This window comes from Solea solea, chromosome 14 (assembly GCF_958295425.1).
Source record: "Solea solea chromosome 14, fSolSol10.1, whole genome shotgun sequence".
Taxonomy (NCBI): Eukaryota; Metazoa; Chordata; class Actinopteri; order Pleuronectiformes; family Soleidae; genus Solea; species Solea solea.
The window spans coordinates 1447378-1591556 of NC_081147.1; the positions used below are offsets into that span (position 1 = coordinate 1447378).

At 39.7% G+C, this 144179-nt stretch overlaps 4 protein-coding genes and 1 non-coding gene across 6 annotated transcripts; 4 read left to right on the forward strand and 1 right to left on the reverse strand.

Annotated features, from left to right (window-relative positions):
• The first annotated feature begins 9615 nt into the window (after positions 1-9615).
• On the forward strand, positions 9616-35158 carry shtn3 (shootin 3). Its single transcript, XM_058650202.1, has 18 exons — positions 9616-9741; positions 9866-9904; positions 17207-17267; positions 22093-22187; positions 22546-22723; positions 22881-22978; positions 23314-23395; positions 23938-24032; positions 24519-24665; positions 24762-24915; positions 25949-26123; positions 26645-26715; positions 26959-27062; positions 27349-27363; positions 28655-28735; positions 28827-28965; positions 30264-30579; positions 32141-35158. The coding sequence occupies exons 1-18, from the start codon at positions 9619-9621 to the stop codon at positions 32265-32267; spliced, it is 2100 nt and encodes a 699-aa protein (XP_058506185.1). The 5' UTR covers positions 9616-9618; the 3' UTR covers positions 32268-35158.
• trnae-uuc (transfer RNA glutamic acid (anticodon UUC)) lies at positions 11993-12064 on the forward strand. The gene has a single exon. It is a non-coding gene; the product is annotated as a tRNA-Glu (tRNA).
• Positions 35159-36236: 1078 nt separating the features above from the next.
• thoc3 (THO complex 3) lies at positions 36237-41220 on the forward strand. The gene is made up of 6 exons (XM_058650046.1): positions 36237-36439; positions 37404-37560; positions 38791-38995; positions 39921-40082; positions 40283-40383; positions 40894-41220. The coding sequence occupies exons 1-6, from the start codon at positions 36260-36262 to the stop codon at positions 41055-41057; spliced, it is 969 nt and encodes a 322-aa protein (XP_058506029.1). The 5' UTR covers positions 36237-36259; the 3' UTR covers positions 41058-41220.
• Positions 41221-46139: 4919 nt separating this feature from the next.
• Positions 46140-72367, forward strand: LOC131472712 (complexin-2). 2 transcript variants are annotated; one of them, XM_058650128.1, is made up of 4 exons: positions 46140-46301; positions 61489-61667; positions 71912-72087; positions 72163-72367. In XM_058650128.1, the coding sequence occupies exons 2-4, from the start codon at positions 61637-61639 to the stop codon at positions 72355-72357; spliced, it is 402 nt and encodes a 133-aa protein (XP_058506111.1). In that variant the 5' UTR covers positions 46140-46301; positions 61489-61636; the 3' UTR covers positions 72358-72367. The 2 variants fall into 2 exon arrangements, with proteins under 2 accessions (XP_058506111.1, XP_058506112.1); XM_058650129.1 differs by having other exon boundaries at positions 61492-61667.
• Positions 72368-82863: 10496 nt separating this feature from the next.
• slc25a48 (solute carrier family 25 member 48) lies at positions 82864-102354 on the reverse strand. Its single transcript, XM_058650538.1, has 7 exons — positions 102094-102354; positions 101094-101137; positions 100068-100139; positions 99385-99637; positions 97421-97708; positions 87187-87320; positions 82864-85265 (listed from the first exon to the last, which is right to left on the reverse strand). The coding sequence occupies exons 1-7, from the start codon at positions 102122-102124 to the stop codon at positions 85161-85163; spliced, it is 927 nt and encodes a 308-aa protein (XP_058506521.1). The 5' UTR covers positions 102125-102354; the 3' UTR covers positions 82864-85160.
• Positions 102355-144179: the final 41825 nt, after the last annotated feature.

Here is a 144179-nt window from a genome sequence, read left to right on the forward strand (position 1 = left end):
ATGTATACCTTATTATATTTGTTTTAGCTTGTTAGTGGTGAAGCTTAAAGTCAGCTGTGATATATTATGAAGACAAAATTAGATTTTTTTCTTCTTTAAATTAGATTACTTTTCTTTTTAGGCGAATACTTTTTTAACAGAAACAAGGCTTATTTTTACTTGCTTGAAAATCTATTTTTTGCAGTGATAAGTTAACTGAATCAGTTTCAGAAGAGGGAATTTGCTCATGAGTTTAGCAAAGAATTCTTTAAATTAGTGAATTGTAAACGTACAACCACATTTAGAGTTTACAAAATTTAAGAAAGTTGTGCTTTAGGAAAAGAAAATCATGTAATATGGCCATTTTTTAACTTTTTACCGTTTTCTTGATTAAACTGACTTTAAAAATGCTGTGCCTGCAAATTTTCTGGTGTAAAACTTAACTTTACAAGATTATTTTGCTTTAAAGACAAACAAAAAAAGAACAAATTTCCAGAAATTAGGCTTATTTTAATTCTTGAAAACCATTTTTTTGCAGTGTACGCTTTGGGGTTAGTGTCAGGTCGTCATCTGTGCGACAGTTTTCATCGCTGTCATTTTTTTTTTTGCTCAAAAATACAGAGAGAAGATGATTGAATTAGAATTAAGATGCCTCTGTTTTCGTTTTTCTGTGCTCAGTCTGTCTGTGCTCCGTCTGCAGCTGTAAAAAAGTTCTCAAAAGTGATCCTTGAAGATTCAGCCAACTATGACATGAACGAACCAACGCTTCAGACTTCACAGGCCTGACCTTAATGTGATAGAAGCCACATTCCAGCTTTTACCCTCAAATATAATTATTATGAAGCGCTGCAGTGGTTCACAGAGGGCGGGAACTCACTCGTGTTCATACTCATGTATCCACAGCTAAAGTTCATTAGGTTAAAAAACATCTGTGTTTAAATGAGATTAAATCCCGTTAAATTTAACGTCATGAACTTTCCCTTTGGATCACAAATGTATGTTTATGTCTAACTTACCGTCATATTTTCATATTTACTCATATATTTTAACTATACTGTTGTTGTGCTGGATGTTCACTGACAGTTGTATGGTGTAAAAATATTTGCAGATAAAAGTATTTTTAGTAGAAAATGCAATTTTGAAAGTGTGTAATTAAAGTGAAATTATAAATATTCTTAAGTTGAACATGTGTTTATAATAAGAATTGGTTTGCAGACTTGTTGTTCTACATAATTTAACTAATTTAACTTAATTTGTGGGAGAAAAAATTCAACATTTCACTCACTTACACATGAGGACGCATAAGATAAAAATATTGAGAAGAAAATATATACCATATTTTTATATTTGACTTTTTTTTACATGATTTTGTTTAACATTTTAAATATACATATATGTGTATATTTATAAAACTATTTAAAAAATGACTAAAATATAAAACATTGCATGTAGAAAGTTACTCAAAATAATAAGTCAAACAATATTTTAATTGACTAGAGTCTAATAAATATTATATATTAATATATTATATATTAATATATAATATTAATAAATTCATATTTAGCAGAGTTTTAAGAAATACAAAGGTATAACAGTACAGTAAAATGAATAAAAACAAGTAAATAATGCATAAAACCATTACATACAGACAGGTTTGAAACAGATGGATGGATTAAAAAAATCAAAGTATCTGTCCGTGATAAAAATAATGAATAAATTAATAAATAATACTTTAAAATGAAAACAGTTATGGCGATCACAGAAATCCATTAATTAAAAAGGATGAATAAAATTAATGTAGAAAAACATGTTTTAATGAAGATAATAAAACAAAATGAAAGGAAATACCACGTCTATAATAAAATACTGAGGAGTGAAACAGGCTAGAATATAAATAAATGGACAAATAAGGACATGAGTGTAAAGGCAGGTGTTAAAGTCAAAGCTGAGTTCTGCCCTCAGGTCTGTAGTCGAGCTGCTCTGGACTCACAAAGGGAGGCCTCGCTGTGGTTTTAGGAGTCATTAGAAGACCATTACCACAAAACCTGAGGGTTAAAAGGTGAGAAACTGGAAAATAACAAGAATCTGAGCTTTAAAAAACCAAATATTATTTTTTTAAAAACCAATTTTGAGGCACACAGGAAGAGAAGTGACCGATTATACAGTTTTTGTTTCCCTGTATAATCCGTTTTGAGTCTTTGTTTATGAACCTGCAGATGTTAAAAATTAAATCTCACAGATCCACCGACACAAGATAAATATTTTCCCGGCGTGCACGGAGCTTATTTTTCATCCAGTTCCCTAAAATATCCTGCAGGCTGAGAGAGAATCAGACTGAGGAAGGTTCAAGAGTATCACTTTCCTCTGTGGGAGGACGAGGGGGACGAGGGGGAGGGGACAAAGTCACCTGCCAATGAAAGAAGTCCTTTGACATGGATGGATGAGTGGGGAGGACACAGAGAGGAGTCGGGAAACTGTACTGTACAAATAAGAGAGGAAATTCAGGATTCACAGGGAAAACTTTTAGCAAAGGTGGAAAAAATAAGTCATGGAGAATCAGAAGTGAGGGGAATCCTTTTTCAGGACGCAGCAGATGTCATATATACACATGATTTTATAGAAATGTATAACTGAGTATCATCTTTATAATGATTTATATTTACATATTAGGTTTTTTTATTCTGTTTCTGAGTGGAAGCATTTATAATGGGCCTAGCATAAAGCCCTGTGGAACTCCACTTACTGTCTGTCTTTTGCTTGACAGACTTCAAACTTGGCCTGACCTAAAATTACTTTGTCAGTTGACAGTCCCTAACTGGGTCTGGTGTCCCTGCTCTGTCTCACTCACTACAAATGGACGTAGGGTTTCAGAAATTGACACAAAATTAATTATTATTTACAACATTGCTTGAGATTTTTTTTATTTGGAAACCTGGAGTATTTATATACGAGTATTTAGACAGTATACTGTTATCAGAAGCAGAAAAAAAAATGTTTGAATGACCTTTGACATGTGACTAAAACCTGCTGGAGCTGGAGTTCATCCAGAGAGAGCAGAGGGTCAGCCAATCAGATTAGATTATCACCAAAACAAACACCATCAGCCTGGTACTCAGTGTGTGTGCTAAAGCTCTTTCCCCCTCACACACACAGACACACACAGGTGGTCAATTAACTAGAAACAGACCCGTGTGTATGTGTGTGTGTGTGTGTGTGTGTGTGTGGTCACTGGAATCCTTTGAACATGAACTCCTTCATTAAGTGCCTGAGGTAAAATAAAAAATAAAACAACAAATGAACGGAAAAAATCTGCAACAACAGCTGCAAGAGTTCCTGAAAAACCCGATAAAGTGTCTCAACCGTGACATTGCAGTAAACGGACCTGATTCTGACCCTGAAACCAGGTCTTAATCCTTAAAAAAAAACTCTTTAAAGACAAAAATGTCCTCACAAAGATAGGGTTTGAACCAAAATATGTCCTCACACACACACAGAAATGTGGTGATCAGATGTGCAGATGTTGAAAATCGGCCTCCACATTAAAGTTACCAGATGTGTGAGTGTGTGCGTTCTTGTATGTGTGTCCTTGTGAGGACCACAACTGCACGTATGCCATAAGAGGTCCAGACATTTTGTCTGGTCCTCGCAACTTTTAAGGGCTTTTGGGTGGTTAAGACCTGGTTTTAAGATTTAAGGTAAGGGGCTAAGGGAATGCTGCATGAGAATGTGTGTGTGCTTGTTTACACAGTCTCATTAAGGGGACGTGTCTTCCGAATGGGGACAAAGATTGAGTAATGTAGGTTATTGCATTTTAAGATGAAGACATGTTGCCTGGTTAGGTTAAGGTTAAAGTTAAGGTTAAGGGTAGTCTCCAGGAAATGAATGTAAGTTAATAATAATGTCCTCTTAAGTCATGGAAACCGGACAGTGTGTCATTGTGCTCATTTCATGACTTTTCTCACAAACACAACAAAATTAATTATAAACTGGAAAATTTTATAATTTAAAAGTTTGTAAACAGTGAAAAACATTGTTATTTGAGTATAAATAACAATGACTCTCTTACTCAGCTTTTCCATCTTATAATGAGATGGATTATTACGGATGTCTTATTTGTGTTCAAATGTTATATCACTTGTGTGTGTGTGTTGTGATAGTGTGTGACCCCCATTAGCAGCCTTTTGTTTGGCCTGAAGGTTAAAAGGAGCTAAAAAAGACTCTGTGTGTGTGTGTGTGTGTGTTAAAAGCAGGATGTTGCTGATCTCCTGACCCCCATGTTGCCAGATAAGAATCAGAGTGGACGAAGACAAACAATATAGTAAGAGGATACACTGTCTGTGTGAGTGTGTTCTTGTATTTGTCACCTCTCTAGGACCTTTTTTTCTGTCATAAACGCTGAACTTGTCAGGACCAGTGGAGACCAGAACCTGGTCCTAATGAGGCAGAACCTCATCGCAGAGTTTAGGGTTTATGGTTAAAGTTAAGGATACGACTTTGTTAAGGACTACAGTCCCCAAAATGTGGTTGTTTGCTGACCTAAAGTTCATTAACAGGGAATGTTTAATCAAAATAAATTAGATGGACTTTTCAGGCTGTAAACTTACTCTCCCACACCAAAGACGACTGATTTTCTCTATGGACATTAGTGTGGGAGAGTTTACGGTTTATAAACTTCAGTTTCATGAGTCTGTATTGCAGGTACAGCGTGTATAATTTAGCAAGCAGTTATTGTTGAATATGGGTTTGCGTCAAAACTCAAAAACATGTTAAGTTTGTCCATTGTGAGCCACTGTAAAAACATGGTGGGTCCAAATGGCTGCCTCCATGGAGCTAACCCTGCTCCTGATATGAAAATAAAAGGTAATTTTGAGGAAATGAAGAAGAATTGATTTGTGATTTAAATTTCTGCAAAAAGAAGAATCAAGATGCTTAAATCGGTTTATCCTGGTGTCCGCACTGGCGGCCATGTTGTCTCTGAGGCCTTGTCTGTCTGTGTCCTTCTCTTCTCTTCTCTTCTCTTCTCTTCAGGACATCCTGTCGTCGGCCTCCATCATCAGACCATTTCCTGTGGCCGGAAAGTTGCTCCCAGATGAGGCAGAGACGAGGTGAGGAGGGGGAGGAAGGTCTGCAGAAATGTTTAAGGAAAGGAGAGAAAGAAAGGTGGAGGAGGTGATGATGAGGGGAGGGAGGAGGAGGGAGGAGCAGCAGCGAGGTCAGAGGTCGACGTGTAAACAAACAAATCAGCGGCTCGGTCAAACAATGGAGGAGGTGAACGAGTTCAGCAGAGCCGCGTCATCACCTGTTGTCACAGGGTTTTGTTTTAATCTTCATGGGTGAAAAAAAAATTCATGGGTTTTTCGATTCAGCCCAACCTTAAATGTGAACGGAACGTTCTATTTATAGTTAAAATGGTAGCATCTAGACAAGGGACAGGAAGTGGCATCACAGCGCAGACAGGAAAAGGCTGGACATGTAAGTTTGGGTCCTGGTATACCCACCTTTGACCTCACAATATTAGGTCACACATTTTTACCCTTGCCTTTGATGTTGTGATGATGTCACTACGAAGATACAATCCCCAACCTATTTAACAGTAACACAAAGCCAACAACAACACACAAACAGCATCGTGAACATGCTTTACTTTGCTGTGCTTATCGGCATCGCAGTCACGCCAACCATCAGGAGATTAGTTGAGCTTTTGTTCCCTCCTCGAGACACCGATAGATTAGATGTGGAAAACAGCGTTGAGGCCAGTTCAGACACTAGTTCCAGACAGGAAGAGGAAATCACATGGACCACTGCAGAGTCCTCACTGAGGGTCAGCGATGTGTTTAACACTCGCGAACCAGACGCCTACTTTGATGCATCTATGGAAGAGGCTCCCTCACAGCCGCTGTTGTCCAAACTCTACAGTGTTTTGGGTCTCAGCATCAATACAGGACAAGAAGACGCCCATGTTCCTGCAGCTGCGGTCAATCCTCCTGAACCAGAAGCAGCCTGTTGTTCTGGAGCTGTTGGAAATGGTTCCTCACAGTCATTGTTGTCAAATCTTTACACTGTGTTGGGCTTCAGCAATGATGCAGCATCAGAGGACACCCATGTTCCTGCAGCTGCAGTCAATCTTCCTGAACCAGAAGAAGCCTGTGATCCTGGAGCTGTGGAAGATGTTTCTTCACGGTCACTCTTGTCAAATCTTTACTCTACACTGGGCTTCAGTGACAATGCAGCTGCGGACAATGCTCCTGAACCAGAAGAAGCTTGGATTGTTGCATCAGGCAACAACACTCCCGAACCAGAAGAAGCGAGGGCTTCTGCAACTGTAGAAGATGTTCCCTCACAGTCACTGTTGTCGAATCTTTACAATGTGCTGAGTTTCAGAGATGATGCAGCTCTGGAAGATCATGATGTTCCTGCAGGTATGGACAAGGCTCCTGAATCAAAAGAACCCTGTGACGCTGAAGCTGTGGAGGATGTAGCGCCTCAGCCACTGCTGTCAACACTTTACAATGTACTGGGTTTGAGTGACAATGAAGTACAAGAAGAAGCCCATGGTCCTGCAGACATGGACAACACTTGTGAACCAGCAGAGGCCTGTGTTCCTTCAGGTGAGGACAATGTCTGTGATCCTGGAGCTGAGGACGATGGTCCCTCACAGCCACTGATGTCATCACTTTTCAATGCACTGGGTTTTAGTGACAATGAAGTGCAAGAAGACAGCAAAGTTCCTGCAGCTGTGGACAACGATCCTGAACCAGAGGAGTCCTGTGTGGATTCAGCTGATGGAGATGTTTCGTCACAGCTGCTGTTGACAAGTCTTTACGGTGCTTTGGGCTTTAGTGACAGTGCATATGTAGAAGACCCCCATGATCCTTCAGCTCAGGACAATGATCCTGAACCAGAAGAAGCCAGTGAAAGTGTGGACAACACTGCTGAACTCCAAGAAGCAGCTGAGGAAGATGTTCCCTCACAGCCACTGTTGACAACATTTTATGGTGCATTGAGTTTTGGTGAGAACGTTGCACCAGAGGAGAATGATCCTGAACCAGAAGAAACCCATGTTCCTGCAGTTGTTGACAACACCCTGGAACCAGAAGGTGTATGTGTTCCTGAAGCTGTGGAAGATGTTCCCTCACAATCACTGTGGTCAAAATTTTACAGTGTATTGGGTGTCAGTGACAATACAGAAGATGCCAATGATACTTCTGAAGAAGAAGAAGAAGAAGAAGATGCTTGGTTTGATGCTCTCGAAATGGAAGACGTTCCTGCACGTGAGGATGTTTTCTCACAATCACTCTGGTCAAAACTCTACAATCATTGGGGTTTCCGATACAATGAAGGAATAGAGGACACCCTTGACTCTCCTGAACTAGAAGAAATCTGGTTTGATGCATGTATGGGTACTCTCGAAGAAGAGGAATCACATTTGGATGCCCCACAGCCACTGGGGTTAAATATTTACAGTTCGTTGTATAACATATGGCAAGGTGGCAGCGATGATGCAGCACCGGAAGACACCCATGTTTAAGTGCCTTCATCTGTGGAACGAGAGTCTAATGAGGTAAAAGTTTGAAATGCAAAATAACTGGTGCCAACTGCAGTAAATCACCAAAGAAATATTTGCCCAAAGTACAGGAAGTATTTTTGGGCACATGCCTAAGGTTTTTGCTTGATTGATTGTTATTTTGTGTTATTGTGTCATGCATAGGGAATATTGTAGCCTGGCTAACGCCATACTGCGTCTCAATCTTGTTTGAGATTGAGACGCAGTCTGGAAAGGGAGACCAACAAACCGATCAGACCAATGAATGACGTGTGCAGTGTCACCAAACGTGCCTGTTGTAGTTTTCTGGGAGCGATGGCTATCTCTACTCATGACATCCAAAGACCTTTGCCTGGGGGAGCTCTGTGGAGAAAGTTCCTTAAAATGAAAGTAACAGCCGGATCCTTGTTGGATCTATACAAAGCTGCTCGACGTTGTCATCGTGTTAAGCCCACCTGCAGCACGCCAGGGGTTTGTGATTGGTTCCCTTTTTTAGGAGATCCTGAAGTACTCGCCAGACGTGTCGGCAAAACTAAATCAAATCGCTGGCAAACTCGTCTGAGTTCACCCAGGCTAGGAATATCCCTGGCCCCAATGGTCTTACAAGACATGTATACACCCAGACCAGTAAACCAGATTACAAATGCGATTAAACAAATCTCCCTGATGTTTTTTTCCAGGCCGTTCTGTCATCATCAGTGCACCAGAACATTGACTGGATTGGGAAAGACTTTAAATTCAGAAAGGTGCTCTGAATTCATCAAAGTTTGCAAGGAAAAATTAGTTCTGGCAACAAAAAAGCAGGAGAACCTCCAGAGATCCACAGATCCTGGACGATGATGTGTTTCGATGACTCGGTTCCCAACAAGGAAATGTATTTTACCTGCACTTTGAAGTTTTATTTACCTCCAGCCTTCAGAAGCCCTGGACCTCGTGTGATACACTACGGAGGTTTGTTCTAGAGACTTGACGTCGCCATCAAAACTAATGCTGATAAAGTATCAAATATTATACTTTTATACTCCCTTTGTGGACAAATTTGAGTACGTCCACATTTTGCCCAACACTTTCCAGTCCAGTTGGTGGCACACTCTTGTTTTGTTGAAGAGACAACTAGAAGATTACCATATTTGCTTGAGGTCACGTTTGTTAGAAACGAGGGACCAAAGTCCAACTATTGCAGTACCTGCTCGTGAGCAACTACCAGCTAGCTTCTAAGCTACTAGACACTAGCTCTTGAGTGAGACTTCAGTGTTTAATGTTTATCGTTTACTGCACATTCCCAAGTCCAAACGATTTCAGCAATTAAGACATTAGAGAATAAGACAATTGATGTCTCACAAAATGCTGTTTTACTTACTTTCATTGGCTCTAATTTGTGCCATCAGTGAAACTGGGATAATCATTTTTTTTATCTCACTCTTAACGGGGGTTTGCAAAGTTAATAAACTGCAATGTTGGGCTAAAAGCAGCTAAAGTGTCTTTTTAAAAAAATCATATATCCCCCAGGAACATTAATTCAAATATAAAGATTAACTAAAAACAAAAACAGCCTACCTAAAAACACCATGACTATTGACTATTAAGTGATTTATTTCAAAGAACTCCACAAAAACCCTAAATATACTTATTAAATATACTTTCTAAGATAGATTTGACAGAAAATTTGAAGATTCCGTTTATTATATTCATTTTTCTTTGTACTATGATTGCTCTGTCATTGTACAGTAAATCCAGTCCCTGTAATTGCACAGTGTGGCCTCTAGATGTCAGTGCAGGACCGTTATTTCACACCACGTGGCTCTAGATCAGCCTCACAATACAGAACATCAAAAAAGAACCTTTGTAGAAACGTTGAAAACGTGATTTGGGTTTTAATCCGTGCTGTAATTTTATTCAGGATTTACCTATAAAAGTAACCCTTATATAATCTGTATGATAATAATCTGCGTGTGATGTGATGAGGAAGATTTGGGGGTGAAGATTTCCTGTGTTTTTGTGGGGTGAGAGAAGTGAAGACTTTAAATTCTTCAGACTATAACTGGAAGGTGTCTGCAGCACACAGGAGGAGGAGGAGCAGGAGGAGGAGGAGTCAGATGATGCTGTCAGTGAAAGGAAGAGGAGGAGGAGGCTCATGTTCGCCGGCTGCAGCATCAGCACCAGGAGCATCGTCATCATCATCTCTTTCTCCATGTGCTCGGAAAACAACAAAAAAAGGAGTAAATAATGTTCTCTGATTGAAACATGTGCTGCTAAACAAAGAGCGTTTGTTTTTATTTCATTTTTAATCACGTTTTTGTGGAAATGCTTCCCTGTTCTTCATCATCATCTTCATCCGCGCAGATGGAGGACAGTGAGGAGGACACACACATGCACACAGAGGTGAGACACACACACAAATATCATCATAATAAGAATAATATAATAATAAGTGCGTTAACAACGCGCGTGTGGTGCGTTCACGTGCACGTTTGTCCCACGGTCCACGGTGTGTCTCTCCGGCCGGCTTCATTGTAGACCTGCTGATGAAAGACTCACGGACCCCTCCCTAAAAAAACGGTCTCCTCTCGCCATTGAAGCGGAGCAGAGAATTCACCCTCTCATTTAAGCATGAACACAACGTTTTCTGCTCATTTTATGACCGAGTTTCAGCCTCGAAATGTTTATTTTATACATTTTATTTGAGGAGAAATGACGCGAGAGTGAAGAAGGTGACGTGGAAATGTCAAATAATGGAAGTTATTAGCATACATTTACATTTAAGGATAATTTGCTATGAAGAAAATCATCAATATTTTACTCGTGTCCATAAATTAAGAACTTTAATGACCTCTTCTGTTATAAACGGGTGTTTTAAATGAGTTTCACCAAAGAGGGCGCTACAGTCCAGAGTCCAGCTATGTAGCTAATGTAGCAATGTGTGGTTATTAAAGCTACACATTGTGATGTTTCTGTGTTTGATATTAGCAGCTACTGTAGCCAGATGCTATACTGTCAGTGTTTGATATTAGCAGCTACTGTGGCCAGATGCTATAGCGTCAGAGTTTGATATAAGCAGCTACTGTAGCCAGATGCTATACTGTCAGTGTTTGATATTAGCAGCTACTGTAGCCAGATGCTATACTGTCAGTGTTTGATATTAGCAGCTACTGTAGCCAGATGCTATAGCGTCAGAGTTTGATATTAGCAGCTACTGTAGCCAGATGCTATAGCGTCAGAGTTTGATATTAGCATCTACTGTAGCCAGATGCTGTGGCATCAGTGTTGTGTTTGATTTTAGCTCGTGCTTTAGTCAAATATAGTATATAGCTGTATGATGTTAGCAGCTAGATGCTGTAGCATCAGTGTTTGCCATTAGCAGCTATTTTAATTAAATTGCTGCGATACTGGTGTTTAACGTTAGCAGCTTATGTAGCATCTGTCACTGCTACAGTTACCTGTGAGCTAAATTCACTGATTTTCTCGATGGACTTTGGTGCAGGAGAGTGAGTATAAATGATATATATATATATATATATATATATATATATATATATATATATATAAATTACTATTGTGTTTTAAGTTTGATTAACATTTAAGCAACAATCCACTTCCTTAGCTTCATCTTTACTTCACTGACTTCAGTCTGTAAATGAATTGACCTGGTGCAGGTGTGTGACGTCATGTGACTCCTGACACAGTCACATGATTGAAAGTCATAATTAATTAACACCTGAGTGAGCTCCAGTAAAGAAAGGAAGATCATGAACTGCAGGTGAGAGCATGAGCGTCTTACATCTGCTGCAGGTCTGTAAGTAAATGTAAATATTTATTTAGAATGTGGGAATTGAACGGCGTCGCTGCCTTCGCTGTGCGTCGCTGAATCCGCCGTCGTCACTGTGAGCCTGTGGAGAATTGAGAGCAGACAGTTTCTAAGACCGCAGGTGGAGACGAGGAGAAAGTGGGACACATTCCTCCTGCTGATGGAGGACAGATAAAACTGGATTCTTTTTTTTATCGGCTGCAGTTACGTCTCCACCTGAGGTACATGGATGAAAATATATGGAAAATATACAACGACCGTTTCTTTATATCCGTACATGGTCTAACTCCTAAATCCATGTCGGGCTATCGCTGAAATACCGCGGTACGAACTGGACTTGCAGAAAAAGACCCGATACAGCACAGCTAGGGTTGCAAAACGTGAATAAAGTGGAGATTTATTCAAATGTTAAGGTTGTGAACTTAGATATAGTTGATAAATAACATAATGTATCATAATATTTGGCTAAAACAATGAGATTTGATGCAAATACAGTTGAATATCAACATTATTCCTGTACTCATGGGCACACATAGCACATGACTTACTGCAGGGCCATTGAGGCCACGCCCCCTACATCACATGACATCACAGGTGATTTCGAGAAACCTGAACTGTTGAAGCTAACAGTTGTTAAACTGTTCACTAACTAGTTTGTAACTTAATCCCATATGGTCTAGCGGTTAGGATTCCTGGTTTTCACCCAGGTGGCCCGGGTTCGACTCCCGGTATGGGAACTGAGGTTGGGGTGCCCCATGGCCAGGTGGAATCTGGAAGATTGCTGGTTTGAGTTCTAAGCCTAAGTCAAGATGGCGGCGCGCACTGGTGCTGCGGCTTTTAGCTCTCCGACTTGGTGCGCCCTTTTATTACTTTCCTTATGTTTATGTTTTGAATTATGTTGGGCTAAAGTTACATTTAGTCGCCAGGAACTTATCGACCTCGGCCTGAGGTACAACTTGGCTGTTACCGACGAATATCGGCAGACATACAACATCCCGGAGGATATAGTGAGATCGCCGGGATCCCCGTGGATGGTCAGCCCGCCTAGCAAGCGGAGGAGGCGGCGGAGAGAGAGGAAACAGAAGCGGGGATGCCGGTCGGGCTCGGATGCTAAGCTACGTAAACAACCATACAGGCCAGCATTACCGAGCCTTTTCCTCTCAAACGCCAGATCCATAACCCACAAAATGGACGAGTTGGAACTACAGACAGCCACGACGAGCTTTGTACGGAACTGCAGTGTTATTTTCATCACGGAGACGTGGCTTCACCCGCTGATCCCCGACGCTGCAGTCCAGCTAGCGGACCGCACGCTACATCGGCAGGACAGGAACAAAGACTCGGGTAAGAGCAGAGGAGGGGGGCTGTGTGTTTATGTGCATAACGAGTGGTGTGGCAGCAGCAGGATCATTGACACACACTGTTCTCCTGATATAGAGGTTCTGGCAGTCTCGTGCAGACCTTTTTATCTCCCGAGGGAGTTCACTGTGGTCATTGTGGTAGCTGTTTACATCCCACCAGATGCTAACGTTAGCACAGCCCTCAGCTTTCTGCTTGCCATCATCAACAAACAGCAGCTTGCACACCCTGATGGAGTCCTCGTTGTTGCCGGTGATTTCAACAAAGCATCTTTAAAGACTGTGTTACCCAAATTCGTTCAGTTTGTGAAGTTTGCCACCAGAGGGGATAGTAAGTTGGACCATGTTTACTCCAACATAAAACATGCATACAAAGCTACTCCCCTCCCCCACCTGGCTGGATCTGACCACCTCTGCATGTCCCTCACCCCCACTTACACCCCCCTGCTGAGGAAGACAAAGCCTCAAACAAAGACAATAAAAACTTGGCCAGAGGGAGCCCTCTCTCAACTACAGGACTGCTTCTCCACCACTCTATGGGATTTATTCTCAAGCCACAACCTCCAGGAGTACACAGACACTGTACTCTGCTACATAAAAAACTGTATTGACACTGTCACCGTCAACAAAAGGGTCAGGGTTTTTCCAAATCAAAAACCCTGGATGAACAGCAAAGTGCAGTCCCTCTTAAAAAGCCGAAACGCCGCCTTCAAGTCAGGGGACAGGGCCCTGTACAGCGTTGCCAGGTCAGACCTGAAGAGAGGAATCAGGGAAGCTAAGGCGGCATATAAGAGGAAAATTGAGGACCATTTTGCTGTGAAGGATCCCAGAAGAATGTGGCAGGGAATAAATCACATTACAAACTATAGAAGCAGTAACCAGGCGACTGCTAGGACTGATGCCTCGCTGGCAGAGGAACTAAACAGCTTCTTTGCCCGCTTTGAGACAGACAGGCCCTCAGCAGCCTCAGCAGCCACAGCACCCCCACCCCTCCCCAGCACTGGCATGATGACACTTCAGGAGCATGAAGTGAGACATGTGCTGAGGACTGTGAACCCCAGGAAGGCGGCTGGCCCCGATGGAATACCCGGCAAGGTACTCAAAGCTTGTGCCGACCAACTGACTGGAGTCTTCACAAACATATTCAACCTGTCCCTGGCGCAGGCCATCATCCCACCCTGCCTCAAAACTTCCACATTAATTCCCGTTCCCAAGAAGACAGCAGTGCACAGCCTCAACGACTACAGACCTGTTGCACTTACGCCTGTAGTCATGAAGTGCTTTGAGAGGCTGGTCTCCCAGCACATCAGGGCCTGTCTGTCTCCCACATTAGACCCACACCAGTTTGCCTACAGGGCAAACCGATCCACGGAGGACGCTATCACTATAGCGCTCCACGCCGCGCTGAGTCACCTGGAGCACCGGGGGAGCTATGTCAGAATGCTCTTCCTGGACTTCAGCTCAGCCTTCAACCACATCCTACCGGAGATCCTGGTGCAGAAGCTCTCACACCTGGGTCTCTCCAACCAAACCTGCCTTTGGATTAAGGACTTCCTGTCAGATCGTCCTCAGTCAGTCAGACTTGGTCCACACCTCTCCAGCACCATCACACTCAGCACCGGCTCCCCACAAGGATGTGTATTGAGCCCCCTCCTCTTTACTCTCTACACACACGACTGCTCCCCGACCCATCTCTCTAACAGCATCATAAAGTTTGCGGATGATACCACCGTAGTCGGGCTCATTTCAGATGGTGACGAGTCTGACTACAGAGATGAGGTCAACAGACTAACAGCGTGGTGTTCAGTTAATAACCTCAAACTGAACACCACAAAAACAAAAGAAATAATACTGGACTTCAGAAAGGGCAGAGCAGCCCCGACCCCACTGCACATAAATGGGGACTTAGTGGAAAGAGTCCACTCCATCAGGTTTCTGGGCGTGCAGATATCTGACAACCTCTCCTGGACTGTCAACACCACGGCGGTGGTAAAGAAGGCCCAGCAGCGTCTCCACTTCCTGAGAGTGCTCAGGAGAAACAACCTGGAGGAGAGGCTGCTTGTAACCTTCTACAACGCCACCATTGAGAGCATCCTGACGTACTGTATTACAGCGTGGTTCGCAGGGTGCTCTGCAGCAGACAGGAGAGCGCTACAGAGGATCATAAACACAGCCCAGAGGATCACGGGGTGCTCTCTGCCTAACCTGGAGACTATTGCCAGCTCTCGCTACCGAAGCAGAGCTGGAAACATCATCAAGGACTCCTTCCACCCAGCTAACTACCTGTTCCACCTGTTACCCTCGGGCAGGCGGTACAGATCCCACAGAACCAGGACAAACAGGCTCAGGGATAGCTTCTTTCCCAGAGCCATCACAGAACTGAATAAATAAACAAAAGCAATTTTTTTTATAGTGCAATAATCTGATGCTAGTGCAATAATCTGATGCTCAGTCACTTTGTTTACACAAAAACAGGACAATCACTTCTCTCTGCTGCTATATTTGTTATCTTGCTGCTATATTTTGTTATCTGCTGCTATATTTTGTTATCTCACGTTAATGTATACATAGTCATAGTTTCTGGAAAAATGCAAATAACATTTCTTATTCTTATTTTATTGTTAATATTTTTATTTCTCTTTTAAAATTGTTATTTATATATTTGTATTTTGCACCAAGGGAGTGGCACCCAAATTTCGTTGTCCACAAAATAACGACAATAAAGGCTATTCTTCTTCTTCTTCTTCTTCTAAGTGAGCTTCATTTAAGAGGCTAACATACTTAATATGATGCTGTGTCTTCTGCCCCCTGCTGGACACTTTTCTGTGACCACACAAGATTTATACAGCTGTAAAATAGAGTTAATGTTCATATTAACAGGGACAATGTCTTTAAATTGTTGAAAATGTACAGTTAATGCTCATAAATTCCCATGATTCCTATGGATTTCCTAAGTTTTATATAGATTTATAATCTATTTATAGATTATTGGTAATTGACCAGGAATTTTCCGCCACTTTACGATGCTAGACTGGTTCTGGCATAAACAATGCCGTGTTATTGCTGTTGTCTATGTTTGGCGTTAGCAGCTACCATAGCCAGATGCTGTAGCATCGGTGTTGGACTTTAGCAGCGAATTTAGTCAAATGCTGTGGTATGACTGTTGTTTGTTTGACGTTAGCAGCTACTGTAGCCAAATGCTATAGCGTCAGTGTTTGATATTAGCAGCGGCTTTATTCAAATGCTGTGATATCTGTGTTTGATGTTAGCATCTATTGTAGCCAGATGCTGTGGCATCAATGTTGGGGCATTAGCGGCTACTTTAGCCATAGGCGTCATGTGAGCTACTTTTCTGTGACATTAGCAGCTACTAGAATTTCCCAAGTTTCTGAATATATCCAAACTAATGGTTCCCATGGAAGATTTCTGGTAAATACTGGGAATTTTCTGCCTCTTTGCAACCCTAGACTGGTTCTGGCATAAACAATGACCACTATTTTGCTTTTAACTACTGTGACGATTCATCTGCTGGAAATAAAATCATTAAATTCATCACAGTCCTCACTCTTTCGATGTGTGTCCTGGCCAAGACAGAACTTGTCAACCCCAGAGACGTTTACATCTGCTGCTGCTGTCGAGCAAGTTTCTCCTTAGACATCCAAACGAGGCGTCTCCGCAGAAGCTCGTCCTAAATATAGCACAACGGGGACACGTCCATCAGAAGGGCAGCAGCAGGCGTCCTACATAATGTGAAAAAAAGAAAGAGTCCTTCCATTATCGGAAGTGATGGGCTGTCGGGCAACATTTTGAGAGGAGCAGTTAGAGGGGAGGAATAACAGGAAGAAACTTCAGATTAGCTTTCAGAAATCTCCATTTATCTAAACCTGATGCTGCTGGATTATTTTCATGGGAGATGAAACAAAGGCTTCCTGTTGAAGTGATGCATTCACTGCCAGTATCTGGACACAGATTATGAGGATTATCTCAGTGTCAGACAGATTTTTCCAACAGAAAACTGAAGTTCGTAGACCGTAAACTCTCCCGCACCAAACCCCTTAGAGAAAACCAGGGATTTTAACGTCACAGCACACAGGAGTTGTTGATCCACTGCTGCCTCCATCAGTAAATTCAAATGTCTTATTTTTGTGACTTCGGCATTAAAAGTCCTTCATTCAGATTAACCTCAGTGACACAAAGTGACCACACAAGGCAGCAGTAGACCAGCAGCTCCTGTGTCCCTGTGAGTTAAAAATGCAACTTTTTTCTATGGAGTTTGGTTCAGCAGAGTGAGTGGTTGTGACTCAGACACTGGACTTACAGGGTAACTCAGGATGTGATTTATGACACTGATAATATTGTTTTTAAGAGTATTGTTAAGAATATTGAAAATATCCAATGTTTGAAGAGCATTTTTGTTAGAATTCCCATCCTTCGTCCGCACAATACCACAAGGTTACGAATTTTCCTTACAAATGTAAAATATGATCTGATGAGTTGACCCTGATGTCTCTGTTCTCACAGTGTAACAGACTGACGGAGGAGCGAGATGAAGCCGAGCGACAACTCAAACACATCAAGAGAGGTGAGTCCTGCTCCCTTCCTTCCTTCCTTCCTCCCCTCCTAACTCCTTCATGAACAGAAGTATGAATTTAACCCAAAATTAACAACTAAAAATATGTATATCTATAGAGAGTTAATTTCAGTTTTCTGCAGAACACAGGGTCCAAATGAATAAAAAACATTCAGAAAGACAAGAAAAGAGAGAAAACGAGTATAAAGACAATCATACTCAAAAACCTAACTTTAAAACGCTATACCTGGTGTTTGACGTCAACAAAGCAGTAATTTACAGTGACCTACTCAGTTAAATGAAGGATGTTTCCATCAGGTTTCGCAGTCAAGCTTTAAAAGTGCTGACTCACAGAGCCACACAGCCCAGATATGGACAACAATTTGACTTTAACCCAAAATTAAGAACTAAACATACAGATTTCTTTCCCTTTTTAAGTCAGTTTATCTCAGTTTTCTGCAAAACACAAGGTCCAAATGAATAAAAAACATGCAGAAATACAAGAAAAGAGACAGATATGCACAAATATTCATTAAAGATAATCACTAATGGTTCCTCATGTGTATATATATATATATATATATATATATATATATATATATATATATATATATATATATATCTGTACAATGAAAAGCACTAAACCAGGCGTCTGACATCAGCAAAACAGCAACATTCAGTGAATTCCTCAGTTAAATGGTGGATGAAAGCTTTAAAAGTGCTGACTCATGCTCCACAGAATCACTTGACCTGCTGCGTCGAGGTCTCTGGAGCATTGACAAAAACATTTATTCCTTAAAAGGTTAAAGGTCTGCGAGGTTAAATGACATGAACGCGGTTTCAAATATCAGCCACAGACAGCTGACACCCTCCTCACCCTCACCCCTTCACACCTTTCCCTCCTCACCTGTGTCGTCGTCGCCATCACCGACACCTCGTCCTCTGCGTGGGGTTCGTTCGTTTAAGAGTTTCCATGACGACTGCCTGAGGTTATTTAACCGATGGTAGCAGATACAGACGTGTAATTGTGAGTTCACTGGCGCTGACAACCGTCATGACCGTTCTCAGAGGTAAGAGCTTCATCATGAAATATTCAGGTTTTAAAGAAGCAGCTTTATTTAAAGTGTAGTTAATCATGTAGATTTGGAAAGATAAGTATGGCGTATGTCTGTTGGTGTTACTAAATCAGTTATCACTGAATTATGAAGATGTTAGTGATGTTCATGACATGTTTATTTAAATATTCAATTCAAAATCACTAAAATAGGAAGTTTTTTTTAGGTCCATTTTATTAGGTGTCCTCCAGGACACAAATGTGGCAACAAGTCAGTGAATTTACAAAAGTCTAATAGATGTTATTGTTTTTGTGGAATTGGACAGATAGGCACTCAAATTTAAGTGCTGGAAGTCAAAATAGTAAAATGAAGATGTACCGGTCCATTTAAAGCACTGGTTCAGGTCAGAGTTCACCAAAAAAAGCATGAAACGAGTGCAAATTCCTCAAGAAAAGTCCAGTTTCTACTGATTCAATGACTTTTTAGGTTCATTTATGACGAAAATACCCAAATGAAAGTGCTTGTACTCTAAATAGTAAGATGAAAAAGTGCAGGTAACGCGTACATCCTTCCACTAGAGCATTGTTTTCATACAGTATGTATATTTCCATTGTATCTCATGTGATAATCCTCCATTTTGTATTGAATTTACAACACAGTACAAATCGTAAAATTTAAAATAAAATTGCAGTAAATGTCATAAAGATCACCACCGAGAAGAAAGATGTGAGATAATTAAACGACGACGACTGTGGTTTAAAGCTAAAGACAAAAAAAAGAGCCTGTGTCAGCGAAACTGACAGAATCCTGTGAGTCAGCAGAAACTGCGATGCTTTCCACAGTCACTGTGTCACTGACGTCTTTATTCATTCACTCATTTATTTATTCACTGTGTCTCCCCTGAGAGAACAGCAGCCGCTCTCGTCATGTTAGTCCTGTTAATTATTTAAACGTCCTGCTGTGAATTATTCAGCAGCAGAAAATGGGGGAAGGACGTGTGTGTGCGTGTGAGTGTTAATGTAAAGCCTGTTTATCTGCGACTTTATATCCCATTCCTCCTTATTCTTATTCGAAATTTGGGCACAACTTTATCAAGGTTTACCATGGTTTCTTGAAATCCTTGAAAGTTTGTGAATTTTATAAAGCATTTGCGAGGCCCTTGAAAGATTTTGAATATAGACATGGCCCCCCCCCCGAGTCCATCAGGGTTTCCACAGGTCCTTGAAAATTGTTGAAAATTCTCAATGCCCTTGAAAGTTGAAAATTGCCTTAAATAGACATCATGGGTCATTGAAAGTGCTTGAATTTTGTGCAAGAAAGAAGTCATAAGTTGATATTTAGGTAAATGTCTCCCGCCACCAATGTGCCCTTTATTGTTTCCATGGGTCCTTGAAAGTTTGTGAATTTGACCAAAACAATTCAAGGTCCTTTTGTTCAAGTTTTTGAACATTGTTCATGGGTCATTGAAGGTGTTTGGATTTTGTGCAAAAAAGAACTTGATATTTAGGTAAATGTCTCTCGCCACCAATGTGCCCTTCAGTGAAAAGCATGGGTCCTTGAAAGTTGACAGTGAATATTGACAAAAAAACTTAAAGCCCCTGAATGTTTTTGAAAATCACACTAAATGGGGTCATTGAAAAGTGCTTGAATTCTGTGCAAGAAAGAAGTTCTTATTTCTTATATAAGTCTCCCACCACAGATCCTTGAAATCCTTGAAAGTTTGTGAATTTGACAAAGAAAAAAATCAAAAGTTTCTGAAAATTTCCCTAAATAGACATGGGTCATTGAAAGTGCCTGAATTCAAGTGCAATATCCCAAGGACGCCATCATGGACAAAGACAAGCTCTTACAAGTTGTCCTCCCATCTTAAGCAGCTGTGTCACCACATTCTGTCCTTGAATTTGAGGGATTTCCTCCTGGAAAGTGCTTGAATTTGATGTCCACTAAGGTGTGGGAACCCTGTTTATTGTATACGCCCGACTATTGTTACCGCATATTTATATGTTAATCACCAAGAGCGATCAGGAACAGAGTACCCACTCTCATTTCTGACCCTCAGAGATGAAGATGAACTGTGGTGCAGCCGAGCGGAGAACAATCCACCACGGCGTGTGGGTTGAAGCGGTGGATAGAGCGACTGAACATGGAGAGAGAGAGAGAATCACATCACTGAAGCTCATTCAGAAGCATAAAACATGGATGCAGGGATTAAAAATAGACCCAGAAGCTCTTTCTCCTGTCATCCTCTCCTTTCTCACAAGAGCTTCAGAGAAGTCAGTGAACATTATCTGGACTCTCAAAGTTCTCTGTTCTCCAAGGTCTGATGGAGATCATAAAAACCAGGCTAATGTTAGTATTTGATTTAAAGAGGTTGTTGCTCAAATTTCCAGTCTCAGAAGCATGTTGCTCTTTTAATCCCAGATTAATCCCAGATGACATAGGGGAAAAGGTGGGGTTCACCCTGGACGGAGAACAGGTAATTCTTTCTTGGTAGCACAATAGGGAAGTCCCTCTCACACGAGATTGTCCCGTTTTATACGCAGTTGACAAAAGACTCTCGTCTTGATCAGCTGTGTGGAGCAGAGACAGAGAACGGATGATAAACACCCAGGCTGTTGTTGAGTCACGGCCTCAGCAGCGGTTGAGGGCAGGAAGAACATTAAATCCTGGCCCTCAGTTGTGAAAGTGAAGAGCAGATAATCACATTTCAGAGGGCTTGTGCATCGATTCAGGAAGGGACCCTATTAATGGATGAGGCATGTGTTAGCAGGAGCTTCCTGCTGACTGCAGCCACAGGAAGGAGTCCAGAACATGACAGTGTCACCTTGGCAACATGAGGAACAATCAATGAAGACAGAGCGGGGAAGGCAGTGAGGGAAACACTGGGTAAGGCCTGGTCATGGCCGAGTTGAATGGAATTGGGCTTGTAACTGGAGAATTGCCGGTGACTACCCGTCAGGACAGGGACTGGGGAATCCCCGAACAAGTTACCCAATCCCCATTGTGCCCCATTGATTGGGTTAATTGGACCCATGGCAGGGGGGGAGGGGCACATCCAGTGCACTCCAGGGCTTAAAAATCTCTGCCAAATCAAACATACGGATCGTCCTGTTGTGACCCCTAGAGAGGCTAAAAGAGAACCTAACATTTCATTCCAGTAGGAGATGTCTCACTAAGAGTTCACCCACTTGTTTTGTTTGAGCGTTATACATCCATCCGTCCATTTTCTATGGCTTTCTCCTCCAAATGAGAGGTTGGAGCAGATACCAGCTGATGTAGGGTGAAAGACAGGGTCACCAGTACATCGCAGGGCCACCATACAGAGACAAACAATCATTCACACCTATGGTCACGCTAGAATCTAGCGTGCAATTGCCCTCTGCATGTTTTTGGACTGTAGGATGACCCACACACGGGAAGAACATGCAAACTTCACATGGAAAGACCCTCGGTCAAACTAGGGTCCAAGGTCTTGCTGTTAGCCAACAAAGTGTGTGTCTGATTCTTAATCACATAAGTGTCCAACAGTTGGGTTGACTGCCTTCAAACTTGGCAGGTGACTTACTAAGGACACCAGTGTGTGAGGTGTCAACATTGGTGGCGTTTGGACAAGAACTGCAAGAGATGTCGGTAGAAATGTGACGCTTCTGCGTCCACAAACTATACACAAAATAACAAACAATACACAAAAAGGGGCACATTTTAAACGGGCTCTGCACTGGTCACAGACAAAGAAGCCTAATCTCTCTCTCTCTCTCTCTCTCTCTCTCTGTGTCTCTCAGTGTCTCAGATGGTGATTGAGGAGGTGAGCGTTCTGCAGACTCAGCTGGAGATCGAGAAGTCGTGCAGGGAAAATGCAGAGGCCGTGGCCACAAAGGTCTCTCACACACACACACACACACAATCAATAATCAATGCTATAGCATTAGCATTATCAGGGTGCAGCTGGCATTAGCAGGGGAATGGAGCAGAGCTCTAAAATTTGATGACATTGTCTGTTTTTGCCTCCACAGCAGAAACTGTGCGCTTAAGTAACATTTAGAGGCTCATAAAAGACATACATATTTGATATGAATGTCAGTAAGGGATTAAAACAATAATTTACCCCAATACATTAGTCAAATACACTGTCAGTGCCAGGGGAAATTAAAATGAGGTGTAATTTAAGGAAAAATTGTGAATATCTTCATTAAACATGACGTTAAAAATCCTTGTAACCTTTGGCCTCTATGTAGCTCAACTGTGAGAACAGGAAGCTGAAGTACCTGAGCCTGTCGTCCCGACCGTGTCTGGACGAGTTGCTCCCCAGCATCTCCGACTGCATCGCCCTGGAGACGGACGGCGACACGGAGACTGCGGAATGTGTCGACAGCAGCCCTGACACCTTCATACGGTATCAGCAGCAGGTTAAAGGTACGGCGCACAATGGTGGGAGTGCAAAGTCTCGACTGGGGCTAATGCTAGAGCTAACAACTGTGCATTCATAGTATAAACAAACAAAATCCTATTGGGGGGTATGTAGATTAGACTTTTCCATATGAAAATTAACTCCCTCTGTTTTAATCATCAGAGCTGACTGAGACGGTGAACAGCCTGTTGGAGGAGAAGAAGAATTTTGTTTGTCAGATTCATGACCAGCAGAGACGGATAGAGGAGCTGAGCGTCCAGGTGAGGAGAACCTCCACATATGATTGTGGCGTATGTCGACAGCCATTAAGAACATTATATTTAATATACAACCTCATTTGTTTACAGTGGGGTTCAGCAATAATATCAGCCCTGCACTGAACAGAATATTCTTCTTGTTATTATCTCAATCACGATCTTTAGGACTAACTGCTAACTAGCTTTGAAAGCTGTGTTTGGACAAATTACAATGATCAGACTTGTTTACAAGTGAGAAAATTAAATTAAATTTACAAACATAGCAGCCGGCAGCTCATGAGGCACAGCAGGATAAATAATAATAATAATGATGATAATTTTTGTTTGACTGTGTGCAGTCAAAGAAAGACCAAGCAGCGATGAAGGAGCTTCGTGAAACTGTCGAGCAGCAAACCAAAACCATCAAGAGATTTAACAGAGGTGAGTCACGTGGAAAAGTACTGCAGCCCCAGCCACCAGGGGGCAGTACAAATGTTTAGGCTTCCCTTTTTGTGTGCTAACGTTTCTCTTTACTGTCCTTATTACATATCGCAGCTCTCTTCCACATAGCAAAGCTTTAATGTGTGCAAAATAAATGTAAATAATTTAAATGTAAAAATTAAACATAAATAAATGTTCTTTTGAAATGTTAAATTTTGAAAGTGAAACGTGTTAATGTTGGCCTGAAACAACGTAGCTGTACCGTTCACGAGGCAGCTCATTAACATACATGCTAATGCTAGCCTGAAACTGTTTTGGATAGCACACTCAGCAAGCTAAAAACATTGGTTGGTGTTGTTTTACTTGCTAACCTACATTTTTAACATGGTAATATTAGCAAGAAACAACAAATTTTGCTAGCACGCATGCTAACTTGGTTGTTAGTGTTTCAGACGTTGTAAATTTAGCTAGAAATGTGTTAAATAAACAAGCAAGTGTTGTCTTCTAAGCTGTTAACTGTTGTCTTTGTGTGTCCGGTGAAGTCTCGACGATGGCAGCTCAAGAGTACGACGGGATGAAGGACCAGCTGGACCTGGAGCAGAACCTCAGAGTCAAAGCTGAGACGTTTGCACATGAGGTACCGATAAACACCTGCCGTTAGAGTAAAATATATACACTGTACTGTGACATAACGTGAAAGAAAGGGGACTAATGTTCTCATGTTAGCTTAAAGCTAACACAAAGCTATGTTGGCAGCATTTAAATGATAAACAACGAAAGCTTCTAAATATGTTAGTTAACTTGTTAGAACGAGCGTAGCGTCTCACAAAGAATGATTCATATTCTGTAAGAAATGTAAGTTAGTTGATAGTAGCAGCATCAGAAACACAGAAGTAATGTTCTTATGTTAGCATAAAGCTAACGTAAGAAGTTCTCCATCTTTCTGTTCCACGTGTTAGAACACAATTAGGGAAAAGAGCGTTCAGCTTTGCTGCTCCTTTATCTGTTGTTTACTGTCCTGGACAGTGAAGCCTGCAGGAATTAAACAAACTGTGCGTGATGGACAAAGTCAAAACCTTTCACCCTCCTCCTCCTCCTCCTCTTCCTTCTGGATCTGCTGCAGATGCTGGTGAAGCAGAAGGAGGCCAACAGGCAGAGCATGCTGCTGCTGCAGAACGCTGAGCCCAGCGTTCAACTGCTGAAGGCTCTGGAGGACGTCGCCGCCGTCACCAAAACCCTGGAGGAGGAGCGTCTGCAGCATCAGCAGAAGGTTGAACCATTTCTTTGAGAGATGGTCACCACGCGGTTTAACAGATTAACAGTTTTAGGTCTACAACACCATGTATGTGTGTGTGTGTGTGTGTAGGTGCAGAGTCTGGAGGCCCAGCTGCAGCAGAGCAGCGTGAAGGAGCAGCTGGAGGCTCTGCAGAGGCAGCTGGAGCTGCTGGAGGTGGAGAAGAAGGAGGCGGAGGGACGACTGGAGCAGGCGGAGAGGAAGAACGAGGAGCTGGGGAGCCGAGGTGGGCAGAGGAGGATTTAAAAAGCAGGACACAGCTGGCATGGCAACAGAAAATACTCATTTCTGATTGGTTAGCAGGTGTTCCCTTAAAATGTGAACAAAGCCTCTGCTTTTTTTCTGTCTTTCTATATTCTCTCATTTAAATAGAAGATACAGCCTGCAATGATAATGGATTCATCTGTTTCATATTTTCTTGAGCAATTGAGTACTTGTTTAATCCGAAATATGTAAAAAAAAACAATGTTCTTAAACGTCTGATTTTGTGGACATTATTCCAGACCCACATCTTCATCTCTCTCTTAAAACTTCACTTGTTTTACTCCAAAGAACGCTTACCAGGGTTCCCATGGGTCCTTGTAAATCAAGGACCTTTTAAAAGGTTGAAAGGTAAAAGGTAGACATGAGTCATTGAAAGTGCTTGAATTTTGTGCAGGAAAGAAGTTAAGTTGATATTTAGGTAAATATCTCATGCCGCCAAACTGCCCTTCAGGCTTCCCATAGGTCCTTGAAATCCTTGAAATCCTTGAAAGTTTGTGAATGTCATTAAAAAAACAAGGCCCTTGAAAGTTTTTTAGAATTGCTCTAAATAGTCATGGGTCATTGAAAGTGCTTGAATTTTCAAATCAATCAAAGTAGACGCCATCAGGGACAAAGAAAGGCTCTTACAAGTTGCCCTCCCGTCTTAAGCTGTGTCAGCACATTCTGGTCCTTGAATTTAAGGGAATTGCTCCCGGAAAGTCCTTGAATTTGATGTCAACCAAAGTGTGGGAACACCGGCTCACACCTCGCAAGAAAAACACGGATATTTAGTTAATTAGAGCGCCAGAGTCTGTTAACGACACTCAAGTTAGCATCCAGGTTCACAGCTACCCGATAGGGAAACTTGTTTCCTTAACTTTGTCAAAAAAAAGAAGAAATGTTTTATAAATGTCATAGTGTGTCTCAAAATACAGTTTGACTTTACACACAAGTAACATTCATGTTGTTGTCGTTTCACACTGTATTTATAAGGTTTATTTACTTCCTCCCCACAGTCCTCGAGCTCCAGGAGACGCAGCAGAAGGTCGCCACGACAACCAGCATAGAACCCCCACCCCCTGAACCGGGGGTGGCGCCTCCCCCTGCTCCTCCCCCGCAGCCGCCCCCGCCACCGCCTCCTCCCCCTCCACCGCCTCCCCCACCTCCCCCATCGAGATGCAACCCCCTCAGGTGAGGAGGTTCATAACAACATCGTTGTTTGTTTGTGTTGACGTTACGTAATACGGATGTAAGAAATTGGTCCAGAGAGCCAACGGATTATCGCATACTCACGAAACTTGACACACTCGTTGGTAATAACGAAATTTTTTCTGAGGTGGGTCGTGGGAACGTGTGTGGCGAAATGGCTCCACAGCGCCCCCTACAAAATGTAAAATAAACAGCCCCTGCAAATGGTTTCACGTGGGCACATGAAATTTGGTATACATGTCTGTCAGGATAAGATCTACAAAAAAGTCTCTTGGGCCCATCACCTAAACCCAACAGGAGGGTGGCCATTTTGGATCAAACAGCCATTTTGCTGTTTTGGCTATTAAAAGGTTCACTTAATGTCACATGGTGTGGGCGCTAGGGGGCGGCAAATTCTGATGCCTCATCAAAAAACACAAAATTGCTTAGAACTCCATGATATAAGGTCCAATCTTATTCAAACTACATTTCTCAGTCGTCGCTTGTCTCCGTCTTTCCTGTAGCTCGCTGATCGCCATCATGAGGAAAACTTCCAAAGGCTCCAAAGTTTCTGTGAAGGCGGAGCAACCTCCAGGTGAGTGACACTCAGGTGACAGCCTCAGGTCGTTATACTGTACTGACAGTGTACTGTGTGTCACCATGACATGGTACAAATATACTTAAAAAAAACCCTGAACCATCACTTTAAAGTCTTTTTATTTATACTGTTTACATCATTGAGTACGTGCAGTAATAAATAGTAAATGCACTATTAGTTATGTATTTATATACAGGTAATATATACTGATACACTGACTGTCGCTGTCTCTCTGTCCAGAGTCTGAGGGCGTGAACGACGTGAAGGTGAAGGCGGTGAACGAGATGATGGAGAGGATCAAACATGGAGTCGTCCTGCGGCCTGTGAAGAGCCAGGAAACCAAGGTGACGATTATTCTTTTGTTTATTAACCTTTCAGGGACAAACCTCTGTTCTTTTACCTTTGACCTACATTTGTTTTCACCTCTACGTCCATTAAGAATGAGAGGTCAAAGGTCAAGGCAAACAGAGGATTTGACTTTATATTTCTTCAATTTAAAGCACACTGTCACTGTGATTCTCCTTTTCCTGGAAATGAGGCTGTTGTCATGGAGTCTGATGTCACTCAGGCTGATTACTCTCTTTTCTCTCCTCCTCCTCCTCCTCCTCCTCCTCCCTCCTGCTGCCACAGAGAACAGCAGTGAAAGTGAGTATATTGATGTTTGCATCAATCTTGTGATCTGATGCCACAGTCGCTCCCCGGGGAAGAGACACGCCCCTCCCCCCGACTCCAACACACACACACACACACACACACACACACACACACACACACACAGAGCTCAGGTTTAATTAGCTTAACACACGTCGTTTTAATGTCCTCTCTGGTCCATAAACTGTGTCTGTTGTGTTATTGTTCTCCGTCTCTTTCGGGAAGAACCATTACTCTAATATGTGACGTCCTCGCAGCAGCAGCAGTTTTTAAAGAGATTTCATTTCATTCACGGAGCAAAAGAGAAAATGAGGCCACACCCACATGTCTTCATTTTTATTTAGAAATGCATAAATTAGGCTTCATGGAGAAAACCCGCTGTTCTATGTAATCTTAGACATTTTCAAACCCAGAAAACTGATACATAAGAGACAGATAAATAACTTTATTAATCCCCAGTGGGAGAAAGCAGTGATGTACACAACAATGACTGTAGGCCACATAATAGTGTATAAGCACACCTAAAATGGCCCTTAAATCACGAACAAGCTGATGCTAAAAGTACACTAAAACAATGCTTAAATACAACTAAGACCACAGCTAAAAACAAAGCTCAAATGACTGTAAAACACCAATAAAGTGATTCCGCAATAACAGCTAAAATGACATTAAAACAAAGCTAAATGACAGTAAATACAGCTGGTAGCTCAGTTCTTTATTTGAGAACTCTGGGAGCAGTGTTTTATTGTGAAAGGGCAAAAACTGAGTACTTTGAAAATGGTGACACAGTTTCCTGTGTTCACTTCCTGATTGGTTCTTTTCACACTCAAATGACTCAGTTGTACTGTAGTTTTGCCATGTGTTTTATTATCATAATAGTGATTTTTTTTTAAACTGGTGTTTTTGCATCATTTTAGTGTTGCAATCAGCACAAATTCTCAAATTTCTTGTCATGTTTTCAGTAAAATTGTAGCTTTTTTAACAAAATGTATATGAATATAATACAACACCATTTTCCTGCCAAAATGCCGTCGTATTAGTTCTGAGTGTTGCATGCTGGGATTGTGTGACGTCAGCCACCAGATCTCTATTATCGCTGTTCAAAAATGAGTCATACTTTCTGAAACTACACAAACAACAACCGCAAAATCAGGCACTAGCCAGGCAGATTGTTGTCATAAAACATTTTCAAATGGAAACATAGAAGTATCGATGTAAAGTGACTTTTCCTGGAGAAAATAAACAAAAAATAATAATTAGAAATATCTATATTTTATCTTTCCAGCCGCCGCCGCCGCCACCACCACCACCATCTTGTGAGGTGAAACCACACGAGAGCGCCATGGAGGAACTGAAAGGCATTCTGGTAAAAATGAGCTTCTTAGTGTACAGCATTAAAGTTTTAATCTGTGGTATTGAGCATGATATATAATAAAACATATATATGTGTATTAAAGTGTGTGCAGGAGTCGGTGAAGAGGAGCCCGAGCCGCGGCTCTCAGGAGTCGGGGCCGACGCCGCCGGGGAAGAAGGACACTGAGCTGGAGGTGATTCTGAGACGCAGGCGCAACAAAGCAGGAGAAGCTGGATCTGGAGGTAAACTCACCTGAGGAGGAGACAATAAAATGGTAGAAAATGTACATGAAGACACCTGAAATGACACCAAAACGAAGCTAAAAGAATACTATGAAGACATAATGGCAAAAGTGGTACTAAAAGTGAAGCTAAAATTACCTCTCTTTTTTTTCAAAACAAAGCTGAAATAGAACTTAAACCACAAGCAAAACTGAAATAACTCTTAAAAATATGTAAAAATGTATCTATATATGGTGTTAAAAACACAACTGAAATGACACTAAAACAGAGCTAACAATAAAGCTTAAATAACTGCCCCAAAAGTCTAAAACTTAAAACACCGTAAAAAATTGTGCTCAAGCAAAGCTACAATGATGCTAAATCACAGCTAAAATAAGACTAAAGACATGGAGGTGCTAAAAGCAAAGCTAAAATGACATTTTAAAACTAAAATTATGCTCAAACATATCTTAGTTAACATGAAAATAAAGCCATAATGATACTTCTAAACACAGCAGAAATGGTGCTATCTGAAAACAGCTCAAATGAAGCTGAAACTTAACCAAAATTACACTTGAAACCAAGATAAAATGCTAACAACAAAGCTTAAATAACCAAAAAAGCTGAAATACTACTCACACTACACTAAAGCACAACTAAAATAATGCTAGAAACACAGCTAAGATGATGCTAGGTGAGCTCTCTATTTTGTTCAGAAAAATCCCGTGTCCATGGTTCAAAACATTTACAGGAGAATAAATTTCAAACTGAAATAACAATAGAAAAGAGAGAAGAACCGGTCAAAGGAGATCAGAAGTCGTGGTTTTGAAAAACTGAGTCTCTTCTGTATCTGAGGTTTAAGTCAGGTCGTGTCGTTGATCATTGTGTCGATCAATTTTCCCAACATGTGATTTTAACTGAGGTCAGAAGTTTCGACTCCTGTTGAGACTGTAAATACAGACGAGGACAAACACAAACATGACGATGACGATGACGATGGATTTTATCTGCTTTTCCACGATCGATCGACCTCGTGTGTCAGAATTAAACACAGCTGCTCGATTCAATCTCACACAACTTTAAAAAGGTTAAAGAAGAAGATTAAACAGTCTGAGGTGGAAAAAATGATGTAACTAAATGATGTAAAAAAAAAAAAGGCTTCAAAAGTCAAAATGTTTCAGACAAAATTAGAAATAACATGTTTTTAGATATGAGAAGTCCAAATTGATGAAATAAACAATAAAAATATATTTATTACTCAAATATCTGGTTATTAATCGAGTAAGTATATTTAAAATCATCTATTTCCGTCTCCTCAGACGAGGGCCAGCTGAGCCACGTCTCCTCCTCCGACAGCCTGAACGGCCAACGCACCAGCAGCGACTCGGGCAAAGAACCCGAGGCTCCGGCGGGTCCGGCGTCACTGAGCGTCCCCTGTGACCCCGCGGGGCCCAGGTTCAGTCCGGAGAGACGGGGTTCCGGGCCGGGACCCGTCGTGGCGAGGAGGAGGAGGAAGAGCTCAGACACCGGCAGGGAAACCAAGTCGGGCTCGTGGCAGGAGAGACGATCCTGCAGCTCGCTGTCTGAGAGAGAAACTGCTGAGTCACCGCTCAGCAACGGCTGCGTCATCAACAGGTGAAAAAAAATACACAACCTCAAACAGTGACTGTGTGAATTATTTTGTTATTAAGTTTGTTGAAATTTAAACAAATCAGCAGAAAACAGCAATAAAAATATGATTTATTCTTAAAATAATATACGTTTTAAGTATATTATGCTAACAATATAAACCATTGTATACTTTAAGGCAATACTATATTTATATGAAAAAACACCATACGTATATTGTACTGTATGAATATATGTATATTATGTACTGTAAAAATAATATACTTATTTCAATATCAGCATAGTGTTATACGAGATATGTGTATATTCTTTTAACAATAATATAATATATGTATATAAATATTTAGTATTAGTATAGTAAAGTATACAATTTATACTTTTTTTCAATATAGGTTTAATGTTAGAACAACATACTTCGTATATTGTAATATACATAATTTTTTATATATATGTATTGTAAAAACAATATATGTATATTGCACTGTATAATATACGTATATTATATATTGTAAAAACAATATACTTAAAACAATATAATGATCAGGTAAAAACAGTTTATTGTTATAAGTATATCGTTTTCACAATATATAGTATACATACTGTATATAGACAATATACGTGTAGTGTTTTTGGGTATAATGTTTTCAAGTGATACGTATATTGTTTTAACAATAAACCCATATTGTAAATACAATATATAAAAATAGTACTGTATGTGTGTATATATGTATGTATATATATATATACATATATGTGTACATATGTGTATATATGTGTATATATGTATATATATATGTGTGTGTATATATATATGTATATTTTTACATATATGTTCGAAAACTGATACCGATATCAATTTTTATATATATATATATATGTAATTTACGTTTTCCTTACGCCCAACTGCAGAGGACATTTAGACATTTTGGGACTGTCCATACGAGTCTCGGTGAATCCAATTTTTTGTATTGTATCACGGTATTGAGAAAATATCATTGTGTGTATGTGCTATGTTTTTGCTGATCATGTGGTAAAATGAAGTCTTGTATGGCCAAAACTTTACCACACTGTCAAAAAACACCAAGCTCTTTAAACTTTGACTACTACTAGTGGTTGGTGGCCCTCTGCTGGCCGCCTAGAGTAAAAACATGCATATGTTTTTTGTTTTTTTTGCATTGAAACACAAACAAATTCAATTGAATTTTATTTGTATAGTGCCGAATGTCAACATAATATCTCAACATCATGGAGAGCAGAAAAACCCAACAGTTCAGTGGAGAGAAAAAACTCTCTGACGGAACCAGACTCAAAGATGTGCAGCATCTGCCAAGACAGGTTGTGGTGAAAGGAAAAATGGGAGACAGAGAAAAGAGACCAGGAGCAGATATACAACAATTGTATCAAGTTCTAGGTTTAGCCAGGACTGTTCTGAGTCAGTGATGACATGTTTATAGAACTATGATGTCATTTATACAAACACAAACAAACGTGGCAGCCAATATTATTGAAGCAGATTCTATTTTATTAACTTACTGATTGATTAAAATATGCTTTTTCCTCCAAACAGCGTCGTGGAAGTCGATAAAAAGGTGACAGAGAAGAACGTCCAGGCAAACGGAGTCGACCACAGCGAACGCGGTGAGGACACACACGCCGCTGCCCCGCTGAACGGCGGCGCCGACGCCGAGTGCTGACATGGAAACGGACGATCACAAGTTTTTTATTTCAAGTTTCTTTTCACGTGTTTCCTGGCATTTTTCCCTCTCCACATTCAGCACGTTTGATAAAGTTGATTTGAAGAGTGAGTTTAGATGAAAGCGTGTTTGGCGTGAACGGCACCCTCACATGAGCAGCCATCGCAGAATCTTCTTTTGTTCAACTTTTGTATCGTTTCTGGCTTTTTAGCTACAAAGCAGGAGCTAAAAAAACGCTATTTTTAAAAATACATTTTCGCAACTCCACCTCTCGCTTAATTTCCAACAGATGTTTGGACAAAATTTGTGCGGGGACCCAAAATAAACCTCCCGTGACCCAGACTTTGGGAATCACTGCTTTAACACAAGTGTAAAACAACTATATATATATATGTATATACAGTATATGCCTTGATTCTGAATAGAACCACAGACATCATCATGTGACCGGAACACCTGCGTACGGAGAGCTTTTTATGCAAACTCCTTGCTCCGCCTCCTCATCCCGATGTTCACCACACCGCCGATAAGTTTTTGTGAAAATACAAAACAAACAGACAAGCACGCGTCTGCGTTTTTCTACGCTACTCTCAGAATATTTAAAAAAATGGAGAATCAAGACGGTTCAGCTACGATTTTTATACTCGCGTAACTTTAGTCTAGGAAACAACGCCACCAGGTGTTTACATTCATCCGCTTCTTATAGTCCCACTACATTAATTAGTGGATGGAAAATCTAACAAAAAAAACGTCTCAGGATCCACAAGACAAAAAAAATATGATCCAACCTTCACAACTTCAGGGGCCGAGATGAGAAGATGACGTGAAATAAGTCTGAACATCTTTGGAGGAATCAGGAGCTTGTGGTCTTCTTCTACCTCTCCACAAACACCTGCCTCCACACGGACACTTCCTGTAAGTCCAAGATGTCTTCCACCATCGTCCTTCACGGAATCAGTCATCTGTTTCTGTCTCTGCTCTGAAGTCTGGATTATTCTCCTGGAATTGACTGCCAAAAAAGTCAGTGAAAGTTACCCTGCACTTCTCCAGATCCACCTCCCTGGTCACATTTCTGGATATTTCTGGACTTCTTCAGATCCACCTCCCTGGTCACATTTCTAGATGTTTTGGTCTTCTCCAGATCCACCTCTCTCCCTGGTCACATTTCTGGATGTTCTGGACTTCTTCAGATCCACCTCCCTGGTCACATTTCTGGATGTTCTGGACTTCTCCAGATCCACCTCCCTCCTTGGTCACATTTCTGGATGTTCTGGACTTCTCCAGATCCACCGCCCTGGTCACATTTCTGGATGTTCTGGACTTTCGCCTGTCATATGTGAACAGGAAACTGTTTTCCAACTGGAATTCTGGAGTTTTTGTCAGAAAAGTAGCTTTAGTTCACACAAATTACTGATTTTTTAGATTTGAGATTTAAATGAACATAAATAAACACCTGGTTTGACACGTAGAGAAACCACTAATAAATACATTTGTGTGAAACTGCTTTTAGTTTTGGCATAGTGTGGACGTCTGGTCCACTCAGTTGGGAATGCTGAGTCGGCACATTTATTTTTTCTTCATTATTCTTGGTATTTCAGAACATTGTGAGGTCTTCAACTACTTTGTCCATCAGCTAATCTGGTATCAAAACAACTTTTTCCCGTTTTTTTTTTTTACATATACAGTATATTTCACTTTTTATGCAATTTTCTTCCCATTTTAATGAATGGAGAGGGACGCCACCCTCATCTGCCAATGACGACATCACCAACTGTTTTGATAATCAATTTATTATTATTGAAGTAGTTTATCTTGATTGTTCAGCTTCTTAAATGTGACTATTATTGTTTCTTTGCTCCATTTAACAGAGAAATCATTAAAACTGATTGAGAACGTCATCATTTCCAGAGTTCGGGAAACACTGATCAACATTTTTGGACATTTTATGGCCTAAACAACTCATCGATAACTGGCGAAAATAATCAACAGATCATTTTCAACCTTATACTCAACATTCCCAACTGTATTTTCTGTTGTTAATGCACACTTACTTTGATGTTGCCCCTCAAACTTCCTTGAAACGCCTCTGGCTGGTTAACACACTCGCCGTCACGTTCATTCACGCTTTTTCACGACTTTTCTTTTGTAGCTTCTGCTCTGTATAAATGCTTTCCTGACACGTTTTTGAAGAGTGTGCAAACACAGTTACACATTTGTACGACAACGCTTTCACACACACACACTGGGCGAGATTTATATTATAACCACAAAATCACACAAACTAATAAGTGCATTCTGTTGTGTCCTCGTGTGTGTGTATCATTGCTGCATTCCATTTACATCGGAACTTGGGGTTCCACTGAAAACCACAATCGCTATAGCAATACCAGTCGTTGACGACGCTCTACATTTTTTTCGTACGAAAACAGCGTAGAAACATGAAGAATCAAACATTACTATGCGTACGACTGATTTACCGTGAAACAGATACGATAAAAGTGCGATTAACCGTAAAAGTAGCAGTGGTTTGGTGAGGTAGCGTCAGAAATTCCGAGTTCCGACTTCAAACGGAACGCAGCAGTTCCTCTAATGCAAACCTAACGTAAGGACCTGATGCTAGCGCTGCACGTGAACTCGACTCATCAGAGCCATTAAAGCTGCCACAGGCCTGAAGACGACGCTTATATATCCAAGATTCGCACAGTCTGCTCTCAGCCCGCAGCGTTGGGATTTTTTGCGTTCTCGCGTTGAACCTCGAGTTTGATATTGTGTGTGTGTGTGTGTTCGGGATATAAATGAAGTGTTAAGGGTTTGTTTGTTTTTTTTAAATAAAAACATGGGTTTTTGATTTTAGCGTCACTTGAAATAAATTGCAATTCAAATGAAAACAAGCGTTGTTTGTTTATTTTGTTCATTTAGTTCCTCAAACAAAGCAAATATGTATTAAAAAATTCCTTAAAACATGAATGAAAAGAATCAGAAAGAGGTAAGTATATTGTTCTAACAACAAAAAACATGGGTATTCATAAAAAACCCTATATAAACATTGGTTTATACAATATGAACTATATATATATATATATATATATATATGTATTGTATTGTAACTAATGTAGATATAAACATAAAACCAATATACCCAAGGTTTAGTAAATGTCAGTATATTCTCTACACATGCAGAATAACCTGCATTGTGTTATTTTTGCCACTTGGTGGCAGCAAAAGCAAAAGCTAGTTCACAGACTGCAAATGTTTGTTGTTTAGTAATGGGTGGATTTACCATACAGTTGTCTTTAAATAAAAAAAGGATATTATGGATGTGGTAGAACAAATTATGTAAAGTTGCAGTACTTAAAATTAGATAAGCAGCTACTGCTGTTTGACATTAGTGATCAAAATATTGTTTTAAACAACTTTAAATACAAATATTGTGATGTAATTTTAGTAAAAATGTTATGTCTTCTTGTAAAATGATCTAGTTATTAAAATAGGTTTGCTAATTAGTTTGAGACAATGACTACTGTCAACTTTGTTTGGTTTTTCACTGCATTTTTTAAATGTTCTTGCCATAGTTGGGTCACAAAGCTTAAGTAAACAAGCGGAAACTCTAAGTTTTAGGAGACTAATTCTGTAAAAAAAACAAACAATATTCATTATAGGCCAAAAAGTGAGAGTAATGTAAAACAGCAGTTTTAATGATTTAAGAGACATTTAACATTTGAGTAAAGCTGCATAATTTGAACATCATTGGTTGAATTCACATGTTTCGTGTAAGTAATAAACAAAGAAATTAAGTATGAAACAGACGTACAGTAACACATATATGATAAGAATTGTCAAAGTATGATTTTATCACAATAAAACGGGCTTAAAAACAAACCAGATTTAAATGTCATGCTGTTCATACCCCGAAGCACACGACGGCGCTGTCTCGTGACGCCGCTGCTTTGTTTTTGTCAACCGCCGCCCAGAGAGTGACGTACTGTTTCAAGATGGCGTCGCAGTACTACCAGGAGATGCAGGAGAGTTTCAAAAACAACAGCAAAAGTCGCGAATTCCCCGCTCATTCCGCGAAAGTCCACTCGGTGGCGTGGAGCTGCGACGGCCGGAGACTCGCGTCTGGATCTTTCGACAAAACCGCGAGTGTCTTCATCCTGGAAAAAGACCGACTGGTGAGTCCCGAATACAACGCGTGCTAGCGTTAGCCTCTGTACGGCTAATCGATGAATGAATGGATGTGTGCGGGGTTCTGATATTTACCGTTGGTTAAAGAACTTAAAACAACATAAAATAGTGTTATTGTAGTTAATATTTGATCACAGCCGTGTGGCTAACCTTTACTGTGTCACTATACAATCATCGGCTAATTTATACACGCCAGTTACAGACACGTCTCGGTCACAGACATGGTTTTGTTAATAACTTGTGACCAAATCCCATTGAGAAAAGTCTACATTTTTGACGTTAAATGTAGTATTCATTGTTATAGTGTTCTTGTCATCGCAGGCACACACATTTTCTATTACAGTATGATTAAAGTGAAACATTAGATTCGGTGTTTAGCATGAATGTAATATTAAGTAGATTTATTAAGAAAAACAAATATCAGTCAGTTAAAAAAAAAGTAGTTTTTTGTTTTGTTTTATAATTGAATATTTTTTATATTTTGTACAATACAACATTTGACACAGTATTTCATAAACAACCTTTTAGGTAGTCAGATATGGAAATTCTACAAACATTAAAAGAAAGACAGAAAATACATATGTACAGGAAATAGGAGGGACATATTAGGGCTGCAGTGTTTTAGGTTTATCAATGATCACTCAATTACCAAACCAATTTGTGGGCAAAATAAAACATATAGATGGGTTTTCGGTTTCGACATTCAGGAAACATTAAACAACATTTTCAATGATTCTTCTGATATTTTAGAAACTCTAGCACATGAGCGCTAATGGAAGTAAACCAGGGTTCACAGGGTGTTGAGCACCTGCACCGGACTGTGGTCTTCCTCCTGAGATTGTCCAGACAAAGAGTGGATTCTCACTTTAGTTTTCTCACCCACGTCAAACTCTGCAGAAAGCCCACACAAAAATCTTGTTGAGTTCACGCTTCTGAAAATCTTGTCCCCAGGTGAAGGAAAACAACTACAGAGGTCACGGCGACAGCGTGGATCAGCTGTGCTGGCACCCGACCAACCCGGACCTGTTCGTCACAGCCTCGGGAGACAAGACCATCCGCATATGGGACGTCCGCACGACCAAATGCATGGCCACGGTCAATACGAAAGGTGAGGCCCACTCAGGAGTTTTGAGTTAGCCGTTTTCTGATGTTTCATTTTCATAAATCTACCAAATAAAAAAAGGGAAATTGGAAAGTGAAACAGTCGGGCGTCAGAAGTTGTGGTTGCAAACGTTCATCCAGAAGGTGGACAGCAGGCGCTTGATACTAGTTTTCACAGTAACGCGCTCTGAATTACGCCTCCGATGACTGACACAAGGTGACGAGACACTCTGCCTCTTCCCTGCTGCTCGTTTCCTGCCGTCTCTGTGAAAGAAAAAGGACAAGTAAACTCATTGGAATTCTAAAAAAAACAAACTGTAAATCATTTGTTTTTCGTGACTTTTGATGCTACAGGAGTCAAATCTTTAGCGGTGTCCTGATCTGAAAAAGTATGTACGATTCGTGCTGGTATCGGATCGATATCAGTATCGGCCAATACTCAAGGCTGCAATATCGTTATAACGTTATAGGGACATCCCTACAAATCTTTTGAATTTCATCCTGGTTATTGGTGTTAAACAATATTAAACACAGGGAGGAAAAGAAGTGTCATTAAAATGTAATCTAACATGGATTCTTCAGGTTTTTTGATGTGTGGTTGGACTTCCCTGAGAGTCACGCTTATTCCTACTAACATAAAACACGATAGAAAAACATTTTAGACACTAAACATAAGGCTTGCATTAAAAAACTCTGTCTAAAATAGCTCAAGAAGCATCTGTTTGCCTCTTTATCTTGTCATCATATGTGTTTTTACAGTTTTATAAACCTCTCACTCTCCCACACCAAACCCCATAGAGAAAACCGGTGATTTAAGCTCACGGGGACACAGGAGCTGCTGGTCTACTGCTGCCTCGTGTGGCCACTTTGTGTCACCGAGGTCAATCCAAACGACGGATTTTGAACACAGAAGTGACAAAATGAGACATTTGAATTCTACTGATGGAGGCAGCAGTGGATCAACAGCTTCTTTGTGCTGTGACGTTAAATCGATGATTTTCTCTATGGGGTTTGGTGCAGGTGACGCAGATTTCAGTTTCCAGTTGGGAAAAGGCAACCAATTTGTAAACTTGTGCTTTTATTCAATTATTTCATCCGTTCTTTCAATATTCAGACTTGTTTTGTTTAACCAGCTGCTCGTGTCGCAAAATAAATTCATTAATCAACGTTTCTACCCCTTTCTCGCACCTGCGTTTAAGAAAGTTGGATGTTTAAACGCTGTTATTAACTCTTTCAGGAGAAAACATCAACATCTGCTGGAGCCCCGACGGCCAGACGATCGCCGTGGGCAACAAGGACGACGTGGTGACCTTCATCGACGCCAAGACCCACCGCTCCAGGGCCGAGGAGCAGTTCAAGTTCGAGGTGAACGAGATCTCGTGGAGCAACGACAACGACATGTTCTTCCTCACCAACGGAAACGGGTGCATCAACATTCTGAGGTGAGTGGAGTGAGCGGCACAGACGTGAGCGGCGAGGACGGTGGGATGTGCAGCGTTTCCATATTCATGAGGAGATATTTGTCTCAGTCGATCTGATGAGGGGGAGATGTTAGGAAAATTAACATCAAGGGTGACGGAGAAAGAAAAAGACACAGAGAAGCAGTTTTCTGTTCCACTGCGGTCGTAAGTCTGCAACTATTGAGTATTTTCATGATTAATCGAGTACTTGTCAGAAAGTGTTGATCGGTGTTTGTCAAACCTGCAAATAATAAAATGATTAGTTTGAATGATTTCTTTGTTTTATGGAGCAAAGAAACGAAGAAAATATTCACATTTAAGAAGCTGAAACGATCAGAAATCTTGTTTTAATCATAAAAAAAAAAGCTTCAAACTGATGAATCTATTTGCAGTGATGCTCAGCTGTACGTGTTATGTTATGGTAATTTTTCTTCACCTACCATTTCCAGGTGTGACGAACACCGATCAATATTTTTTAAGGTTCTCTGATGTTTTATGGACCAAACGATTAATCGATTATGAAAATAATCGTTAGTTGCAGCTCGAATCAAGAGCACTTGGGCAGATTAACAACTGTAGAGATGATTTAGTTTCTTCTTTGGTGAAATTAAAATCCTGTTTTTCATACTCATGTCGCAGCAGATGTAGATATTGTGCAAAATAAAGAAAGCAAAGAGGTTTTAGTCAAATCAGTGGAATCTTGGTGTGTTTGCTGATATTTAATCGTACATTTTAAAGACAATATTGTTGGATATCGACATTGTGCTGATAACATTGTGCATCCCTGAAAGAAACACAAATGATGAGGTCTTATACATGCGAGCTTGTGTGAAGTGTGACGTGGCTCTCTGGTGTTAAATCATGTTTTTTTATTGTTAAAATAATCTGTTTCGTTTTACGTTCACAGTTATCCTGAGCTGAAGCCGATCCAGTCCATCAACGCTCACCCGTCAAACTGCATCTGCATCAAGTTCGACCCCACGGGCAAATACTTTGCCACAGGAAGTGCCGACGCTCTGGTCAGCCTGTGGGACGTGGACGAGCTGGTGTGTGTGCGCTGCTTCTCCAGGTCAGTGTGTGTGTTTAGACGTGCATTAAAACTTACTTTTAAAACTATTTTCCAGTTTTTCCATGAAAATCCATGATAATAACGTTTAAAATCAGTCAAAATTGGATCATTATTGTGATTTAAATGAAAGGATTCACTCAGTTACCCAAGAAAAGGTGCTTTAATTATGTGTCTTGATGAATGTGTGTGTGTTGTTGCAGGTTAGATTGGCCCGTCAGGACTCTGAGCTTCAGCCATGACGGTAAGATGTTGGCCTCGGCCTCCGAGGATCACTTCATCGACATCGCAGAGGTGGAAACAGGTCAGTGCAGCGCCACCACGGGGTTGGCTCCCGCTATGACACCATGACAAGAGAGTGTGTGTTTGGGTAGAATATCATAAGGACGTGTTTAAACGTCTTTATCTCCACGTTAGATTGACTTTTCTAATTGGAAACTGAAGTTTGTCAAGCGCACACCCTCCCACACCGAACCCCATAGAGAAAATCAGTAATTTTAACATCACAGCACACAGAAGCTGTTGATCCACTGCTGCCTCCATCACTAAGTCCAAATGCGTTATTTTGTCACTTCGGCTTTTGAAATCCTTTGTTCAGATTGACCTCAGTGACACAAAGTGACCACACGAGGCAGCAGTAGACCAGCAGCTCCTGTGTCCCGTGAGCTAAAATCACTGATTTTCTCTATAGGGTTTGGTGTGGGAGAGCTTGATGTCACTTCTGGTGCTTAAAACCACAAATATGTATCTGATTGTGGGTCAAAACTTAAAATAGTGTAATATGTGAGACCGTACTGACGTGTGATGTCTGTAGGAGAGAAGCTGTGGGAGGTCCAGTGCGACTCGCCCACCTTCACCGTCGCCTGGCACCCGAAGCGGCCGCTGCTCGCCTACGCCTGCGACGACAAAGACGGGAAGTACGACAACAACCGCGAGGCGGGAACCGTCAAACTGTTCGGCCTCCCCAACGACTCGTGAGACGCCCGCAGAGACGTCCTCGCTCTCTTTGTCCCGGTAAAACTCACAAGCTGCAGTTTCACTCACACGTGAAAGCAAACTCCCTGTTCCGTAATGTGTATATATATGTTTTTGTAAAATAAGCACCAGTTTTTTTTTTATATTAAAATCTGTCTCTTTGTAATTTTTGTGTCTGGAGACATTTCTTTTATTATTTTTTTTAACTTTAAATGCCCTAAAAAATTAATTTGAATTAAGAAACAGACGACAAGTCTTAAACTGTCCTTAGTTTAGTGATTTTTGTTATTATTTCAGTTTTTTTGGCGTCTCCAAATATATAAACAATGTTTTTCAGCCATTTACTAAAGATTTATTTAATAATATACAGAAAATACAGTCATTTCACTTAAATCTTGCTAAATTTCTGTTTTCTGCTTGAAAACATTGACATAAATGACGGTAAAATCCTCAGAAATATTACATTTATTCACACATTTGCTCCTTTTTTCACTGCTATATTTTGACAACTTTAATAAATCGATGTTCATATCGACACTGGTTTATCCAAGATGGTTTCTGAACAAAACCTCAAAAGTTCACTCTGAAATTTGCAAGGAAATCATCACATTGAAGCGAGAAAATAATAATAAAATGTCAATATTTTTTCTTTGTTATTATAAATTAATAACATAATTTATAATAAAAAAAACATAACTTATGTCAGATATTTTCATTGTTTATTTGATAAATTGATTTCATTATTTTCTTGGTTAATTAAGGTGACAGAGAATCTTTAATCATTAAAAAAAACTCTAATATAATCTCTTACAGTTTGGTAAAAGGAAATTTTCTTTTTATAGCCCAGTTTGAAGCTCACCTGCAGTACCACCAACGCCCACAGGTGGGCAGCAGAGCTCAAGAAAGAACACTGAGCTGTTTGTGTTGATATTTTTACAAATAATTCAAAATTATCTGTGTTTCCGTCGATGTTTACGTGACTGATTTTAATTTAAATATAAAAGAAAATGATGATTTTTAATCAGACGTCGTTTCTTAAAAATCCGAGGTTGTTTTTTTTGAGTCTGAAATCATAAAACCATGGAGTTTTTTTACGTTTACGACGTCTGTGTTTGCTTAACCATCACCGTGTGTGTGTGTGTGTGTGTGTGTGTGTAAACATGCATATACATTAACGCTCCACGTAGCAGTTTATTATTTTGTATCCAGGAAACAAAGTGTTTAAACAAAGCTGTAGAAGAACAAACAAAAATAGAAAAACCTGGAAAATGATAGACCAAATTTCCATTTAAGGAAAATAAGTGAAAAACTTACAATAAAGTAGTTAAATAAGGTAAAAATGTACTCAGTAACTACTGCACACTAAGTAAATAATGCAAAATAAAGTAAAACTCTAAATAAAAGTGCTAAAAATTCAAATATGACGACATTATATTGACTTAAACGCCAGTAAAACATTACAATCTAATAATAAAGAACATTTATTTTAAATGTAAGTGATAAAATATGCATAAAGCAGAGCAAATTTATAAAGAGAATAAATATAAAGCATGTAATTTTTCATCATTTCTAAATTTTGTAAGATTATTTAATATCGTAGAGACATAATCATTGTAAATCAGACTCGTCGTAATGTAGCATATTTTACGGTTCATCAACTTTTGGAAGCCTGGTGGCCGTTAACAGTATTTGTTAAACAAACACTTGAACGTCTTTTCGCGGTTTTGTTTCCTGTTGAGGGATGTGTGTCACACACACACACACACACACACACACACACACACTGGTGAGCTCTCAGTCCTGATCAGGTTTCACGTTGATCAATAACGTCATTGATTGGAAGGCAGTTTTTCTCAGTGTCACATGCTAATGCTTTCAGACAAGTGTGTGTGTGTGTGTGTGTGACACAGCTTCACCTGATTGTTTACAGTTTAATCTCAGACACGAGATGTTCAGCTTTTCTAATTTGTGGTTTTTGACCTCGTGGATTAGAGCTTTAAGTGAAAGTGCAGGAGTCGGGGCTTTTTTTTTTTTTCCTTTTTCTGCTGACGACGACAACGCTCGTCCAAACACACACACACACACACACAGAGTGGGCGGCGGCATCCATCTTACAGACAGCATCATTTCTTTGGTCTCGTTGTTGATTAAAAAACTTTTAATCTTAACTTCACTCTTTCATCTCCTGTTGGTTTTAATTCCAGAGTCGTTAACGGGAAAGTGAATGGAAATTATGGGTTTATTATTGAATGGGATCATAAATCAGATAAATCAGTGATTTATTTTTCTGTAATAAAAAAAACATCTGTTTATTACATAACTGTCTGATTGTTGCCTTATAACAAACTCCATATGTATAAAAACAACAAAATACACATAAATCAGATATTGAACTGGTACTGCAGCAATTTAAAACATGGTCGGTCAGGGATCAACAGAATGACTCATAATACCATTTGGTTTGTGGTTCGATTCCCAGTTTTTTCAATCTTTGTGAAGAAGTCTTTTAGTAAATTCTCTAAAATGTGAACTTGTGCGACTGGAACGTGTGGAAAATGACTTTATTTGACTTTAAGCACGGAAACTTACTTGGAACTTCTGAAATAAAAGCTCTTTTGTCTCTGGTCCAGTTGCCTTTAAAAGCAAATTCCGACTTTTTAAGTTAACTTGATTCAGATTAAGATCAAAATATTTCCGTTGTCTTTTCGTAGTTGTTTTATTTTTAGGCCTAAAAAGACAAAGTCACTGCGTGTTCAGTCTCTGTTAACAAAACAGTCTTGGTAAGTTCTGCAAACCCTGGCTGTAGAACATCTCATCCTCTCATCGTTGGCTGACAGGAAGTGACCTCATATATCGTCTTGTTAACTGACGGTTCACCGTCGAACACCTTGAGTCGTTTCTGCGAACAGGGACAGTTATGACGTCTCGTTGTTGCCCTCAGACCTTGAAGGTTCTGGCTGTGGCTCCATCAGCTGATCCATTCCAGTGGAGGACGTTCCTCACCAGGTTTGTGTTCCCTTGTGTTCTTGAAAGTGTCTTCCAGAACCAGAGTTGTCTCACATGCTCCGTGGACATCTGGACTCACCATTTCTGTGAATGTACTTGAAGTCGTTCAAAATGGAAGCTGTGGTAGATGCTGTAGATGGTCTGATGCTTCTAGGCTGTATATTTTGAACTTGAACAGTATTTTAAGGTTTGGATTTGGACTTTCTCCTTGTATGTATGGATGTTTGGATTTCAGATTAAAAGCAACGTGTCCACGGTTTCCCTGATGAATTGGACTCTTTCACCTCGTGAAGCTCCACCATGTTTTCGTTCACGCTCGACGCGTTAAAAACAAGTCTCTCTGTGAGATCGCTGCCCTTTTTCTTCCTCCTCTTCTTCCTCTTCTTCCGCTGCTGTAACGAGAATGAGGAGGCGCAGCAATGAATCTTATGTTTTTCAAATCAGGCGACAAACCGCAGTGATGGATCGTTTACTGGAGCAGGAGCGATGTCTTGTTCACCGGTGATAAACTGGAGTCTTCTCTGTGATTAATGGACTCATCAGAGCTGTAACACGGAGGAGGAGGAGGAGGAAGATCTTAAAGAACAGGGCGGAGCCTGTTTAGAGAAAAGTTTGGCTGATCCTGAGGTTTTAATTCTTTCAGGGTCTTTAAGGAAGTCCTCTAACTCTTCTTCTCCTGCCGTCTCAGTCTGGATTAATTTTCCTTCTACAGTAATTTTATTTACAGAAAACAGAGTGTGTTTGTTTTGGTCTTAAATGTCAGGTTCATGACTCACATGTGTTTTTTCTTTACATTAATTTAATGAAATGAAATGAAATGATAAAGTGTTTCATGGTCTGGTCTCTCGTGGTCTGGTCTACGTGGTTTGGTCTCTCATGGTCTGGTCTTCGTATTTGGTCTCTCGTGGTCTAGTCTTCATTGTCTTGTCTTTGTGGTCTGGTCTTCATGGTCTGGTCTCTCATGGTCTGGTCTTCATGGTCTGGTCTCTCGTGGTCTGGTCTTCTAAGACGCTGCTGCACCCTTGACACAGATAATCTGAAGATGATGATGATGATGAAGAAGCTGAACCGCTTCTGTGTAAATCTGTTAAATCAGACCCAAACATGTTCCACAGCTCCTCCCACCTCCCGCCCCCTGACCTTTGACCTGGAAACAATAGAAGAAGAAGACGACGACGACAGAGCGAAAAACATCAGTTATGCTGAGTCATCTTAAAATAATCAAACATGTTGAAGGTAAACAGACACAAAATGGCCGTCACTAAGCTAACACCTGGTGGTTTTGTTCAGTGATGTAATAATGGTCCTAATTACCATGAATCCTAATTCATGGTTCAGAATTACTGTTAATCTTTATATTATAAATAATAGATTATTTAATTTCATTACATTTATAAAGGATAAAGATGAAAAACAGGAACATCTTTCTTTCTTTCTTTCTTTCATCATGTTAGCGTGACACGGCTTTGAGCAGCAGGCAGCACCTGTCCTGTGTTTGCTCTCTGTGTGTGTGTGTGTGTGTGTCTGTGTGTGTTTGCTTTGTGATAAATGAGGTTGTAATGTCACTTAAACAATGACACCATTAGTTTCTACACCAGACGTGACCACATCTTCATCTTCTTCATCATCATGAGCATGTATTCCCATTCTCCACCAAACACATCAATGATTATGTTTTATTTATTCAATTGAACTGAGATTTAGGAAACAGCTGACAAAGAGATTACAGCTAAAGAATTCTGACCAAAGGGTTTGAGAAAAAATTCTGAAGTTTGAGGGTTTTTTTTGTCAGATTTCTGAGAATGTCAGATTTTTTATTTTATAGAATTTAGACCTAAGAGTCTGAATTGTCTTTCTTTGATCTCAGAATTTGTATTTAAGTCGTCGCTCCCACAATTAGACTTTTTCATATTTTATGAAACCAGGATAATCCTCTTCCGTACTGTAGTATAGTAAACATACAGTTTATTTTGTATGAATAAAACTGTAATTGCAGAACCAGTGAGATCATCTCTCTCTCTCTCTCTCTTGGAGGAACAGTGGAGGCTGTGAGGTAACAGTGCGCAGGAGGAGTTAGTGGTGGAGAGACAAAGGAGGAGAGAGAGGGACACACACACACACACACACACAGAGGGAGGGAGGTGTGTGTGTGTGTATAGATGCAGGAACAGACTGAGCTTCACACGGTGTTTGTCTGCACACTCTCCTGGTTCTCTCTCTTCGCTCCAGACGCAGCATCAGGTCAGTGAACGCACCACACTCTCTGTGTGTGTTTATTATGTGATGTTTGTTTATTACTCCGTGCAGCTGATGTATGCGGGTGTGTGTGTGTGTGCGCACGCGCTCATTTCATGGATGTGAGGAGTGTGTGTGCACGCGCACAGCCTGCTCTGGGTTTTTAGGCGTGAGCTGCTGGTGTGTGTGTGTGTGTGTGTGTCAGCTTCACCTGTCAGGACGCGTTAATGCGGAAACTGCGTCGGTTAGAAAAAAACGCGCTCTTCTGCGCCAAATATTGGCATTTTTTTTTTTTTTATTATTTCTATTGTTTTTTCATCTGTGACTCGTGGTGAGAAACATGCAGCAGCTTCAAGCTCCTCTTCCTCCTCCTCCTCCTGCTGCTCCTGCCTCCGTGTTTTCATCCTCTCATCCAGGTGAAGGAGCATCTCCTCTCGCGCCGCCATGTCTCACATGGAGGTGATGAAGAGGAGGAGGATGATGAGGCTGTGAGCAGCAGCAGCTCTGCTGGTGATGGATGGTGGAAACTCTGAATTATTTATAGCTGCCAGTGCATTGATTAGCTTTATGTAATGACTATTGTGTGTGTGTGTGTGTGTGTGTGACATAAATCTAAGTGTACATTGATGACACCTCCTCGCCACATGAGGGAGCTCATTCATTTTACACCATAGCTGCCATTGTTCGGCAGCCAGAGGTCCATTTAAAAAACAGACTGACGCCAAAGTTAGCCAAACTATCACCTGTGTAGTAAGCGAGCATGAGAGTGAACGTGAAGATTTGTAAACAAAACATAATCGCAAAAGAAGAAATTGAAGTTTACGTTAGTCAAACTATCAAATGGACGTAACCCGTCCTCTGCTTTGTGTGTCAAACATAAAAGTTAAAAAAACGGAAAAAATAGCCAAACTATCATCTGTGCTGTAAGCTAGGACGATGATGGACGTGAAGATTTGTAAATAAAACAACAAATTGAAGTTTAAGTTAGCCAAACTAAGGTAAGGTTAGTGAGTATGAAGATGGACGCGACGCAAGCTCTGCTTTTGTTTTTCAAACAAAAACATTCAAAACTGACGCAAAACGTAGCCAAACTATCACATGTGACATAAGCTAGCATGAGGATGAATTTAAACCAACTTGTGTTTTCTTTAAGAAACACAATATCTCAATACAGAAGAAATGACAGCTAAATCACTAGCTAGCATGGAAATGGAACATAACCCGACCTCTGCTTTTGTTAGCTAAACACAAAAGTACAGAAACTGAAGCAGAAAATAGACAAACTTTCATCGGTGACATAAGCTAGTGGAGGATAAATGTGAAGATTCGTAAATAAAATAAAACATAACTGCGAGAGAACAAATTGAAGCTAAAGTTTGATGAGCTTTAACCGTGAGGTTAGCTAGCATGAAGTTAGATGGGAACTGACCTCTACTTTGTTAATCAAACACAAAAAATTAAGTTAAGTTTAGAGGCTGAAGCTAACATAAGGGAGCGTGAGGGTAAATGTAAGATTTTCGGTTTTATTTGTTAAAAAAAAGTTCATTCATGCTTTTATAACATCTCGGCCTGGATTATTGTAATTCTCTGTATGTTGGGATTAGACCACTGGCTTCTTCGTCGTTTTTAGGATTGTTTTAAAAATGTTATTGTGGTTTTTAACCTTAATCTCAATGGTTTGGCACCACCTTTATACCTAGTTGTCCACCCTGATTGTTTGTCAATGTGCTCTCAGTTGTGTGTCCTGGAGTATCGTATAGTTGGATGTTTACAGTGTGTGTGTGTGTGTGTGTGTGTGTGTGTGTAAAACATCACATTCTCACTCTGCTCTCCACAGGAGAAGGAATTCATAAAATATGCATCGTTTATGAGCGACTGTGCAGTGAAATACCATCAATTAGGCGTCTTTATTTAGAAAGAGTCTCACAGTTTCCGTGCTGCGAGGCCCCTCCCTCTCTCTCTCTCTCTCTCTCCCCCTCTCTCTCTCAGTCTGCAGACAGGAAACACGGTCGTTGCTCGGACATATGAAAAATTCAAAATCTCATCTACGATCTACAGATTGTGAGGCGGGAACGGTTCGCCGCACGGGAAATGTAAGAAGACCTCATGGGAAAATGAGTCTCAGAATCGGAGATCGGTGTCTGGCAGATAGGTGTTTTTTTTCTTGGTTGATTAGTTTTTGTGGCCGAGGTCACGCAGGTTAACAAAGCTGTCACTGCGTCACGACTCACAGCGGAACAGAGACAAGACAGGAGACAGTGAAACTCACAGGGAACCTCACGATACGACCATTCTGTCAATATACTGCGAGACAATCATAGAGCGATACATCGTCATATCTCACTGAAGACATGAGTACACACATCACTAGTTTCACTCGTTCATTTGAGCAGTGCCACCGCGAGGAGACATGAAGTAGTGATGGTACTTCATCGGGTGCGTAAAATGCTTTTATGATTTGTTATTATATGGAGCAAAGAGAACTGAAAATATTCACATTTAAGAGGGTGAAAAATCAGAGAAACTTGTTTTAATCGTTAAAATACAACAGTTTTAATTGATTGTCAACACAGTTAGCTAAAATCGTTCCTCAGGCTGCTACCGTACAAACATCGCTACTTTTACCGCTAATCAATCTTATGTGTTTTACAATAAATCCGTCGTACACTTAGTAATGTTCGTAACCGCACGTGATAGTTTGGAGGCTAACTTTAGCCGTAATATCGTCTTCTGCGGCTTTTGTGTTTAATTAAGAAAGCACAAGTTGGTTCCCGTTCATCGTCCTGCTAGCTTACGTCAGTTAGTTTTTTTTTAACGTTTTTGTTTGATTAACACGTGCGGAGATCGATTCACAGTTTAGTTTTATTTACAAATATTAACTTTCACCCTCATGCTAGTTTACGTCACTGATGATCTTTTGGCGTTCATTTTTTTTTGCGTCAGCGTACAAACATTGCTACTTTTACCGTTAATCGCACTTTTGTCTTATTTGTCTCACAGTAAATCAGTCGCACACTTAGTACTGTTCGATTTATATTGGTGGACATATTGCTACGCGGTTTTTGTGTGCGGTGTTGTTATCGACTGGCGCTAACAATACTTAGCTTGCGATACTTTTGCGTCCACGACTTCTCAATTTGGAGACAATGTCACTCCCAGTTCAGCATAAATTGCCGTAGAAGAAGAAAAACAACAAAGTGAACTTCTTGGATTTTCTTGTTGAAGAGTCCGCGGTCCCTAAAACGACCGCAGAACCTGGTCTTACTGGACTGAAACAGCCGCTCAGAGACGTTCCTAAAAAGACTCCTGTGTCTCCTGAACCTGCTCTGGTTCACCACGTCTCTGTGCTGAGCTCGTAAATCGCTGAGTCATGCTGGACAAACCGCCTGAGTCACTGTGGCTCGTTAAGTGTCTCCTCACACCTGTGATAGATCTCACTGTTGATTCACGTCGGATGAGTCAAGCGCTTTCACGAGTATTGCTTTTTAATGGCCACTCACGCAGGTAATGGACTCTTGTGGACTAAAGGTCGGCGGGACCAGACGTCCGTTTGTCCTCGAGGTTTCTCTCTTTGCTTGTTGGTTTGGACAGAGCTGTGTCACTCAGTCGTGTTGTGATGTTCCCGCAGTGTTTCTTTTTAAACGAAGGAAGGTTAATAATGTGTTATTGTTTTTAATTTTATAGTTATCGCTGGATAATCAGCTGTAACCTCGTTTCTAATCTAAACAAGACGGGGGACCGTCTACAAATTTCACCACTGACGAAGCAAATGTTCAATATCTAGGTTATACTACCTCTACTTGGAAAAAAACTTACATTTTTCATAAATATTTGGCAGTTTTTACTCAGAATATTAGTTATTATTATCACCTTAATACAGTGTAGTGTCTCTACACCACTACATACTTCACTTGTCTCCTGTAGAATTGACCACAACATATTTGTACTTAAAAAAGAAGACAAAAAAAACACAAAACATTTTTTGTAATATTTGTGAATTGTATATAATAATATTAGCTAATATCGTCACCATAATACAGTGTCGTGTCTCTAAAATGGCCGCACACTTCAATATTCTCCTGTAGCTTATACTACAACACATCTTTTTAATTTAAAAAATCTCAGACTTCACTGGTCTCCAGTAGATTTTAGAACATCGTTTTACTTAAAAAAAGGCAAATAAATAAGTAAATTTGGGACTTCTATCTATTTTACTTTTTGTCTCCTGTAGATTATACGACAAAATACTTTTTCCATGATTTTTTAGGCAATTTTTACTCAGAATATTAGTTATTACTTCATTATTATGACCATAGGACCATAAATCACTACATTCCTCACTGCTCTCCTGTAGATTTTACACAAGACACGACATGTTTTTAGTGAAACATACTTTTTTATATTGTCTGGGAACTGTTTTATTCAGAATATATAGATTTTTATGAAATTTGGTCAATTCTTTTTCAGTTTTTCCTTATTTTAAGCCAGATTAGAGTCATAAAGTGGCTACATTTTTCCTTAAAACAAGAACATTTTTCAGTCTTTGGCTGTTTTTGCCATGTATTTTCTGTCCTCTTGTGTTTTTGCTTCTTGTCACAAAAAGGTAAAAACACTTTTGTTCGTATCTGCAGTCGTTTCTTTCGTGAGTCAGTGTTTTATTTTTACCGTAAGTTTCTCTGCTCTGTGTTTAATCAGAGAGTGTGTGTTAGTGTCTGTGTGTGTGTGTGTCGTCAGCCACTTCCTCTCTCTACTAAAGCTGATGTAAAAGTGCCTCTGTTGCCCTGGCAACGACCCTTTGGCACCTGTTGCCGCGGATCACCGTGTCAGCGTTTGCCAGCCGCTGATGTTTCCGGGGCTGAGGATGAGGACGGAGCAGGTTGTGAGGCGGTGGGAGGGAGAGGAGGAAGAGGAGGAGGGAGAGGAGGAGGAGGAGGGTGGAGGAGAGGAAGTGAGAAATAATGGCGGCGTCGCGTGATTTTTCTGTTTCTCTCAGCTCTGAATCTCAGCCGTGGAGAAACTGTTAGAAACAAATCGATGAAACCGGATCATTCATCAACACTGACACTCACTCATTCATTCATTCATCCAGTCATATTGGAAATGACCGAGGCGTGAACGTGACAGAAACACTGCAAAAAAATCGTCAATGTGGTGAAGCACATTTAAGAATATTAGTTATTATCTTCTCTATAACACATTTTAGTGTTTCTAAATCAGACTTTATTAGTCTTAGATTTGACAAAAACATCTTTTTACTTTTTAAAAACAAACAAAAAACAAACTTTCCTATAATGTTTCGGAGTTTTATTCATAAAATCCTATGCAGTGTCTCTAAATCCACCATTAACTTATTTATAAATAAAAAACTGAGCTAATTTTACAGAATCGAACAATTTTTGTCTCATTGTTTTGTTTTACACTATTTCGCGGCCTTGGTTAATTAAAAAGACGTTTCGCCTCCTGCTGAAACTGCTGAACTAAACTATTCTGAAACAGTTTTATTTAAATATACGTCACAACATGTAGAGTTACTACAAATTATACCACAATATGAATTTTAGGGTCCGATTTAATCCTCGGATTAATTGTTAAATCAGCCGTGTAATGAGTCCCAGCGAATGAACCGCACTGCAGGATCCAGCGCTGAGTTTAATAAGTCGTGGGCGGAGCCACAAATTAAAGCCTCCTACATAAATCAGAGGAAAACAAACCAGTTTATGTCCCTGATAGTCTTTTACTTGTGACGATGTGTGATTCAGGCCGCGTGCTGCTGCTGCTGCTGCTGTTGTTGTTGTCCCATGTTCTTTACGCTCGCCTGTCGGCCTCGTTTATCACGGAGCTCCTCACTCCTGTCACTCGCTGACAGGAAGTCGCCGCCCCCGCGTTGGCAGCGTGACAGCGGCGTCTCCTCTCGGCCTCAAAGTGAACCGGGTCACGATTTACACGCGAGGCCACGTCTGACACGTCTGAGACCTGTGAGCTGTCGTGTGTTCTTCTCATTACTGTAACTGTGGACTTTGATTCTCGTGTTGGACGTTGCGCGTCCATGACCTCTGACCTCACACCTCCAAAATCTTTCTCTACACAAAATCGGGGGGAGAACATGAACGATGAAGTTTGGTTTCAGGAACTCCAAACGATCGTCTAGTTCCGTGTGTTTAAATAAAGTTGTGGTGCGTCTCAGACAGCAGGCGACACGTTCCTCTGTATTTTTAAACTCTCCTCTTCTTCCTGTTGCGTCGAGCGAGCCCACAGCTCTGTGTCTAACGCTCACCGTCGCCTTTGTTCCTGCCGTCGGATCCACTTTGTCGAGGAGGAAGCGGCTATATTGAGTGTAACTTGATTATATACCTCCTCCTCCTCCTCCTCCTCCTCCTCCTCCACGTCCTCCACCCTGACGTTCAAACACACAAACATGCAGGTTCATTACGCCGCTGTTGATTGACTGTGTAACGGGAGAACATGCTGCATTATGGTCATGTGACCAGCAGCTGTTTGTGTTTTCATCACAAAATAACACAAAAAAAGGACAAAACACTGAATATTTCAGCTTCCAGTTTTATTATTTATTGTAAATGAAACTCTGTCACTTCACAAAAGGCTCGCTTGATAAACTATTTGTCAGTTAAAGTCGACATTATTATGTGGGGATATGGCTTTTTCTGACTTCTACACCATTCACTCTCGCCCACACCAAACCCCATAGAGAAAATCAGTGATTTAACGTCACAGCACACATGAGTCGTTGATCCACTGCTGCCTCCATCAACAAGTTCAAATGTCTTATTTTGTCAATTCGGCTTTTGGAATCCTTCACTCAGATTGACCTCAGTGACACAAAGTGACCACACGAGGCAGCAGTAGACCAGCACCTCCTGTGTCCCCGTGAGCTTAAATCACTGATTTTCTCTATGGGGTTTGGTGTGGGAGAGCGAGCGCTTTACAAAACTTTTAATTTCTGGCCAGATTGTGAAAGAGTGAGATTAAGCAGTGAAGATATTAAAGATTAAAGCTGAAATACATTCTCTTTGGTGAGCCTTATGCTAAGTAGCTTAAATCCGTTTTTTTTGCTAATCGGAACTAAATTGGATTCCAAGATATGTCGGTATAAGTCGGTAAATGGGACATTTGAAAGTTCGTTTAGTGAAAAGATATTTGCTAGTAAAAAAAACCGCACAACTAGCAACGCAGTTCATTGACAAAATCACAAATGTGGAGGCTAGTCTGTTTTTCACAGAACTCTGCCCTCTAGTGGTGAGTAACGTCGTTCATTTTTGTTTTCACGTCGTCTTCACGCCACATGACAGAAAAGTCGTTGTAATAGTAAACACAAATATCAGCATAAATACCAACACAATCCTAGAAATGAGAGTCGACGTTAGATTAAATGATAATTCATTTCATTCGTTTCTTTCCTGCACGAGTTTTCATTTTCCACAGTGCAGCTCCGTCTCACACATACATTCATCACTGTGCGTGAGCAGCTGGCAGCAAAACCTCCCTCCCACACAGCATCAGCATCAGCGCCCACCCTACCAGCATGCCGCTGGCCACTTCCTCCGACCCCCCCCCCGCCCTCCTAACCCTGCCCGAGTAACGAGGGAGGAGGAGGAGGTGGAGGAAACAAGCGATTCATGCTCTTCAGTAATAATCCGTCGTATCTCCTCGGCAGCGAGAGAACAAACTCGTCACTCTGCTTCATCTCAGTGTGTTTGTTTACGTCAATTTTGAATATTGACGCCTTGTAAAAAACTCACTTTCCCCCCCACACCAAACCCCATAGAGAAAATCAGCGATTTAACATTTATAGCACACAGGAGTTGTTGATCCACTGCTGCCTCCATCACTAAGTTCAAGTGTCTTTCTTTGTGAATACGGGGTATAAAGTCCTTTGTTCAGATTGACCTCAGTGACACAAAGTGACCACACGAGGCAGCAGAGGACCAGCAGCTCCTGTGTCCCCGCGAGCTAAAATCACTGATTTTCTCTATGGGGTTTGGTGTGGGAGAGTTTGCGTGTTAAGAACTTCAGTTTCTCGTCAGAAAAGTGAGTGAAACAGTGAAATAAAGACGTGAACTCATTCTCAAGATATCATAGACTTACATTTGTGTGCATCATGGATGGTGAACGCGACACTTTGGTGACTTTGAGTTGAACTTTAACCCGTTTGTGTCAGACTGTAGAGGAACCAGCAGATGTTAATGAATTATGAAGACTCTGCGTCTCGGAGGAAAAGTCTTGTCTGGCTTGTTTCCCTTCGTTTGAAACGTCTTGTGTTTGATTTAGATTTGACGTTTAAGAGGCTCCTTTAACGTCTTTATTTTCACTGAATAAAACCGTCACATTCACTCTCTACTGTCTGTCACTGTCTCCTTCTCCATCCCCTTCCTCCACCTTCCTCTGCATGTTCTGTACCCTTTCACATCACTGTCCTCCTCCATCCTTCCTTTCCTTTCCTCCTGCCTCCCCCCTCATTTCTCCTCTGTCCTCATTTCTGGCTTTTATCCCCCCCCTCTCTCTCGCTCTCTCTCTCGCTCTCTTCATGTCCACCACTGACCCCCGCCATCCTCTCCTCGCTGCTCAGCCACAAGACAAATGGACCAACGCCTCATTGGTGATGTGTAGCCTTTCTTCCTCCCCCTCTATCCTCTGTCGCCAGAGGGGAGGAAGGGGGGAGGAGGAGGAGGAGGAGGAGAGTGATGGGGTCTGTAAAGCTACATGTAAAGGATGAGCCTGGAAAAAGCCGAGTCAATGGAGGATGTAGTCAATGTGCAGCTCTGTCGGCTCGTTTTCTCTCTTCTCTTAACCTCACGCTTCCTCTGTGCTCGCGTTTAAGACGCACAGTTTTCATGTGTTCACGCCAGCGATGTGAGGGTTATGTTTGTTCAGGTTGTCCGTCCGTCCGTCCAAGCGTACGTCCGTATGTCCCACTGACTGACTTTGTTGTCATGATGTGAATATTTGGTTCTTCTCGACTTTACTTTACCATGACCTGGTGAATGGCTGCTCTCTGTGGATGAATGGATGATGAATTGTTAGACTGATGTGTGGACCGTTGGACAGTTAGATGAGTGGATGGACGGTTGGATGATATATGGTTTTGGTGGGTAGATGTTGGATGAGTGGTGAGATGGATGGATGAATGGTTAGATGGGTGAATGTTGGAAGGATGAACAGATGGTTGTATGTTGGAAGGACAGATGGTTGTATGAACTGTGGGATGGATGTTTAGATGGTTGGATAGATATGTCGATGGGTGGATGGATGGATGGTTGGTTGGATGATGGTTTTGATGGATGGGTGGATGTATGACACAAAGTTGAAGACATGGGCGGGTGGTTGGATGGATAGATAGATGATGGGTGGATAGTAGGTTGGATGTTTGATGGATGGATAACACAAAGATGAAGAGATGGGTGATGAAAGAATGAGAGGATGGATGGGTGGAAAGGCAAATAAAAAGGGACGGATAAATGGAGGGATGACAGGAGTGGTTGATGTGGAAAAGATGAAGCCGTTGTGGTGACAGAGTGTGGGATGAATGGATGATGGATGGACGTGTCGGCAGAGGAGTGACGATGATGATGATGATGGATGCAGCGACTGAATGATTAAACAGTTAACAAACGCGACTGCGTTGATGAAGGGATGATGTCGGTGCGCGGTGAACGGGCTGATGGATGAGTGGATGCAGGATGACATTCTGGATCAATGTGAATATGAAAACATGAGCAGATAATGAAATGTCAGCAGATGAGCGCGCTCTGTTTCTGTCAGCGCTGAACGCGTTGACGCGTCTTTTGTCTTTTTCCTCGTCTTTTGTCTTCAGGCTGAATGAGTTCACTGTGAAAATGTCACCGGCTCTTCGATTCACGCCATCGTCAGCTGCTTTATAGTCGTCCTCCTGCTGCCTGCTTGTTTCTCTGTTTGTTTACGTGTTTCATGCAAATCAACGCCCATTCATCTGCTCGTAAAACTCTTATTATGATGACGACGGCCACAAACTGTTTGGCAAGTAGTTTATTTAATCTCAAAATACAACGACATAAAGATCAAATGACTGTAAAGATGGACACGTAGCAATGACTCGCATAAAACAACCACAGAGACACAAAATCATCGACATCGATATACACACACAGCAAGAAGAGACTCAAACGTATCACAGGGACATTCATTCACCAGTAAGAGAGACAAACTGACACCAAAAAAAGAAAGAAGTTGATCACAGAGTGACTTAAACAGAGCAAAAGAGACAGAGAGTGACCAAAAGAAGACACGTGATCACTTAAAAGAGACATGAAATGATCAAAAAGGGACGCAAACTGACTGAAAAGAGGCAAACAATGACACAAAATTAATTAAAGGAGATCAAAACTGACCAAAAGAGACATGATATTACCAAAAGTAGACACAGAATTACCAAAAAGTACATTATTTCACCAAAAGGAGATTAAGACAAAAAAGGTCATGGAATGATCAAAAAGTGATGAAAACTGACTGAAAAGAGGCACAAACTGACCGAAAAAGACACAAAATAATCAAAAGGAGAGAAAAAAACTGACTCAATGTAATGTAAACTGAGAAAGAAAGACATGATATTGCCAAAAGGAGAATCAAGCTGATCAAAAAGTGATGAGAATTGACTGACAAGAGGCACAAACTGACCAAAAAAACACAGGGTTTCACCAAAAAGAGACAAAATTGACCGTAAAAGAAAGAAATTGGCCCCAATGACATTCTTTAAACCTGTAAAATCGTCTCATATGTATATTTTGAATTTATTGAATCATAATCTCTGACGTTAATCCCACTGTGTCTACTCCAGCCTTCATTTCCCAGCTAATCTGTTGAAATGACGCCCTTGTGTTTCCTTAATCCAGCAATTAGCACAGAGGTGAGCCGTGTGTTTGGATGTGGGATCATGGGACGGACAGTAAATACCTGCTGAAACACAAACTCCACAGAGTTTGTTTAACGGCGCTTTGGGACGCGGCGACGTATCGATTTCAGTGTTTGTCGTGTGGACAGATGGCGGAGTGAACGCTCTGTACTTTTCACATAATTGCATCATTAATAACACAATATTCAACACACACACACACACACACACACCGCTGCTGCCTGTGGTTTTCACCTTCACTGTCTACATCTCTGTCGGCTGTGAAATCATCTGACTGATGTAAACCTTTTTTTCCAATGGAAATGATGTAAAATCAAGTATTATTTCCCTCTAATCCCAAAATATACTATAAACTATTAATTTATAATATCTTTTAAAAGTTTATTTATATAATGGAAATATTCCATTCTTTTATAGAATTATGTTATAATTTAGATTTTTGTATGTATTTGTGGCGTTTTTTTATTGCTAAACATGCAAATGCAGTACTTCATTCATTCATTTATATAATATATTATATATATTTAAAAAAAACTCTTAATATAATCCATGGTTTCTTTAATCCCGTATACACGTGATGTAAACTAAATTTCCCATTGACACACAATTATTGAAACTGGACCATGTTTCACGGTATAGTTTAGCATCAGTGCCTGTTATAGCTAGCTAAAAGATAGATAGATAGATAGATAGATAGATAGATAGATAGATAGATAGATAGATAGATAGATAGATAGATAGAGAGTAGCTAGCTAAGATAGAACTAGCCTTGATAGATAGAGAGTAGCTACCTAGCTTAGATAGATGGCTAGAACTGTGTAATGGAAAAGAGACAAAATTAAGAATAAAACATTTAGCTTAGGGGTAAAAACACAACTAAGAGAGCCGTCTCGGCCAAAATCTTGAATTACTACAGATTTTTATACGTAGAAATGAATGAATGAACCTCTCATAGATCCTCACCCTCAGGGCTTCGGTGCTATAATAAACCATCACATTAAAATCAGTTAAAATTAGCTTCCCTCACCGTGCGGAGGAGGAGGAGGATGAAGAGGAGGTTCAGTCACTTTCAGAGAAGAAAAATGAGATGCAGTCACGTTTCCCCTTCGCTGCCTCAGAGTCTGTGCTGAGGGAATAATTTATCACCAAATAAGTCGCATGAATAAATGATGTCAGCGCTGCCCGACGTTAGCGGCTCATCATTAATTCATTCACCAAACGTCTCTGAAATGTGTTTCTCTGTCTTTGGTGACTTTGGCGTCGTGAAACATGAAACACGTCGTCGTCGTCGTTGTTGTTGTCGTGTGGAGAGCCACGTCGTGTTACACTCGTGAAGAACAGGCGTGGAAGATATCTGTCAACTACCAAACAACCCTGTGGTCTCCTATCTGAGCGAAGTTCTTCCTGTTTGAGAACGTGAGGAACTTTGTGTCCTTCACATGATCCTGTCTATCTAGATAGAGATAGAGAGAGAAGCTAGCTAAGATAGAACTATCTTAGATAGAGATAAGATAGAACTAGCTTAGATAGATAGAAAGTACCTAGCTAAGATAGAACTAGCTTACAGAGATAGATGGAGATAGAGAGAGAGTAGCTAGATAGAAGTATCTTAGATAGAGATAAGATAGAACTATCTTAGATTGATGGAACTAGCTTAGATAGAACAAGCTTACAGAGATAGAAGAGATAGAGAGCGAGAGTAGCTAGCTAAGATAGAATTATCTTAGATAAAGATGAGATAGAACTAGCTTAGATAGACAGAGAGAGAGTAGCTAGCTAAGATTGAACTAGCATAGATAGATAGTCAGTATTTAAACGTAAACAGTCTCTTTAACGCGTTAAAGTCACAGTGAAGTCGTGTTTTAAAAAAGGCCCAGTGGCCGTGAGAGGAACTGCAGCTGTCTCTGTTTGGTTTCTCATTAGTTTCTCCTGAAAACAGCGCCCCCTAATGCTCCTATCTCCTACAGCGACGACGTCGACCCCAGATGAGATCTCCCACATTTATTACACCTGCGCAAACCAGAGCACTATTTCCATTTCAGTGGCGGTCCCATCCCATCACCACATCCCCCACATCCCCCCCGCGTGCACACGGTTCTCTCTGTCATTTCCCTACGCCAATATTTGCCGGCGCTGAATAGATGAGATGAGACGTCAGATGGAGCCGCACGACGACAACAGACCATTTGTAACCGCGAGCTGAGTCGAGCTTCACTGCTGTGAACTCAATCTCGTTTATGTTTTCAAAATAGAAAATAATATAAATGTCAGTTTGTGACCTTATTCTGAGTAATCTGAGTTTACAGATAAAAAAAAAACACACACCCCGGTTTCTACAGATATCCTTTTAAGGACTAAACAAACCCTTATCACTAACCATAACCAGTTAATGTCTAACACTAACCTTAACCATAACCATAATTTCAATCTCAGCCCTAAACCAGTGTGTAATCTGGTCACAAAGGGACGGTGACGATATTTCAAAAGAATTTCAAAATAAAAGCATTTGTTCTGATATGAAAACAGTATTTATAAAGCAAAGTGAATGTAGGTCAGAGGTCACAGTCCCTCAGAGAAATAAAAAGAGCCTGGTTTTCATTCTAACGTGTTTACAAATGTGTGTGTGTGTGTGTGTGTCCTCTGGTCTTTGTCAGGCAGCCGAACATTTTCTCTTATCATGACAGAAACAGACTCAAGGACGCACTAATGGAATAAAAGAAAAGCTTCTGCTGACACACACACACACACACACACAATTTTTAATTCTGTCACATCTAAATTTGTTCTTTAATATCTTCTCCATTTATTGTCCATGTACTCCATGGACAGGTGGCGCTGTAAAACTCTACTAACGTGTTCTAACTTCTAACCTCATTTCCTTAAAAATGTGTACGTATATTTTCTCCAAATTCTTTTTTAACTTATAACATCATTTTATAACATCAGACTGATCATGTGACAGAGAAAAGAGTCAGCTGCAGGAGATCAATCACACGTAAAACTGTTCCTGTCCCCTTTAACCAGTTTCCAAGTATCACACACACACACACACAAAATCAATACTGTGATTTGGACGAGTGATCCATGATGGATGGAGCTGTTTTCACACCACGTTAGTGAGACCTAACAAGAAATCTACACTTTGTCTCTCACTGTGTTTACGTTCATGTTAAAAGTCCAGTTTTAGTCAGACTAAGACAATAATCCACTTTTCTTAATCTCATGTAAACACGTTAGTCCGACTAAAATCCAGCGAGTCTTAGTCAGACTAACATGTCTATCTATATTATTTAATTTTTGATGGAATATTGCGACATGATTTTAAGCGTTTCAACAGTGGAGTTGTGTAAACATAATGGCCTTTAAAGGGTTAAAATAAAAAAAGAATATTATTAATATTTGATATGTACATTTCAGGCTGAAGTTGTTTTAAAATACTGACTAATTTAAAGTGGACATTTTTTGCTGCTAGGAACAAATTTGTAAATTTTTTAAAGGAACTATAAAATCGAGCAAGTCTAGGTCGGACTATCATATCTATCTATGTTATTTTATTTTTCATTTCACTTTATATAATTTTTTTTTATTATTGTGAACTGTGTATCGTTCCATATCATAACAAACACTTGATGGAATATTGCAACATGATTTTAACCTAATTTGGATGGAGCTGTGTCAACATAATGGCCTTTAGAGGGTTGAAATTTTAAAAATATTTTTAATATTTCATATGTATATTTCAGGCTGAAGTCGTTTTAAAAGAATATTAATATATTATATATTAATATATAATATTTTTACAGCAGTTTTTGGGATGGTGACATTTTCTGCCGCTAGGAACAAATTAGTAAGTTTTTTAAAGGGAACTCTAAAGGTTAACGTGATGTAAACATGTTATTTTTATTATTATGACTCACAGTTACTGTATCGTGTTTTTCTGAAGGATCTGAAGCAGAAGATGATTGATTTACTAGTATTGATTAACAGATAGTTGAGTGACTCGGAGCAAACAGCCTCGGGATTCTATTGATCACTCGGCTTTTCCAGAACAGGATTCCTGTCACGGGGGTGAAGCGCGTTAAGAAGATCCCATTACGTGTTGTTTCAAACGTCAGCATGATCCGATCTCCGTCCAATACTGCACGTCCTGGACATGTGTGTCCTTGTTTTTAGTGTCTCTATTGACGTATTGGAGACAAAAACGCTGTCTTTAATCAGAGCTGAGTGTTTGGATCGCTGCTCTTCAGGAGCTTTGCTTTAAAACCTGTTTCTTCTCTGTCTCATTGGCAGCAGAGAGTCGCCAGAGGACGCTTCATCGCCACGTCAGAGGACGGGGAACGTGAGACGGATCGAGACGCCTGCAGATCCACGGCTCGGTGGCTACATGCTCAGCTCTCCTCGCCTTTGAGAAGATCAACCGCACGAATCAGCAGCAAACATGGATTTTGTTATGAAGCAGGCTTTAGGTGGTAAGTGCTCGTCTTCACGTCACGAGAGACGATATTTGGCTTTTGTTGGACCTTTAGTTTGAGAAGAGTCAGAGTTCCGGAGGTTGTCCAGTGCTTCCTCAGGTTCTCTGGAGTAATTCAGGGTTAAGGGGTCTTGGAATATAGAAGTTTTTTGTCTCTTGTGCTTGAATTGTCCCCTGTTTCTATTTAGAAAAGATCTCATATCGAGAAGAAGCTGCTAGATCTTGAAAGTGTGGCTGAGCTGTGGTGCCCCCTTATGGCTACAACCAGCCTGAGGCTCACCAGCAGAGACACAAGGAAAGTCTATGATATCTTAAGCACATGTTCACGTCTTTATCTCACTGTTAGACAGACTTTTCCACCAAGAAACTGAAGTTCCGTAACCCGGTTGCTCTCCCTCACCAAATCCCATAGAGAAAATCCGCAATTTTATCCAGTGGGGACATAGGGGTTGCTGGTCTACTGCTGCCTCGTGTGGTCAGTTTGTGTCACTGAAGTAAATCTGAATTAATGTTTTCAAATGCTGAATTGTACAAAAGATCTAAATTGAACTTACTGATGGAGGTAGTAGTGGATCAACAACTCCTGTGTCCCTGTGATGTAAAATCACTGATTTTCTCTATGGGGTTTGGTGGGGAAGAGTTTTACAGTTTACAAACTTCAGTTTCCTGTTGTAAAAGTCTGTCTAACAGTGAGATGAAGACGTGAACATGTTCTCAAGATATCGTAGACTTAAACTGACATCCATTTTACGGTATAAAAATAGATTTTTTTTTCACTGAAAACCATATTATTTCAAATTATTTCTACCACTTTACGATTTCCTTCACTGTTCCTTGTTATCACTCCTGGTTTTTTATGAACCTCCTCCTCGGTGGTTTGTGTAAATCATCTGAGGCTGGAGTCAGTGAGAGTAAGTGAGGGCCCTCCAGGGGCCAAAGGTCAATGCCTCCTTAAATCATGCCTCTCATCTAGTTTCATCAGCTCAGTGCGAGACCACAATGAAATGAGATTTACTCCTTTTACAGCTCAACCCCGCCCTCTGCTTCCTCCTCATTCTCCCTCTCTCTCCACCATCACTCTTTCATCTCTCATCCTTCCTTCTTATACCTTTACAGTCAGAGTCGGAGACGTTCTTGAAGGTCTTGAGGGAACCTGACTTTAGGCCTTTAACAGAAGAAGAGAGAATCCTTTCATATTTGCCACAAATGTTCACATGGACTCGCAGATTAAATATGTAAATATGACAGATTATAGTCACTCAGCAGTTTAATGGAATATTAAAAAATACTCAAAGACAGACACAAAAAGGTAACACAACATATATATATGAACATGACAATAACAATATCAACTAATAAGAAGAAGAAGTTGTGAAGGCTGTGTTCAAGTTTATAAAGACATTGGTGGATATATAGAACAGCTCATGATTTGGCAGCCTGTCATTTGGTGGATATACGAAATAGCTCTTTATTTGGCAGTCAGTCTCTTGTTGTTTATATAGAAAAGCTCATTATTTGGCAGCCAGTTTTCAGTGTATATGTAAAATAGCTCATTATTTGACAGCCAGTCTTTTGGTGGATATATAGTATAGTTCATTATTTGGTTGATATTAACTGCACATTTTTGCTAATTTGATTGCACACTTTCTATAAAGTTTCATCTTTGTTGATGAACATGCAGACAATGCTGTGGTCAGAGACAGTTACTGGACAAAACATGTGAGTGTCCTCGTTTCCAGTCCATCCGTCCTTCTGTCCTTGTTGCTGTGAAGGTGCAGAATCTTAATGTTTACTCCACTTCTCTACCTCCATCCCTGTATCCCTTCATCCTAGTGCCTCTATTTATTTTCAGTTAGGTATCCAACCGTCCATCCATCCATCCATCCCAGGCTGAAGTGTTGTAATTTACCTCCTGAAGAGAAGCTGTCTAGTGCTGTGACCTTTTCTCCAGGAACACGCTGGCATTTATTTCACTGGGACACAGCTGGTTGTTCTAGAATATATGTTTACAAGCAGCACACACACACACACACACATGCACACAGATGAGGTTTCATTTGTGGTCTTACTCCCTCGGGGACGTTGGGGCCATTTCCAGATTGAGTGTCCTGCTGCAGGAGTGTTGTGTTAAAGTGGGCGTGTCAGTCAGGACATCAATCAAAGACAAAGACCGGGTGCAAACGGATTCTTTTTACTCCACCCAAAGACTGAGATCAAAACATAGTAAAAACTGTGCTTTCATCACTAAGTGAACTGCCGCTGGAAACCTCATCAAAGCTACGACCCAAGCTACCAGATTGCTGTTATTTATACTACCACTAGGGGGCGCCAATTTTAAAAACCTACTGTACCTATGTGTCGTAATTCCACCAAACAACCCATAGTTATGTTTTAACTCATAAACTTTAGTCCAATTACTGCCTTAAAAACAAGAGTAAATACGACACAAAGATTAGCTTTGTTTCCGCTAACTCAGATACTGATAACTTCAGTTGAAGTTTGTAACAGTAAGTAGTAAAATTATTAGGGAGATGAATTGTGTGCTGACCCAAAACTCACACATTTTTGTGACGGCTATCAGACCTGAATGTGCGTTAAAAATTGGATGTGGGAGGAGCAAATAACTGCAACGCCCCCGTCCAAATTTTGCCTGAACAGCAGGTTTTATCGTACTTGCATGGAAATTGGTACACGTGTGTAAAAGACAGGGATGATTAAAAAAATACATTATGACCATGATCCAAACTCAACAGGACAGAACGCCATCTTGGATTGAACGCCGACTCTGAGCCGATTTTGGCAATTTTGCACCAATCGCATTTGAACAAACTTGTCCCTAGAGTTTTAGTTTCATATTTGAATCAATGAAATGAAAAAGTTACACTGACTTAATCCTCATGTAAGTTTTCTTTACAATGTAGTAATCAGATAAATTAATTCTGACCACCAAGCCTTTCACAAGAGCCACAAAAAGCCGATGAACTTAAATGGTGTAGCAAGTAAATGGCAAGATATTGCAAATGAAGACATTTACGATAATTTTCCAGACAGTTTGAATATTTCAGGAAATACTGTCACGGATGTGAAAGCTCAGGAAGTTTGACTGGATCCGAAAATGTTATTAACGTGCAACACGGAATATCCAGATATTATTTCTAAACCAGTTTACACAGCCTCACAGAACTATTCATTTGATTTTTATTGTGATATTTATCCACATCGAATTGCCCAGCCCTTTATTTTGCGATAAACTGGACAGACTTAGTTCTGAGGCTACAGCAGCACGTCGTCTACAAAGAAACCCTTAAAATTAACATCCACCAAAAACTGAAATGGACATCATGGAAAAAACGGTCCACTTATGATGACATGAGTATGAAATTGGGGAGGGGTCGATCACATGGTCACATCTCGTAAAACGCGACAAACACGACAAAATACTCGACTGGTTTTGTTTACGACAGAAACACAAAGCACACAAAGCTGACCTCTCTATCCAATTCAGCTGCACTCAAACTTTTATCTAATTACACACACACACCATGGAAACAGGCCTCGGTAATGTCATCAGACTGAGCTATAGATCGCAGCTGCAGGACACAGATTGTATTTGCTGGATGTTTAATTACAAATCGGATTCATCAGTGTTTCCATGTTGGCTTTGATTAATCAAAATGTCCGTCAGCGCGGTGCGTTCAAGGACCTGCAAGAAGTCCTCCAACACACACACACACACAGCCAAGCTTTGGCTTTGTAACGTAAACGTTCGCAGTCTCTGACTTTTCTTCAGATTTCATTCATTAATGTTTATTTCGTCTTTATGGTAGAAGAATATTTGTTCCACAGTTGGAGAATTACGTCTTTGAAAGTTCTTGAAATGGCACAAATGTGTTGTTAATAATTTAAAGTTTCTAGTTTCCTTTATTTTCCCTATTTATGTACTCTTATACCATTATTATTATTATTTGTTTAGTCCATTGCTGAGTGGAAAGGAAACTTGGCTTGTAACCGAAGGGTTGCCAGTGCGAAACCCAATAGTTACCTCTGAGCAAGTTACCCAGTCCCCATTGCTCCCCATTGATTGAGGTTCACATCCAGTTTGGTCCTAAGTGCCGGACCCAAGCTCTAGTTTAAAAAACGAGGTTCACTGATCCGTTGTGGCGCCCCCTAGAGAGCGAGAAGCCATAATGTGGCTCTGTCTATTTTGTCAAAAAAAGGGGCCAAATAAGCTGTAGAGTCCAAGAACATACCGGCCCCAAAAAGTCCAGGCATTTTGTTCCAAAACGTTCAATAAAATGTAAAAACTCTGGTTTCAAGTAAGGAACAAGAACCTTCATTCAAAAACGCCACAGTTTCTTAAACAGGCAGCGTGACATTTATCCAAGTCGTCAGCAGCTGGGGTTTCACTCCAGTCATTAATGAAGTCATTACAGTTATAGAGTTATGTGATTAACGGACAGATGGAGAGACGTCCTTGAGTTACCCAAGAGATTCTTTTTCCTCCAATAAGTTCATTTTTATGAAGAAGAACCAGCAGGAATGTTCAAAAGGGATGAAATCCCGGGTTCTACTAGAATTCCTTGTTACAAAAAAACAGGAGAGAATCTTCTTCAAACTTAAATCTCTCAGATCTTCCACAGTGGTCCCTCATCTCGCCACTTTTCTGCCATATCAACTCCGCCCAACCCTGCAGAACATGTGGAAAGTAGACTTAACAATTTCACTGCTCAGAAAACAAAATAAACTCCGTAAAACTACATTATTTCCTATATTAAGTTAAGATAAAATTAAGCTAATTTTCAAATTCTAGATGTACTTGGACTCAACTGTACAACAAAATGACTTGGTTTTGGGTTTGTGAGACACTGAGAAAGTGAGGATAGGTTGGAGGAGAAGACAAGACAGAGGAAGAGAGGGAGAGGCATGAGCCACAGCTCATTTACTCGTCCTTCCAGCCGCTCACATGGATCTCACGGCTGCTGGATAATTTGTTGGGGGGGGGTTGAAAAATGGAGCTCATTTAAATAATGGATGACCTCCGCTGTAAAAAACTTACGCCCTCATAAGTCACATGGACGTGTGGTCCGCCTGAGTAACCCAGCACATCTGTCAAAAGTTTGGACAGCGGTTACGTCAACATGGCCGCCTCTTCGGTCCACATGTTCTGGAGAAGGGTTCTTCTCGCCGCTCGACTTATCAACCTGCCCCGTGACTTCCTGTTATTGTACCCTTTTTCTCTTTCTCGCCTGAGCAGGAAATGAAACGGCGAGCTCCACCCGCCTGGCCAGGACCACTTCCTGCTGATCTTCCAGAGATTATCTTCATATTATCTTTGATTTGAGCTTCAATATGAAAAAAGAGGCGGAGTTCACATGGTTGATGCCCCACTGAAGGCAGAGAAGGAAGGAAGGAAGGAAGGAAGTGCATGTTGGGAACAAAATACAAGTTTTGAAGACATCAGTTCAGACAAGAAAACCATCAACATCTTTTTCTTTATGTTTCTGGAACGGTAGCAGAAGATCAGGTGTATTTAAGATGTAAAAGGTTCCAGGCAACATTTTTCCTCTCAGTTTGCTTTATATCTTGCCGATGTAGAACCTCTGTCGCCCCCCTGTGGACCTCTGAGTAATTATAACAACACTATAGTTCTGTTTTGACCCACCTCTTCTCCCCCACTCCTCCTCAGTCACTCACACACTGCATTACTTCAGTGTGTCTCTTTTACTGTAGCATTAATTGTCCAGACTGAACCCAGGGACACTTAATTGGAGCCGCATGGTGAAGGAAACAGCAGCAAACAAAGAACCAGTGCCAGGGCGCAGTTTATTGTTGTTTGGCGGGACATAGATTTTTTTTAGTGTTGGACGATCATGTTTGCAAGAAGCCACAATCATCATTGGGATTTAAATTCGATTTTGAAGTCCTACTGAACGTGCAGCTTTATTTTTAGCCATTTTTGTGGCAGCTTCCTGGTGCTTTTTTGCCCATAATGTTGCTGTATGAAACAATATTTATTGAGTAATAGAGATAGAGTCGTGGTCACGTAGATTTAAAAAAGTGACTACTGTAAGACTCTTGCCACTAGGTAAAGGGCTGGGGTACCCCTGAGAAAGACTCATTGTTAATCTAGCAAATCCTAGTGCTGATTCCAAGTCTGGATGAATGCGAGGGTTGCATCAGGAAGGGAATTCTGTGTTCAAATCTCTGCCAAATCCAAATGCGACGCCCCCTAAAGAGGGGGTGATCTGAAATGACTCAGTTTGATCACTTTTATCAACTTCAGCTAAATCTGTCTGCGATCATTTCCATCGTGTCCACAGGGAGTCTCATCTGCACGTTGTTGTGTCTGTTCAGGCGTCTGTTTAAGTGTTTTTCAAGGAGCTGCACTTTACCCATAATGCTGCCACATCTCCGCCCCCTTTAGCTGGAGAAGCTTTTGTGGATCAAAACCACTTTGGCCCATTGAAAGAGTGAATGAATGAAGTAATGAGCGATTGAGGAGCGGGGCTGTCGGAGCACTTAGCCCGGAGATGCCCACCTTTGTCTGCGGTGCAGATGAGTCAGCTGACCTCTGATGGAGTGATGGGGTGAGGGGGAAAGGGAGGGGACGGACGTTTTCCTGACTGCGCTGTGTCAGAGGGATTGTTTTGATCTGACAGGATTGAATGGGACAGAAAAAAAAAAAAGATGAAACTGAAGCAAGAATTGAAGAGGAAGGACACTTAAATCAAATACGTCCTACAATGTCACGTTAGGGGACAGTATGGGGACAGATAAGGGCAGGGGAGGGGGATAGAGGCAGCGAGGGAATATGTGAAGGTTATAAACACTGATGGGTCAAAGAGAAAACACTTGAACTCTCTGGAGAGTGGATGACTTTCCTATTTCATTTATCATCAGCTGTGTTGTTTGTTTCTGGTCCGGTCGGATCCTTGTCTCTATGTCTCTGAGGTCCCCGTTCTGTGGGTCAACCAATTTGATCCGGCATCACAAGAGACTAAGAAATGTCTTAAGAGCACAAACCTTCATGGTTCAATGTAGTTCAGCTCGCCATGGTGCAGTTTGGAACGTTATACTCTGATCTGGCTTAGGTTTTTACTGCTGGGTAGCAGATGGAGAGAACCAATCAATTCCACAAAGAAGAAAAAGAAGAAATAGAGGACATCCAGCGTTTTCTCGTCTTTCTTGGCTTTTTATCCCAAGAAGAAGACAAGTTTTTCGAGAAGGTCGCACGGAAAGGGACTCCAGTGTGTATACTGTTACTGGTAACCAAATGGAAAGATGTCCATAATTAGGATGGTACAGATCAGTCATTATGGTACCTTTTTTTACGACGGATGCCCTTTCTGGCTCAACTCTCCCATTTATCCAGGCTTTCGGGGTACAATTGATGGGTTGAATGTGTCTCCCACTATTTAGAGTGTCCAATTAATCCTATCAATGGGGAGCAATGTGGATTGGGTACCTTGCTCTGAATTCTAACCAGCACCCCTCTGGTTCCATCCAAGATTCCTTTCCTCAAAGCCATGGGCTGCCCAATAAGTAATGCACAATATACTGAACAAGCCTTAACTCTGCCTCACTCGGTCAGTGTTTGGCTCTCGCTAACATCTTTGCCACCTCTTCATGGTTCCAGTTCCCGGGTGTCCTGAACATCTGACCTGCAGTAAAGACATGTTATCGATGTAAATATCAGCCCAAAGTCCCTGTGGAACTTCTCCTGACAGGTTCTTGTCAAATTTCCATGTAATGTTTGGATTACCGTGTGTGAGAACACAGCAGGAAAAAGCGATAAAGCGAGAGTCCCGGGTCTTTTGTGGTCAAGCCAGACAAGACCCTTCACCTGATTAAGATAGTCTCCTGCTGTGTTCGTCATATGTGAACAGCAAAGACCTAATTTTCTTAGCTTAATGCCTGAAATCCAGACTTCTGAAACACTGAGACTAGCCTTTCTGCTTCCAACAACCACACCACGTTCAAAGTCAGTTAAATCGTCTTCTGTCTCAACAGTTTGTCAGTGGTTGAAAAGGTGTACCTAATAAAGAGGCCAGTGAGTGTATATGAGTATACTCTATACAAACATCATACGAATGCACTTGACCTTTAGGTGTGTGCAGACCATTGTAGCACATATGGTGCATGCTTGACTGTTTGCACCCTCAGTGGACTGTCTGACCTTCTGCTGGTTCCCTGGTGAGTCTGGAGTAAATATCTCACCGCCGCCACTCCCTCCACCCCCGACTGTGTGCTAATTTGTCATCTGCAGCTTTGCTAACGATGACACAACACTGCAGGGCAATTAGCACCACCCCATGAGTCTGCTGCAGCGTGACAGCACCGGTCACCTTTGGCTTCAAAACAACCAAACAGGGAAACGGTACAGTTCCCCGGCGCCACATTTCTTCAGAGTCATTTACTCCGAAATGTTCTCCTTTGTCTCCCTCGCGCCTGATTGTGTGTAATAATTCACGTTTTTTACAGCCACATAACCGTAAACGACCACACTGTATTGTACCTCTAAGGATTGGTGGGTGGGGTTTGGTGATCAATAGCAATGATTGAACCATTAATGTTTAATCAGCTCTCCGCCTCCTAAATTTCTCTCTCGGTCATAAACACCTTTACGACAGAATGACCACATTCAATTACAGGAAATCAACATTTTACAGTTAGTTTCGTTTCAGCCCAGCTGAGAAACAAATGAATATTCCACAGCTGAGGGTTAAAGGTGCAGTATGTAAAAGCTTTTATTGGTAAATCTATCTATCTATCTATCTATCTATCTATCTATCTATCTATCTATCTATCTATCTATCTACAGCTTTGCTTGCTGTCTAACGAGCTATTCAGTTAGCTACAATCCATTTATCTATCTATCTATGTCTCAACAGTTAGCTCTGGAATTGGAAAAGTTAGCTACAGTAAGCTAGCAAGGACTCTCTATCTAGCTATCAATCTAAGCTAGCATTATCTGAGCTAGGTACTATCTGTCTGTCTGTCTGACTACCGCTAGCTTTGTCAGTGGAAACACTAGCTTTAACGAGCTAGCTACTATCCATCTATGTATCTGCAGTTAGCTTTATAAGTGAAAAAAACTAGCTATAAAATTAGGTCTATATAGGCTAGCAAGGATCTATCCATGTAAGCTAGCATCACCTGAGCTAGGTACTCTCTATCTACAATTAGCTTTGTCAGTGAAAACACTTTAGTTAGCTGTTATCTATCTAAGCTAGCTAGCTGTGATGGAAACCTTTTTTTGTACTTTTATCTTATAAATAAATGTTCAAGTCGTTCAGCAAAATACAGATTTTTAGTTTTTATGTGTTTTAATTAATCCTCAGGTGCTGTTGTTGCAGAAAATCAACGTATTTTCCTTCATTTATTCACAGTTTCCATCGGCTGTGGTTTAATAACGGCAGTAGATGGTGAACCTCTCTCTCTCTCTCTCTCTCTCTCTCCCTCCCTCGCTCTCTCTCTCTCTCGCTCTCTCCCTCGCTCTGTTTCCCCGGTGCCTGAGAGGCAGATCAATACTCAGATGAAGTTTTCTCTCTGCTGGACGATCCATAATTCATACACTCTCAGGTGGTCCTGTATTTACTATCGATCACAGTCAGGTAACAGCAGCCGCATGGATGGGCCGGAGGGAGCCGCTCTCACGTCCACAGAGCGGCGTCTGGCACAGATGAAGACGTGAGCGGGGACCACAGAGACAGGAAGGAACCTTTATTCTGGAGGAACTGCCATTGTCAGCTTTCTTTTTATATATTAAAACACATGAGTTAGTTTTTTAAAAAAGGAATCAATCACTTCTGCCAACGATGCTGTGTTTTCAAACGTTGGCTCTGGATCCAGATCAGGTTTAGATTTGGTTCAGCTGTATTGATTGAATTTAAGGAGGTTACTTTGACAGAGGACTGGGCTCTGATGAGTTTATGAAAACAACTACCCAAGACAAGATGATGTCTTCAGAATAGAACAAAAAAAAGATCTTTATTGTCATTGTAACATTGCTTGTTTTGTCCAAAAAACGAAAATATTCTATTGATATTGGTGTAAAATTCAAATTCTACTCTGAATCTAGAGATTCTTCTTCACTTTTTTCAGTACTTCTTCTCACCAGATGGAAGAAAAAAGTGTCTTCTGTCCTCTGTCTCACTGCACAAGTCGGACCCTTGAGGGTGGTTATAGGGGCCCCCAGAAGGCCTTGAAATACTCGAACTGTGATGTCTTCATTGTCTCCAGGTGCCACCAAAGACATGGGTAAGATGCTCGGTGGGGAGGAGGAGAAAGACCCGGACGCAGCCAAGAAGGAGGAGGAGCGGCAGGAGGCGCTGAGGCAGCAGGAAGATGAGAGGAAGGCCAAACACGCCCGCATGGAGGCGGAGAGGGAAAAAGTACGGCAGACCATCAGGGACAAGGTAAGAACGTTGTCTAACGGCAGGAGAAATGTTCTTAAAGGTGTTTTAGACTAAAGCTGATCTCTGTGTGTTCAGTACGGGCTGAAGAAGAAGGAGGAGAAGGAGGCGGAGGAGAAAGCCGCCATGGAGCAGGCCTGCGAGGGCTCCCTCACGCGTCCCAAGAAGGCGATCCCGAGAGGCTGTGGCGACGAGGAGGAGGACGAGGAGAGCATCCTTGACACTGTCCTCAAGTATCTGCCTGGACCTCTACAGGACATGTTCAAGAAGTAAAAAAGAAAAAGAGAGAAAAAGAGATAAAAAAAAAAAGAAGTCAAACGAACCCTAAATTCAGGGTCCGGTCTGGCTGGTTTGGGTCAGACTGTGGGGTCAGAGGGAGGAGGGGATGTTTGGGATGGGTGAACTTTGACGGTTGAGTTTGGAAGTTTGGAAGAGGACGGGATGGGGAATTTGGGGCGTGAGTGTAGATTTAAAGGGATTTCGGGATGGGGCGGGGGCGGGAGGTGGAGGGGAGGGGAGGGTTCTTGCCAAACTGTTAGAGGCTACTCACTGCCTTTCTACGAAAACTGTTTACGCTTTTCTTTTCTACTCCTCGGCGATTGCGTCATTTTATTTGCTACCTTTTCAACTGCCACTTATGACATTCCTTCCCGTTTACTGTGTATTTTTCTCTCTCTCTCCTTCTCTTGTTATTTATAAAGAAAAAACATGGAGCTCAGATGTCTTAATTGGTCTGGTCGCCGTCTGTTGCCAAGCGATGGCGACCGATGTAGGTTTACAGTATTTCCTTAGCGAAGGGCACTGCCACCATGGTTTCCTGCACATGGAGCATGTTTTTTTTTTCTTCATTTCAATGGGTGTTTTCTACTTTTTCAACCAGGTGTAGGTCTTTATATTTAAAAAAAACCTTTAAAAAAGATACATATATGTATATATATATATATATATATATATAAACATATATATATATATATATATATATAATTAAATCAGCATTTGAGTTTTAAGGACACGTGCCTTCATATCATCTCCTCTGACAGAGGAATTGTAAATGAGGGTTTCATTTGAGTCAAACCACTGTACAGTAGTTGGTTTAAAAAAAGACACAGGACGGGACACTTTTGGAATAAAATGTATTCCATCGTTACATTGGCGTATTTTGGAGATCCTGAACTTCAAACCAAGGACTTTTGGAAATTCCGGACAACGTTTTGAAGGCTGGAAGCTGCTGTCTGTGATGTTGACGATAGTTTTTTAGTTCCCTGTCCGTTCCCGAAATTTCCTCAACAGATTTTGACGAAATTTCACTGACGGCAGCTCAAAAACAATGTCATTCACTGGCCACGAGCTTCCAAAGATCTGTTTGCTGTAGAAAACCTTTTATTAAACTCCGACTTCCACCTCTAGTTTCACGAAAAGCTAGACTTTCTCGAGCTGACAGCTAGCTAGACTGCCAAATTGTCCACAATTACAAAAACTTTGACGACAACCCGTCTTTAATTTCCTAGATTTGACGTAGCGTGGTCTCCATAGACAATCAGAGCATTAGCCACTGGGAAGTAGTTGTAGTCGCTGGTACTGTACGTGTCGTCACTTCCTGTCACACCAACCATGACCGGTCAAATGTGGGTTCCACATTAAGCACTTGATTAATAAGTGGCTTTTCATTTATTTCTTGCAACAATTTATGCATTTTCTTTTTCTTCTTCTTTCCACATGAATGCAAGTGCCAGGCTACGTCTTGGTTTTTATTTACGTGCTGCCATTTTATTTGAATGCAAACAAAAATGTGATCTTAGCTAACCTTTCTCATATTCTGACCATCGAGACCAAAGAAATACTGGTGAGATACAGTATCTTTCTATTTCTTTCGTCCCTGCCGAATCTTGCGACACACTCATGCCTCCTGACGTGGTTTTTTTCTCGTACGTGTGGCGATTGTATGTAGACGAGGCGACGGACGCGGCCGCCCTGTTCAGCGTGTGCATGCATCCCAAAACTAAATGTGTCTGAAATAAGATTAGATCCTAGGAAAAACTGGCCCGTGAGCTAATTTAGATGATAATCATAGCGTCCTGCATCTCTTAATCCAGTTAAATAAACATAGTGATTTGTTCTATAGCATTTACGTAAACGTGCTGTTTAATGGAAACGATCTCTATTTAGTGAAACCACCTTAATGTGTGCGGAGCAAGTGAGTTCCAGTCACCTCAGAAGTCCAAAATCGTCAACCTGGTGCGTTCCAGTTTCTACAGAACTTCACAGAGTGGATAACAGTGGTTATAGTTAGCATTAATGCTTGGTTAGCTAACAAGCTAGGTAATGGGAATGGAGTTGTGAGCAGGATTTCTACTGCGTACACTATAATACCTAAAATGGTGGCTGCTCGGCTCCAGAATTGTTACTTAGCATTTAGCATATTTTAAATATCTTACAAAAGGTTTCAGTTGTAGCTCGTGGAACTGGGATCACCGTCACAGCAGAGTTAATTTTGTGATATTTTATACATATATACATATACATTTATACATAGCTACACAATCACAGAGAGAACAGTTTACAAACGTTCTTTTGGACACAACAAGTGACACTCAACCTAGTTCAACTCCAAGCTAACTAGCAAGCTACCCTAGCTTATTTGATACACACGTTTTTGCTCTTTAATACATTAAAACACTGAAAGAACTGGAATTACCTGAATGAATTGAGTTGTAGTTTCATAAGCCAGAAAATAATAATGTTAGCATTACAGCTCATTCGGAAGCTAATCTAATTTATAGTGTACTACATACATTAAAAAATACCTTGGAAACACGTACAAAGGCATTAGTAGGAAGACACTGTGTATGACTTCAAAAATTTAAAATCAAACGTGCTAAAAAAACTGGAGAATTACGAGTTCTGAGTGCGACTGGAACTCACCATGTATCGATATAACAAAGCATGTTGGTTATTGCGAAAACAAATTTAGTGGCTTTTTTCCCATGAGTTTGTAACTTAAAAAACCACTAACGATGAAGTTGTCATTATTATCATTTTGATTTTCCTTCTCTTTCTTTTCTAACTCAGATAGGACTTTTCACTAGACAAAGCCATATTGTTTAGATTGCAATAATTAAAATGACAAAAAAAGAGAATATTGAAGCATTGAAAGTTACTCGTCTCATGTTTTCTGTTCTTCAAAAAAAAGAAAGAAGATATCTGCATATTTGTTTGAAAATCCTGTATACTAATGTATACGCAAGAGGAAATGTACGTAGAAAAAAAAAGAAGAAGCCATTGTTCTAACTGTCTGAGTGTATTTACATGTACTGTATGTGTGTATGTTTATATGTGTGCGTCTTTCTACGTGTCCGTGGTGTGGGACCATGTCGGTGATTCATATAGTCCTCGTTTATACGACGTAAATGTGTCTTTGAACTCTTTTGTGCACAGGCAGAAACTCGGGCCACTCCCTGGTTGTGCCATGTCTGAGAAAAAAAACAAAAAAACAAACAAAAAAAATACTTAAAACATTCCTTTGAAAATATTGAGCATGCAGATGTTTGGTAGAGGAGGAGAAAATACCAAATTTATATATATATATATTTAAAAAAAAGAAGAATCTTTCCTGTTTCTGTCTGAGTTTCCGGGCAACAGAATATGTGTGTACGTCCAGAAAAGGCAATGTGGGCTCGTCGGGTGTTAGGTGGTCTTTGTTGTCTGAATGGAGTGGATGGAGTTTGATGACCGTGATCACACCGGAATTTGGTCGTACAGTTGCTAGGTGTCGTTACAAGAAACCAAAACACGAATGAGCAATGAGTGGATTAGCAACATAATCTCTGTCAGCGAGGGACATGATTTAGGGGCTGGAATTCCTCTTGTTTCTGTTTCTTAGGCCTCCTTTACACCTGGTATTAACATGCGTCTCCGGTGTTCACATCAAGATCTGATTGCTATCCGATCACGCTAATCCCCCCACTTAAGCCACCTCCCCTTCTTCTTCTGCAAAGTTTTCCGGCAGCAACAACAACAGCGCTAGCTACACCTGAAGTCCTGCTATTGTATGGTCTTCATAGGAGACTGTGCAGTTTTGTCGCCGCTTTCATGTTAGCCGTGCTCACAACCAACAACGTATTTCCTCTCACGTAGTTGTAGTTTGGCAGATCGGATAACAATCTGTCCTCGGGCTACCTGATTGAAATCCGATCACAGAAAACGGCAGGTGTAAAGGGGGTCTTAATTTGAGCAGACGTAGGGGACATTCAGATATAGCGTCATATTTTGGCTACCAATGAATCACTCTATATGTAGATGACGACACGGTCTTCGTTTCCAAAAATGAAGCCAAAAGATCCCAAATATGGGCAGTTCCATCTTATATCTGTGATTGATTATATTCAACAAATTCAGTCCAAGAACGTCCAATATTGTGGTTTATGATCTTTACTGCATTCAGCCACCAGAGGGCGTGACTGTCTCTTGTCTTTGTTGGACATTTACAATTTGAGCTACAGACCTGTCTTGTGCAGACTAAACCAACAGAACTTTAAATCGTCCTTTGTGATCACAGCGTGAAAACATTAACTCCGAAATCATTGGTGGCTTTTAAATAGAAATCGGGAGACGTGCAATTTAAAGAAAGAAAACAAAATGCTTAAATTTAAAAATTCTAAAAGTATTTTTTTTTAATTTTAATGTAAATTAAATCATGCAAGTTTTCATGTTTCTAATTTAGGGAAGAGTGACCTGCAGAGAGATTTATTTTAGTGTGTCATCCACATAGAACCGAACATTTGCAGTGTAGAAAGACATGGTTCTAGGTGTTAGACACGCGGTTTTAAAATCACCTTGATTCATTTAGTACATCAACACAAATATTTACAAGGTTCCTAATGGAATAAGCTTATTCAAGGTCTGTATCCTCCCCCTGCAGGCAGACAGGAGAAAACTGGGGGGGTATAAATCCTGAACCAGGCGTAACTTCATGGAAACTAGAGCCATACATCCTCTGTATTTAAAATAGTCTCTCAGCAGGACTCGTCTCGAGGCGTCACGGCATGTGAGCGGCCTTAGAAAAGGGCTATAACCACGTCATCTGTGTGTGAGGTCAGTGCTGAATCGTGTGTGTCATCTGTGTCTCGTCTCGTTCTGATTCTCTCCGGTTGCATGAGATACTTCAGTGTTCGTAGAGCGACGGTGGTTTTCTCACTTTAGATACAGTCTCAGACTTGGTTTGATCAAGACAGTGATAATGATGATGGTGTGTTTAGGGGGTGATAAACTGTTATCTCTAGTTAAGTAAGCGAAGCAGACGTTAGTTATTGAGTAACTTTGGTGCGACTTTTCAAGTCACAAAATGGTGCGTTTGTAAGAAAGACCAAGACCAGACCAAAGTAGGGCAACACCAAAATGAGTCCTACATGGCCCGTCTTGGTCTAAGTCCTTAAAAGTCTTGGTTCTGTCGGTGTAATCTTAACTACAGGTGTAGAATATAGTAGTATAGAAAAAGGCCACAAAGACATTTAACAGCTCCGTCACATCTTGATTAGCTGGATTATCAAAAACATCTTCTGTTGTCAGGAAACCCTGGAAACGTTTTTTTCCGAGATCCGAGAAACAGGTGTGGCTCGGAACCGCTGCCGCTGTTCATCAACCCTTGATGGTGATTTTTCTTATGATATTATTACAGTTGAGACACAAAAGAATCGACAGAGGCAGCGTGACAAGTATACGCCAAGATGTTTACTTATAATGACATGAAAATGCAAAGAGTGTTTGAGACGGAGAGAATATTTTAGGTCCTGTTCAGACCTGATGCTCAGATCTGGAGTCAAAGGAATTTCCGGTATTACGACTTTAATTCCAGGTCTGAACTGGAAATTTTAAAAACTTCCCTTTAAACTTTATTGTTTATGTTTTTTCGGGACGCAGTGAGTGACGATGCTATAACGTTAACATACAAACATTTACCCAACGTAACTGCCAATGCTGAAACCTGCCAGAAATGAAGCGTTTTACGGCCGAGGACTTCGAGTTACAAAGCTCGCTGCGTCGCCACGGTAACTTTTCTTGCAGCGGAAGTCATGAGCACAATTTTCTCTGAAAACATTCCAGTTCCACTACAGTACGCTCCAAAAATGTTAACGTTCTGGCATCGGAAGAAGTCGACACTTTTGAGTAAATGATAAAAATTAAAGGGGTAAGAAACATTAGCACCACAGATACTGAGGTCAGAAACCTGGCGGGGTCCCTTTAATTCGGCCACATGTGCCGGTCATCGCGCTCGGTGACGCTCACACATTTACCGATGATGTGACCGTGTTCGGGTCACTGCATTAGCTCCCTCCAGTGGTCAGTGGTGGAGTAGCGGTATGAAGAAGTATATAAAAAAACAAATAAAGGGAATGTTTCTTTTCATTCTTTAAATTCCTTTAACTGAATCGAGACGGTTCTTTCTTTTTTCATTCAGGGTCAAACTAATTTCAGGGTGCAGAGGTGAAGAATGTAAATTATAATTTTTATTGTTATTATGTTTGCAATTTCTTTTCCCTTAATGCATGTCATATACTCTATGTGGAGCCCAATCACTGTAAAACTGTCTCATCGATAGAACCGAATCATTCTTTTTTCAAATTTAATGCATTATACTAATAAAAAAAAGGTTTAGAAAAAAAGTACCTGTGTATTTATTCGGTGTCATTTTTTTTATTATTTTAATCCCACAAAGAACTTGAAATTTGGCTATTTAAATTTTAATAACGAGAATTAATATTTTACATCATTTTATGCAACTTTTACTTCTCACTATTAAAAAGAATGTGCCAATAGGGTCGGCAAATTTTACCTGGCCAGAATTCTCAAAACTTGCCTTCAGACTGTAATTTGTCCCGAGGAAAAAATGGTCAAAAATGTGTTGATTTGGATGAATTTATGAATTTATACCTTAGAATTTTTTATACTTGCGCACACACACACCATTGTGTTGCCTGTTACTGGTAATTGAAGCTTAAAGTCAGCTGTAATATCACATTAAGACATTGCTAACTTTCTATTGTACCAACTAGCTAGTTAGCTAGATACCCTCGATATAAACATAGAAAAGTAGCTGATTTAAAACAAAGTATATTAATAACAGAAAATCAATGAATTGCTATGTTTGGTTAATTGTATAATGCTAAGGCCCTCCAATAAACTTGTTTACATAAAATCTTGCTTTAAGTTAGCAAGCTACTCATAGTACCAGGCAGCTGGTCAGCTATTGTATCAGTTAGCTCAGACATTTTCAATTTTTCTTGAAATTTGAGCATTTTTCTCATATTTTACTTTCTTGAAAACTATTTTTTTTTGCAGTGTACTGTAGCTTATACCTTATATTTGCGCGCACACACACAAATCCAAATTATCTTCACAAACTGTTGCTGCATTTGAAAAAGGTTTTGTTAGATTAACAACTTCTACGCAACGTAATTATTTTGAATTCACCACATTGATCAGGTCATAAAAACTTAATTCTCTTACTTTTCTTCGTTATGTAAACCATCCCAAATACAATCTTCACTCACACTGTCATGTTTTTCTGTGAAATAAATAATATATATACATCTATATAGATATATACAATTATGTATATTCTGATGTCTGAAAAGTCAAACCTGTTTCTCTGCTGCCATTTTTTAACTGATGATAAATAACCGGCAGTGATGTCACGCTTTTACAGTCGTGTTAATCCTAAATGAAAGACTCACAGTGTGTGTGTGTGTGTGTGTGTGTGTGTGTGTGTGTGTGTGTGTTCTCTTGTTCAGAGTCTTTTGAATGACAGAGGTTCAGTGAGTAAAAACCCAACATGAGGCAGATTAGCTGCTCGTTTCAGCTCACACTCACATTTAATGAGGAAACTGTAAATGCCGACGACAGACGTTCTATAATAGTGTGTGTGTGTGTGTGTGTCCGTCCTATACACACTGTGTATTCCAGAGAAGGTTGAATCATATTTTCACCATGTTTCAACAAACACCCCTGAGGGAGAAAATCACATTTTCATTGCATGTGTGTTTTTCCTTCCTGAAAAAAAACCCAGAATACATGAAAACCTGTTTTTTTTTTCATTTTATCACTGACAAGTTTATTTTTATCTTCTTGTGTGATAAATTCATTTTAAAATACCCTTATTTTATTTATATAGTTATTGTTTTACTTTCGGCTTCTCCCTCTCTAGGGGTCGCCATGGTTACACATTAATACCAGTAATAATCAGACAGAAGAATTGATTCTGTTATAATATTGTGTAGTGTATAGTGTATTGGTCTTTTAAATCAAAAATAACGTTAGATTATTCTTCCAACAGGAAACACAAAGGTTTATCTCAAACTGGAGTCACAGATTAACTGACTATATGATACAAAATTGTCTTTTATTACTAAAAATACAACACAAAACGACCTGCTAGTTGCTAGCAAGCCAGCTACTAGTTGCCAGAAGATAAGAAGCTAGCAGCAGTATGCTAGGAAACTTGCTGCTAGTTGCTAGAAGATACTTGCTGCAGTTTTCTAAGAAACTAGCTGGTATTTGCTAAGATGCTAAGAAACTAGCTGGTATTTGCTGACATTAAGAAAGTAGCTGATAGTTGCTAAGACACTAAGAAACTAGCTGCTAGTTGCTAGAAGATACTTGCTGCAGTTTTCTAAGAAACTAGCTGGTATTTGCTAAGATGCTAAGAAACTAGCTGGTATTTTTCTAAGATGCTAAAAAACTAGCTGCTCGTTGCTGACACTAAGAAATTAGCTGCTAGTTCCTAAAACACTAAGAACTAGCTGCTAGTTGCTAAAACACCAAGAAACTAGCTGGTCATTGCTAAGAACCTAGCTGTTAGTTTCTAAAACACTAAGAAACTAGCTGGTAATTGCTAAGAAACTAGCTGCTAGTTTCTAAAACACTAAGAATCTAGCTGGTAATTGCTAAGAAACTGGCTGCTAGTTTCTAAAACACTAAGAAACTAGCTGGTAATTGCTAAGAAACTAGGTGCTAGTTGCTAAGACACTAAGAAACTAGTTGCTAGTTGCCAGTTGCCAGAAGATCCTAGCTGCAGTTTTCTAAGAAACTAGCTGGTATTTGCTAAGATGCTAAGAAACTAGCTGGTATTTGCTGACATTAAGAAACTAGCTGGTATTTTCATCAGATGCTAAAAAACTAGCTGCTTGTTGCTGACACTAAGAAATTAGCTGCTAGTTCCTAAAACACTAAGAACTAGCTGCTAGTTGCTAAAACACCAAGAAACTAGCTGGTCATTGCTAAGAAACTAGCTGTTAGTTTCTAAAACACTAAGAAACTAGCTGGTAATTGCTAAGAAACTAGCTGCTAGTTTCTAAAACACTAAGAAACTAGCTGGTAATTGCTAAGAAATTAGCTGCTAGTTCCTAAAACACTAAGAACTAGCTGCTAGTTGCTAAAACACCAAGAAACTAGCTGGTCATTGCTAAGAAACTAGCTGTTAGTTTCTAAAACACTAAGAAACTAGCTGGTAATTGCTAAGAAACTGGCTGCTATTTGCTAAAACACTAAGAAACTAGATGATAGTTGCTAAGAAACTGGCTGCTAGTTGCTAAAACACTAAGAAACTAACTGCTAGTTTGAGGACATGAGGACGTTACTGGTCTAATTTTCCACATAGCAATAAAGGAAAATTAAAGTGTGAACATTAGCATATCAAAGGTCAGAGGCGGGGTCAGAGGCGTGGGTCAGAGGTGGGGTCAGCCGACCTCCCAGGTGGTGTTAGGGGTTTGCTGCAGGTCAGTGATTTGGTCGATCTTTGGCCTGATCTAACCTCTCCACCACAGACTCATTCACATTTAAAGTGCTCTGTTGTTTAAGAGAGGGACTTTTAATGAGTCCAACAACACACGACTGACTTTAAAATAAAATACAGCCCAGAATAAGCAGATGTGAGCTCACAGAAACATGCAAGAACCAGAGTTTATCATAGTATTAAAAAAAATAGTATTACCCATTTAAATTAATATCAGTCTTAGTCTATACAATCTATAGAATGTGTTAATCACTGTTATTCACCTTTATCCTTTAACTGGTCATTTTCCCCTCCACACCAAAGTCTGTAGTGAAAATCAGTGATTTTAGCTCATGTGGACACAGGAGCTGCTGGTCCACTGCTGCCTCGTGTGGTCACTTTGTGTCACTGAGGTAAATCTGAACAAAGGCCTTCAAACCCCGAATTCACACAAATAAGACCCTTTAACTTCGTGACGGAGGCAGCAGTGGATCAACAACTCCTGTGTGCTGTGATGTCAAAATTGCTGGTTTTCTCTATAGGGTTTGGTGTGTGAGAGGGAACGGTTTACACACTTCATTTTCCAGGTGGAAGTCTGGTAAATGACGAGATAAAGTGGTGAGACTTCTCTTTGGACTTCTTAATACCTCTATATTTTGTTAAGTGACTGGAATAAGTGACTGTTCTGATCACATTTCATATATTTTGCAGATGTGCTTGGATTCTGAGGTGGAAAAACAAGCCTGAATCAGAGACTGGAGCCAGTGAGGAGGCGACAGTGCTTCATCATTGTGACAACACTGCCACCTGGTGGACAGTAAGTGTCACTGGCAAGTTGAGGTATACACAACAATCAGACAGAGGTAAGTGTTGACAGTGAACCTCGGGGGCTCAGACTGTTATCAGTGACCTGCAGACAGAGGGTAAACAAATGTTAACATCACACAGTGTTTTTAACTGATAACAGCACAAGGCACACTGTTTCCTAAGAAGAGAGGAGGCAACAGCAGGGGTGTGTTCAAAAAGCTTTATTGCCCTATGTACAATATAAGACACTTCTGGAATGGCAGATTACAGAGATATACATATATGTGTATATATATATACATATATATGTATATATATACATATATATGTACATATATGTATGTATGTACAAGTATTTACATGACAAGAAATACAACTGTAAGGCAGGTAAATACATATTCACATTTTAAAATGAGCAGATGAATCATTTCCTGCATTAAAAACGAATATTTTAGTCATTTCAGATGAAAAGTAAACATATTCTGTGTGTGTGTCACAAGCTGTGACTGTGACCATGTTTATGCTGCATACGCACAAAATAGCAATAATATTGTAACCCTGTGTTATACTGGCCTGTTTCTAAATTCAGTCGATTTAAATTTAAAGGTCACCCAAAAAAAAATCTATGCCTGCTTATGTCTACAGTATCCTAACACTATGTTCTCCACTTTATTTTGCAGGGAGAAACTTTTTCACCAGGAAACTGAAGTTTGTGAACCATAAACTCTTCCACACCAGAGTCCATAGAGAAATACAGCAATTTTGACATCACAGCACACAGGAGTTGTCCATCCACTGCTGCCTCCATCAGTAAGTTCAAATATGTTATTTTTTAAATTCGGGGTTTGAAATTCTTTGTTCAGATTAACTCAGTGACACAAAGTGGCCACAAGAGGCAGCAGTAGACCAGCAGCTCCTGTGTCTACATGAGCTAAAATCAACGATTTTCTCTATGGAGTTTGGTGTGGGAGAGTGAGTCGTTTAAGAATTCCAATTTTCCTAAAATGTAATAGACTTTAAGTGACATTGATGTGATTGGTTGGGCCTTTTGTTATTTGGCCACACTTGAACTACTCTTTTAAAAGTATGATTGACAAAGCTCATGTTTTAAGTCAAAATCGACAAATAAAACCCACTTTTCTTAATATAAGAAACACAAAAATATAATATAACAATATATACAAGTGCATGCTAACATGTGAGGCACATTCAGACTTTGTGCAGTGTAAGAGTCAACATGACACGGATTCAAGCGGCAAAAACAAATAACAAGTACCTGATATTTTTGGATTATAATGTTTTTGTAAACGGTAACAAGAACCTAAAAATTAAAGTGAATTAAAAATCAAAATTCAGACTTAAATTGTTTTGCTCATGTTGCTGACGTCAAAGTGCAATGTTCCCTCCTTTTTCTGAGAAACGACCAAAGATATCGATTATGGGATTCACTGCCGGTCAAGAGATGTTTTCAGGTTCAAACTCATGTGAACTTTGAACGATCACATTAGTTTCATCCTCACTTCCATTTTTTAAATCTTTCGCTCAACAATCAGACTTCACATTTACATAACTGTGTGATTCTGAGGGACAACAGTTTTTTCTGTGCAACATTTAACTTCACTCCCCTTTAAGTAACCACAGATCTTTGGTAATAAATGTAAAAATGTGATAGAATAATGAAAACATTGACACCAAAATCATCCACAGCTTTGTCTCCTGTTAGCTTAATGCGCTAATAGTTTAGCATTTATTCCTGTCGATTCTGAAAAGAATTAACTTGTTTACACAGAAACAAGCAAGCTAGCTTGCTAGCAATGTATTGGACCAGCTAGCAAACTGATAATATATAGATTGATAACTAGCTAGTTAGTTAGCTGCTTACTCTCTATTGTACCGGGTAACCAACTGACAATATATAGTTAGATAGCTAGTAGCTAGTTAGTTAATTACTAGTATCTAGATACTAGAGTAGAAATTTATAAATTAAAAACAGAACGTAAGAAAGTATATTAAGTAAAGTAAAGTATTAAGTAAAGTAAAGCCGAAAGTATATCAATAACAGAAAATAAATGTGTTACTAGTTATGTTTGGTTAACTTTATTATGCTAATAGTTTAAACCTTCAATGGACTTGTTTGGACGATTGTCCCAGTTAGCTAGCTATCATCACAAACACATCTGTGTGAGCTCGTAATAAATGTAAAATATAAAATTTTATATTTGCTGCTTAATGTCAGGACTGTCTCTCACACTGTGAACAAATGTCCTCAGACAAAAACCTGGTTTAGGTGAAAACACCCAGAAAAACATGGATGATTTTGATGTCGTTTTTCTCATTAATTCAAATGTGCAACCTGGTGTTAGCTTAAACCATCACGGATCAACCAGCTGTGATTATAGCTCATATTTTATCTCAGTTTTCATCGACTTCTTCAACTTTCTGATGTCTCTCGTCTCAAAGACACAGCTGTTTTTTTTTTGTTTGTTTGTTTTCTGTTGTTGACCTACAGGCTCCTGAAGAACTGCAGCGAGAGTTCGTAGGTCAGGAACATGGTGGCGCTCATCGGGAATCCTCGGATGGCGTTTACAGATGCTCCCCGGAAGAAAACCTGCACATAAAACACAAACACAGTTCAATTAATGACGCCAATGTTTTTTTTTCATTTCAGTTTTTTAATTAAATCTTAACTTCAATCATTTGCTAATTTAAAATCTAGAGGCAGCAGCAGTAACAGCTAGCGTAGAATACACCAAAAATAACTAATCTAAAGTTAAATAATTAACACAGTATATGATTAATGTTGTAACTACATAAAACAAAGCTGTAAAAACATAATATAATTTCACAGCATGTACATGAGGTGACACATGGAGGAAAGTATGCTAACGCAACAGGAAGTTAGCCAACCCTTACAGCCGCTTTAAATAAACATTTAATGACACATGATGATAATAATAATGTTTTACTTTTCAAAATCAAGATTACACAGTGTTCCAGACGAGGCGGTGACAATGGTCGTAAACTCAAATTAAAAGATGTTAAAAGTATTTTGTAAAAGAACATTTAAAAAGTTGAAATTGAAATCAATTTAAAAAAAAATAGTACTTCCAAACATTAAAGAAATATTCAAACTGAAAAAGTTACATTCAAATTAAATGATTATTTCAAGTTAATTAAAAATACAAATTTGAAATTTAGGAACATTTGAAGTCAAATAAAGTAAGACATTTATTCAACAAGTAAAATCAGGATAGGCTCTTTTTTCTTAAACTATTTATTTATTTATTTTTTTGGTCCATAAAATGTTAAAACATGATTTACCATGTTTTTATGGAGCATTTAAGCAGAAAAATCAAAAAAGTTATTATAATTATAAAAAAATTAATTGATTATAAAATGAGTTGCCGATTAATTTAGTTATCAATTAATAATAGAAGGGATACAAGTTTCTCTGTTTTCACACAACATTGTCTGAATAAATAAAATCAGAGGGTAACTTTAGGTCAGGGTCCTCGCTAATGTCACTCGTTATTGATCAGCAGGTCAAAGTCTCGCCCAGGACATCGCTGTCTCTGTTATTATTGACGTCTCTCTCCTCATGACCTTTGACATTAAACTCTCTTCATCACATATCTTATCACTTATATCTGTATGTAGCCCCCCCCCCCCCCGTACGTGTTGAAATATGAGCCATTTAAAAACAGGCTCGCCTGAATCGTTAGGTCTGATTCCCTGATAGACTCCCCGAGTATCAGGATTCCTCGGGGAGGTTTGAGTTCTGGGAAGCTGAACGTGTTTTTTATCTTGAATTTCACTGAACGATAAAACATCTGTTCCAGCAGCTGATACAGATACAGTTCTACAGCTGATCGTCTGCTGCTGGACACCATTCTGAAATACTTTCCATTCTTTTTAACAGTCTGTGACAGGATTTAAAGCCATTTTAACACTTTATTATTTTCTTGTACAGTCTGAGGCTGGTGATTCTTAAAGAACCTCAAATATGAGACATCTTTAGCAAATTTAGCGATCTGCAGATTTTTGGATCAGGTTTAGGTTCACAGACACGAAAATATAAGAAAATAAAATTGATAGTTTCTTTTTTTTTTACATTATATTATGCAACATTTTTGACATCTTACTGTACGATGAGATATTTGTGACATTTTTGACATCTTAATATATGATGAAATTGTTGCGACATTTTTGACATCTTAATATATGATGAAATTGTTGCGACATTTTTGACATCTTGCAATATAATGAGACTTTTGCGACATTTTAGACATCTTACTATACAATGAGATATTTGCGACATTTTTGACATCTTACTGTATGATGAGATTTTTGTGTTTTCTCAAGATCATAGAATAATATGGTTGTTACCGTGGAATTAAAAGGCTTGTTTCTCGTGACAAAAGTATAACAATAAAATAAAAGGTTGTTCCTTTTTTACTTATATTATTCCGTGACTGTAAAGCAGGTTTAGGTGGTGAAACATGTTGTTCCCTCTCAGGTTTGACGCTTACCTGCATCCCTTCTGTCCTGTAACTGTCGATGATACAGTGCAAGATTCCCTTGTATTTCCTCTGAAGCTGAGCGTCGGCCTGCAGTCGACTCTTCACCACATCAGCCGGCGTTGCCGTGACCCAGGAAATGGAGCCTGAGGAAGAGGAGGAGAGTGAAAATTTCCATTTTTTTTGTTTTATGATGTGTTGCTGTCCCATAAGCCAAAACTAAGCCATTAAAACTAATGGTGCATTCACTCACATGCGCCTTGTAAACATTATTCATTTGCTCACATGGCCGAGTGGAAAAATACTGGCTGCTGTAACTTCACTGGCCAATAACAATCCAGCATTTGACACACGAGTTAACATATGTTTGACTTTTGGAGTCACATTGGTACAAATTTTATATGTAAATTAACTGTTTGATTATGGATTATGTTACTGGATATGTCGAAACAGCAGTGAAAATGTTTACCCAAACACAGACTGATTTCATTCACTCAGGCTCTGGAACATGTGGTTGGCTATAAGTTTACACACCCTACTCAACCCACCCTCCCCCCAGGTGAACACAGTGGTTCAGTCCAGAGGAAATATAGTCCTTCAATCTAACTCAGTCCTCATGAGGGTCAGATAAGTTCACGTGTATTTATGTCACTCAGTTATAGGGCAAAGGTTTTTTTACAGCATCAATGAAAACAGGAAGGTTGTAGCAGTTAAAAAATGACACACACATTCACATGTTTTTTGTCTTTATCTCTTTTAAAAACACAACATTTGAAACCTGTGACATGCAGACGACTCTCTGTTTTATGTGTTTGTCCAAAAACATCAAAAGTATAGAAACTTGTTTTAATAAAATGAACAAATGAACTTTACATTTAATAAACTTGTTTTTGCTGCTGTTGCTGTGCTGTTTTACCTTTGTTTTATATTTATTTTTGACTGTTTTTATAAACGTGAGACATCTCAAAGAAAATGTTATGATATGGTATAGTATGTCATCCAAAATCGCTCAAAAAAGTCATAGTATAGTATGTCGTCCAAAATTGCTCAAAAAGTCATACTATAGTATGTAGTCCAAAATTGCTCAAAAAAGTCATAGTATAGTATGTCGTCCAAAATTGCTCAAAAAGTCATACTATAGTATGTAGTCCAAAATCGCTCAAAAAAGTCATAGTATAGTATGTCTTCCAAAATCGTTCAAAAAAGTCATAGTAAAGTATGTTGTCCAAAATCGCTCAAAAAAGTCATAGCATAGTATATCGTCCAAAATGACACCGAAATGTCATAGTATAGTATGTCGTTCAAAATCGCTCAAAAAAGTCACAGTATAGTATGTCGTCCAAAATCGCTCCAAAAAGTCATATTATAGTATGTCGTCCAAAATCACTCAAAAATATCATAGTATAGTATGTCGTCCAAAATGACACCGAAATGTCATAGTTTAGCATGTCGTCCAAAATCGCTCAAAAAAGTCATAGTATAGTATGTCGTCCAAAATCGCTTGAAAAAGTCATATTATAGTATGTCGTCCAAAATCACTCAAAAATATCATAGTATAGTATGTCGTCCAAAATGACACCGAAATGTCATAGTATAGTATGTTGTCCAAAATCACTCAAAAATGTTATAGTATAGTATGTTGTCCAAAATCGCTCAAAAATGTCATAGTATAGTATGTCGTCCAAAATGAAAACCGAAATGTCATAGTATAGTATGTCGTCCAAAATCGCTCAAAAATTTAGTAGTATAGTATGTCGTCCAAAATCGCTCAAAGATGTCATAGTATAGTATGTCGTCCAAAATCGCTCAAAAAAGTCATAGTATAGTATGTCGTCCAAAATCGCACCGAAATGTCATAGTATAGTATGTTGTCCAAAATCGCTCAAAAAAGTCATAGTATAGTATGTCGTCCAAAATCGCTCAAAAAAGTCATAGTATAGTATGTCGTCCAAAATGACACCGAAATGTCATAGTATAGTATGTCGTACAAAATCGCTCAAAAAAGTCATAGTATAGTATGTCGTCCAAAATTACATCGAAATGTCATAGTATAGTATGTCGTCCAAAATCGCTCAAAAATGTCATAATATAGTATTTCGTCCAAAATCGCTCAAAAAAGTCATAGTATAGTATGTCGTCCAAAATGACACCGAAATGTCATAGTATAGTATGTCGTCCAAAATAGCTCAAAAATGTCATAGTATAGTATGTCGTCCAAAATGACACCGAAATGTCATAGTATAGTATGTTGTCCAAAATCACTCAAAAATGTAGTAGTATAGTATGTCGTCCAAAATCGCTCAAAAATGTCACAGTATTGTATGTCGTCCAAAATTGCTCAAAAATGTCATAGTATAGTTTGTCGTCCAAAATCGCTCAAAAATGTCATAGTATAGTATGTCGTCCAAAATCGCTCAAAGATGTCATAGTATAGTATGTCGTCCAAAATCGCTCAAAAAAGTCATAGTATAGTATGTCGTCCAAAATGACACCGAAATGTCATAGTATATAGTATGTCGTCCAAAATCGCTCAAAAAAGTTATAGTATAGTATGTCGTCCAAAATCGCTCAAAAAAGTCATAGTATAGTATGTCGTCCAAAATGACACCGAAATGTCATAGTATAGTATGTCGTCCAAAATAGCTCAAAAATGTCATAGTATAGTATGTCGTCCAAAATGACACCAAAATGTTTTACTATAGTATGTTGTCCAAAATCACTCAAAAATGTCATAGTATAGTATGTCGTCCAAAATCGCTCAAAAAAAGTCATAATATAGTATGTCGTCCAAAATGACACCAAAATGTCATAGTATAGTATGTCGTCCAAAATAGCTCAAAAATGTCATAGTATAGTATGTCGTCCAAAATGACACCAAAATGTCATAGTATAGTATGTCGTCCAAAATGACACCGAAATGTCATAGTATAGTATGTCGTCCAAAATCGCTCAAAAATGTCATAGTATAGTATGTCGTCCAAAATGACACCGAAATGTCATAGTAAAGTATGTCGTCCAAAATGACACCGAAATGTCATAGTATAGTATGTCGTCCAAAATAGCTCAAAAATATCATAGTATAGTATGTCGTCCAAAATGACACAGAAATGTCATAGTATAGTATGTCGTCCAAAATGACACAGAAATGTCATAGTATAGTATGCCGTCCAAAATGACACCGAAATGGCATAGTATAGTATGTCGTGAAAAATCCCTCAAAAATGTCATAATATAGTATGTCGTGAAAAATCCGTCAAAAATGTCATAATATAGTATGTCGTCCAAAATCACTCAAAAATGTCATAGTATAGTATGTCGTCCAAAATGGCTCAAAAATGTCATAGTATAGTATGTCGTCCAAAATGACACCAAAATGTCATAGTATAGTATGTCGTCCAAAATCGCTCAAAAAAGTCATAGTAAAGTATGTCGTCCAAAATCGCTCAAAAAAGTCACAGTATAGTACGTCGTCCAAAATCGCTCCAAAAAGTCATATTATAGTATGTCGTCCAAAATCACTCAAAAATATCATAGTATAGTATGTCGTCCAAAATGACACCGAAATGTCATAGTTTAGCATGTCGTCCAAAATCGCTCAAAAAAGTCATAGTATAGTATGTCGTCCAAAATCGCTTGAAAAAGTCATATTATAGTATGTCGTCCAAAATCACTCAAAAATATCATAGTATAGTATGTCGTCCAAAATGACACCGAAATGTCATAGTATAGTATGTTGTCCAAAATCCCTCAAAAATGTTATAGTATAGTATGTTGTCCAAAATCGCTCAAAAATGTCATAGTATAGTATGTCGTCCAAAATTGCTCAAAAATTTAGTAGTATAGTATGTCGTCCAAAATCGCTCAAAGATGTCATAGTATAGTATGTCGTCCAAAATCGCTCAAAAAAGTCATAGTCTAGTATGTCGTCCAAAATGACACCGAAATGTCATAGTATAGTATGTCGTACAAAATCGCTCAAAAAAGTCATAGTATAGTATGTCGTCCAAAATTACATCGAAATGTCATAGTATAGTATGTCGTCCAAAATCGCTCAAAAATGTCATAGTATAGTATGTCGTCCAAAATCGCTCAAAAAAGTCATAGTATAGTATGTCGTCCAAAATGACACCGAAATGTCATAGTATAGTATGTTGTCCAAAATCACTCAAAAATGTAGTAGTATAGTATGTCGTCCAAAATCGCTCAAAAATGTCACAGTATTGTATGTCGTCCAAAATTGCTCAAAAATGTCATAGTATAGTTTGTCGTCCAAAATCGCTCAAAAATGTCATAGTATAGTATGTCGTCCAAAATCGCTCAAAGATTTCATAGTATAGTATGTCGTCCAAAATCGCTCAAAAAAGTCATAGTATAGTATGTCGTCCAAAATGACACCGAAATGTCATAGTATATAGTATGTCGTCCAAAATCGCTCAAAAAAGTTATAGTATAGTATGTCGTCCAAAATCGCTCAAAAAAGTCATAGTATAGTATGTCGTCCAAAATTACATCGAAATGTCATAGTATAGTATGTCGTCCAAAATCGCTCAAAAATGTCATAGTATAGTATTTCGTCCAAAATCGCTCAAAAAAGTCATAGTATAGTATGTCGTCCAAAATGACACCGAAATGTCATAGTATAGTATGTCGTCCAAAATAGCTCAAAAATGTCATAGTATAGTATGTCGTCCAAAATGACACCGAAATGTCATAGTATAGTATGTTGTCCAAAATCACTCAAAAATGTAGTAGTATAGTATGTCCTCCAAAATCGCTCAAAAATGTCACAGTATTGTATGTCGTCCAAAATTGCTCAAAAATGTCATAGTATAGTTTGTCGTCCAAAATCGCTCAAAAATGTCATAGTATAGTATGTCGTCCAAAATCGCTCAAAAAAGTTATAGTATAGTATGTCGTCCAAAATCGCTCAAAAAAGTCATAGTATAGTATGTCGTCCAAAATGACACCGAAATGTCATAGTATAGTATGTCGTCCAAAATAGCTCAAAAATGTCATAGTATAGTATGTCGTCCAAAATGACACCAAAATGTTTTACTATAGTATGTTGTCCAAAATCACTCAAAAATGTCATAGTATAGTATGTCGTCCAAAATCGCTCAAAAAAAGTCATAATATAGTATGTCGTCCAAAATGACACCAAAATGTCATAGTATAGTATGTCGTCCAAAATAGCTCAAAAATGTCATAGTATAGTATGTCGTCCAAAATGACACCAAAATGTCATAGTATAGTATGTCGTCCAAAATGACACCGAAATGTCATAGTATAGTATGTCGTCCAAAATCGCTCAAAAATGTCATAGTATAGTATGTCGTCCAAAATGACACCGAAATGTCATAGTAAAGTATGTCGTCCAAAATGACACCGAAATGTCATAGTATAGTATGTCGTCCAAAATAGCTCAAAAATATCATAGTATAGTATGTCGTCCAAAATGACACAGAAATGTCATAGTATAGTATGTCGTCCAAAATGACACAGAAATGTCATAGTATAGTATGCCGTCCAAAATGACACCGAAATGGCATAGTATAGTATGTCGTGAAAAATCCCTCAAAAATGTCATAATATAGTATGTCGTGAAAAATCCGTCAAAAATGTCATAATATAGTATGTCGTCCAAAATCACTCAAAAATGTCATAGTATAGTATGTCGTCCAAAATGGCTCAAAAATGTCATAGTATAGTATGTCGTCCAAAATGACACAGAAATGTCATAGTATAGTATGTCGTCCAAAATGACACCGAAATGTCATAGTATAGTATGTCGTCCAAAATCGCTCAAAAATGTCATAGTATAGTATGTCGTCCAAAATGACACCGAAATGTCATAGTAAAGTATGTCGTCCAAAATGACACCAAAATGTCATAGTATAGTATGTCGTCCAAAATCGCTCAAAAAAGTCATAGTATAGTATGTCGTCCAAAATCGCTCAAAAAAGTCACAGTATAGTATGTCGTCCAAAATCGCTCCAAAAAGTCATATTATAGTATGTCGTCCAAAATCACTCAAAAATATCATAGTATAGTATGTCGTCCAAAATGACACCGAAATGTCATAGTTTAGCATGTCGTCCAAAATCGCTCAAAAAAGTCATAGTATAGTATGTCGTCCAAAATCGCTTGAAAAAGTCATATTATAGTATGTCGTCCAAAATCACTCAAAAATATCATAGTATAGTATGTCGTCCAAAATGACACCGAAATGTCATAGTATAGTATGTTGTCCAAAATCACTCAAAAATGTTATAGTATAGTATGTTGTCCAAAATCGCTCAAAAATGTCATAGTATAGTATGTCGTCCAAAATGAAAACCGAAATGTCATAGTATAGTATGTCGTCCAAAATCGCTCAAAAATTTAGTAGTATAGTATGTCGTCCAAAATCGCTCAAAGATGTCATAGTATAGTATGTCGTCCAAAATCGCTCAAAAAAGTCATAGTATAGTATGTCGTCCAAAATCGCTCAAAAAAGTCATAGTCTAGTATGTCGTCCAAAATGACACCGAAATGTCATAGTATAGTATGTCGTACAAAATCGCTCAAAAAAGTCATAGTATAGTATGTCGTCCAAAATTACATCGAAATGTCATAGTATAGTATTTCGTCCAAAATCGCTCAAAAATGTCATAGTATAGTATGTCGTCCAAAATCGCTCAAAAAAGTCATAGTATAGTATGTCGTCCAAAATGACACCGAAATGTCATAGTATAGTATGTCGTCCAAAATAGCTCAAAAATGTCATAGTATAGTATGTCGTCCAAAATGACACCGAAATGTCATAGTATAGTATGTTGTCCAAAATCACTCAAAAATGTAGTAGTATAGTATGTCGTCCAAAATCGCTCAAAAATGTCACAGTATTGTATGTAGTCCAAAATTGCTCAAAAATGTCATAGTATAGTTTGTCGTCCAAAATCGCTCAAAAATGTCATAGTATAGTATGTCGTCCAAAATCGCTCAAAGATGTCATAGTATAGTATGTCGTCCAAAATCGCTCAAAAAAGTCATAGTATAGTATGTCGTCCAAAATGACACCGAAATGTCATAGTATATAGTATGTCGTCCAAAATCGCTCAAAAAAGTTATAGTATAGTATGTCGTCCAAAATCGCTCAAAAAAGTCATAGTATAGTATGTCGTCCAAAATGACACCGAAATGTCATAGTATAGTATGTCGTCCAAAATAGCTCAAAAATGTCATAGTATAGTATGTCGTCCAAAATGACACCAAAATGTTTTACTATAGTATGTTGTCCAAAATCACTCAAAAATGTCATAGTATAGTATGTCGTCCAAAATCGCTCAAAAAAAGTCATAATATAGTATGTCGTCCAAAATGACACCAAAATGTCATAGTATAGTATGTCGTCCAAAATAGCTCAAAAATGTCATAGTATAGTATGTCGTCCAAAATGACACCAAAATGTCATAGTATAGTATGTCGTCCAAAATGACACCGAAATGTCATAGTATAGTATGTCGTCCAAAATCGCTCAAAAATGTCATAGTATAGTATGTCGTCCAAAATGACACCGAAATGTCATAGTAAAGTATGTCGTCCAAAATGACACCGAAATGTCATAGTATAGTATGTCGTCCAAAATAGCTCAAAAATATCATAGTATAGTATGTCGTCCAAAATGACACAGAAATGTCATAGTATAGTATGTCGTCCAAAATGACACAGAAATGTCATAGTATAGTATGCCGTCCAAAATGACACCGAAATGGCATAGTATAGTATGTCGTGAAAAATCCCTCAAAAATGTCATAATATAGTATGTCGTGAAAAATCCGTCAAAAATGTCATAATATAGTATGTCGTCCAAAATCACTCAAAAATGTCATAGTATAGTATGTCGTCCAAAATGGCTCAAAAATGTCATAGTATAGTATGTCGTCCAAAATGACACAGAAATGTCATAGTATAGTATGTCGTCCAAAATGACACCGAAATGTCATAGTATAGTATGTCGTCCAAAATCGCTCAAAAATGTCATAGTATAGTATGTCGTCCAAAATGACACCGAAATGTCATAGTAAAGTATGTCGTCCAAAATGACACCGAAATGTCATAGTATAGTATGTCGTCCAAAATAGCTCAAAATATCATAGTATAGTATGTCGTCCAAAATGACCCAGAAATGTCATAGTATAGTATGTCGTCCAAAATGACACAGAAATGTCATAGTATAGTATGTCGTCCAAAATCCCTCAAAAATGTCATAATATAGTACAGGGGTCACCAACCTTTTTGAGACCGAGAGCTACCTGAAGGGTAGAGAATAATATGGAGGGCTACCATATTAACATTTTATGCAATTTACCATTTAAATGATGAATATTATGCATTTAATTGCATACACATTAAATCCAGTGCTTACTCCTAATGATTATCACAGTTTTTATAAACAATATCAGGACATTTTACTCAGTGATCATTTGGATACATGCAAGTGAGGTGAAGTGAAATGAGCCCACGGGCACCTCGCTGGCTGCTCGCGGGCTACCAAATGCCCGCGGGCACCACGTTGGTGACCACTGATATAGTATGTCGTGAAAAATCCCTCAAAAATGTCATAATATAGTATGTCGTCCAAAATCACTCAAAAATGTCATAGTATAGTATGTCGTCCAAAATGGCTCAAAAATGTCATAGTATAGTATGTCGTCCAAAATGACACCGAAATGTCATAGTATAGTATGTCGTCCAAAATGACACCGAAATGGCATAGTAAAGTATGTTGTGAAAAATCCCTCAAAAATGTCATAGTATAGTATGTCGTCCAAAATGGCTCAAAAATGTCATAGTATAGTATGTCGTCCAAAATGACACCGAAATGTCATAGTATAGTATGTCGTGAAAAATCCCTCAAAAATGTCGTAGGGTGGGCATTTGTGTATCTGTTTGTTTGCATATGTGTTCTGCAAAAAACCCAAAAGCTTTGTCCTTTTATTTAACTGTCTTTATGTAACTTGTCCTTAATAAAAAGATCTACAAAAAAAAAAAAAAAAAAATGTCATAGTATAGTATGTCGTCCAAAATCACTCAAAAATGTCATAGTATAGTATGTCGTGAAAAATCCCTCAAAAATGTTATAGTATAGTATGTCGTCCAAAATGACACCGAAATGTCATAGTATAGTATGTCGTGAAAAATCCCTCAAAATGTCATAGTATAGTGTTTCGTCCAAAATCGCTCAAAAAAGTCATAGTATAGTATGTCGTCTAAAATCGCTCAAAAATGTCATAGTATAGTATGTCGTCCAAAATCGCTCAAAAAAGGCATAGTATAGTATGTCGTCTAAAATCGCTCAAAAATGTCATAGTATAGTATGTCGTCCAAAATCGCTCAAAAAAGCCATAGTATAGTATGTCGTCTAAAATCGCTCAAAAATGTCATAGTATAGTATGTCGTCCAAAATGACACCGAAATGTCATAGTAAAGTTTGTCGTCCAAAATGACACCGAAATGTCATAGTATAGAATGTCGTGAAAAATCCCTCTAAAATGTCATAGTAAAGTTTGTCGTCCAAAATGACACCGAAATGTCATAGTATAGAATGTCGTGAAAAATCCCTCTAAAATGTCATAGTATAGTATGTCGTCCAAAATGACACCGAAATGTCATAGTAAAGTATGTCGTGAAAAATCCCTCTAAAATGTCATAGTATAGTATGTCGTCCAAAATGACACCGAAATGTCATAGTAAAGTATGTCGTGAAAAATCCCTCTAAAATGTCATAGTTTAGTATGTCGTCCAAAATGACACCGAAATGTCATAGTATAGTATGTCGTCCAAAATCGCTCAAAAATTTCATAGTATATAGTATGTCGTCCAAAATGACACCGAAATGTCATAGTATAGTATGTCGTCCAAAATCCCTCAAAAATGTCATAGTATAGTAAGTCGTCCAAAATCACTTAGAAATGTCATAGTATAGTATGTCGTCCAAAATCCCTCAAAAATGTCATAGTATAGTAAGTCGTCCAAAATCACTTAGAAATGTCATAGTATAGTATGTCGTCCAAAATCGCTCAAAAAGTCATAGTATAGTATGTTGTGCAAAATCATTCAAAAAAAGTCATAGTATATTTTACAGCAATTCCATTTTTAGTTTAGTTCAAACAAACCTGTGCTAATTAAACTAGAAAATCTTATATAACTGAAACGTTAGTTGTAGAAACAGAGTGAAGTTCTGAGTAGTTTCAGCCACATTTACCTGCCAGTCCTCCAGCGAGCCAGATAGAACACGGGTGAGGAGTGGACGAGGGGTCCGGCGTCAGCAGGTTACAGATCATGGCGTAGGGGATGAAGTAGAGTGTGTATCCTGGAACGTCCCTCAGGATCATGGCCCCGGCTCCTCTGTACAGGCCCGGGAGGCCCTCGGTCTGCAGGATGCTGCTGATGCAGTGGATGGGCCCGCGGTACAGTTTCTGGTTGGGCATGTTGACGGAGCCCAGAGGGATGTTGGTGCCATTTGACATGCTGCCAGCGAGACTCAAGTTCTCTGAAACATGGATCAGAGGAAAATGTTTTTAACATTTTTTATTTAAAATCTGATTGTGTGAATTACTCAACTCCATTAAACACATATATGATACTTCAGAGAGAGCAGGGTGAGGCGGGGTTAGGCGGGGTGAGGCGTGCAAGTGCCAAACACACCATAAACAAATAAAGAGATAAGTGTTTCACGTGCAGTGTCCTCTTCTTTAACTCATTGACCTCACTTTTTATGAGCTTACGACACAGTTTCTTCATAAACCCAACCTTCCTTCAATCATATACTCTGACGATCTTTGTGTAAACAAGGGCGGAGGCTGTTTACACCACGTGATGTGGACTCTTTCCTCGTTACTCCATTAAAGAAAACTTCAAACATTAACTTCAGAGACTTTCAGTTTCACCTTGACCACAAAAATCCAATCTGTTCGTCTTTTGAGTCCAAGTGAAGTATTTTTATGAAGTTATTAAATTTTTTTTAGGTAATCGTCTACTCTGACTGACTTCTTTTCCAAATTTGATAGGAATTGTGATTATGACCACCAAATTTAAATAGTTAATGATCGAGTCCAAGTGAACGTTTCTACCAAATTTTGAAAAATTCCCTGAACGATATTGTGAAACACTGCAGACAAAATGCAAACTTTGACGACCAAAATCTTATCGGTTTTACAACTGAGTTCAAGTGAACGTTTACAAAATTTGAAGGGATTCCCTTAAGATTTTCAAAAAAAAAACTTTTGGTGACAAGAAAATCTAATTTCTTGTATCCCTGAATGACCACCTAATTCTAATCAGTTCATCTTTGAGTCCAAATTAATGTTTGTTGAAAGAATTCCCTCAAGTTGATATATTTTTTTACAGTGAACTTGACTATTCATCACCAAAATGTGTTAATCAGTTCATGTCCAAGTGAACGTTTGGGCTAAATCTGAAAAGCGTAACAGAGATATGTTCACATATCCACAGATTTCAAATTGGTTAATCATTTGTACCAAATTTGAAATGATTCCCTGGAGGATTTTGTGAGATATTGAAGGTCAAAGGGCAATAAAATCTGACCCAAATCTTATCAGGGAACAACTGAGTCCAAGTGAACATTTGTGCCAATCCGTGAAGTTGTTAAAATATTGCATTTACAAAGCAAAATGTTTGTATGTTTGAGGGAACAATGCCTTTTCCTTTTGGCCACTAAAATCTAATCAGTTAATATTGACGTTCACATGGACACCGTACAACGTTCCCTCTCCCACACCAAACCCCATAGAGAAAATCAGTGATTTTAACACCACAGCACACAGGAGTTGTTGATCCACTGCTGTCTCCATCACTAAGTTCAAATGTCTTATTTTGTAAAATTCGGCTTTTGAAATCCTTTGTCCAGATTGACCTCAGTGACACAAAGTGACCACACGAGGCAGCAGTAGACCAGCAGCTCCTGTGTCCCCACAAGCTAAAATCGCTGATTTTCTCTATGGGGTTTGGTGTGGGAGAGCGAGCTTTCCACAAACTGAATATCCAGTTGGAAAACTCTGTCTGAAACTTGGTACTGTATAAATAATGTAAACTTAACACTTTCTGAGGGAACATTGACCTTGACTTTTGGCCAAGTACTTCAAGGTTCCTGCCCAATAATTGGCCACGCCTCTTTTCCTTTAAAAACAAACACACAGTGTTCATTACCTGCGAGCACGGCCTGCGTCTGCATCTGCAGTCGGATCTTGACCAGGTCCACAGGGGCGCCGAGGCTCACCGACATGAGTCCGGTCAACATGCTGGCCACGGTCAGGTCCAGCATGTCGCAGGGATGCCTCCCGTCGCCATGGCGATACTTGCTTATGAGTCTCTGCGTGTTGCTGAAGAAGCCGAACACGGCAGAGTTGTAGACGGTGACGCTCGCCAGCGGGAAAGACATGCCCTTAAAAAAACCCATGACCTGAAAAACAACACACACACATACAGAAAATTACAGATTTGAAAAAAATGAGGTTAAAAAGGAAAAGAAAAGAAAAGAGAGAAATAAAAAATACTTTTGGGATTTGTTCATCTGAGCCAGAAAGTCCAGCGTGATGAGTGAGCAGCAGCAGCTGCCGCCAAATATTTAGATTCTTTTTCTGTGTGGAAACCATTTCTATTTGTAGACCGTAATCTCTCCCACACCAAACCCCATAGAGAAAATCAGTGATTTAACATCACAGCACACAGGAGTTGTTGATCCACTGCTGCCTCCATCACTAAGCTCAAATGTGTCGTTTAATAAATTCGACTTTTGAAATCCTTTGTTCAGATTGACCCGAGTGACACAAAGTGACCACACGAGGCAGCAGTAGACCAGCAGCTCCGGCCATCTTTCATCCTTTCTTTACCGTTTCCTTCCTGTAGATGGTGAGGATGCAGTGGAGCGTGTTCTTATAACCGTTTCCTGCCTGGAGTCGCGTCTGGAACCAGAGAAACAGTCAAAATTTAGAAGAGCAGTGACGGAAATTCACAAAAATTACAAAAAAAACATGTTAAAGATTCGAATGTCATAGAAGATAAAGGACTTTTAGATTGTTCTTAAACTCGACTTTTCTCTTAAACTTTAAAGACTCTCCCTTGTGATTTATAGTGAAATTGTTTTGTTTTTTTCCCCTTGATGAGGACCAGATATCTGCTGGTATTTTATGACTCCTCTCTATTTTCCATCTGTTCCACCAAATTCTGCAAAAAGGACTGAAGAAAAACCTGAAATAGTTCCCGCAGGTAAAGTTTTTGGTGAAAAGGTGAAAAGTTTTTCCGCCGAATTTCCTGAAATTTGGTGGTAAGACGTTATAGACCAAGACGAACAAAAAAGTCGACCGTAACCATGGCCTCAACTCAACAGGAAGTCGGTCATTTTGGAATCGTGGCGTCCATTTTTGCCAACATTTTGCACCCTACGTAAATGAGCGAATTTCCAATATTGTCACAATAAGATAAGATGAACCTTGTATTCGTCCCCTAACATTGTTATTAACGTCTATTAAACCAGGAAATATAAGAAATGTATAGAAATATTGATTAAAACGCACAGATTCACTGATGTCTCCACTTTTCACACATATATATAATGAATTTTATGTCTAAATGTGTGCGTTTCATTCGCCTTGGACGGTGGAATCGAACCACCGACCTTCTGTTTAGTGGGCGACTCGCTTTACCGCTGTTTTCATGTCTCTGTTTCATGTCTCTGTTCATGAGTTTGCCAGAAACAAGCATGTTTCCATGACAACGAGCAGAAGAAATGTGCTTTAACTGTTCCTTTTTATAAGAGACCTCACATTAAAATAAATCTCAGAAACAGGAAGAGATAAAAGGGTAATGAGACTTTAATGAAATCCAGGTTTTTAGACATAAAAACAGCTTTGACAAACCTTGACTGTGTCGAGAGGATGACCGACAACCACACTGGACGCTCCTGCACACACACACACACAGAAGAAAAGAAAGAAAAGAATAAATCAGGAAAAAGAGAAAAACAGTTTCCTGCAGAGTCAAACTAAAACTTTAACTCTTTCACGTCTTATGTTCTTATTTTCTTGTATATACACATATTTGCATGTATAACTATGTATACATTGTATTTTATTCAAAATAAAATATGCAAAAAAAGAAGAAATCATTGTCCATACACTATTTTACCTCCATATGTTCTCATATTTGACAGTTTTTCAATATTCTCATCATTTTCTGTCTCGCCCTGTTGATTTTTTGTCAAATATTTTCAGAATTTGTTACTATTTTGATATAAAATGATGCAATTTAGTGACTTTTCTTGTCCGTTCTTCAAAATTTCATCACTTTTTTAAAATGTTCTGCCTGTTTCTGTTCATTTTTGACAACTATTTTTCTTCATCATGTCATTTTCATGAACTCTGGAGTCACACGTTCATTTATATTGCACTCGTTCACCTTCAGTTGATTTATTTCTTGTTGTTTTCTGTGTTTTTTATTTGTCTAACTGAATATTTGTTCCATTCTTCCTCTTGTAAAATGTCAATTCTCCTTTTTGTTGTTGGTTTTTAAAGGCGCAGGTGGCAGGTCCTTGTTACTGCATGCATCTCTTTTTTTTTGTTTTGTTTTTTTTTAATCTGCCACATCAACAGTCCGTGCAGTGACTGACAAACATGAACACATGAGAGTGAACACATGAAACACGTGGGTTTTTTATTTATTTATTATTATTTATTTATTTATTCATGTGTTTGTTTACTTTGCGTCGTTTCACGGTTTCACGGCAAATACAGCAGCAACTTTATCTGCTCTATCTGTTTCCTTTTAGTGTTTTTTAACCCAAATCTCCAATCCACCCCCCACCGTCCCCCTCTGCCTCCCCCACTGTCTCCCCCTCTTTGCGGACAGAAACTCACTCACCGCCGATCCATCCCGCGATGAAATCATCCATCTTCAAATCTCAGGATTCAAACTTCAGCCTCTGCACCAAAACATCCAGGGACACAAAATTAAAATAATAATAAATAAACAAAATGCTCTCGTGGGGAAACAAAACAATTCAAAGATGAAGGAGCTCGTGCAGCGGGAGGAGAGAGAGAGAACAACAGGAGATTGTAACGAGTGTGAGTTCAGATAAGAAGAAGAAGCTGCAGCAGCAGGTTGACACCGCGGCAGCCAATCAGAGCGCAGCGTCACCCTGCGGGGGCGAGGCCTGGTGAAGAGCGACAGCCAACAGAGACACGTGGTGATATATGGAAATGAGCCATGAGGGAACGACACACACACACACACACACACTCATTTATTTATACACCCAGGATTTGAACCTGTGACCCTCCAATTACAAGCCCACTGTCCGTCCTCTTTCCCCCGCACGTACACCAGGTGTGAAAAAACTGCAGATTTGTGTAAGGAAAACCAAATGATGTTGTTATGAAAATAATTTTCAGCAATAAATACTTATTTTTTTCCCAAAATAAAATATGCAATTAAATAAAAACACACTGTATTACGTTTATATGACCATATTTGGCCAATAATAATAATAATTCTCTTTAAAAATGTTGATATTTGTTTAATAATACATAAAATATCGGCAGAGTGGTACAGGGTCTTGCATTTCAAGCTGTATACTTTTCTATTTTTGCTGTTTTGCACCTGTAAAAAGATGCTTTAATAGCGCCCCATGTAAATAAAGCATTAATTATTACCTATATATCTCCATATGTGTTTCGATTGGTTAACGTGTATTTTACATTTTTCTAACTATGCCATTCAAGACAAATAAAGACTAATTAAATGAATGTTATGTCACAGTGTGTCATCAAACCCCGCCCACAAGGACGTGGCACTATAGTGATCGAAAACCACACCAAACCAACCAAACAAAGCAGCCACATCCAGAAGGTTTCACGCTTTTTTAAATGTGCATAATCAGTCGAACGGTTCGCAGGAGTAATATTAATAATATGAATCATTTGGGAGTTGCTAGGAAAAAAGTCATGTGCTCATTTCATATAAGAAAAGATAAGAGTGTCCGTCAGGCCTGGGCGGTGATGGAAAATTCCGGACAAAAACATGCCGTGGGGGACATTTGTCCAATCACGATAACAACCGTTAGCTCACCTCTGAGGTCAGGGACAGGAGCAGCTGCTGATAGTCACACGTGTAATACTTTACCTATAATATCTAAACCACGAGTCAGTGGAAGTCACACAACAAACAAACTCAGAGAAATGGAGTCCCTGAACGCACCACCTCTGTGTTCTTAAATATTTCATTAAAAAAATAATGGCTAAATATTACAACCTTCAAAAAAACATTGTTTTAACATCATAAATCACAAGTATTAACATTTAGTCATTTAAAAAAATCCACTACGATGTTTTAAGACCATGTTCATGTCTTCATCTCACTGATTTTTCACAGACTTTTCCAACAGGTAACTTTGTAAGTGGAAGTTTGTAAACCGTAAACTCTCCCACACCAAACCCCATAGAGAAAATCAGTGATTTTAACACCACAGCACACAGGAGTTGTTGATCCACTGCTGCCTCCATCACTAAGTTCAAATGTGTCGTTTAATAAATTCGGCTTTTGAAATCCTTCATTCAGATTGACCTCAGTGACACAAAGTGACCACACGAGGCAGCAGAGGACCAGCAGCTCCTGTGTCCCCCGCAAGCTTAAATCACTGATTTTCTCTATGGGGTTTGGTGTGGGAGAGTTTACGATTTACAAAACTTCAGTTTCCAGTTGGAAAAGTCCGTCTAACAGTGAGATAAAGACGTGAACATGTTCTTTAAATATCGTAGACTTAAACTGACGTAGATTTTATTCGCTAAGTCTTTTTTTTAAGTGACTAAAATCTTGTTTCTTCCTCGTGGCTCTGCTGGCAGCCATTTTGTTTTCACCAAGAGTGAGTTTAAGTGTGTCAGGCTGCAAAGTAGGTGATTTAATGCTAACGTGCTAATATGGCATTACAAATAACAATGCCGAATGATAGTATAAGTTGGTGGGCATGAATGCTAACATTAGCAGCTAGCACCAGAGGTGACACAGCAGCTCCTGTGTCTCCGCGAGCTTAAATCACAGATTTTCTCTATGGAGTTTCGCGTGGGAGAGGGAGTGGTTTACAAAGTGGCACAAAATTCAGTTTTCTGATTAAAATAGGCAGAATTAAAATAAGAGGAATAAACATATTCTTAAAATGTTGTAGATTTAAGCTGGTGTAGATTATATTAGCCTGAGTCTAATATCACATTTTAACTGAAACAATCCTTTTAAATCCCCTCTAGCTAGCTAGTTTGATACGATATAGATAGATAGATAGATAGATAGATAGATAGATAGATAGATAGATAGATAGATAGATAGATAGATAGATAGATAGATAGATAGATAGATAGATTTGGTATCTAGCTAGCTAGCTAGAGGGGGTATTAAAGGGATTGTCTCAGTTAAAATGTGATTTTAGCCACTTTTCTATAGACTCAGGCTTATATAATCTATGCCAGCGTAAATCTACAACATTTTAAGAATATGTTTAATCCTTTATCTCTAGAACTAGCCTATGTTAACCAGGAAACTGAAGTTCATCCCAGTTTCTAAACGGTCACTAATCTCTCACACCAAACTCCATAGAGAAAATCAGTGATTTTATCTTTTTTGTTGTTTTTTTTTCCTCCAAGGTATGAAAATGAACCACAAACACAACAAAAACAGGTTTAGTGGAATTTCTTAGTGTCAGTATAAATGTAACTGTAGGTTCTTTAAAACTATGATAAGTCGTAGAGGTCGTCCTCTCGTCTAACAAAAGTGGACAATTTCCACGTTATTAACCAGAGAGAAAGATTTTAAACACAGAATCCTTCTCACATCTCTGCTGCTGTTTGACCTACTTTTCTAAACATAGTCACGTTCGGTGTGTGTGTGTGTGTGTGTGTGTGTGTGTGTGTTTGCTGACGCTGCATCTCATATGTTTCTGTATCACATTTCCGCGATGTGATACACTGCAGACCGAGGTCAAGTTTTAATGACCACAATGTTTCTAAATGAGAGTCAAAACATTTGATACTGATGTGATTCCTGTTATTAAAAGCGTTTTAATTTCATCACTTAACTGTTTGTCTACACTGCACTTGCATTAAAGCTACAGTATGTGAGAAATGTATCATGTTAAGACGTTCAATGAGATTAAGGACATGAAATGCTGCATTAACTGTTAAAAAAAGCCAGAACTATCTTATATTTGGTAACATTTTCTTGATTTAAGTTGTTTTTAGCTTGTTACGGGAAATTAAATCTCTAATTCAATCCAAAAGTCGATTATTTTTCTACTGTAAAACTTACTTTTGTTTTTTTAGGCAAAAAAAAAGAATCTTAGAATCTGTTGCCGAGGTCGCGCCGATTGTCTGAACCGGCGTTCCTTCAACAGGAACTCGGAAATTCCAACTTCCGACTCCAACTGGAACGCACCGTTATTCTTCTGTGGACCAACTTCTTCTATTATTTCCACGTCAAAGCTCAGAAGCAGGAACTGTGGATGTTGTGCAGAGCGTTTCGACCACTTTAGGTCAGATTTAACATAATACTGTACAAGCAAAAGTAATCCAACTTCCAACCACATAATCTGGACTTAAAAATTTAATTTTAGCACAATTTCTGTCAAACTAACACGTTAACATGTATTTTAAAAATCCGGTTTCATTTGGACGGACACAGTAATTCGGTAAAAGGTTAAATTCAGAACATTAACAATCATAAAATCATGCTGTGAACCACAGGTTTGGATGATATCTCCAATTAAAAAGGTATTTTTGGTCCAGTTTTTGTGTTTTTTTGTGTTTGAAACTCCATTGTTTGGTTTCTTCAGCTTCAAACACACACAGATTTACTTTAAATGTAACCTGAACCTTTCACCATCAACATCTCGACAAAACAAGAGCACGTGTGTGTGTGTGTCCTTGAACCTGTGTGTGAGTGTGACATGTGTCACCGGTGTGTCCTCACTCCGGCCTCTGATTGGTCCGTGGGGACATGTGTGGTTGACATGGATGGAGTTTGTCTCGTCACTGAAGAGGCTGAGGACAAACAGCTGAAGAACAACATAGACAGTATATATAATGCTCATCAAAAGTTGGAAACGATGACTCGCTAATAAAGAAAATGGGAAAACTTTAGGCGGAAATGCTGACTCAGCATTCCCAACTATTAGGGAAAACAGGAAAACTATTGGTTGATCCAACATTTCAGGCTCGACATATCTGGATATGGTGACTTGGCATTCCCAAGTGTTACAAAAACCTAGGAAAACAGTGGTGGGGAAATACTGACTCAGCATTCCCAACTATTGAAGAAAAACAGGAAAACAATAGGCCGATATGATGAGTCAGCATTCCCAACTAATAGAGAAAATGGGAAAACAATTGGTTAATACAGTGACTCAGCAATCCCAATTATTTATTTACCCCTCCATGAAAACAACTATATTCCCAACTATAAAAACAAGAGCTTGAAATGGTGACTCAGCATTCCCAACTAAGAAACAGAAAAAACATTAGCGTAAAATGACACGGCATTCCCAAACTATTACTAAAAACAGAAAAAACAATAGACAGGGGAACGGGTGCAAATGTGTGCACCCTAATACTTAAAGTTAAATACACATTTACAACCAATTATTTTGAATAAAAATAATAATAAAAATGAAAGTTATCCCCCAAAATAATGAAATAGTAAATATACATTAAATGAACCACTAAAAATAAATGGAGACATAATGTTTACAGCAAAATTCCTGGAAGATGATGATGTCAGTTTGAGGTCATGTTTGACAATAACAGCGTTTTCGTGTGTTTAGTTCACTGACCTGCAGTCACCAGCACAGAAAGTCCAGGTTTATGCAACAAATGTCAGGACGTTCAGAAAAAAACAAGAAAGTTTGATGTGTGAAAGATCAAGTTTGAGGTCGTCACTCACTCTCTCACACCAAACCCCATAGAGAAAATCAACGATTTAACATCACAGCACACAGGAGTTGTTGATCCACTGCTGCCTCCATCACTAAGTTCAAATGTCTTATTTTTGTGAATTCGGCTTTAAATGTCCTTTGTTCAGAGTGACCGCAGTGACACAAAGTGACCACACGAGGCAGCAGTAGACCAACAGCTCCTGTGTCCATGTGAGATAAAATCATTGCTTTTCTCTATGGGGTTTGGTGTGGGAGTGTGAGCGGTTTACGATGTACAGTTTCCTGTCTAACAGTGAGATAAAGTGCAGATTTTTATGACCTACATCCATATAATGTAATATAATAATCATAATAATAAAATAAAACCCTTCAGCAGCCAAGTCTATAATAAAAGTTCTTAAGAAATTATCTTAGAAATACTCATGCACAATATTGTTTTCCTTTAAATTTAAGTAGACAAATCAAATACAAGCAGAAAAACACAAATATAATTTTAAATCATAAAAGCCCATGAACAAAATCTTAAAAATCATCTTAAAATACACATATTTTATCTATTTATTTGTTAAATTGTAACACAAACACAGACTTATAGACGTATTTTGTGCTGTGATGATAAAATGTGGGTCATTTGAGGATCAGAGGAAAATCCCGTCGACACATAAAACGCTGAGTCACCGTCTGCGTGAGATAGTGAGGTGATGAAACCCACACAGATCATAAAATATTTGAACTTAGGTCAAACGTCGTCAACAAGTAACTGTACATTTATGACCAAACATGGGAAAAACAAACCTAAAGCCGTGAAATTCACAAGTTTAAGCGTGAAAAATAACAATAATGAGGGTAAACACAGGTTAAAGGTCAAGGAAAGAAGCTGCTTCTGGGCCCGTGTGACTGAGGTTTTAAGAGCTAATGAAGAAAAAAAAGGTCGAAATGTCACATCACGAGGAAATAAAACAAAATAATGATTAAAAACAATGATTATACACAACAGGAGCATTCTGGTGTGACGCCACTGGGGGGCAGAAGTGGTTCACGTGTGAATTTCAGGACGTTTTTTTTTTTTTTTTATTCCACCTCAGATGTGATGTTTTCAGTGTCAGGTTTTCAATTAGCGCTCGATCTCCTTCAACCTCACGGGGAAACATCCGTGTCGAGAGTGTGATGGAACTCCTGAAGACGCCCAGTAAATACTATATCTATATATATATCTATATATATGTTATATATACACATATATATATATATATATACACACTCTGTGTCTGTGGCTTCATGTGGATGCGCAGAATATACGTGTGTAGAATTAATAGCGATTATATTGCTTATTTAAATCAATTTTAAAACACATTAAAAGGTTTAAAGGCCTGGCGCGGCACGGTGCGGCGCGGTTGAAAACCCCAGACTTCAGCTCCTCCAGCATCAGAACAACCTGTGACCTCTGACCTGTAACTGAAGCTGTGTGAAGAGGTGCTTGAAAAAGAGATCGGGGGGGGGGGGGGGTCAATGAGGATAGGTCAGAGGTCAAATAGTGAAGGAGGGGGAGATTTAAACCTGTGAGAGCTGCTGACGTGAGCGGTGTCGACTCTTCAGTCGATATCTACAGAGTAACTTTTCAATCACAGGGAATTCTGGGACGTGTGACGACGACTCAGAGATTTCAGCCTCCGGGAACTCATAGTTTTACTTTATATAAATAAAAGCCTAAAAAAGCCAGTATTTTTTTATGTTAATGCAAGTTAAAATCGTTGTATGATGCATGAAAAAAAGGCGCTTTGGCGTAACCTAGTGGTGACATGTGGTTATAACGCCTCTCTGCAGTGACCCTGGAGTTGAGCTCAGGCGAAGGTTTTGGCAGCAGCTCACGACCTGGAAACAAACATTTGACGCTGACACAGGAAAACAGACGAATTCCATTTCATTTATGTAAAAAAAGAAAAAACACGATGAGGACGTGAACTTTGACCTCTGTTGTGTTGTCAGAACTCGGACAGAATCCCGACCTTCAGCTGTGAAGCGTCTCACACTGAAATAACATTTAATACATGACAGAATTCCTTTGCTTGCTTAAGGTCAATTTTCTTAAACTTTGTCCATTTTTGTCTCGTTTCTCCTCATTTTACGGAACATTTAAGTCTTACAACTTGTTTTAAGTTTCTCTGCAGATTCTTTATCTTAAAACAAGAAAATCTAAATATATTGAAGAATAATTGACTTATTTCTAGTCGGACTGTCTTATTTTAACTCTTAAATGTAACGGAATCAAGTAAAGTCAGACTCAAGTATAAAAGTCCTACATGTCAGAATTTCTTTGCTTGTTTTAGGTCAATTTTGTTAAATTTTGGGAAGTTTCACTGCAAAAAATGCTAAAAAAAAAAAAACACCCATTAAATATCACCACTATTAGGGGAAAATGACTTCAAGCACAATTACCTGCCAGTGCAGCAAGAAAGTGGCACTGAATTTTTATTGAAAATTATCTTAAGTATTTTCGGCCTTAATAAGGAAATAAGTCCAAAAAATGGTGTGATTACAAAAATACACTGAATTCATGTCAGTTACACTAATACATATTTTCATTTTTGCAGTATTACAGTCAAATAAAATGTACTCATTGGCAGATTCTTTATCTTAAATGAGAACATTTTAATCAATTTAAGAACATTTAGCTTATTTTTGACTCAACAAAAAAAAAACCAGTTTACTGTCCCTTTAAGAGCACAGCAGGTAACAAAATAATGATATAAAATGTCCTAATGACCTAATTTTCTATTTTATTTTGTTGTGAAGGCCAGAATCTGTTTAAGTAACAGGTATTAAGTTTATGAAACGGGTAAAAAGTACAACATTTATATAGTTATCTAGTCTATGAAGTGTTAAAGTGCTGCAGTGGAGTGAAATGTACTTTTACATATCGTCTAATGCAGGGGTGACAAACTCTGGCCCGCGGGCCAAATTTGGCCGGTATTACACATTAAATAATAAACTTATCTATAAAATCTATTTATTTCAGAAATAATTTTAATACAAAACAAGCCAAATTAAAACAGGTTTTTTGATAAATTCTACATATATATGTATGTATGTATATATATGTGTTTATATATATATATTATATGAGATACGCATGGCAGGCTGTAGATAATATTTTTACGACTTCACGCTTCAAAGGCCAGAGTTGATTATCTGCCAACGACTCTTTGCTCAGCGATCAACACAAACACATTTAAATGTGTGTGTGTGCGTGCGCGTGTGTGTGTGTGTGTGTGTGTGTGTGTGACGTAGAGTCTAATAATGATATATATGTGCAGCGAGCATCCGCTGCAGGTATTTTATGATCAGCTCTGCACACGTCGGCACATTTCAGCGCCACGCCGCCACACTCTGCCACTCTGCTGCCGGACCCTCGACCGCATCCCATAATAAGCCCCAGCATCTCATTCCTCCTCCGTGATTACACCACTTTCCAGTTTCTATTATGCAGATGAATTTTTAACGAGCTGAAACTTCTTTATCAATATTTAATCTTTTTTATTCACGTCGCTGCGACGACACATTTTTATGTTCATGGCGACGAGGAGAACGCAAACACTGCCCCCTGTGGTCAGTGATGATAGTCCAGTGAACACACGCACGTTTACTGTGTGTTTTTCATCAAAATAAACTGTATTTTTCACAAACAATCTTTACTTTTTAGAGTTATTCTTTAAGATGGTTTGAATTTACACTCTATGATTATTATTTTGTACGTTTTTAACATGAATCCATGTTTTTGAAACATAATCTTTTACATTTGCTCAGTTTTTTTCTTCGTACATTAACCTTGAATCTGAACTTAAGTATAAAAGTGAAGCATCTTCTCAGCTTCAAGGTTAAAAAAGCTCTTCGCTCACAGCTGAGCCTCCTCTTCCTCCTCTTCCTCCTCCTCGTCCTCGAGTGTGAAGTGAAGTGTTTGCGTAGACGAGTGTCGTCGAGGACTTCATTCACGGCGCCTCTTAATCCTCTTCAGCCTCACAGCGAGGTTACGTTTCCGCGACGACGAGGTGTGATCACACTTTCAGCGCTCGCACTGAAGGAGGAGCTCATTTTCACATCATTCTGTTTTGAAGAGGGTGAAGGTCGGCCAAAGGAAACTACCAGGGATTACCCACAATCCCATTCTCCTTCTTAATTTCAGACTGTTTCTCCAATCTGCACTTTTATGGTGAAAACAGATGAATGATGTGTTTTAAAAAGGGAAGAGAGTACACAAGTGTGTGTGTGTGAGGTGCTTATGTAACACAAGGTTGCCGCTGCAGCCTGCAGCAGGTCGTTGGATGGTGAGTTTCTTTAATGTGGACTGACAGAGGAAAGACAGAATAGGCTGAGTGTCCTGTGGCCTGTGTGTGTGTGTGTGTGTGCGTGGGGGCGGGGTTAATGTGTTTACTCGGTGAAGTTGCCTCCGAGGGTCTGAGAGAAGTGGTTTTCTGATGCGAGCAAACAGGAAAAAGTTTGGTTTCTTTAGTTCAGAACATGTTTACAGGAAAAGGCAGAACGAGAGGCGAATAAAAAAAAACCTGAAAATAAAAGTGGACGTTTGTCGTTTGAGGAAGAGACAAACAGTCAAACTGTAGAGGTTTGGAAAATGTGTCGGTCGCGACCAAAACGCTTGAAAATGGGCTTGAATGTGAGAGTCTGATGGCGGCGTTTGCCTGCCAACATGGCGGCGTTTGCCTGCCAACATGGCCGCTCAAACAAACTGAGTCATGTGACGTCCGGAGATCTATAGCTCCTCCCTCTCTGTTTCTCGTGTGTCTTTTTGTGAGGAAAAGTGAAACAGAAGTGGATTTTTGGTAAGGATTGGACTGATGACTGAAAAACATGAACGGAAACATGAATAATTAAAGTTTAAAGGGATATTCAGGGTTTTATTTGTGTGCATGGTTATATTATATAATCATATTTGTAAAACGAATTATTTAAAAATATAAATTTTTTTCTTTTTAACTGAAATGTTGGGTTGATTTTCATTTTTTTTGTCCATCTGATAAAATATTTATATGAAAATATCATGTAATATATGAAAAGCTTTTTGTCTCAATTTACAAATAAATAAATAAATGAATAAATAACAAGAAACACTAAAGAAAAGAAAAATAGCATTTACATTAAACTGTTGGTTGAAAATTATTATAATTTCAAGTTTCTTAATAATTAATAATTTAATCAGCCAGATTTATAATCTTGCTCCTCCTTTGGCTCATATTCTCTCACACTGGCGGTGTCGCCTCCTGGTGGACATTTAAGAGAATAAAATAGTAATTAAAGAAGTGGCAGTTTTGTGATTTTGTTGCATTTATTAAGTTACTAATAACAAAAACAGAACATTATTATGCCACCTGTACTGATTTACACACAAACGGCAGAGGCGCCTCCTGGTGGACATTTCACAGATGACAGGCTACAACGGAGAATATAAAAAATCGTGTTTCAGGCTCCACTTTACTGTGATAATGGCTTCTCTGCAGCAAAGGAAACAGGAGCTAACACACACACACACACACACACCTGTCAGGGAATAGACAGAGCTCCTGAGACGGCAAGCCGAGGGTCCGAGGGTCCGAGGCTCTGGCAGAAGCGAGTCCTCCCCGAGCATCTGCCGAGTCATGTCTCGTATGTTTCCCGGTGCAGAGGAAAAAAAGAGATGCACCGCTCACCGAGGTCACGTGACGCACGCGACCACATGTCTGAAGAGTGTGTTACTGCGAACTTTAGTGCATTAGTATTCTACACAAACACACACACACACACACACACAGAGGAGCTTTAAAGGAAAATACAGTGTGGAAGTATATCCAGGTAGAGCTGAAACAATTACTTGATCAAGCAATTATTCATCCATTACTGATTTTTCAGCTTTTTAAAAGTGAATATTTTGTTTATGAGAATAAGAGAACGTCGCCTTTTTCCAAACATAGAAGCTACGTAATATCACAAACACTTCACTCTGATTTCATGACGAAAAATAACTTCTCTGAGCACGGCGGGCGCTCAGATTAGCAGCTTTATTGACTGGATCAATTTAGAGTCTTTGTTTCGAAGATTGACGTTTAATCGCATTGTGACCCTCTGCGTCAACAGGAAGTTAGCTCAGCTAGCTCAGTTAGCTCGCACGGTCCTGTGAGCAGCAGAGAATTATCAGTGCTTATTGTTTGTTTTATTCCAGGTGACTAAGCAAAGTGCACTAGCGCCACCTAGCTTCAAGTTTCAATTTTTTCAATGTACGAAAATAACTGTCGCTAGTCTCCAAAGCTAACTGACGCTAGCCTCTGAAGCGAACTTTGGCTAGGCTCTGGGGCGAATAAAGCTAACAGAGCTGGTCAAATTAGCAGTGTAGCATTAATGTAAGGTTATTTTCCCATTTTTTATTATTATTTAAGTCCTCATGGAGACCAAAACCTGGTCCTAATGAGGCAGAACCTCATTTCTGACTTTAACTGGTTAAATTGTGGTTATGGTTTGTTTAGACTTTCTTTATTCTGTATTCCTCATGTTGTGGGGACATAAATGTGTTTACACAGCCACATAAAGGGGACTTGTGTGTGTGTGTGTGTGTGTTGCAGTGTAATGTCTCCCCCTGCAGCTACACCACACTAATGCAGGACATTAAAGAACTGACAGATTGTCCATTTCAGACTTATTATGCTCTCTGTGTGTGTGTGTGTGTGTGTGTGTGTGTGTTTTATTTAGCCTCTTCATATTCCTAAAATCTGATTATGTAAACAGAATGAGACTCTCGTCCGTCGCTCCCTCACAACATCCATCAGTGAAGAAGTGTCCATGAACGCATCGTTTACACTCTAATGGAGCTGCAGCCGTGACGACTGAGGGGCTCACACACACACACACACACACACACACACACACACACAGCAGTCACTGTGAGTCATAAATATATAATATAATATAGTACGTGTGTGTTTTTATTTACCTGAAAATATGAGGTTTTGTGTTCTACAGGAGCCCAGAAGAGACAAACTGAACATCTGGCTTTCCTGGAATATGTGGAAACGTCCCCTGAGAGCAGACAGTGACTTAATGTGGCTGCAATCTGCAACTTCACCACTAGTCCTGATGATAATGTGTCACAACCAGTGGTTGAACAATATCTACACTATCTGGTGACATGACACAATATATAGTCAACATTATTTTATCCTAAAATTCCCTAAACTGTCGTAAATTGTTTCGACAAATGCGTATAAGATTGCTAATGTCGCTAAAGTGATAGTGACTTTGTCCAAAAAACAAACAAAAATGTTAAAAAAAAGCACTCAGTTTGAGTGATCTAGTGTTGGAGCTAGCATTAGCTAATGATCCAGCACTATCTAGTGATCTAGCACTAGATAGCTTGCACTTCCTAGCTACCTAGTGCTGGCTAGTGATCTAGCGCTATCAAACGATCTAGTGCTATATAGCTAGATATAAATGGATTTTTTTCTCGTGCTAAGTAGCTAGCTAGCATTAGCCAACAATCCAGTGCTATTTAGCACCAGATAGCTTGCACTTACTAGGTACCTTGTGCTATCTAGCACTAACTAGCTATCTAGCGTTACCTTAAAATCCAAAACTAACTAGCACAACACAGTTTGCTAGGTCGCTAGCTAGTACTAACTAGTTATATAGTGTTATCAAGTGATTTAGCACCAGATAACTAGCAATCAAACACATTTGCTCAGTCATTCTTTTATTATTTTGTGATTTTTTGCATCAGAAGATTTCAGAAAGTCTTGTGTGATCTCCACACTTCCATACTCTGGTTTTTAGCAGCTTCATAGAGACGATTGCGACATGTTGAAAACACGCATCACTTCTTCGTAAAACCACACTGAACCCTGAGGAGACTCTGAAGCATATGGACGAGGTGGAGGAGCAGGTGTTTGGTGGACGAAGACGACGTGAAAATATTCAGTGTCGTCAACATGATTTAAAGTGAAATAATAAAACTACAAGGCAAAAAAGCTTCAGCAGCAGAATTTTATGACGAGCTAAAATTAAAACTCAGGAGGATCATAATACACCGAGTCATAAAAATAATAATGATCATACACACACACACGCACAGAGTCTGGTTTCCAGGACTTCAGAGGACATTACAGTCACTTACTTAAACATTTACCCTGAGGACCAGACAAAATGTCCTTACTGGAGACATACAACAGATATGCCGATCTATAACAAAAACTGATACAGATCTGTTGGTTGTAAGCATTTTTTTCCAACTCTCTCGTCTCTGGTGACAAAGCTATAGTTGGAACTCGGAATTTCCAAGACACCCGAACCTCTGAAACCCCGACACGGGATTCTGAGAAGGTGGCCACCACACAAACACTGCCACATTTACCCCAAGCAACCCCAAGATATGCATGTTTTTTCCAACTTCCGATGAGTTCCGATGTAAAAATAAAATTGTGACAATATTCTTTAGATTGTGAAAGGATTAGTGACACCTAGTGGTGAGACTGCAGCTGCTGTAGAAACACGCAAGCCAAGATCTTTTTAGCCTTTTTTTGACTAAACAATTTAAATTTGAAAGCGATTATAAAAACGCTGGACCTTTAAGACGACATAAATTAGGTTACCTTTAGAAACGCGGAAAACCTAAATATCACAATAAAAAACACCTACATTTTGAAACAGCTCTCAAATATCGCCAAAACATTTTTACGCTCTCAGTTTATCGCAAAAGTATTTGTATTTCCTCGTATTCTTTGACTTGTAGACGCTGATTCGCCGGCTTCCTGCGAAATTACCGTAATAACTTCCCAGCTTTCAGAAATCACTGGAATTTTCCCGATAGCACAAACTGTCGCGCAACGATGGCAACGCAACTCACACACCTCCTCAGAGAAACACGAGTTTTGTACAGATAATTAATCCCTGCTCGACTTCCATCTTTGTTCCCGTATGTGAAAAATCCCACAATTCTTTTTCCTTTTTTGATTCCAAACATGTGGACGAGCAGCTGCGTCCAAGGACGTCGACACACACACACACACACACAGAATCATCTGTGGTGTAAACAAACAAAGAAAACATGGATTTTAATGTTTGTGGACGCGGTAACGGCAGCAGCACAGACGGCACTAACGGCCGCACATAATAAACTCTTATCGCGTCTTTGCCATCTGCTCCCAATAAACGCAGCCCGTGACGCCTTCCAGCAGACTTACATTCCTCAAATCTGTCGGCACCAGCTGGCGCGACGGCGCGACATGGGGAGGGAGCGTCGCCGTGCACGGACAGCGACCCTTCCGACCCCGGCGTTTACAAGGTCACGCAGCCGCTCGTTGATGATTTAAGTGAAATCTGTCGTTTTCTTCCTGAGAGATGAAATGTGGTTGGTATTCAGCGAGGATTGAAGGTTTCGCGCGGCGACCTTTAAAAGTCAAAACACTCCGTTTATGAGTTGCTGCTGCTCTTTTTCTTTATGTTGACCGTCCACGACCTTGGCGTTTGATGCAGAGTCGTAAAAGCGGCATAAACAGGTGAGGTTTTTACGACGTTTCTGTGATCTGTGGGCGAATATTTAGTAACGCTAACATTGAAAAATGTCGTCCATCAGTGAGATAAAGTGGGAAACATGGTGATACGTTCCAGTTGTAGTTGGAACTCGGAATTTCCAAGGTCATGGGGAATGCATCCGGACTCGGCACTACCACTTTTACCATAAATAGAACAAACTTTTATCAGGCTAACTCTATAGCGACAAAACCAAACTATTTCAATTTTAACGCAATTATAAACACGCTGGACCTTTAAGACGACATAAGTTGGGTTTTCATTACCCTTAGAAATGCGCAAAACCGAAATATTGCAAATAAAAAAACTGGTAATGGAAACACCTACATTTTAAAACACCTTTTAAATTTTATGGTTCTCAGTTTATCGCAAAAGTGTAAAGGAAACTAAAAGTAAGGAAAGTATTTCCTTTATTTTTCTTTAATTTATTAAAAATAATTGTTGGAAGTTACTGTGCGATGTAATATTGTTTTTGGTCCTTAATGGTGTTGTGTGTCATGTGACCAATTTGGATTTTGTGCGATTTCATGCAGTATATTTTCATCACTGTTTGGCCTCGTTCATGTTCCAGAGACTTTCGCTGATGTTAAAATTGTGTCATTTCATCACTCATTATTTTACACATTTATTTAATTAACTGATTTAGGATTTTTTTTTTCCAACCTTCAAATGATCAAATTAAATCCATAGAATTAGGAATTAGCGTTGGCTCATAAGTGAATGACCTTATCTGTTCCTTCATATTAAAAATCCAAATTGAATTAAACACTTTTGATTAAATGTAATTGTCCTCTTTCTGTCTGCTGCTCACGCTGGAGACGTTTGACTGAATCCCTTTACTCTGTTTTTGTTTTTTTTACTTTTGTGAGCATAAATATCTGCCTTTTCAAAGGAGGAGATGACAAATTAAATATTTTTTCTGAATATTAATTACTTAATTACAATAACACTTATGCTGCGTTCCATTTTTGATATTTTATTTTACGTCGTTTTTGCATTTTTCTCTGATGTTTTATTTAGAAATTTGCATAGAAACCAATAATATCGTATTGTGTCTTAAATATCATGAAAATATCAAACAGTAACTTAAATATCGTGATAATATCCTGGCGTGAAATAAACATTGTGATAATATTGTATCGTGACTTAAATATAACATTGTATCGTGATTTAAATATCGTGATATCATATTGTGATTTAAATATCATGATATCGTATCGTGTCTCAAACACTGTGACAATATCTTATTGTGTCTTAAATATCGTGAAAATATCAAACAGTAACTTAAATATCGTGATAATATCGTGATTTAAACATCATGATATTGTATCGTGTCTCAAACATTTTGACAATATCGGATCACATCATGGTAATACCAAGTGCATGACCTCGGAAAATCCGAGTTCCAACCACAAATGGAACGCACAGTTGTACTCAGTCCTAACGCGGGAGAATTTGTCCCCTGAGGACTGTATTTATGAAAATACTGCGATTGTTGACACTCGAGGACATGACGTGTTTTGTCCTTTCTTATATACGATTCAGGCCAAAGCAAACGATGACAGAGAGCGGACGGACGGCTGTGCGACTGCTCCTTTAAGAGAAGCTGTTTGATTGTGTACGTTACACAGAGCTCAGAGCAAACACCGGACACACTGACCAGGACGGAGGAAAAGGAGGAGGAGAAATTAATTTACTGCCTCTGAACCACTGCAGGACTCTGAATGCTGCAGGACTGCAGCAGCAGCAGCAGAACTCCCCGCAGTTACTGTCGATGAAAAATATAAAAGTGATTGAAAAGCCGGCATACCGTGTATAATATGTGAACGTAGTATTCTGGTTTGCAAGAAGCAACAATCTGTCAAACAGCCACCAGGGGGCGATAAAATAACCCATTTTGAGTTTACGGAGTTGATTTACGACGTCTGTAAACGTTTTACTGAGCAGTTCATGATCTCAATCACAGGTTTCAGCGCTTCTTCAATAGAACACGGTGTTAGTGTTGTAAGTGATGTTCACGTTTAGAGGAAAACGGATTGTTGTGACTCTGGAAATGATCGGGAAATGGTTTTCCTTAATAAGATTTTTTAAAAATTACCTCATTATGTAAAAATGGATCACCTACATATCCAAAAATTACTGTATGTTATTTAACACTAATTTCACGGCTTAATAATCAGGTTTAAATTACATTTTCTATTTTCTAAAACGTGACAAATCGCAAATCTTGAGGATTCAAAATAGAAGTTTTTACTGCAACCAGAAAACTACGTCCAGTTCTCTCAAGGCTGAAGATATGTAGTCTACGTTATACGCAAATAATACACCGTATAACCACGACTTAAGGGCCAGGATTTCCGTATAATCCCTTAAAAAATGGGGTTAGGGTTAGGTGCAAATACCAATTACAATCTTTTTTTACCTCTCAGTAGCGCCCATTAAGGTGAAACCCGATAGGGCAAACCCTACCCTACCCTAAATTGAACCGAATTTCACGAAAATTGGCAGAAACAAGCGACAGCCCAAGACGAACAAAAAAGTCAATGGAGACCGCGGCGTCAACTCAACAGGAAGTTGGACATTTTAAATTTGGCGATTTTCCACATTTCGTAAACGAACAAATTCGTCCGAACGTGTTAATCGTACCAGCATAAAAAAACCACGTCAATTCATAGTAGACACATCAAAGATGAAAAGTGATCAAAAGGTCTTGCAGATTAAAAAGGGGCGTGGTCATGGCAACCATCGTGCCCTGTAACTTCGCCGTACATTGACCGACCTGCTCGAACCTTCGCGTGGGACACGAGAGACTGACCCTGAAAACGTCTACGAATATGAACTACGCCCAACAGGAAATCAGCCATTTTAAATTTAGTCACCATTTCACCACAAACAGGAAGCGCCTTGTAATGCTGCTGCATATTGACCGATCTGCTCGAAACTTGAGACAAGAGGTGCTTGCAGCTTCAATTAAATTTGCGTTTATGAGACGATGTAGAGATTATTATATGTATATGTCTTCATGTGTGGATGGATTGAGGTGTCACAGGTTTGTGTGCTTGTGTTCACTCTCTCACAAAACCATGGAGTGAAATAATGAAAACACGAAACAAACAAAAGCAACAGTCGAGCAGAGAGCTCCAGCCTCAGAGTTTAATGGCCGCCTCTGTGGCTCCGACACCGCCTGAATATTAAAAACTCCCTCAGACCAGCGCAGCATTCACAGCACGGACGTCGGCAGAAAAAAACAGAAAGAGTGTTGTGTGTTATTTTCCTTCACTCTCAGAACTTTTTCCACACTTTCACAACAACAAACGGCCGCCGTGAACATCAACACAACGTTTGGCTGCAGGACTTCGTCCTCGCTGTCAGGTCTTCTCACACACACACACACACACGCAACTGTGCTGGGATGTAATTGGTATTCAGCAAATATCGCAGTGTGTACACACACACACACACACAAACACACACCTCCACCTCCTACAATCGCTGCTCAGAGACACACGGCAGAATTACTCACTGCGCCGTTATTGCTCACAAATAAAACCAAAGTGTAATAAAAGCGATCCTTTTAAAAATTCATGTGAGCCATGGTAGCGTGAAGTGTGTGCGTGTGTGTGTGTGTGCGTGTGTGTGCGTGTGTTGGGGCCGTAAGTATGAAGCTTTGGTTTTAAATTATTCTGGACATGAAGCTGCATCAGCAGCTGTGTCTCACGGGTTTTTTGTCCTTCTTTATGTGTGTGTATGTATACGTGTGTGTGTGTGTGTGTGTGTGTGTGCATGCATGTGTTCTCAGTATATTTATATTAATGTGACTGGAGAGTTTGTGCGTGTGTGTTTTCACTCAGTATATTTGTTATATTTTTAGGTTTCTTTTGTTCAGGGGGAAAAACATAAGACTTTATAAAAATATAATATTACATTTTATAATTTATTCAAAATAAATCCAGAATTGAATTGAAGTTATATGTAAATTTTTTAAAGAAAGAAAGAATCTAAATATGTTAAAGTTCAAAATCAAAATGTAAATTTTTGGTTTTAAGATTTTACTAAAACCAAAATCTTTGGCCCTGATCTGCCTCCATATTTATTTATACACATGTGAATTTTATCTGTGTGTGTTTCCGTGTGTGTGTGACACAAAACCTAACAAATCACACAATTTGCAAACAGTAGGGGTCAGTAGAGAGAAAAAAACCCCCTCCTTTTTAGCATCTGCCTCAGTAGGTTGTGGTGAAAGGACAAATGGGGACAGAGGAGAGAAACCAGGAGTTCTGTCATATTTTTATAGCATTTCAATGTCATTAAAGTAAGAAGTAGCATGAATATTATCAACTTCAATCACAGCATAATAATGCAAACCATACGGATAATAATGGCCTCGTATGTGGATCCTGCAGCCCAGGGGTCGCGGGTTCCTGCCCTCTGTCGCCCTCTTCCCCTTATCTTTACCTCCGTCTCTCCCTCCATTATTCAGCGCTTCACCTTTACCACCCACCTCCTCTCCTGCCACTGTCCCTCGCACTAAATCCACTTTGAGACTTTATTGTCCTTGAAATTAGGTTTGCAGCAAAAAATGCGGCGCACGGAACATACGATAAACAAAATCTGCCGGAACATATGAGGCCGCGCACATTAAAGCGACGACATGGGAAGATTCACCGACCTCCTCCTCCAAGTTTAAACCCAGTAGATTTCATTTAATGTGAGGAAAAATGCACCAAAACAGCAATATATATATATATATATATATGTATATACATTCATATATTTAAATGTTATGTATACACTGTACACAGATAAAGTATCAGAGTCTATAGCAGACGTTTATGAAAATATTAAATGGAGAAATAAAATACAACATTAAAGTGGCAAAATAAAAACCGTCGATAAATAAGACAAAAATAGATAATGATAATACAGAGGGATATAAAAGCTTCTATCCTCTGTGTAACGTTATAAATATTATATTTGGCTCTTTTAATTGTACAGACAAGGATGATGATGCTTTTTTTATGTCATTAATTCATAAATTAAGTAAATGAATGAAAAATCACAAAAAACCAAAGCCAAAAGTTAGTTTTTTGTCAATTATTCATCCGTTTGTATATTTATGCGTTATTTATTTGGTATTTTCAAGACAAACTACAACCAAACATGAAGCCATGACTCCAGAATATAACTCCTAAACTATACAGTAACTCCTGCCTTTTAAGTTATAGAATTGCAAATATTCTACTTATTAAAAACAATAATAATAAACATTTTATTTATGTAGCAACTTTTAAAAAAAACTTTAAAAAGAGAAAAAACAAAGGGATTTGACAGAAAAGCAAATGTTAATCTAATCTGAGACAGTAAATATCAATATAAAGTTTTACATTTTTTAAATGAATAAAATAAAATGAATAGGAAATAAAATAACTCATAAAAGTAAAATGAAGTAAAAACAAAAATAATAAGATGAGAAAAAACATAAAAAGTAAGTTTTTAACTCTTAACAAATCATGTGATTCATGCTAATTTTTTGATGATTGTTTTCCTCCCCAGAGCTTAAAAAACTGTCATTTATAAGGCTATTTATTTATTATTTTACATATAAGGACCTCCATGTGTGCTACAGTGCTGAATTTGAGCCAAAAAAGCGGGAAGATTTTTGACTTTTTGACGACTTTACTTACTCAAGACAAACGGAGCAGAACGCAGACACAAGTCTTTGTACTTTGTAGCCATGGTAACCGTACCATTTTACACAAGATCAAGGTTTCCGCTTGGTGTAACCTTCATGACAGATACAAGAACATCCAGAAACACAGAGGAGTCGTTCTTCAGGATCAATATTTTCTTATTTTTCTTACCAACATAAAAGTCGTCACTTCATCGCTCTCTCACTTCCTCTGTATCTCGCTCGTCCTTAATCTAGATTAGGTAAAGTCCATTAGATCATAAAGTGTGATATCACACGCACACACACACACACCTGACGCGGACCATAAATCCTTGTCTCCATTATAGTTCTGCCAATAGCGCCTCCATGCTGGCTGCACACCGTCTTTATAGTGCGGCTTTGATGTATATGCCGGGTCAGGCCAGGCGGGCGGGGCCAGTGACAGAATGAGGTTGGCAGATGAGGCGCGATTTCACAGCAGAGGAGGAAGAAGAAGAAGAAGCAGAAGAAAATACTGGAGCGACACCAAGAAGAAGAAGAGGAAACGATTGAAACTACTACACTGCAACTTCATTCTGCCCGAAAGTCCTGTGGTGTTTTCTTCAGCTGTGAAACAGTAACTGAGGTTTTCTTGGAAGGAGAGGAAGGAAAGTTGTGTCCAAGTTGAGGAGCTTGAGATCTGAACTGAACTGGTCCGTCTGAAGTTGGTCCACCCAACAACAAAGGCCTGGAAAAACCCTGTAGTGACTGGTGCAGTACCCAACATCATGGCAGAAAGTTGCCTTGTGTGTCCACACAGTGGAATGGTTCAGTTTGGTACGATCCATGTTTTTTTACGTTTCCATTAGGAATAGTACCAAAATAACCAGACCCAACCATTCCACTCTTTGGCATGCTACCCTTGGCGTACCAATGGGACTGAACAATGAATCGAAATTTGATCAAAATCACAAAATGTCCTACAGCAATTTTCAAATCGCAGGAGGATATAAATCTTATTCTACAGACTGAAGGGAACATCTTTGTTTCTCACAGATCTGTACAAATATCACACGGTAATCATTTTAAATGATACTCAAATGAAAAGGAGAACAATGATGTAAGCATTACCATTCCCTCTCATATCGTGAATCGTATCGCAATCGCAACTCACGTCAAAAATAATCGCAATTACAATTCTATTCCAAATCGTTCAATCCTACTACTACGATGTTTTCTTAAAAAAAAAAAAAAAAAAAAAAAAGAGGGAGAGAAAAAAGTTTATCCCAACAACAAAGGTCTGAAACAGTAACTGTATCCTCTCTCCAAGTGGAACAGTTCGGTTTGGGTCAGTACACTACGTATTTTTTTCGTGTTTTCATTAGGAATAGTACGAAAATAACCAGACCCAACTGTTCCATTCTTTGGTACCCTTCCCTTGGTGGCACCTGTCAGATGGTACGGTACAGTCAAGGTGCGATCAGTTTAAAATTTCCCATGGAAGTCTAGGCAAACGCCCGCAGTCTGTTCTGCGAGACGTCCTCCATTGTTGTCTGTCGTGTCACATCGTTTGTTGTTGTCGTCACACTGGTACGATGCGCGATATGCAGCCACCGGGCACAGCCTACCAAGTAAAGATACTGTTCTCAGTCAGAACGGAAGCCTGACCCAGGACTTAACCATTCCAAACCAAACCATGACGGAAACATGGCGCGGGAGTTGTTTCGCTAAATATCTGTCGCATTTCTACCGATATCTATCATTTCTAATCCAAACAATGTCAAAATGGTGGAAAGTTTGTTTGGCGACGAGTTGGGACGATGACTTTTTCCTCTTTTCTACTTTGGTTCTCCTGTCAAAAGACCCAGAACAGACAGATTTCCCTTAAATTATAGCGCTATTAAAGGGGGAAACTTAATGGCTTTAACAGACAATGTCACATCACACCAATCCTGGCTGCCCTTCACTGGCTCCCTGCACATTTTAGAATCAATTTTAAGATTTGACTCATCACGTTCAAATCTCTTTCCCACTTATGTGAAATTATTTTATTTAGTTTAAACCTTTAATACCTTAGTTATTGTACTTTTATACCTCGTTACTGTCGTTTCTTTCTTGTCTTTTATCTTGTTGGACTTTATATTCCCTGTCACCCCATACCCTGATCTGAAACGGTGCTTTAAAATTGAAGTTAATGTATATCTGTGTATCATCAGCATATCGATTGATATTTTGTACACACACAACTGAGTCACATGTGCAGTCTAAACCTGAGTTTGAGCCTGAAATCTAGTAATAAGTAACTGTGGATACGTGCAGATCATCTATATTCTTCAACGTCGCGTAAAATCAGATCAGATGTGATGGTTTGTGTTCTTAAATCTGAGCCGGGACGTTTAAAACTAAACTGTAAACAGAAAGAGGCACGATGACAGAGCGTTTTCTTCCTGTTCGTGGCTGTTAATGACTTGGTCTGATGCCACTGATTCACCTCGCTGTGAAAAACCCTGAGCAGAGCTGGAGGCTGAACAAGAGGAGGGGGATCAACAGCAGCCGCCACGACAAGTCTGACCTTAAAGGAGATCAAACTAATGATGCATCCTGACATTTTTAGCTACTTGGAAAGTAGAAGAAAAAAAAAGAAAAGAACCCAGCAGAGTTTAAAAAATTCAAGAGCACACGAGGTGAAGACAGACTGACTTTATCCACTTCCGCAGCTGTGATCCTGACTCAAGCGGATCAGTCTAAATATAAGTCAGTCATTGAAACTTATGTCTCTGGTGTTTTGTGGCTGATCGCTACTGGAGAATTACTTTTAAACTGACTTTTTTTGGCCTATAATGTCTGGCCTATCACTGATATAACATTTTATTTAACACAAGTTTTCATCAATTTCGAGCCTTTTCTGGCTGGAAACGTGAGTTTTTGCACCGTACACTCACCCAAACCAAACTCCATAGAGAAAATCAGCGTTTTTAGCTTGTATAGACTCAGGAACTCCTAGTCTACTGCTGTCTGTTTGGCAAATGTGTGTGAATATAGTCAATTTTAATGAAGGATTACACATTTCAACTTAATGACAAAGGCAGAAGTGGATCAACAACTCCTGTGTGCTGTGCTGTAAAATCAGCGATTTTCTCTATGGACTTTGGCGCAGGAGAGTAAAAGGTTTACAAAGCAGCACAAACTTAAATTTTTCTGTTGTAAAAAACTTTTTAACAGTAAATTAACACAGGGAACATAATCTTAAGATATCGTAGACTTAATTAAGAGATGACTTTATAAGGTGACTCTTTTGTTTAGTGGGTAAAATCATCCATTCATATTGTTTACTCACGGGATTTCAGCCTCATGTCTTCATCAGGGACTCAAACAGATGTGACTGAAGAAGACGCCATCTTGTATTGGAATCTTCCACTTTGACGGGGGTGGGGAGGCGGTCCTTGAGAGGGTGTGGGTGCATTGAAAATACAGCAGATGGCAGCAGTTTGAGTCCAGCTCACTCATCAACACCTGAGAGAAACAGAAAAACAGATATTATAGTTACCATGGAGACAAAATTAACCTTTAATACTGTCTAAATGTTGAATAATTCGTCGTCATGGTAATAACAATAAACACAGTCCAGGTAAAAATATGCATTTGAGATCCTTCAGAGAAGTTTTAATTTAGTTTCAAGATATTTTATAATAAGAAGAGTGGGAGATGAACTCAGCTCCTCCTCCGCTAACCCTACAAACCAGTATTTGTCCTGGAGACCAAAACCTGGTCCTAATGAGGCAGAACCTCATATCTGGTTAAGGAGGAACTTTGTGGTTGTTATGGTTAAAGTTTGTGATAAGACTGAATAGAAGTCCTTAAAAGCAGAGGTTCCCAAAGACCGGGCCGGGGACCCACAGATGGGTCACGGGAGACTTTTTTGGGGTCCCCCAAACTAAATTGAGCAGAATTTTACAAACTTTTCACTCAAGATTTATGAAGACATGTTTAAGATAAGATAAGTGTGAATGAATTTACAAATTCATTTGTGACTATTAGTTATAAGTTGTTACAGATGTGGCTGTAAATTAGTAGTGTGGGTGTGTGTGTGTGCGTGTGGCTGCTGCAGTACTGTCAATAACGGCTTGATGGCTGAACCTCTCTCCCTCTCTCTCTCTCTTTGCAGCAGCACAGAGGAGATGGATGGTAAAAGATTCGGCCCCTCAGCGACTTTTATCTCCCCCTCTCCTCTCCTCCATCACTCCCTCCCAAATCTTCTGCCACTTCTCCCTCCCTCTGCTCTTCCTCCCGTCTCATTCACTCTTCATCTCTCTTCAGCTCCTCCTCTCCTCTCCTCTCCTCTGTCTCCGTGTGACTGAATGTCTCTCAGTTCATTTCCCTGCAGACACTCTGTCCCGTCCGTCGTCCTCCAGCTTGTAAAAAACGTCCTCTTTTGGCTGTAAAACTTCACATCGCTCTCTTCATATGTCCGTCTCGTCTCCTGCTCTCCTCTGGTTTGTTGCTGTGAGTTGTGTACCTTCTATCTATCTATCTATCTATCTATCTATCTATCTATCTATCTATCTATCTATCTATCTATCAGCCTTTTTTGACAGGAAACTGAAGTTCCTAGAGTGTAAACTCTCCCACACCAAACCCCATAGAGAAAATCACTGATTTTCACATCACAGCACACAGGAGTTGTTGATCCACTGCAGCTCCATCACAAAGTTCTAATGTCTTATTTTTTGTCAATTCGGCATTTGAAATTCTTCGTTCAGATTTACTGCAGTGGCACAAAGTGACCACACGGGGCAGCAGTGGACCAGCAGCTCCTGTGTGCCCGTGAGCTAAAATCACTGATTTTCTCTATGGGGTTTGGTGTGGGAGAGTGAGTGGTTTTACAAACTTTAATTTCAAGTAATAAAAGGTTGACTGAAGAGGGAAACATCCTTTTCAAGATATTTGATCAATCCATCGACAGGAAGTCAGACTTGTTAAGGTACGCACACAACACTACTGTTTTGCTGACGATGATCCACTCAGACTCAGAGTTTTCTCGTTAGCGCTGCGGCTCGACGAGAGAGCGATGTGAAAACAGTGAAACTGAGAACCATTCCAGGATTCTCCTGATTACCCCACTTTCACAGCTGATGCACAATTGTGCAATTAAACAGCGGGTGTCTGCAGCGGGTGGGTGTTGTTGTGAGTCGGGCGGGAGTTTGACGATACGATGAGCTCTCGTAGTCTAATGGCTTGTGGCCAGTTTTCGGCAGCGGTTCAGAGAGAGAGAGCGAAGCTGTAGCTAATCCCAGCCGGCGCTGCTCTCCTGTGGTGTCTAAAGACAGTTCATAATCTGCTGTTAGAGCTCACTCACTGATTCTTAAACCTGGAATTATTGCGCTCTGCATGCTTCTGAGGGTTTCATGTCTCTCTGAACTCTAATAAACTGAGAACAGCTCACATGAGGCGGTTTACCGTACCTGTAGAGTAGGTTTTTGCCGAATTTGTGAGTGATATTCTCAAACAATCTCATTACACAGTACAATTAGGGGGCGCTACGATGCCGTCCCACCGTTATTGTGGTTCAAATTATAGGTGGAAGTGACCGAACGTGACAAGATGATCCAGTCCAGACAGAAATACAAAAATCATTTCAGGGACGAGATTCCAGGAGATCTCACGGCTGAGAATCCACTTTTTCTTGTACAAGTTAAGGTTTTCGTAAACATCCGTTAGCTGCCTGGTCGACTCGCTCTCATTGGTTATTGCATGGTTCTGGCCACGCCCCTCCAATCACTGTTAAAATCTTAAATATCAAACGTGTTTTGTACTTCGTCTGTTAATCCCTCACACTACAGGATAATCTGTTCAAACCAGCCTGAAATATGTCGGAAGGTCCAGATTGGGACCGAAATCTGGACAATAATTGTCCTCTACTGTGGGGGTGGGGCTTAAGGCACATGATTGTGGACCAATTTGAAATAAGTCTCGACTGAACTCAGAAATAAGTCATTACAAAACCACGACTTTAGTGTGTAGAACACAAATTTTGGATCCGCCAGACCAACTTGCTATTAAATAATAATCAAATGGTTAACAAGTCCCATGATTAGTTTAGATACTAGCAGCTGTTTTGAACTTTTGTTGGGTTGTTTTCCTCCAGCAGACTCTTCATGGACCCCTGAAGCAAAAACTCGCAATAAAAGACAAAATTAAAGCGACGCCAAGCATTTGCTCAGTGAAATACCTGTGTCGTCATATGCAGATGACGTTATTCTGTTTGTGTGTGTGTGGCAAACATCTGCTGTTTCCCACAGCTGCTTTTTGGCGCGTCCTGCTGGTGAAACATGTTCACAGCACATTTGAAAACTCATTTCCACAATCTCCTTCAGTGGCGGTGTCCGTTTTGTTTCTGTCCTCACGCAGAGACGTTGTCCAGCGTCTCACAGAAGTCGTCCGTCCTCGCCGCTCGATCGACGGCAGCACTTAACTCGTCTCTGAGGAGCCGTGAACCGGCTCAAACTACATTAACTCATTAACCAACCGTCTTCTGCAAGACACACGCGCAGTGGAGAAGTGTGTCAGTGGAACACGACAAACTTTGGAGAGGTGCACGGTTGCCATGGAAACAAGGCAGGCAGGCCCTGAAGACAGACAGTTGGGTTTGGATAGATGAAGAAAACGACTGCAGAAACTGAACCAAACAAAACTGAAATTGTCTGTGTTACCATAGTTACTGTTTGTTCTTCTTCTTCTTCTAGCCCAGAAGTAAGTTTATTGACAACAGGGACAGAGAGTAATACTCAGTCGTCTCCACGTCTGGAAAGTGAAGCCAATGTGGAAGTGTCTAAAAGCTTTGTTCTCCTAAATGGCCATGAGGGGGCGACTTTTACCCCAAATGTCAATGGATATGTTTCCTATAAACATGTAATTAAAATGAATATTCTGATTAATTTGTCAAATATCTCTGATAAATATCTGATTTTACTATTAAAATGAACATCAGATGTCAGAAATGTCAATAAAAAAGTGAAGAAATGTTAAATAACTCAACAACAAACACTGTCAAATATGTCCTTGTGTCTTTTGTCTCTTTAGAAGGAAAAACCTTCAGCTCAACGTTACAATTTTTGTGTATTTTGTGTGAAGTGAAAGTGAGTAAATGAAGAGCAGATGACGTCAAGTGCAGCACAATTTCAGCGATTTTTGTCACCGAACATAAAAAAAAGAAACAAAGAAGGAAAAAAATAAAACACGCAGAGCAGAGTGAGGTTCTGAGGATTTTCCCAAATGGGTCATGATCATAAAAGCAGCGCGTTGTGACGTCATCAGCTCCTCCTCCTCCTCCTCCTCCTCCTCTGTCCTCCAACACAGTCAGAGGAGTCGCCTGTGTCTCGGCGGTAAAAAGGTGATTTATACGCTGCGTAGGATGCAGATAGCGACAGCAGAGCAGAGGCAAGGACAGAGGAGGAGGAGGAGGAGGTGGTTTAGGTTGGTTCTGAGTCACAAGGAACGTTAGAAGAAAATGTTGAGGTTGTGAGAGAAGAAAAAGACAAAAGAAAGGTAATAAATAGATAAGAAAGAAGAGGAATAAAGGAGGAGAAGAAGAAGACCATGTAAAACCAGAGTTAATCCAGTTCCACAGAAGCCCAGAGAGGACAAAAACCAAACCTGAACTGTCACATGACGTCCTCGGTCGTCTGTAATCCGTACGCTTTCACCAGCAGATGTCACTAAAGCCATGAAACGCGCCACGTTCAGTCGCTGAGCAGCCGCTCGGGGACAAAGTCCAGATTAAATGTCAAGCGCTCTGACGGAGACATTAACCTGAGACATGTTTTCATCGTGTGAGAGACAAGAACACAGAAACACACCTGAGATTAAAGGTCCCGTTTGTGACACAATAATTAGATTGTGTTGTTGTCATGTGAACGCAGTGATTGATGATAGTGGACATTTGTATTTCCCTATGAAAAAAAAAGCAAAAATCCGACCAATCCTCTCGTATTGCAAGCCTGTGTCTGTGTGCGTTCTCACTAAAGTGAGAGAGTCTGAGGTAATGGTGTGTGCGCCTTAAAGGACCTGAAGACCTGAGGACCTGAAGACCTGAGGACCTGAGGACCTGAGGACCTGAAGATCTGAGGACCTGGACCTGGACCTGGACCTGAACCTGAGGATCTGAGGACCTGAAGACCCGAGGACCTGATGACCTGAGGACCTGAAGACCTGAGGACCTGAGGACCTGAAGACCTGAGGACCTGAGGATCTGAGGACCTGGACCTGGACCTGAGGACCTGAGGACCTGAGGACCTGAGGATCTGAGGACCTGAAGACCTGAGGACCTGAAGACTTGAGGACCTGGACCTGAGGACCTGAGGACCTGAAGACCTGAGGACCTGAAGACCTGAGGACCTGAGGACCTGAAGACCTGAGGACCTGAAGACCTGAGGACCTGAAGACCTGAGGATCTGAGGACCTGGACCTGAGGACCTGAAGGCCTGAGGATCTTTGATCTTTGTGTCGTTTCTTAAGGACATTGGCTTTTTTTTTTCTCTCCTGTCGCCGGCGCCAACAATCAATAACAAATGATTTATAACGTTCAGCACACGGAAGCACATCTGCACGTTTGTATCGCAGAGAACGTGACGCTTCCTCACGTCCTGTGTCCTGTGTCCTCACCACGAGACCATGAAGACTTCACAGGGTTAGACGTGACGAGTCCACGCTCTGGCAAACGATCGATGCTCTGCTAAACTTTAGATTCAGTGCGGCAAAGCAAATGAGGAGAAAATAAATGTGCTGCATGCACAGAGTGCTGCAGTCAGCTGTTTGAGGACAGCGCTCACTCTGACCTGTCCACATAAAGTCCACAGGCGGACATAAATAACGCGCTGCTGTGTTGAAGAGGACGGCTATTGATTAGAGGAGGAGGCGAGAGGACATTGGAGTCTCTGCTCACAGAGGGTTTTAAACCTTCAAGTTCAAAGGAAACAACCGTTTATCCACAAGGTTTTTGTTACATTTCTGTTCATATGCTGTTATTTACAGTGTCGTCAAGGACATGAGGACATGATCTCAGAGTCTGCCTAGCGACAGAATCGACTAAAAAACATGGGAACCAATCACAAACATGGTGCACTAGAGGCGGAGTTAATGCGATGATGTCAGAGAAGTCGTGGCGTCCACTGAAGAGCAGCTGAGGAAAAGTCGGTAGGTAACCCTTGGCCAAGTGGAGAGGGAACTTGGCTTGTAACCAGAGGGTTGCTGGTTTGAGTCCCCACCAGGTCAAAGAGCTGGGGTGCCGCTGAGCCAGGTGCCAAACCCAGGATGCTACTCAGTGGCTGCTCCTTAAGGCCCTGCTAATACTCACGTGTCAGGGTCCTGTAATATCTCACTTCATCAACGGGTGGCGGTACAAGCCTGGACGCAGAGACGAAGAGAACGATGCTACAGCTCCCTCGGACAAGCCTGGTTTCATCTAGGTCGAGGCTCGGATGATTATCCTTGGCGACTTCTTCTTCTTTTGTCGCGATGTTTTTTCTGCTTGGTGAGCACGGCTTAATACTCCCCCTGCTGGTGGGGTGTAAGTTCAATTAGCGCTGTCCATGTGCACCCAATGCTTTTATGTCACTTGTGTCCAGAATTGCCCACGAGAACATTTACTGACACATTAATTATTTTGGCTACAATTCAAAATGCGATCTGTGAAGAGATCGGAAAAAAAAACGATATTGTCAAATATCGCGATCGTTTGTGGTAATATTATATAATTTTTTTGGATTTTTTTTTTTTTTTTAAACAATAAACACTGTGGATAAGTGTTCCATTTTCATTGACATTTCAGTCCACTAGGTGGCGCCAAGTGGTCACTCTCACTGGAACTGTCATGTGAGTTTATCGTGAAATCGTGATAATATCGTATCGTGCTTAAATATCGTGATAATAACAAACAAAATTCAAGCACTTTCAATGACTCATGTCTATTTAAGAGTGATTTTCAAAAACCTTCAAGGGCCTTAGAATTTCTTTACAAATTCACAAACTTTCAAGGATTTCAAGGACCCAAGGGAACAATGGATGAGACATTTACCTAAATATCAACTGAACTTCCGTCTTGCACAAAATTCAAGCACTTTCAATTACCCATGTCTATTTAAGGGCAATTTTTAAAAACTTTTAAGGATTTTTTGGTTTTCTTGGATTAAATTGGTATAAACGAGAAATGTTTACTTAAAATGAGTTTTTTGCAGAATTTGCACAAACACCGTTCTGTGATCGTGGATTTCACCTGAAGTCTTTAATATAAGAGAAGCTCAAACTGTGAAATAAAGAAGGTTAGAGGAACACGTCGTCCTCCTGCTGCTGCTGCTGCTAAACCGTGAACAAAAATCATATCACGACATTGAAACAAACGTTTGTCTCAGATTATGGTGAAAAACAAAGAGCTGTGATCGAATCAGAGCGAGAATACGCTGTCGTAGAGTCAGAGGACGAGGAGGACGAAGAGGGTTAGTGGGGCGGAACCTGCAGTATGCAATCTGTTGAAGTCGATGTGTCGTTGGCGAACGCAGCTCCAGCTGCTGCTGTCGGCGAGGAGGAGGTCACAGCTGTGCAGGCGTTGTTTAGAGCCAACTAAAGCGTTTGTGACAGAGAGGGTTTGTCTCTACTGCTGCTGCTGCTGCTGCTGCTGCTGCTGCTGCTGCTGTTGCTGCTGCTGCTGCTGCTGCTGCTGTTGCGGTGGCTCGCGCCGGCGTTTATTGAGTGTGGAATGAGTTCTCGCTGCGTGTGTGTGTGTGTGTGACCTCTGCTCGTAGATTAAGGTCACCACCACCACCGTCTCTCTCTCTCAGTGTCAGGTGCAACAACATGAGTAATGTTTTCATGTGAACTTATCAGCAGCTGCAGGCTTTTCATGGACAGACTGAGGCTGGAGATGGAGACGTCCGTCCTCGGGGGACAAGAGTTTGACCCTGGACTTGAACCCTGCTCTGCCTGGCCCTGGACTTTAAAGGTGACAGAGCCACCGGGAATCAACAATGTCAGTCATTTAATAAAGTGTAAATAAACCACTTATTATCATCATCTCCGTCTCTAGGGGGCGCCACGGCAGATGATCCACGTATTTAGTTTTGCAGACCCTCTCTTTTCTCCAGGCTCACAGTAAGTGAGCGGTGTTTCTGATCACATGACCATGAACCAACACCAGGTGAAAAAAATAAGCAATGTTTGAAAGAAGAAGCTCAAAAAAAGACAAAACTGGCCAAAATTCAAGCACTTTCAATGACCTTTCAAAACCTTTCAAGGGCCTTAAGAGTTTTTTTTTCAAATTCATAACCTTTCAAGGATCTCAATGAAACCCTGAAGGTCACACATCACTTATTTCTCGTACAAAATTCAAGCCCTTTCAATGACCCATGCCTGTTTAAAGGTGGTTTTCAAAAACTTTCAAGGGCGATTTATTGAGCGTTTTAAATACATTCTGTTATGTGAGAAATAAGAGTTTTCCTTTACTTAATGAAGCTAAATTTAACAATGTTTGCCTCAGAACTTCTTAAATTTGCACTCACACCATTCAGTGACAGGGAATGTTTACCTGTTTTTAACAAATTCTTGGGATTTCATGCAATTTAATTCACTTTTTACTCAGTCATTAAAGCTTATAGTGAGCCGTAGAACCATTTTAAGACCAAGTTAAATGTTTTGTTCTGAAAATAAGATTAATAATAAGATTATTTTCTCGTGTAAAACCTGCCTGCCAGGATTGTTATGCCTTTTTTGCTGAAAATAGTGAATGAAAAATGTAACTATAGAATAAAATACACTTTAACCTAAAAAGAACAAATTCCTCATTTGATACTTCACTGAAAACATATAAATAATAAAAACATAAATGGAGCGACAGCAGCTGGAGCAGCAGAGTCACTGTCTGTGATGATGATGACGATGATGATGATGATAAAGACGTCCTCTAGCAAACCGCTCATCGTCAGAGACTGAGCTTATAACTCAGTGTTCGCTCTCCCACACCAAACCCCATAGAGAAAATCAGCGATTTTGACATCACAGCACACAGGAGTTGTTGATCCACTGCTGCCTCCATCAGGAAATTCAAATGTCTTATGTTGGTGAATTCGGCATTAAGAGTCCTTTGTTCAGTTTTACCTCCGTGACACAAAGTGACCACACGAGGCAGCAGTAGACCAGCAGCTCCTGTGGCCCTATGAGCTTAAATCGTTAATTTTCTCTATGGGGTTTGGTGTGGGGAGAGTGAGTGGTTTACAAACTTCCTGTTCCTGGAAAAGTGTGTCTAACAGTGAGATAAAGATATTCTAAACAGATTCTAAAGATATCGCAGTGTTGGAGAGATTATAGACGATGATTTCAATCCACCAAATTGTCGTAGACTGCTGAAAATGCCCTAAAATATTAAATATTTTAAGGGAAAACAAAAAAAGATCTCTCATAGTATGAAGATAATGAGTGGTGACAGGTGGAGTTATTTGTGTCGGGTGACTCAATAACTGTGAGAGGTTGAATAAGTGCAGACATGACTCAGTGCAGACAGATTTTAATGAGGGAACGTGGAAAACGCCAGATGCTCCTTATCAGCGCAGGTTTGCAAGAGTTTGGCAAGCGCGACTCTAATGAACAGCTTTTTAATCACAGCGCTGACAGACGAGAAGATTACACCTTTAAAAGCAAAGTTTGTTTGAAGTGTGGATGAATCAAGTATCGACTCATTTTTTACCTGTTTAATAACTGAAGTGCCACAGCTGGGACACGAGGAGAAAAGTCAGTTTAGCCAATTAACAAAAGACAAAAGACATTACGTAAAATCAAGCTTAAAACACTGCTTAACAATGGGTTTAAAACTCACCGTTACACAAAAGTTTTCAAACAGGAAAATGCAGTTTTCTAAACCACTCACTCTCCCACACCAAACCCCATAGAGAAATCAGTGATTTTAGCTCGTGTGAAAACAGGAGCTGTTGCTCTACTGCCGATCCAATGCTGCCTCGTGTGGTCAGTTTGTGTCACTGAGGCAAATCAGAACAAAGGATTTCAAATGCCGAATTTAAATAATAAGACATTTGAACTTACTGATGGAGGCAGCAGTGGATCGACAACTCCTGTGTGCTGTGATTGTAAAATCGATGATTTTTTGTATGGACTTTGGTGCAGGGAGAGAAATGTTAACAACATTGAAGTTGGAGCTGGAAACTGTGGAAAAACATCATTTTAAGACATCGCAAACTTAAGTGGGTTGTGTTTAGTGACGAATATATGTTTTCTGTGCCATTTTAGAGTGTCCGTGTCCCCAGTGTATCAATAATTAAACGGAAAAACACTATTATCCCTTTAAAATGGGACAAAAGTCCTGATGTATAATACACAGTATGTAAAATTGACAATATTATGTTTACTATAACATATGTTTGGTCACTTTTTGTTGCGGAGAAGAATAACTTTGACCTATAGAGGGCAGCGTTGCACCTCTTCTCTTGTTATTTTTGCTGTTGTTATGGTTATTTTCATCATTTAAACACAGATTTATGCTGTGAAAACATTCATTTACTGAAGAAATTGTACTAAAATGTGAGTTATTATTGAAAAATACAGAAAGTACACACGAGACAGGTGTTATTTTCTGAATGTGAAGCAACATTTTCTGACTTTTTCCAGCCGTCGGAGGGAAAACGTCACACGGAGAAATAATGAAGGCGGCTCCAGTGTTTCCTTCGTGTCGCCGTTTCGTCGCCGTGTCACTTCAGAGGCGCAGAGATTTCCTGTGTGTTCATTAAAACAGATCATAGAGTGATAATAGCAGCAGCAGCAGCAGCAGCAGCAGCCGCCGCCTCGTTCTTCTTCTTCTTTTTCTTTTATTTCCTTTGACAGAACCTATTTGAGACGCCGTTTGTTGTGTTTATGATTCTCCTCTCACCTGACACACACACACACACACACACACACAGAGGTGACAGATAGAGATCAGACCAAATTACTCTTCCTCTCCTCCTCTCTTCTCTCCCTCTTTCCTTTCCTTCTTCTCTGCAGTTTCTCGGTGAACTTCTTCACCTTGGTGTTTCAGCGAAGACTAAACTAAAGCTCCGCGCACGTGTCACAGAGTTAATGGGGATCAGACGTCCTCACCTCCCTCTTCCTCCTCCTCTTCCTCAGACTGTAAAAACTACACTCCAGAAAACAAAGAAATTAAAAAAATAATCACCTTTTTAATTATTTTTATTCTTATCTGAGCCCCACACTGTTATTTTTACCCGTGTTTTATGTCTTTTCATTAATTTTATTTGTATTTTGTGCACTTTTATGTCTTTTGTTTATTGTTCTGTACAGCTCTTTGTTTTATGATGAAAAATAAATGTAATTTTTCCACTCGGCGATTGAAATGTTTCCGTCCTGGTGAGGAAAATAGGGTCGATAATATTTTAGCACAAAGTCACGTGGGCTGTAAAGTGTGGTTGTTTGAGGACTGCGCTGCTGTGAGCGCCCCCTATGTCTAACACCAGTCTATATAAGGCATGGAGGAATGATATCATCAAAAACAACGGCTGCCACAAATAAGAAAACTGAATTTAGGCACAATTTTAACCAGCTATCACCAAGAAACTAAAGTTCGTAAACTGTACTGCCTCCATCACTAAGTTCAAATGTCTTATTTTGTCACTTCGGCATTAAAAGTCCTCAGATTTAACTCAATGACACTAAGTGACCACATGAGGCAGCAGTGGACCAGCAGCTCCTGTGTCCCCGTGAGCTAAAATCGCTGATTTTCTCTATGGACTTTGGTGTGGGAGAGTTACATTTTAGTTTCCTAAAAAAAAAAAGTCTGTAGCACAGTGAGAAAAAGTGGCATTATTTATAAATAAAAAAAAAAATCCTTAAGGTATGACAGATTTAAAGCTGTAGTGCGTAACTTAAATATAAACAATCATGGTAAGGACAGAGCTGAAACTAAGTTGCATTCAATTTCACCAAATTTGGTGGAAACATGACACAGCCCAAAACGAACAAAAAAGTCTTTTGGGACCGTGTCCTCAACTCAGCAGAAAGTCCACTATTTTGAATTTGGCTTCCACGAAAAAACTCGTCTGAGCACGCTCATTGAACCAACATAAAAACCCCATAAATTTGTATTTTTGTATCTTTGACACATCAAAGATGGAAAGGTCTTGCAGGGGCGTAGCCACGCCAACCATCAGGATTGTGGTGAACTTCGACCATTTGCCACGAAACAGGAAGTGACCTGTAACTTCACCTTACATCCCCTAATATGCTTGAAACGTCACACATGAGACAAGAGACCTGGCCAGGCAACATCAGCACGTGGCATAGCGCCACCTGCTGACAGCACAGCAGCTGGACCGGCCCACACAATCGTGCTCACACCTTTAATCAGGGCCAGAGCCACAAATGTGTGCGAGGAACCTATTGTTATCCTTCAGATTATTATTATATCCGTGTCAGGTCTGGCGATATTATGAGATATTAGCATGGTTCCTGGACCCGTGCGTTGATCAAGGGCTCTATAGCGCCCCCTAAGGTTCCACCGAATTTCCTGAAACTTGGTGGGAAGAGGTTATAAAACAAAACGTACAAAAAAGTCGACCGTAACCATGGCCTCGACTCAACAGGAAGTCAGCCATTTGGAATTTTAGAGTGCATCTTGGCCATTTGCACCCTACGTGAGTGAGACGAAAAGTTGTCAGAACCTATTCCCAGAAACTTTGTTACGTATATTAAACTCTAATTTCTACTATGTTACTGTTGAAGGAAAAATCTGGAGTGGCAGAAGTTCTAGGTCTGTTTTCAGACTTTGAAGATGGCGTCAGAGGAGGACAACTTTGGGTAAAGCACTGGCGTCATAAACTTCTAGTCCTCTACAGAACCTTGCAATGCCATGGGCCCTCTGGTTGGTCTGTGGGTTATATTAATGCGTTATAGCTCTTTCAGTCCAAATCTCAAAACACAAAATAGACCTAGACTGTCTCTAGTGTCGGATTTTTCCTTTAACCCAGGTCCTCACATCACTGAAAATCAGACCTGCAGTGACTCCGCTCGCCTCCTGTTTGTCCCCGTGATGAAAACCGTCGTCCCCTCTCAGCCTCGGCTCCATCCGCCGCGCTGCACTCACAGCCTCGGCCAAAACCCGGAGCCTCTGCTGTGCCTGCATTGCAGAGGCTGTCCGGCCACAGATTGATTTGTAGCCGTCGAGAAGACGACGGCGGCGGCTGCGATACGTCGCTGCGAGCACAGACGTCAGCAATCGCCATCGCGGGAGGAGGCCGGAGCTTTCAGAGATTTACAGAGGGGGGTGGGGGGAGACACGAGGTGAGGAGGTTTCAGACTTTTTACCTCGCCTCTTCTTCTTCTTCACCGCTGCTCTCTGTCCGGCATACTAACTAACACACGCCGAGCCTCACATCTGCTCTCAGCCCGCCATCTTTCCTGGCATTTGAGAAATGACTCTGCAAGAACAGAGCACTCAGTGTGAATTTCAACCAGGCAATACCTCAATACCTCTTTTTTCAGGAGGGCGGTGATGGTGTGTGTGTGTCTCTGTGTGTGTGCGTGCATTGTTCCATCATCACGTGTCTCACTGTAAACACAACAAGGACGAAAAAAGCAAAGCGATCGCCGAGGTTTGGCTGCAGGAGTCGAATGCAATCAGCGGTAAAAGCTTTATTTTCAAGGTAATGAAGCCTCCTCGGGGTATGTTTGATTTATGCACCCTATTCAAAGCACTCTGAATCTCTCTCACACACACACACACACACACACTGACGCCCCTGATTCACTTCTGACCTCACAAAACCTTTTTTTCTGCCGCTCAACACGACAGACGTGTCCCCGGAGACACCCAAAAAAATCAGCATCAAATCAACGTCCAGTGAAAAATCACATGATAACTATGGTTTTTTTTTTGGTTCTATAAGGAAACAACTTTATATTTGAATAAAAATATGTTATCTTCGTCTTACGGTTCTTTCCCTGTAAGCTCCGCCCCCCTCCTGCAGGAGGGCGCTGTTACCAACGCGCAGGCCCAGATTTTGGAACCGCACGCAAAGACCACGTTGGGTGTGAGCGTGGACAGCCCATGTGGGAACTGAACCTCCGCCCCACCGGTAGGTGAAGTATAAGCCCCGCCCACCAAGCAAACGACAGAAGAAGTAGTCGCCAAGGAAACAACCCCGTGGATCCGAAAGATGAGAGGCTGGCGGAGGAGGTGAGGACTCAAAAATTTTCAAGGGCCTTGACATGTTTTTTTCTAATTCACAAACTTCCAATGATTTCAAGGACCTGTGGGAACCCTGATGGACACATTGGCGGCAAAAAACATTTACCTAAATATCAACTTAACTTCCTTCTTGCACAAAATTCAAGCACTTTCAATGACCTATGTCTGTCAATTTTCCAAAAATTTCAAGGGCTTTGAGATTTTTTTTTCCAAATTCACAAACCTTCAAGGACCTGTGGGAACCCTGAGGGATACCTTGGTGGCAGGAGACGTTGACCTAAAACCAACTTGCACTGCTTTTGTTTCACAAAATTCAAACAGTTTCAATTAACCCGTGTTTATTTCAAAAAATTTCAAGGGCCTTGAATTGTTTTTGTTTTCTAATTCACAAACTTCCAATGATTTCAAGGACATGTGGGAACCCTGAGGGACACATTGGTGGCAACAAACATTTACCTAAATATCCACTTAACTTCCTTCTTGCACAAAATTCAAGCACTTTCAATGACCTTGTGTCTTTTTATGGCAATTTTCAAAACATTTCAAGGGCTTTGAGATTTTTTTTTCCCAAATTCACAAACCTTCAAGGACCTGTGGGAACCCTGATGGGCACCTTGGTGGCAGGAGACATTTATCTAAATATCAATTGCACTGTTTTGTTTTCAAATTCACAAACATTTAAAGACTTCAAGGACCTGTGGGAACCTTTATAAAAGCTTGAAGGCAGCAGAGTTGTTCCTGCCAACATGGCGTCGTTGGGAGTAAGAGAATTGATGACATTTTTCTTGCCTACAATGAGATAAACAAACTAAACCAGACTTGTTTTACAGTTTTTCTGCTAAAAAGAAATTTTTTTACTCTTAAAAGCCACATGAACTCTTGTTTTCCATGTTTTTCTCCGCAGTAAAGCATCACTTTAGGAGTCACAGTGCTGTTTTTTCCACTGTGAAGCTTTGAGCTATGAAACACAATTACAAAGATAAATCCCTCCTCTCATATCACAAAAACATGGCTACACATTATTGGAACAGCTTTTCCCATCTGCATTATCACTCAAAAAAAAAAAGGAAGAATCTAATCATTTCAGTGACACCGGAGGATTTCAGGGATTTTCCTGCCGTGACAGATTACAGGCGCGGGCTCAGGTGTCGTCGTAACATCGTCTCTGCGGGGTTTCATGAATAAATCAGAGTGTGACGCCACGCGGAGGCAGAGCTTCTGCTCCATTGGCTGGAAAAATAGAAATAAATAAACGTGAGAAGACGTTTATGTTCGACTGCGTGGGCTGCGATGATTGAGTTTTGTTGCCGCGTGGAAACAAAAACACTCTTCATCACTAAACGACTTGCTCCTCTCAGTGCGGAGGTCGCGACAACATCGCAATGTGGTCTTTATTATAACAGGAAACATAAATGTTGTGCGTTTGCTCACACGGAGGTCGTTAAATGTGCCTTTTCAAAGACATAGATGCAGCTTTTTAACATTAAAACAGTGGAAATGCACAGATTGTAAATCAAATGTTCAATTTAAGTGAACGTATTGACTCATTAAAGGTCAAAATAAGAAAAAATAAGGTATAAATGATCTTAAATTGAACATTTCAAAATGTTAAAAAATAAATGAAGTCACTTTCAGACTGAAATGTTCTTTAAAACAAGGAAAAACAAGACAGAAATGACCAAAAGTCGAGAAATGATGTCCTCTACACTGCAAAAATAGATTTTTAAGGAAGTAAAATAAAAATCTAAGTAATTTTTGCTTATGTTTTGCTGGTCAATCTTCATGTGATTATTTTTCATGTGATTATTTTATTTATTTGTATTTGACCTTTATTTATCTGGGAAATATCCAGTAATAATAATTAATAATCTCTTTTCCAAGTAAAACATGGAACAAGGACGAGTTGAGCCAGTAAAATATATCAATTTCTTATGAGCATTAAAACAATTTTAGCATTAAAACTTATAAATGATAAACTAAATTGAAGTTTGTATACCGGTAACTCTCCTACACCAAACCCCATAGAGAAAATCAGTGATTTTAGCTCGCAGGGACACAGGAGCTGCTGGTCTACTGCTGCCTCGTGTGGTCACTTTGTGACACTGAGGTAAATCTGAAGGAAGGATTTTTAAAGCTGAATTCACAAAAATAATACATTTGAACTTAGTGATGGAGGCAGCAGTGGATCAACAACTCCTGTATGCTGTGATGTTAAAATCGCTGTTTTTCTCTATGGGGTTTGGTGTGGGAGAGTGAGTGGTTTTTTAAAGGGAAGGCCAGAGAAAACACACAGAGAGTTGTGTGTTATCCAAGATATTTTTACTGATCCTAACCCATGTTATGGAACATTTTTTTTTTTTTTTTTTAAATTAAACTGTTGTATTTTATTAAAATAATCACATTTATTGTCCATCTGCCGAGGTTTTTGTCTTAATATCAGCGTTGGCCGTATAAAAAACCCCGTCATATCACTGGACCTACAGGCTCCTGCATCTGCTGCTGAAATATATGAGAGCTTTAATTACGCAGCTATGAATAGTCGCGGGGGTAATTAAGCGTGAGGTGAGGGGGCGTGGCCAGCTCTTATCTCTTCTCTTCCTCAAACAGCGGCCGCTTCACTGACTCCGTCCCACTTATTGAGTAATTAAAGGCACAGCATTGTAATTTCAGCCTCGTCGTCTGATTATAAGAGACGCTCAGCGGTTTCCCCTCCTCATATTAAAGTGACCGCTTTTAATTAGAAACTTAAAGGGATAGTTCCAGATATTTGTTTTTGTGTAAGTGAAAATGCTGACGACAGGGAGTATATAAAAAAACAACGATTTTTGATGCTTAACAAAATACTTCTATAGTATAATATATATTAAGAATATGTTTTCCATTTTATGTTGACAGGAGACAACATGTTTCATGAAGAAAGTGCAGTTTGTGCCACTTTGTAACATCCTCCCTCTCCCAACACCAAAGTAGACAAAATCAACGATTTTACATCACAGCACACAGGAGGTGTTGATAAACTGCTGTACCCATTTATAAATTCACATGTGTTATTCAGTGATTTCGGCATATGTAATCCATCATTTGAATTCAATTGAGTGGCACAAATTCCACCAAACGAGGCGTTAGTAGACAAGGAACTCCTGTGTCACCGCTGGCTAAAATCGCTGGTTTTCTCAATGGGATTTGGTGCAAAGAGCGAGCAGTTTATAAAACGCCACAAAGTTCAATTATCCCATCAGAAAAGTCTGTGAAACATTGACATAAAGCTCCAAACATTATGTCAAGATGTTTTAGACTCAAGCTGACATTGATTTAATTATGTGAGCCTTTTGTTAAGTGTCTAAAATCTCTGCGGGCAGCCATGTTTTTACCGAAAGTGAGCCTTCCTCTCATCAACACGTTCTATTTTATATCACATTAACCATTTGAAGTAGAATTTTACTTTAACTTAAATATCACACTATAGAGTTTAACTATACTGGATGGTAGAAAACAGCGCTATGTTAAATAAAAAGGTGCATTTATTTAGGTTTTTTCATTCATTCAATCGTGGAAAAACAAACAATGAGGTGAATAAAAATGCATTCATTGCTTTTAATAAACTGTAAAGTGACAGCTTATATATGTACTGTAAAACAATACTCAGTTGAAATGAGGACTTAAACGAAGTCAGACGCGGCACAAACTGATTTTTCATTTTAAAAGCTTTTACAGAAACCCCCTCCTCCATGTTCTCTCCTGGGACGACGTGGCCGTCCACGCGGCCCGTCCTCTGTGTTTTGACATTTACGAGCGCTCTTGACCTCGGTGGCTCCTCAGCGTTCCCACTGGAACCATCTGTGGTGGATTTATGTTTTCTGTTTAATATGAGGAGAAGAAGCAGAAACACGAACACGGATCCTCACGCTCTGGTTCACCTGAGAACAGCACTTTTTATGGATGCTTCTCGTCTCCACCCGCCCCTGCTCTGCTGCTGTATACACTCAAACATATACGTGACACAGACTAGTGACTTGTAAAGCAGTTTTTTTCACTCACTCACTCATTTACTCACTCATTCATTCACCCACTAACAGACTCAATCACTCACTCACTAATTCCCCCACTCACTCACTCACTCATTCATTCACTCATTCATCCACTAACACACTCACTCATTCACCCACTAACACACTCATTCACCTACTCACTCACTCACCCACTGATGATCTTTATGTTTCAGAGGATTTTAAAATGACGTCTGAGAAGTTTGTCAGTTTTAAAAAAGCCTGAAGATGCTACACTGCAAAAACAGATTTTAAAGGAAGTAAAATAAGCCGAGTTTTTGGTCAATTTTTTTTGTCTTTAAGGAAAAATAATCTTGGCCATGGTGTGTGTGCAATTATGAGAGAGATCAAAGAAAAGTAATTTAATTAGACATTTCTTATATGACAATTTATTTCGGTGTAAAAAAGTACAACTTTTCTTAAAATGTGGCCAATTTAATTTAGTTTTTGCTAAATTTTTCCTCATTTTAGGGACACAAAAACAGTTTTGTTTTAATATATTTGCCCAGCTAAATTGACTAACAACATGAGCAGATT

Coding starts and splice junctions, on each gene's coding strand:
- shtn3 (XM_058650202.1), top strand. CDS start 9,619: ATGATGCTGTCAGTGAAAGGAAGAGGAGGAGGAGGCTCATGTTCGCCG. Junction 9,742..9,865: donor GGAAAACAACAAAAAAAGGA/GTAAATAATGTT, acceptor TCATCCGCGCAG/ATGGAGGACAGTGAGGAGGA. Junction 26,716..26,958: donor GAAGGCGGAGCAACCTCCAG/GTGAGTGACACT, acceptor CTCTCTGTCCAG/AGTCTGAGGGCGTGAACGAC.
- thoc3 (XM_058650046.1), top strand. CDS start 36,260: ATGGCGTCGCAGTACTACCAGGAGATGCAGGAGAGTTTCAAAAACAAC. Junction 38,996..39,920: donor GGGTGCATCAACATTCTGAG/GTGAGTGGAGTG, acceptor TTACGTTCACAG/TTATCCTGAGCTGAAGCCGA. Junction 40,384..40,893: donor CATCGCAGAGGTGGAAACAG/GTCAGTGCAGCG, acceptor TGATGTCTGTAG/GAGAGAAGCTGTGGGAGGTC.
- LOC131472712 (XM_058650128.1), top strand. CDS start 61,637: ATGGATTTTGTTATGAAGCAGGCTTTAGGTG. Junction 61,668..71,911: donor TATGAAGCAGGCTTTAGGTG/GTAAGTGCTCGT, acceptor CATTGTCTCCAG/GTGCCACCAAAGACATGGGT. Junction 72,088..72,162: donor GGCAGACCATCAGGGACAAG/GTAAGAACGTTG, acceptor CTGTGTGTTCAG/TACGGGCTGAAGAAGAAGGA.
- slc25a48 (XM_058650538.1), bottom strand. CDS start 102,124: ATGGATGATTTCATCGCGGGATGGATCGGCG. Junction 87,321..97,420: donor GCTCGCTGGAGGACTGGCAG/GTAAATGTGGCT, acceptor CCTCTTCCTCAG/GCTCCATTTCCTGGGTCACG. Junction 85,266..87,186: donor ACAGGACAGAAGGGATGCAG/GTAAGCGTCAAA, acceptor TTTTATGTGCAG/GTTTTCTTCCGGGGAGCATC.